The 144,179-nt window shown below is 39.7% G+C and overlaps 1 protein-coding gene across 1 annotated transcript; it reads right to left on the bottom strand.

Moving 5' to 3' along the window:
- Window positions 1–86,597: 86,597 nt before the first annotated feature.
- On the bottom strand, window positions 86,598–143,581 carry LOC105987294 (chondroitin sulfate proteoglycan 4-like). Its single transcript, XM_013018508.1, has 9 exons — window positions 143,386–143,581; window positions 140,424–140,587; window positions 135,702–139,256; window positions 134,200–134,670; window positions 131,384–131,560; window positions 118,456–118,654; window positions 104,045–104,214; window positions 89,295–89,478; window positions 86,598–88,645 (listed from the first exon to the last, which is right to left on the bottom strand). The coding sequence occupies exons 1-9, from the start codon at window positions 143,579–143,581 to the stop codon at window positions 86,598–86,600; spliced, it is 7,164 nt and encodes a 2,387-aa protein (XP_012873962.1).
- Window positions 143,582–144,179: the final 598 nt, after the last annotated feature.

The following is a 144,179-nucleotide window of genomic DNA, read 5'->3' as shown; positions in this document are numbered from 1 at the left end:
CAAAACAAACTGAAACAAGTCTGTTCTATAATAACTACAGGCTATATATCATGGAAAACATCTTGCATAGGTCAAGCTATTGTTGATGGAGACAAATGGGGTATTTCAAGATTTTATTTCAACTCTTTAAGGGAGTAGGATTCATTTATTTTGTTTTAAGTTCCAAGGCCAGGGTCCACCAAAATAAGCTGTCTGAAGTTCTGCCTGCATATGCTCCTGGGATGGGACCATGGTGGAGAAATACGTTGTCTGCTCAGAAAACAAAAGCCAGACTGAGTTTGCTCTGCTAGAGGCAAAGGGGAAAATTCACCATCAATGTGGACAAAAACAGACCTGTCACTTTTCAAACCCAAGTTTTTCATGATTCTGATAAAATCATAATCTTTTGTTTTAAAATGTCCCTCTTAGGAGAATCCCATTGAAAATGGGGAATCTCCTGAAAATATAAGAGAATTCATATTCTTTTCACATTCCTTAAAAAGCAAAGTGAATTATCACATCATAAAATTTGTGGGAAAAATATTCATACTATCTGCTTAAAGTCTTCTGAATTCACAAGCATTGTTGACTCCTTTGTGTTATAATTTATGATGATAGATTCAAGTTGCATCTCATTATATGACATATTCTCTTAGAAAAATTATTTGACCTGGGGTGTCCAAATGATATTTACCAAGATGTCAAGTTTGAAAGCCTTATCAAAAGTTCCATTCATAAAGTATGTGAAGAATGAAGACGACATTTCAAAGTCCTTTAATGATCTCAGATGATGGGATAAGGAAAATAATATACTAACTGTCAAAGCCAAATCATACACTGGGATGAAGTCACTTGCATCCACAATAGATTCCTTTCTCTCGAAAGCCACATTTTAGTAACTTACTTCTTTCTGCACAAGCAGTGAACCACAGAGAACCCATGAGCTCTGCTGTTCCGCATTAGGACACTTGAAAATTGCTGATTGGCTGCCCTGGAAGATGACCGAGCAAAGGGAAAAAATGCAAGTTACACAACAATGGTACAGTGTGGAACCATTCACAAGGAGAGAACAGATCACATAGTGTTTTCCCATGGTGTTTTATGCATTGATAAGTGTATTACATGCTATGACTATTGAAACATGACACATGTATTATGACTTGCTAGAGTACTATGTAATATTATATTACATAGAAATATAATTCTGAAGAGATGCAACAGAAACAGTTAACACTTGATTCTTCTGGGAAATATATATTGGAGATGATGGTATCTTTTTATATTATACTTACTACTAAACATGTTGTGTTCATATTATGCTAAAGAGATTAGAAGCGTTAAAATTAACAAGCAAACAAAAATTTAAACAAAAATATTAAATTACCACATCTTAAAAGAGCAGGAAGCAAATGGTGCTAGATGTCTCCAGAGGCAGGGGATGTAATGGGGGTGGTGAGGAGGGGGAATGTCCTGATACCCCTCCCTAGCTCACCTATCAGCAATTGGCTGGCCATTCTGTATCTGAACACCTTGTACACTGGCTGATCTCTGCTATACCTTTGCGCTTACTGCACAGTGCTGCCAGTAGCTTGGGGAACGTTGCAAAGAAGGGCAGTGACCTCTGAGAGTTTCTATGATATTTCTTCTCCCTGTCCCCCACACACAGCACCCTGCTGGCTATTGTGAGTCAGTATATATTTATGCTCATAAAAACTGGGAAGATCCATAGATGGAAATGGGTTTAAATTTGAAATAAAGAATATAGTGTGGTCTTTAGTATGAAATGAAAGTTTGGAGAAGTTCCACGGTTGACTTTCTCCTGTACCCACTGTCCTCCTGACACTTGGAGACTGCTATTTTGCTTTACATTTAAATTATAGCTTTTATTTTGTAAACAAACACACCTATTTGTAAAGTCAATGTACATAAATAAATCAATAAACAGCAGGAGAGTAAAAAAGGCTCTATTGGGGGAGGGAGAGACCAGCTGGAGGGACCATGAGGATGAATGGAGCAGATGTCTTTTATTAGCATGTATGAAAGTGAAACAATGAAAGCTAGTGACATTTCTTTAAGAAGGGGAAATCAGATAAGGGAGAGTGGAAGAAGAGGCAAGGATGATTGGGATGTATTTTATATACTACGAAGATGTCCAAATGAAATCCCCTTGAAGTCATATGTTTTCTAGATAGTCTAAATCTTTCCCTTAGCTGCTGTTTCATTCCTTGTATAAAAATCAAAGTTCATGGATTCCAACATGAATAAAAAGATGGATGTTTCTAATGAACTATTATTAAATTCAAATATGAAAGATTCAATAGATCAAATAGATTAAAATTTTCTCTCAATTTTAAGAGAAGAAATGATTGTAAAACCTTGGCAAATTTCCAGGAATAAGATGCAAGCAAATCTTTCTATCAATATCTGTCAGCTGTTATCTGATTCAAGATGCTTTGCTCTGCTTCTGCCTGATTTCTAAGATGTGACAGACTCACAGGTGAAAACTTTCCAAACAATCGACAGAGAAAACTATATTCCAGAGATATGGCCTCATTTCCATATTTCTGTTCCCCCTGAAAAATGCTATGTTTAGTTGGGAGCCAGTGGCTCATGCCTGTAATTCCAATTTATTGGGAGTTTGAGAAATGGAGCACCCAAGTTAGAGACTAACCCAGGAAAATTCACAAGACCCCTTCTCATCCTATAGCTAGCTGTGTGTGGCATCCTATAGCTGTGTGCGGTGGCAGATGCCTGTCAACCTAATTTTGTGGGAAACTAAGTTAAGAAATAACATACAGTTCCAGGAAAAGACTGCAAAGGTGCATCTCACCAGAAGAAACTGATGTGGTGGCATGTGCCTGTCCCATCTATTAGAGGAAATCTAAAACAGATTATGGTCCAGGTGCCTATCTGGGCAAGAAGAGACCATTCTATCTATCTATCTATCTATCTATCTATCTATCTATCTATCTATCTATCTATCTATCTATGTACCTATGTATCTATGTATCTATCTATGTATCTATCTATCTATATCTATATATATAGATTTTTTTTTGCCAGTCCCACTGGGGCTTTAACTCAGGGCCTGGGTGCTGTCCTGAGCTTCTTTTGCTCAAGGCTATCAGTCTACCAAATGAGCCAAAATGCCACTTCCAGCCTTTTCTGTTTAAGTGGTACTGAGGAATCGAACCCAGGGCTTCATGCATGCTAAGCAAGCACTCTACTACTAAGCCACATTCCCAGGCCTCACAAAAATATTTTTTAAAGACATAGCTCAGCAGCAGAGCACCTTCTTATAAACATGAGACACTTCTAATTCATAGAAAAAGTTCTATGTCTATTCCCACAGAAGATCTTCATACTTGCTTTCCTTCTGCTCAGACAATTCTTTCCTAAGTCCCAAATGTGTCTTGTTTCATCACTTAGGTTTATGTTTGGCAGAATAGCATCCACAACAATGATGTCTATGGGGCTTCTGTACTAAAGAAGAAACTTTACAGGTATGATTAGAGATCTGGAGATGGGAACACTAGTCTTGGATGATCAGACCTTTTACAAATAATCACAAGGACCATTCTAATTATGAAGAGGCAGTTTAGTAAGTGCCAGGAGCAGAATGAGAGAAATGAAGATGCTAGTCAGCTGGCTTTGAAGTGGAAGGAAGAGGACTCCAAGTAAAGGCTGGAAAATCTCTCTAGAGACTTCAGGTGCAATATAGCTTCTAACAACTCAATTCTAGCCCCCCCATGAGACCTGGGTTGCAATTTTAACTCCCCAATTTTTATGGGATTATAAATTTATAATAATGCTCTTGTTATTTACTTATTTTTTAAAATTATCTTTGTTAGACAAAGGCATTTGAGTTTAACACATTACTTTACGAGAACAATCCACCTAGAGCAATGTCATCCTTCCAGCATCCTCCCCCTTTTCTCCCAAATGTGCACTTGCTTTAAGTCACTGAGTCTCCAGTGATTTGTTAGCACAGAAGTAGTCTTAACTCAATTGTCACATCTAGAGATCAGTCACGTTTTGTCATGTTATCCTATTTTGTCCTTTCCATAGCATTTATCAGTACCTGAAAAATATTTACATAATAGCTTATTTTAAAAGTTGCTTTCCATAGAAATATGAATTCCTTAGAGACAGAAAGGACTCTATTTTGCTCACCATAATACATCTGTTGCTCGGAACAATGTCTGGAACATACTAGGTCCTAATGAAATTGGTAATGCTCCTTCCTTAATAGTCATTTTCCTCTTCTCCCCTTTTCTAGAAGATACCACAGGAAAGAGGAAATTATCCTAGTTAAAAGTAATTTTGGAGCCATATCATGTATGGATATTTCTAAATGTTGGGTGGAATAATTTATAAGTATTCCTTCTCTTGCTTGCTTTTCTTCCCAGTTAGGAATGAGACAGGTCAAGCAAGTTATTCTAGGATGCTAACAGATTGTGTGAGCAAAAAGAGAATCAACTTTCAAGATATACATCTCTGGTAAATTTCCTAAAGACTATATCTTGGACCTGACGTATGATGTATTTTCTGATATACTATTAGCATTCATTTTTGAATTATTGGGAGCTTTCCACAGCAGAAATGATGTGGAGTGACAGAGGTATGAAATGCTGAATTTAGCATACAGGGTCTGGCCTTCCTTGGCAGCTGGGGGTTGTCCAGCCTGCTTATCCAGCCCTTTCCCTGTGGGTTATGTTCTAAAGGCCTTGGAATCTTGATGCTTCGAGAGCTATAAATCAGTCATCTGTCTGGAGGCAGGAACCTTGTTATGTGTTCCCTCAAATTTTAAGCTGCCCAACACAAGGATGACATGGTCATTTGTTGGAGGAAGGATTTTCTGCCTTAGACTAGACCAAGGTCATACATTATTTACTTAAAATCTCAGAAAATTATCTTGGAATGATGCTGAATATACAAAAAGAAGAAAAGCACTACTAGTGGATTTCATCATAGTGTGAAATCCACTATATACTCCTATCATCATGAACACATATTTGTATATCCTTAAATACATGCCTGTTCACAAAAAGACATATAAGAGTATTCATTGCAGCATCATATAAGAGTGAAAAACTGGAAAAGATTGAAACAAAAATAGATAGAAATGGATATAAAACTTGAAGTATATTTATATAATGATCCAAATCATTCATTTTCTTTCATTGTTGCTCCATGGAACAAGGAGGCTGATTCTTATGAAAAGCACACATGGAAGTCCACAGACTAAAAGAGGCAAAGCAATGATCAACAATTTCAGAAAGCAAGGTTATGGCTTACCTTTTCGGAGAATGTAGGGATTGGAGTGAGGCAAAAAGGGAAGCTACTGGAGTACTAGTAACTTTTTATTTCTTAATTTGGGTTGTTTTGTGGAGGTGGCCCCTCAGCAAAAGTTCTTTTGATTTGAGCTTATTTTATTTCTATAAATACAAACTTAGAAACTTACTGATTTTAATGTCTTATTTAATGCCCTTGACTTAACTTTTTCAAAAATACAAACAATGGCTTGGAACTAAACACAAGCCCTTTCCCATTCAATACTAATGTGCAGATCAGGACAATAGCTTTTCTGTTTGTTATGAAGGAATTAAGAGCATTGAGCACTTTCAAACAGAGTTCTTTGAACAGGTGTTGAAAAACAAAAAGGTTTCCAAGTCATTTTAAAAAATGGATTTCATTGCTATATAGAGCACTGGGTATTATGTCTGGAATCATAAGCAATGAGATCATTTTCTTTTGCCCACATTTCTGTCTGTTTGACAGAACAAAGAATTGCTTCAGATAAGAATTTGTTGAAAAAGAAAAGACAGCATTGTTCCCAATTCCAAGTCCCTAAAGGAAAAGCAATAGTTTTTTAAGTGTTTTCTTTCCTGAGAAAGACGAACTTTTTACATATTTCTCAGCATTTAGAATACTTCCTAAATACCAGTTACATTCAAGTATAGGAGAGCATTGTCTAGAAAGGTGCATCAAAATAGAATAGAAATGAACTGGGTGTAAATGGCTCATGTCTTGTGATCCTAGCTACTCAGCTGAGCTCTAGAAGATTGAGTTTCAAAGACAGCTCAGGCAGAAAAGTGTATAGGACTCCATCTCCAATTAACCAGCAAAAACTGGACTAGAGGCCCACATGGTAGAGATCCAATTCTGAGCAAGCAAGCTGAGTGAGAGATTGAGGTCCTCAGTTCAAACTCCAGTACTGAACCACCACCAGCACCACCACCCACAAAAAGGAATAATAATTATGACAATAATCACAATCCAAATTCCCTGAGCAAAAGCCATGTTGAAAAAAAGACAGTTGCAAGCATCTGTGGATACCAAAAAGAGTTGCCTCACAACATCAGGGCAAAAGTAGAAATTTAATAAAATGATAAGCTCCCATTTTATTTTTTTAAAGGGAAGGGGAAGAGGAGAACATGTCAGTGCCACAGCGAGAAATACTCCTCGCTTCTTAAGAGTATAATAAAGTGATATATGAGTTCCTGGCAGTGGAGACTGGTTCAAGTAATTGTGTAGTGTCCAGGGGGCTGTGAGGGGTCGAGGTACCCTGAGTTTCCTTGTGCACACCACTCTGGGACAACATTAGAGTATGCAGCAGTTGGTCTGGCTCTGCCCTGGTCAACACTACAGAATCCTCCCTGCTGTTCCTACACATGCACAGGGGAGGACACAGGTATGCTCACCTGCGGTCCTGGGGGGGAACCTCTGCTTCCTTCCTGCTGTAGCTCCTCATGGTGTTGTTGTTTAGAACAGGGACACTTCCACTGAAGCCAGCAGCACCAAACTCTAATCACTGTACTTCAAAGCCAGCAAATGTGTCTCCTGCCACTTCAGTGAAGGGTGCTGACCTTGGTCTGTCCTGTGCCACTAATGTTGACACTGGCTCAGGATCCTATTGACCCCATTCTTACTTCCCTACTGCCTTTTTTTTTTTTTTTAGGATCCAGCCCCTGGGACTCAATCAGTTAGTCACTTTTCCTTTGACACAGCTAAGTTACAGTGAACACAGATCACATGCCTGACTTTATTTCCTTTAAGCTAAGCCCTCCAGTATCTTTTAGAGAAGGACAATCTTCCAGGATCCCCAGATCTGTGGATCCAGGGACCAGTGTGGCTTGAACTCTAGCAGACCCCAGCCATGCCAACATATTACTTTTTTTGCTCTCAAATGTTTATGTCTCCTCTTAGATCTTGTCCGCAGGCTGTTCCAGAAAGTGGACATTCCCTCAAACTCTTGCATCATCCCAGAGCCAGTTCCTTTAGCCATAGTCACAGTCGCTTTCATGCTAGGGACTTTAAGGTATTATTTATGATTTTTCCACAGTCACCCTGCAAGGGAAATGAAGCTGTCCACATTTAAATGCGAAGTAGTCAAGCAGTGAAGTTAAGTGATGGGCCCAAGGCCACTGTGAGTGAGGAGTTCAGCAAAAACTCACACTCAGATTGGCTGGAACAAAGCTGGGGACCTGTCTGGATGAACCAGTTTAGTATTACCCAGACCTTGGAACCAGAACCTTATTCAAGAACAACTCTCTGAGCTACATTCAAATATTTTCATCCTCTTCTCTGAGAACTTGAAGTGACTCCTAAACAAATACCCTCTTGAGTCTTGGCATAAATTTTGCTTCAGGATTCTTTTGGTTTTAGACACTAATTTTATGGCTTCATTTACGAACCTAGCTCTAGTATGCTAAGAGTGTGTTTAGCAGCTGGGCAGATCAAATTTCCTCCATTTTGACAGTCTATTAAAGAAAGCCTTAAGCCTGCTTAGGCTAAGAGGGACCTATGTATCTCTATGGCTCTTGTTAGCCCCTTCAAAAAAAGAAACAAAAAACCTCTTTCCTGAGATCAACATCTCTTGATATCACTCCTCCTTTCCCCACAGCTACCATTTCCATTTAGGAATCTGTGCTGCCTATTTTCATACATGCTCCAGGAGGAACAGGATTGATTATCTCAGCTTATAACAGATAACTTTCAACTGCTTCTTCTAAGAAGCACTGATACCTTATTTGGGCCAATAAGTTAACTGAAAGCAGCATAAAAACTTGACATCCCTGACTCCATTTTACACTGTCTTCTATACATTAAGTTTCTCTCTCTCTCTCTCTCTCTCTCTTTCCCTCCCTCTCTCTTTCCCCTCTCCCCTTCTCTCCCTCCATCTCTCTTTCATTCCTCCCTCCTTCTCTGTCTCTCTCTTTATTTTTCTCTTTTTCCTCCTTCCCACCTGTCTCTCTCTCCTCTCCTCCAATCACTTTGGATACGTGGATTCCAGAAAGTCCAGGTCTGAATGGATACCATCTTTACATTGAGGCACAGAAACTATTCAGAGACAAAGAATAGGAGAGTCTCTCTCTACAGGACAGACAGACCATTGCTGAGACAACAATGTCTTTCTTATCAAGACTAGACACCACCCCTTTCTCCTGAACTGATAATCAGACAGACCACACTTTGCTTGACCAATTGTTTCCTAATTATGCATCCCTCTTATTCTCTGTCCCAACCCCAAAGACAGGCTAAGCTTCATAAATCTCCTTTGTCTGCCTTTTACACCTTCATCTCTTTATTTGGCACATTGGGGTAAGAGGCCAGACTTGGTATGTGGAGCCCCCAGTCAGAGCCAATCCTGTGGCCTAGAACTCTTAGTTACAAATTTAACCACCAGTATCATAGCTGGATCAGACCAGTTCCCAGGAGTAGTGAAACACAACATATTGTTTTTACCAGGATCTAAGCAAGGAAATAGGTAGCTCTGAGAATTGTTTATAGCCATTTTGACACTACAAGAAGACTGGTTTTAAAATGCAAGTAGCTAAGGTTGAGATGGGCTGATTGCGATTCAAAGCCAGCCCAGGCAGGAACTCTTATATCAAATGAACCACCAGAAAAACAGAAGTGGTACTGTGGCTCAACTGATAGAGCACTAGCCTTGAGCTGAAGAGCTTAGGTAGGGACAGTGCCCAGGCCCCAGAGTTCAAGCACCATGACAGGAAGGCAAGTAGAAACAAACGCAACCCGGCCCCAAAGGCTGAGCTGCTGGGTTTGTCTGAGTAAACTTCCCTTAGTCTTTGTAAGTCATGTGAGCTTTTGTCTTCCTTCCTTAGTTGGGTCTGACTGAGGCAAATTTTCCTGTTGCTTGTCTTGACTGAGAATACATATTCCAGTTGAGAATGAAGGAAATTGCGTTTGTTGGGGGTTTATCAGTATTGCAATACAGAGAAACACAGATATCAGCAGTCTGGAGACAAGCTTCCCAGGCTTCATAAAATGGCAGCTGTGTTTATAACTTTAATTCACAAGAAGAATGGAAATTGCACCACCTGTTGATCACGTATTGAGTTGAGCTGTTTAATTAGGAAGGGGTGAGCTGCCGTCTCAGTCTGGGAAGTTTGAGGGAAAGAACCTGGTGTCCGGTGTATAGAAATTGTGCAGATATTAACATACAGTGTTTCAGGAAACTGAAGTTTAGTCTAGTCCAATGATGAATTTACATGTGAAAGTATATGTTCTACCTTCAACTGCAGGAATGCCTGACATCTGATTGCCCCCACACACACTTAGGTGCCCCGCAGCAATTCTTCCCCTTTTCATTTTCACCTTGATATTTTCCATATAAGTCTCTTAAATATGCATATGGAAATAATGATTAAATTTTTATCTGTCCCTCTAGATTATGAGATTTCTGAGAGAAAAGTGAGTGAATGAATGAATGAATGAGAAAAAGAAATGAGGAAAGAGAGATTGATTGTTCATAAATACTGAATATGTGTTTAAGGTCATTGCCATTTAATGAGTTATTCACTTATGTAATTCATGGACATTTTTATTAGTTAAAAGGTGGGCTCTTTCTTCAGTAAATGGTGCTGGTAAAATTGTTTAAACACCTGTAGAAAACTAAAACTAGATCCTTATATATCACCCTGCTCCAGAATCAACTCCAAATGGATCAAAGACCATGAAGTCAAAGCAGACACTCAGAAAACATTACAGGAAGGAATAGGAGAGATTCTAGGACTCCTTGGCACAGGCCAAAATTTTCTTAATAAAAACCCAGAAACACAACAAATAAAAGAAAGTTTGGACAAACGGGATTGCATGAAACTGCAGAGCTTCTGCATGGCAAAGGACATAGCTAGCAAGATCAATAGAAACCCCATGGAATGGGAGAAGATCTTCACTAGCCATACAACAAACAAGGATTTCATATCTAAAATATACTTAGAACTCAAAAAATTAGATCCCTCAACAACAGATCCTCACAGAAATAACTGCCTGATTAATAAGTGGGCTGAAGACTTACAGAGAAACTTCTCTGAAGAGGAAATAAGAATGGCCAGTAGACACATGAAGAAATGCTCACCTTCTCTAGCCATAAAAGAAATAGAAATCAAAACAACATTGAGATTCTACCTCATCCCAGTTAGAATGGTTATAATAAAAAAAAAATCTAATAACAACAGATGCTGGAAGAGATGTGGCCAAAATGGAACCCTACTGCATTTTGGTGGGAGTGTAAACTTGTTTTTAACCACTTTGGAAAGCAGTATGGAGGTTCCTTAAAAGACTCCACATAGAGCTCTTCTATGACCCAGCAATCCCACTTTTGGGCATTTACCCAAACGATCACAAACAAGGCTATACTAAAGCTACCAGCACAACTATGTTTATCACAGAATTATTTACCATAGCTAAGATATGGAAACAACCCAGATGCCCCTCAGTAGATAAATGGATCAAAAAATGTGATATATATACATACATATGTATATATATATATATATATATATATATATATATATATATAAAATAGAATCCTATGCCTCCATCAGAAAGAATGACACCACCCTAGTTGTTAGGAAATGGAAAGACTTAAAGAAACAAAGGTCCATGGTTTCCCTTATTTGCTATAACTAGTATATGTCTAGGACAAGCAGAAAAGCCCAAAAGCTATGTACATATGACCATATAAGATTATGCTAAGTGAAATGAAGCCCAAGATAGGAACACAAGTGTTTTTCATCTTTCTTGCTGTTGTTTTTAATGTATTGATAATGTACCATGTGATTTTTTTTGTTTCTTTTGAATGTTCTTCCCCCATGGTATGACCCATATTTTCACTGTATTTGATGTCCGTCCCCTGCATCTTGTGTATACATTTTTCTAATTTGGTGAAAGGAAAGAAAATAACAAAATGTTGAAATAAGTATACAGGTTGACCCATTCACACTATGTTGAGAATGAACTTTACAACTTGGGGTGGGGTGGGAGGAGTTGGGGAGGTGGGGAAGGAAGGGATAGTAGGGGAAAAACAAAGGAGGAGGTAACAATGCTCAATAGGAAATGTATTCATTGCCTTACTCATGTAACTGTAACCCCTCTGTAGAGTATTTTTATAATAAAAATATGCAAAAAAAGGTGGGCCCTTATGTACAAGACACTATGCTGAAAACGAACTTTACAACTTGGTGGGGGGTGGAGAGAGGAATGGAAGAGAAGGGATGGTAGGGGAAAAACAAAGGAGGAGGTAACAATGCTCCATAGGAAATGTACTCATTACCTTGCTCCTGTGACTGTAATCCCTCTGTACAGTATCTTTACAATAAAAAATATTTTTTTTAAAAGGTGGACTCTTTGATCAATCTTCAGAGCCATGATCCAAGGCCAGAAAGAGTGCTTAGCTCCATGGTAAACAGAGTCCATTCTCACCAAAGTTCACAAAATCTTTAAAGCAAGGAATAGTTTAAAGAGAATCCTACAGATGGATCTGTCTTTCTTATCAGACAGTTCAAACACACAAACAAATCAAAACCAAAGACACTTTCACTTGCCCATTTGTAAAGCAGGGTTTTGATAATAAATTGTTTGGAAAGTGAATGGCAACTAGAGCCTTTTGCAGGAATGTTGAACCTGATTCTGAGCTGAGGAGTATTTGCAGGCTCAGCAGCCCACCCCCTCCCACGCCACAGGTATAGTTACAAGGGTGAAGTGGTAATGTGGTTTATGTAGCTGAAGGCCATTTGTTTGTATACTAGCATGCATGCACTTAACCTAGGCAGGATTTTCCCTTTAGATTCTGCAAACAAACAAACAAGCTGTCTGTGAAGCTTCAGGAGAAACAGAACCTGGGTGCTGATGGCTTCTCACCACGTTCCTGGGCTTTGCTAGTCCTGGCCTTTGCCTCACCCTCACACTCAGCTCCTTCCACACATAGTTTTGCTTTGCAGGAAATTAGTCAGGAGGAAGTGCTCTGGCCTTGGCCTCTTGTTTTCCCAGCAGCAAAGGTCATGCTGTGGAGGAAGCATTGCATGCATAACTTCAAGTTAGCAAATGGGAAAGAAGGACTTTCAAAGAGCAATGGGAAGAAAGAACCAGTGGCCAAAGAATTGATGTAAGAACTAAGACCTAAGACAGTCTGACACTAGTTTTGAGACAGTTGGCAAGTCCTTATGCTTCTTTGGACCTCCATTTGCCCCATCGTAAAACAGGCAGGTTCTGAATAACAAGATGAAGCACAATGGACACCACCTGGACACATCTCTCGACAAAAAGATGGGAGAAGTCATTTTTCCCGATCTACTTGGATTGCCCCACCAACGCCAGTTGTCAAGGAGACCACTCCCTTTCTTTCTTCTTCTCAGATGTCCAGTAGTATCCCTTTCACATGGACAGTGTCTCCTTTACAAAAGACCTTGACCCCTGTCATGATAGTCCATCTAGGAAAATTCACTTGTATTCCAACAACCATGAGGATCACCACTAGAAAACCAATAGAAAGGCATAGGATGAAGAACTAGACACGCTTATTAAAAGGGTACTGTCAATCACTGAATGAATCCATTCACTCATTTATTTAGTCAACAAATACTACATAACCAGGATTTGGCAATAGAAGAATAAATATAGCATGGACGTATCTTTCTTATTGTTTAGTTTAGGGAGAGATACAGGTAATAAAGCAGCCCTAAAAGGATAATCATTACATTATTTTGGATAAAGAAATCTTGGCAGGCTATGAGTATGAAGAAGTGGAGCACCTGTGCCCACTTTCCCAAAAATGGCATATAAAGACTAGAATTCAGAGGCTGAACAGAGAAAAGATGTGAAGGCAGGCCTACAGAGAGTTGTTAGAGCAAGGAGTAGCCGGGAGAGGCTTAAAGGAACGGTGTCATGGTGTATTGCCACAGGGGTTTCATGAGATTGGGGTGAGGAAGGAGGAAGCAAGAATAAAGCAGTGGCAAGAGGGTGTCTCAGTAGATTCTTGAGCAAGAGAATGGTATTGCAAAAATACCGTAAGAAAAAAATGTAGTGTGTCTTCTATACTCAGCAAGTAGGGAAAGTAGCAGAGATGAGAGGTAGGGAGAGAAAAAAAGGGGACAGAAAGTGCTGTCTGCAGAAACAGAGATCAGCCCAAACTATACCAGCATCTCTCAAAGGAGATGCCTGCTTAGTAATAAGCTACCCAGGAATTGTCCTCTGTTGAGTACAATGCATCCCATATTCACACCAGCTTATTTATTATGCTGGTTTTCAAACTGTGTCAAAATACCCCTAGGGTTTCCTAGACTTAGCCAGAATGACTATGCATTGATCTGTTTGGGACAAATGAAGGCTTAAAAACTCTAACATACTTCTCCAAATATAAATGCTCTGTCTGAATAGAGTTCCCCAGACTTACTAAATTTGAATTCATATTTATATTAAACACACACACACACACACACACACACACATACTTGAGTCCCTCAGGGACAAGACTTTTATAATTCTTAAAAGATTTTACTCATTAGTAAATTGAAGCATATAAATCCCCACATTCTGGTGACTTGTTCAATAGAAGTCACTCGTGTCTCCTTTCCATGAAGCCCTGAAGGAGTGTTCCTGATCATCAGTCTCCTCTCCAAATTCCAGGCATCTACCAGCTGACAGCTTGCAGTCTTGGTGATCTTCCTGACTAATAGACTGAACATAGGAGATACTACAAGGTTGAGTGAAAAAGACCTTAGGAGAGAGAAGGAAAGACTTTTAGGCTGACAGGAGAAAAAAAAACAACAGAGAAAATAAAGCCAGGAATACAGAGAAGTATACAGTATATGACCCCTCACACCAGGAGGTGTGCGCAAAGTTTCTACCCAAGAGCTGTGCCTCTGGTTGTGGAAATGCAAATAACTCTGTCAACGGTGCAAGGAATGAGGAAGCTGGGAAATGTAAACCCCGAGGTCACTCTCCACTGCTAGGCCAGCAGGTTGTTCCCAGAGGGCTAGGGCATTCACTGATGCAATGCTTACAAGCTGGGTTTGGGCTACAAAGGGGAGAAAGTGGCAGAATGGGTCTGTAGAGTCAAAGAGAAGAAAGTAGCATTCACAGTCCTTGAAATTTTTGAAGTGAGACAACACAAACTTACCTGAGTTTTACAGGTTAATTTGGTGGTAGTAGAAACGAGGATGCAGAAAGGAAATACTGGAAGCAGAAAGACCTTTAGGGAGGTGAGGACTAGAACAGAAGTGCAAAGATAAGAGTACAGATGAAGGCTGAATACTGGAATCAGTGAATAGTTGTATGTGAAAGGCAGGGATAAAATCAAATGGGACTCTAAGATCAAAGCTTTAAAAGGAAAATGATGAGTTCATTTGGGGACATGTTGAGTATAACTTGCCTAGTGACATCCACATGGGGATGTTCTGAGTCAGCCTCGTCTCAGGGGAACTGGTTTTGTCATCTAGTTCTGTTCTTTTCTGGAAAGCTCCCAGAAATACATTGATGATAAAGCCTAGTCCAAATCAAAAGAGTAGGAGCCTAACTGAATCATCTTTTCTTCAAAAGAAAATCTCTGGAGTCAGGTACTGAGGGCTCTCATCTATAATCCTAGCTACTTAGGAGGCTGAGATCCGATTGAGGTTTGAAACCAGCCCAGGCAAACAAATCCAAAAGATTCTTTAACCAGCAAAAAGTGTGGTGCCTTGAATGGAAAAGCTAAGTAAGAACCCTGAGTTTAAGCCTCAGTATCAATACATATACCCAAGGAAGAGTAGTCCTACTAATGTTTAGAAAGAGGAGAATTAGAAATATTAATGAGAAGCACAGGGCCCATTAACCAATCTTTGTTCCAATTTAGTTTTTATCTTTCAAAATTGAGTTGTCATACTGAGCAATTTGAGAGAACTGAGCTTGACATTTCTAGGGTTCCCAGACCTGAAGACCAAAAACAACACTGGAATATACCATTTGATCATTCTGAGAGATGAGCCTATCCTGAAAATACACCTCAAAAGGAAATTTGCAGAGATGGTAGAAACATCACCCTGATAAACAATGACTTTGTAGCCACGAGACTAGTCACAAGTCCCATTCTTCTAAGGAATGGTAATCTGCTTTGATCTCCTCTCTTCCTTCCAAAGGCTGCCATTTAAAAAATTCAGTATTTTTGATTTAGGAATGCCTAATGTATTTGTTACTTAGGGAAATAGGTCCTCTCAAATGTTTTTAATTAAAACAACTCTCTGTCCTCTTGGCATCATCTGAATTTAGTTGAGAGGAATAATATGAGACAATATCAATTTAAATCATTCTGGTTTTCTTCTTTTCTAATTCATTACTTTTTATTTTACATCAACTTTTACTCCTCTATTTGTATATATTTTCCCCATAAGTGGCTCACAATGTTGATACTTGGGATTTTTTTTTTTTTCGGTTGTTGGGCTTGAACTCTGGGCCTGGGCGCTGTCCCTCAGTTCTTCAGCTCAAGGCTAGTGCTCTACCACATGAGCCATAATGCCACTTCCGATTTTCTGGTGGTTTATTGGAGATAAGAGTCTCACGGATTTTCCTGCCCAGGCTGGCTTTGAACCTTGATCCTCAGATCTTTGCCTCCTGAGTAGCTAGGATTACAGGTGTGAGCTACCGGCGCCGGGTGATACTTGGGATTTTTGACGAATGTAATAGTTTGGCATTAAACACATTGACCCCAATTGAATACCCCTGCTACTCTCATTTTTTGTTCGTTTCCTGAAGCTAGGTGGGTGCAACTAAAGTTGCTCCCTTTTATTTAAAAAAACAATGTCCATTACAGAACAGCGTCTTCCAAAATTTGGAATTTCATTAAACCATTGAATAGTCAAGATGCATTAGACCTTGGAATGGATTTAAGCCCTAGTATTCTTTGGGGAAAGACAGAATGGAAGCTCCATTTGGCAAACCGAAAACAGTTGACTTGAGGACATAGTCTAAGCCAAATGGGGCCCCTCTATTAGTTATGGCACTGCTACTGTGCAGCCATTCGCTAGAGGACAGAGAGAGAAAAGAAGGAATTAGCTTCGTCCTCATAACTTATCTATTCCCCATTTTTAAAGACTTCAAAAGTTGTCATACCTTTCACTGTTACAATGAATATAAAAGGCTCATGGGCCAATTATCCATAGTTTGAGTTCTGTGAAGCAAAGTCTTACTTTTTAACACTAATAAGCCATTGAAGAGCAGTTTCATGTTCACAACAAAACTGAGTAGAAAGCACAGACTCTCCGAATAGATATCCTGTGCCTGCACATGTAGCATCTCCCCACTAGCAGTGTCCTGCACTACAGTGATACATTAGTTACAAATGATGATCGTATTTGACACATCATTACACCCAGAGTCCATAGTCTGCATTCCAGTTATAAATACTGCTGGTATTTGTATTCTGTGGGTATAATGACATACACTTACCACCGTTTTCCATAAGTTTCCTTTCTGCTCTATCTATCCATCTCCTGCCCCTACCTTCCAACACTGATACTTTCCATCTCTACAGTTTTACTTTTTCTAAAATGCCATATAACTGGAGTCATACAGTTTACATTCATTTCAGATCTGCTTCTGTCATTTAGCAATATACATTTCAATTTCTTCCACATTTTCTGTAGCTTTAAAGCTCATTTCTTTTTAATGCTCAATGAGATGTCTATTATCTGAATGGACCGTAGTTTATTTTTCCATGCATGACTGAGGGACATCTTGATTACTTTTAAGTTTGGGTGATTATAAAAAGCTGCTATAGCTATCCATGTGCAGTTTGACATGGATGGGTGAACACAAATTTTCGGCTCCTGTGGGTAAATATCAAGGAGTATGACTACTCAAGCAAATGGTCCGCATATGCATAATTTTATAAGAAACTGCCAATCAATTGTCCAAGTTATCTGTACTATTTTATATTGCCACCAAAAGATATTCTTTCTGCACACCCACATCTTTATGGCACTGGTACTGTAAGGGTTTTGGATTCTGGCAATTCTGATAGGTATGTGGGAGTTTCTCATTGTGGTTTTGAGATTCCCTAATGACATGGTGTTAAGTACCTTTCCGTATGCTTACTTGTTATCTATATATTTTCTAATCTAGTGAGATGTCTATTCAGTTCTTTTGCCTATCTTAAGTGGATTGTTCATATTCTTTTTGAGTTTTCAGAATGCTTTTGTAGTACAGAAGTTTATAGTTTTGAAATCCAGCTAATAAATAATTTATTTATTTCATGAACCATGGATTTTATTGTTAAATCTAAGAAGGCACTGTCATACTCAAGGTCATTTAGGTTTCCTCCTATGTATCTTCTTAAGTTAATCTTCTCTGAAAGATGTAATGTTGGTCTAGATTCTTTTTTTGGATTTAAGTATCTAGTTCTCCCAGGGTTACTTATTAAAAAGACTATCTTTGTAGTCTTTGTAATCTATTGTATTATCATTGTCCTTTTGCCAACAATCAGTTGACTATATTAAGTGAGTTTGTTTCTGGACTCTATTCTGTTCCATAGATCTCTGCCTATTCTTGTGCCAATATCACACTATCTTGACTACTGTAGATTTACAATAAATCTTGAAGTTGAGTAAGGTTAGTTCTGTAGCTTTATTTTCCTTCAATACTGAATTTGTTATTACAGGTATTTTTAAATCTATATATCCACCTTAGACTTTGTTTGTTGATGTACATAAAATAACTTTCTGGGGTTTAGGTAGTATTTGTAATAATCTATACATCAAATTGAGAAAAATGGCCTCTTGACATATTGAGTCATAAACATGACCATGAAATAACTATTTATTAGTTCTTTCTGTGTTTTTTTTAATCAGTTTTACCATTTTCTCATAGATCATAAACATTTTATTGAATTTATGTCTAAGCATTTTATTTAGTGGATGTTAATGTAAAAGGGAATGATTTTTTATGTCCAATTCCATTTTCTCATTGTTAGTATATGGGGAAATGATTGGCATTGTATATTTCCTTGTAACCAGTTACCAAAAGATGATTATTACTTCTAAAATTTCATTTGTTCATTCCTTTGGACCTTTTTACATAATCATGTAAAATGTGAGTGATGATTATCTTCATTCATTCTTAAACTATATTCTTTTTAATTATCTTCCTGTCATTGTATGTATATACATGATATATTTACAGTTTTCCCAGCACCATTTTTGAAGAGTCTGTCTTCCTCCAATTAACATTTGGGGTTCCTTTGTCAAAAATCAGATGGCTATAGTTTTGTGACTTTATTTTCTGTTCTGTTCTATTGGTCTTTATGTCTTGTTTTTTTGCCACTATCATGCTGTTTTTGTTACTGTGGCTGTGTAGTATAATATGATGTTCAATTGGTCATACCTCCAGCATCGTTTACTTTTTTTCTCATTATTGATTTGGCTATTTGGGGACTCTGGTGCTCTCATATGAATTTTAGAGCCGACTTTTCTATTTCTGTGAAGAATGGAAATGGGACTATGATGGAGATTGCCATGAATCTGTGAACTGCTTTGGCAGTGCAGTCCGTGAACATGAGAGGTTCTTCCATCTTCTGGCATTTTCCTCAATCTCCTTCTTCAAAATTTTACAGTTTCTATGGTATATGTTTTCACTTCCTTTGTTAAGTTTATTTCAAGACTTTTTGGGGGGAATGGGATTAAGGCTATTTAAATGTGAATGGAATTGTTCTCCTGATTTCTCTCTTACCTTGTTCATTGCTGGAGTACAGAAAAGTTAATGATATTTTGTAGGTTATGTTGCTGAAGGTCGCTAACAGACTTAGGAGCTTTGGGTAGAATCTTTAGACCTGAAAATAGGAATAATTGGATACCTGAAAATAGGAATAATTGGATTTTTCTCCTTCCCTATTTAGATGTCTCATATTTCTTTCTCTTGCATTATTGATCTGGCTAAAAATTACAATGCTGTATTAAAGAAGAATGAAGAGAGTGGACAACTTTGTCTCTATCCTGACTTTAGAAGAAATTATTTCAGGTTTTGTATATTTAGTATGAGGTTAGCTACAGAGTTGTCATATATAGCCTTTTCAGGATGGAATTCATTCATTGTTTATTTTCAGTATTTGAAGTACATCATTCTGTATCCTCTTTGCTTTTCTGAGCTCTGATAAGAAATCTACTATTATTCAAATATGCTACTATTATTCAAACGTATATAACTTGGCATGTCTCCCTCCCAGCTGTCAGTATTCTTTCCTGGTTCTGTACGCTTCCTTATTTTAACTATGATGTGTCTTAGAGTAGTTATTCTCTGATCTAGTCTGTTGGTTGACCTAAAAGCCTCTTGTACCTGGATGATTGTTTTTCCCCAAGATTTGGGAAGTTTTTCCGTGGTGTGTGTGTGTGTGTGTGTGTGTGTGTGTGTGTGTGTGTGTGTGTGTCCTGGAGCTTGAACTCAGAGAGAGCCTTGATGCTGTCCCTGAGCCTTTTTGCTCAACGATAGTGCTGTACCACTTGAGCCACATTTCCACTTCCAGCTTTTTTGGTGCTCAATTGGAGATAAGAGTCTCTCGCACTTTCTTGCCCAGACTGGCTTTGAATTACAATCCTCAGATCTCAGCCTCCTGAATAGCTAAAATGACAGATGTGAGTCACTGGTACTTGACTTCTCTTATTTTATTGCATATATGTAGGGCACATGGGCAACAAAGATGGTGCTGAGAGGGAGTTGAATGGGCAGAGCCCAATTTGCTTTATGTTCAGTTCGTAACCAGCCGGTGAAAGCTTAGGTGCATGATAAGGTGTGACCATTACAGTGATTGGTTCCTCTTCTTCCCCTCCCACGCCACCTGCTCTTTTTTGCTTTAAAAAGGGCTTGCTCTGTGTTAATAAACGAGTCTTCCTGCTTGACTTGACTCCCCCCTGCGTCTGATTGTCTCCCGGGGTTAGGGAGGCTGGGGACAGGCTAGAGGCTGCACTTACCTTTCCTTGAACCCGTCTGTCTTTTGTGGGATGGAAGAAGACCTGACATATATATTTTCTAGTTCTTTAACATGCATCTCTTCTTCTTTGCCGATGATTCTTAGGTTTGGTCTCTTAATAGGGTTCCAGAGGTTTTACATGTTTCACTAATACTTTATTTTCCTTCCTATTTCCTCATTTGACGAATACTTCATTTTAATACTTCCACCTTGTCTTCAAACCCTGATTCTTTGTCTTCAGTTTGCTCCACTGTACTGGAGATACTTCCAAGGGATTTCTAAATTTATTGTACTTTTTTTTTTCTTTTTGCAGTTCCTGGGGCTTGAACACAGGGCCTAGGCACTGTGCCTGAGTCTCTTTGTGCTCAAGGCTAACTTTTGAGGAACAGCACCACTTCTGGCTTTTTCTGAGTAGTTTACTGAAGATAAGAGTCTCACAGACTTTTCTGCCTGATCTGGATTCAAATCATGATCTTTAGATCTCAGCTTCCTGAGCATCTAGGATTACAGGTGTGAGCCATTGGTGTCCTGCTTACTGAGCTTTTTGAGTTCAGAATTTAGGTTTGAATATTTTCCAAGATTTCTGTATCTTTATTAAGTTCCTCATTCACATGTTGAATTGTTTCCTTATTTTATTAAGCAGTTTATTTGTATTCTCTTTGAATTCATCCATCTTTTTTATATGTGTCCCTTTTTTTTGGGGGGGGGTCCAGTCATGGGGCCTGAACTCTGGGCCTGGGCGCTGTCCCTCAGCTCTTCAGCTCAAGGCTAGCACTCTACCACTTGAGCCACAGTGCCACTTCTGGCTTTTTTTTCTTTTTGCTTATGTGGTACTGAGGAATCGAACCCAGGGCCTCAGGCATGCAAGGCAAGCGCTCTACCACTGAGCCACCTTCCCAGCCTATATGTGTCCCTTTTTTTATCATTGTTCTGATCATGCTTTTGAATTGTCTTTCTAGTCTTTCTTCCCCTTCACTTGCCTTAGTGCTTGTTATTGGAGTTTATGGATTGTTAAAGATGTTTTGTCACTTTTTAAATATTTCTTGTGTTGAGATTTGTACATCTGATGCCAATTCATTGGTTGGAAGTTTTAATTACCTGAAGTCTCATAGTTAAGGTGATTTCAGTGTATATGCAGGACTGTAGTTTATGCTCTTTATACTCTTTGGCTTGGGAGATGGCTTTTGCCCATGCGGGCCCCTCCCATCCCTCCTATAAACAGGAATTAGCTGTCATCTTTTATATTTTCTTATGTTTAGATTGGTGGGTGTTATATGTGAGTTGAGGGTGGGACTGGTCAAGAGTCAGTCATCTTCTGGGCTTCTTCTACCTTGAAAATTTTCCTCCTTTGTATACTGGAAACTACCATTTGTGATTTCCCTAATGTGCTTAGTGGGGTAAAATGGTGCACTGAGTTCTGTACCAGTGGCAGAAAACTAAGAGAATCATTTTCTCTGCTGATAATTCTCAGTTCCTTCAGACCCAACAGCGCAGTATCATCCTTTCCACTGGGGGATATTGTGTATGTCCTAAGTCCTTGGTACCTTCCGGCTGGCTTTCAGCTCCATCTATTAAGCCCTCAAATCTTCCTGATAGCTTAAATATATGTTGAACATTCTACCAGCCTCAGATTTGTTACTATTTCTGCAGTGATTCTCAGCCACCGTGGTTTTCTCAAACCAAAGGAGAGAGGGCCACGCTCCCTCAGGTCAGTCCTTCACTGCCTGAGCTGTTGGTGTGGCTCTAACCTCTCACCTACCATTAGGCCTGGAGTCTGACTATCCATTGAGCCCTTCATCATTTCCTGAGCTTTTACTCTGTTCTTTCAGCTCCCCTGAGTCAGAACCTACCCACCCCCCCTCCATGTTCACTACTGATGGGAATCTTTCACCTGAGTGTGGATGAGTGATTCTAAGTACCATGGGTTTCAATTGTTTTAAGTCCCTGGGTGGAGCTCAGACATAGAACCTATATGACTACAGGACACTTGTAAGCTGCTAAAATGACCTGATACTCTGGTAGCTCCCACAGTTAGTACTTTGTACCAGTGGTGGGCAGGATGCTTTCTTCTGAGCAGTCATCATGAACTCTCAATTTTCTCCAAATGTGAAAGTTCTCTTGTTTTATGCCTGTCTCTCATAGGACTCCTCCACCTGAATGCTGCAGGTATGTCATTTCAAGCTCCTTGGTTTACAATTAAGTCACCAGGTGCTGCACAGACTTAGAGGCTGTTTGGCCTTCGGCTGCTTAATGTCAAGTAGTAGACCTTTCCCCAAGATGATACCTCCTAAGCTGTCTTATCTGATGCTGGCTTGTTAACTTGTGGAAGTCACTGACCTGCTCAACGTCCACACAAAGGTTTGAGGCTTGTGGAAGGTGTGGATTTATCTGGAAACCTGAGTTGCTTCTCCCTGCCTTTCAAATTTTAAAATATTGAGTGAATATTCCATATTATAAAATAAGTAATGCCCAGTTTAGTGGTATTTAAAATGAACATATACACCAGTGTTTTTTAATCTCTAAATCAAGCTTTCCCCAGCCTGAGATAGATATTTTCTCTCTTCCACATTTCCCTTTTTCTTTTTGTTACTTTATTTTGTGCTAATAGTGGAGCTTGAACTCAGGGTATGGGTACTACCCTTTAGCTTTTCTATCTTTCTTTTTTTTGGTGGTAAGTTGGAGATAAGAGTCTCATGGACTTTCCTGCCTTAACTGGCTATAAATAATGATAACTCAGGGTATGGGTACTACCCTTTAGCTTTTCTATCTTTCTTTTTTTTTTTTGGTGGTAAGTTGGAGATAAGAGTCTCATGGACTTTCCTGCCTTAACTGGCTTTAAATAATGATCCTCAGCTCTCAGCCTCCTGAGTAGCTAGTGTTACAGGCATGAGCCACTGGCACCTGGTTTATCCCATTTTTTTAAACATGTTAAAGATATTTGCATGGGAAAAGCAAGAGTTAAGGGGCTTGGAATGGATTTAAGAGCTGATTAGCCCCTCCTTCACCTTACTCTTCTTTTTTTTATTGTGAAAATACTGTACAGAGGGGTTACAATTACATGGGCAAGATAATGAGTACATTTCTTATCAAACATTGTAGCCTCCTCCTTTGTTTCCCCTTCCCATCCCTTCCCATCCTCCCCCCACCCCGCACCAAACACTCCTCCCCCCCCACCAAAGTTGTAAAGTTCCTTTTTGACATACGACTCGTACATCTCATTGTTGCAATGGGTCCACCTGTATCCCTATTTAAACGATTTGTTTTTTGCCTTCCTCTCCACAAATTATACTGACATCAAATACAGTGAAAGCAGGGGTTATACTGTGGGGGAGGGACATACAAAGCAACAAAGAAATAATCTTATAAATGTGCTAGAAATAATCACGTGAAAGAAAAAACATTTGAATACATATCTTAGGGTTCATTTCCCTAACATCAACTTTAGACCTTTTCTGCTTGACTCAGACATATACTAGATATTGCAAATAAGGGAAACCATGGGACCTATGCTTCTTTGGGCTTGGTTTACTTCACTTAATATTATTTTTTCCAAGTCTTTCCATTTCCTGACAAATGGGGCAATGTCATTCTTTCTGATGGAGGCATAGAATTCCATTGTGTATATGTACCACATTTTCTTGATCCATTCATCTACTGAGGGGCATCTGGGTTGGCTCCAGATCTTAGCTATGGTGAATAATGCTGCCATAAACACAGTTGTGCTGGTAGCTTTAGTGTGGCCTTGTTTGTGATCATTTGGGTAAATGCCCAAAAGTGGGATTGCTGGGTCATAGGGGAGCTCTATGTGGAGTCTTTTGAGGAACCTCCATACTGCTTTCCAAAGTGGTTGAACAAGTTTACACCCCACCAACAATGAAGTAAGGTTCCTTTCTGTCCACATCCCCTCCAGCATCTGTTGTACACCTTACTCTTCTTAACTCTCACTGAGACCCACTCAATAGGGGCAGTTCTTCCTCATGTATGACCAGGCTTCTGAAATCAGTGGCTGTCATCTATCCATAGGAGTCAGGGCAGTACCAGCTTTCCAGTTCAACTGTCATCAAGTACCTTAGGGCTCCTGGGGAGAGCATCTGGGGCAATTGCTCAGAACTGGTAGTGATGGTGACATGGAAGTGAACAGATTCACTGGGGATAAGAAGACAGTTTCCTTGTTCCCAACTTTTCATCAGTAGTCACTACTTTCCCCCTGTTATTGTGAAAGGTTCTAATTTAATGTATTTTAAAAATATTTTTGGGGTGCTGATATTAAGGCTTGAAACAAGAGCCTTGTTCTTTCACTTGTATTTTTTTTTTTTTGCTTATGGCCAAGACTCTACCACCAAAGCAAGCCTCTAGTGCAGCAGTCTGCTGATTAATTGTTCTGCTAATTAATTCTGCCGATTAATTGTTCAAGCTACCTATGAACTGACATCCTCAGATCTCAATCCCTGAGTTGCTTAGATTATAGGTGTGAACTGCTGGTAGACAGCTTCTTGAAATTATTTTTTTACGGTTGTTCCATATGTATCTTCATTCTAGAATTCTGTGTCTTGACTTAAACCTCTTATTTTCCTTAATCCTTGTTTTTCTGCACAAGTGTGTATATACACACAGCACACAAACATGCATACATACACACACTTATACACACACAGACTCACACACATAGTGCTCTATGGTAAAGATAACTGAGCTCCAGGTAGAGCTCAGTTATATACATGTATACATAAAGTGGCCATTCTAGCTTCTCTCTGTCTCTCCAAAGGGAACACAGCCTGTAAAACCAGAGTTGTTTAGAATGTGGTGTCTGCCTTAATGTGCATCTAGTGCCCTTAGTCAATATTTCCATGAGCTTGACTTAGCTAATCTCTTCAATTCCCTCATCTGTAAAGTGAGGATGATGACAGTATCTCATGTGAAGTATACAACTAGAGCATTCCATTCCTTTATTCTTTGCTAATTATGACCAAACTTGTGGCCCTCTAGCCACCAAATTCTGTTCTAAAGGTAGCTTTGGTAGGAAGAATAAGGAGAGGTTGGTGGTTGCAGAGACAGTACTGAGGTCATGATATGATAAAGAGAGAAAGTACCATAAAAGGACCTGAATGTTATAAAATGCAAAAGCTAAAATCTGGTTCAAACCAAACTGAGTCCTAACTGCTCTCCCTGGAAAAGCTCTGAACAACAGGAATGTGGTCGAGTGAGGGAGTGAAGATTGATATCTCATTACTCCCCACCTCCCTCTGAGGAATCAAGGGCTCTATTGTGAGCCCTCATTTACCTCCCTAGTCTTGAGCTGTCTTCCTGCCAAGGACTATGCAACCCCATTTATTTAGATGAAAGAAACTAGCTCAGAGTCAAAGCTCTGAGTAGATTTTGCCATGTTCCAATGGAGTTATCCAGGTCGAGGCATCATAGTCCAGGTATGAAAGATGGCATTAACCATAATTGGAATTTTACAAATCTAGACAATGCCAGAGGAAGGGACCATGAAAACAGCTGGGGACAGGTCATGGATATAGCAACTATCTTTGATGTTTGTTCTGGACTTCCCACCTTACGAGTGAGAAACATAGGGACATATATTACCTGAACTATAGAGAAACCCTGCAATCATCTTAATGTCAAATAATTTGGGGCTTTTAGATGCACATTTTAGTTTTTTGTTTTCAATGAATTGCTTAATATCACTATTTAAGCTAGTATATTTAGTTTCCCCACCTCGATCAGATTAAATTTTTATAAGAAAAAAATACAAGAATAAATTTGTAATCTCAAAGTAAAGAAAGATTTCCTCACTGAGTCATGAAGGCCATGCTGCAAAGGAAATGATTATCGTGGGGTTTTTTTTGTTGTTGTTGTTCTTTATGTAAGTTTTTAAACTTTAACATAATCAAAGTAAAAATACCAGCCACTAGCCACAAGACCTTTGTATAATCAAATGAACACATAAACACCTAAAAGAATCCTTCTAAATCAACAGAATAAAGAAGCTAAAATATCCAACAGAAGGTGGACTAAGAATACAAACCAACAACACATAAGGGGAAGTCAAAATGTGAAATAAGAGCAATATTCAATTTTACAAGTAATCAGAAGAGTGAAAATTAAAACAGCTATGATATCTTGAGTTCTCCAAAGTAATTTGCATAATCGGGAGTCTTATGCATCTTCATTTTTGTGAGGTTGGCAAGTGTAGAGTTATAAATTTGCGTAATCCATTTGGAGAAGCATTTGACAATATATAAAAGCAATTCTACCATTACATCCACCAATTTTATTCTGTTTATCTACTCCTCCGAGATACTCATATATAAGAAAGGAAACATTTATGAAAGAGTTAGTTAGCAGCGTGTTCACAATTGTGAAAAATTGAAAATAAATATACTCAAGAGAAGAATGTGGAAATAAATTGAGGTATGTTCATATACTTCTACAGTAGTTAAAATTAAGGAAGCATGTATTTATAGATATAAATCTCAAAAATGAATCAGTGAATAAAGAAAACTTCAAAAGGTTATATACCGTAAATATAGTTTATTCAACTATTAAAGCATTCAAAACTATTAAATATTGTTAATGTATACATACATGTGTCAAACAAATTTGTTGAGAAAGATAAATTCAGTATAATTATGGTCTCTCCAGGGAGAAAAAGGGAAGAATGCAATTTGGGAGATATCCAAAAGGTAAAACAGCATGTTTTCTTTTCTAAACATTTTGAAGTAAGCCAGATGCTAGGGGCCCAGTTACTCAGGTGGCTAGGACTGGAGGATCATGGTTAGAAGTCAGCTTTGACAGAAAAGTCTGTGAGACTCCAACTCCAACTGATCAGCAAAATGCCAGATCAGAGGCCTGGGTCAAGTGGTAGAATATTAGCCACGAGCAAGAAAGCCAATTGCAAGCTTGAGGTCCTGTATTCAAATCCTGTTACACACACACACACACACACACACACACACACACACACCCCACAAATTTTGAAGCAATATGTATTGGTATAATGGGTATAATGTTACTCTCCACTCCACTGCTGTTTGAAATATCTCATAAAAATAAGAGGGAAATAGCTCTATTGTCTATATGCATGCAATTTTGGACAGAAATAAGTCTGGGGGGAATGGCACTGGCTAGACTCTGGTTAAGAAGTGTTAGCAACATAATGATTGACTAGTCTAGAAAGGATTCAGACTATCACAAAGTACTAAGGATAAAAGAGAAGGATAATCTCCAGTGACTTGGAGATTTAGTCAATGTGGGAAATGAGAGAAGGAAAGAATCAAAGATGACCTACGAGACTTCCATCTTGAAAGAGGAGATTTATGATATTGTTGGGAACACAGAAGGAACATAGTTGAGGTGCAAATCAGAGGTGAGTTACTCACAAGAATATTTAGTTTCCCCATCTTGATCAGACTAACATTCTTTTAAGAAAAAATACGAGAATATATTTGTCATCTCAAAGTAAAGAAAGATTTTCTCACTAAGACACAACATCAGGAGGGAAGGTCAACCTGGCTTTGGAAAGGTGGTGATGAGCTCTCAGCCTGTGATTGACAGGTACCTAGGAGCCTGCTCTTCCCATATGACTTAAAATTTCTTCGGATTTCTGGGTTTGGCTTGATAGTCTTATCAATTAACTCTGCTCTCTTTTGTATGACTAGTTGGATGCCTTACTCTACATACTTTGCTCTTTTTCTCTTCATCTTTTTTTCTTGTTGATGGCTCCCACTAGCCAAACCCACCAGAAGCCAGAGAGTAAAGAAGCCTGGCTGATGCAGTCCTTAAGAATCTGCCTTCTGGGTCATAGAGCAAGACAGACAAGGGTAGAGAATTAATTCTCCAGGGATGGGAAGGCAGCTACAAATCAAGAGTAACCAGGATAACTATACTGGACCGAAGAGTAAAAATACAACCTGATCCATGTCAGCAGAGGGATGGACACTAAGAGTCACAGACTCATCACAGTCTAAGTGAAAAGAGTTTGTTACCAGAAGCAGGAAATGAGGAAGCTTGTTGGGCCTTGAAAACCTACCACAAAATCCAACTGACCAGACTACCCAGTCAGATACGTGTGGATGCAGTACGAGAAGGAGATTCAGAACAGGACAGAGTCAGGATGCTCTGCCATGAGGGGTTGATTCTTACAAATGTGCTCATGGAAGAAATGCCCCGAAGCACAGTGAAAAAGCAATGGTCAGGGAAACAAGAGGAAAATGAGGAGCTTATTACACTAAAACTGTAAAACTGTCTGAGGCAGGATTTCAAGGAGCAAATAATCAATCATCAAAATGTCAAACCAATAAAACTGATGGAAGAATATAAGAGGAAAGCAGAGGTAAGGGAGTCAAACCTAGGTTATGGCTTCGGGAGGTGACCAAGTTCATGATAATATAACTGGCAGGGAGGAACTGAAAAGGTAGACTCAATCCATCCCAACTCTAAAACAGCTTTGCGGGACATGGCTGGGGGGGGGGCAGGGGGGGAGGGGGAAGAGAGAAAGTCCTGGATTATACCAAGTCATTAAGGTTTTAAGAAGCATAGATCTCAAGCTAGCTCCTTCTAATAATGTTTCTATCGTGAGGCTGTGAAATTCTGGGGCCTTCCATAAGGTTTTGTTGCCTCAGATTATAGACTAGAAAACAGAAGTGGTCCTGCCATGAATTTTTTGCCTTATGCTAGGCCAGAACCCAATGTCCACAGATCTCATTTGTGGTTATCGTATGTGTTCCTGATACTATATCTCTCAGCTCTGTTCGTGGATCTGATTGATCTCTGCAGACAGAAGACAGAATTCTCTGCATCGTTCAGTTAGTGAGCAATGCTCCTGATAGATGGCCTATGTAAAGGCCTCCTAAGGCTCATTCCCAGTGTGCACAGAGGTGCTTGCTGCCTAGCTTAGACCTCTGTGCAGTGCTCTCCCCTTAGTCCACAGCAGAAATCCAGAACCCTTGACCTTGCTTTTCTTCCCACAAACCACTCGGACAATGGAAGCTGCTCCACTGGGCCAGGAGGGAACTCCTAGCAGGCAGTCAAGAAGCTGGCAAAGTGCTACAGCATGAGCTCAGCAAAAGGGCAGGGCCCACCCCGAGTGGAAAGTCTGAGTCTGGGTGGTTGTCCTGGGAGCCAGAGTACTTTGAGAGAAGCTGCCAAAATCACTCAGACAAGCACTTGGGGGAATTCAGTTGTCCCCAAAGTACCTTTTAATTTGAAAACAATCAGGAGGCAGGTCAAAGGGGGATTTGTATCATTTCGGCTGTACATGGTCTTGGAGCTTCTGAGCTGTGTGGCTGCAGACACCGATTAGGTGTGAGAAATGCTTGTTGGTGTCTTCCAGCTGGGGAGGAGCCAAGCAGCTCATCATTCCTGTCTAATCAACATAAGAGACTCTGCCACCAGGCACAGACAGACCAAAGGCACCATTCATCACTTGGATCTTTCCAAACACTGGTGGACAGTCAGAGGTGCTGCAGCAAATCTATTCTCCAAGCGCCTCGGCTGGGCTGACATCACTAGGAAGTCTTCTGGAAGCAGAAATGCAGACAGCATAGCAAATATGAGTGGATAGATGACACTAAACAATGTCTATGGTCTTCCCAAATAAGAGGAGGGGGCTGAGCAAAACTTGCAGTGAAAACTAGGACAGAACCAATTTATGCAAGAGATTGCAAGGTATGGAATCTGTGCTGGATTGTCTGGATTCTTTACTCAGTGATCATGGGTAGTAATTTGAGCTGTCAAGCCTCAGTGTCCCCGGTTGTAAAATGGGATGAAGATCGTGTTATATTCACTGGGTAGTGGGAAAACCAAAAAAAGGCTATTGAACACTGGGTACAGTGCATACAGCATTGAGAGCATGTTTGAAAAGGCTAGAATCAGAATAGTATCGTGTGTGTGTGTGTGTGTGTGTGTGTGTGTGTGTGTGTGTGTGTGTGTGTGTGCACGCACACACTGCTACTGGGGCTTGAACTCAGGGCCTTGAACTCAGGGCCTTGTCTATGTTCATTAGTTTTTTACTCAAGGCTGGTGCTCTACTACTTGCTCTTTGCTGGTTAACTGGAGATAAGAGTCTTACAAACTGTTCTGATTGGCTGGCTTCAAACCCTGATTCTCAGATCTGATCCTCCTAAATAGCTGGGATTTACATGTGTGATACACCAGCACCCAGCTGCATAGCTCTTTGCACTGAGCCTGAGAAATATTCTTTAAAACGATCAAATGTCACCCATAGTCTGTTTCATTGATAAAGACATTGAGGCCTCAAAAAATGACAGTTTGCATGAATAATGCAATTAGGTTTTTTGTTGTTGTTTTTTTTCAGGAGGGGCTGAGGAGAAGGGACAAAGGAGGAGAACACAGTAGAAAGAGGAAAGGTAAGCAAATGCAGTCATTATGTTCAAATTGAAACTACGTAGTTTCAAAAATTGAGCTATATGACTTGATGGTAGGGAGGGGGAGAGGAAGAATGGGGGAGAAACATGGACATTGATCAAAAAGCATTGTACTCATAACCTGACTTAAAGAAGTGAAACCTCTTTGCACAACTACTTAATCATTTCTAAGATGATTTAAAATCTAGATTCCAACATGGACTCAAATATCAATCCTAGGGCTCAAATCTAGAGTTCTTTTTTTCACTATATTCTGTCTTGTCTTTATAACATATAAATAAATCATTGACTAATGTCCATCTCATCAGCCTGGGTTTCTTAGGCACAACATCAATGTTGGTGAAAGGGCTGCCAGAACTAACACATTCAAATCAGAATGTCTCCCAGGTACTTGCAACCAGGGCAAAAGTTCCCTTCCCTCTTCAATGTCTCGGTCTCTTCTTTCCTTCCTCTCCACCAGCAGGGGGTGGGGATGGGGAGTGGAACCAACCTTTAGATGGAAGAGACAAAGGGGCAAAGTGGGGCATCTCTCCAGCTCTGAGATTTGCTCTCACCCTTCCGACCCCCCCCTTCCTTCTGTTGCTCTTATATAAAGTGGGTGGGGGGTACAGATCAGCCAATAGGAGCAAAGCTGGAGCATATTACAGCTCTGGAACTGTGGAAAGACTAGCCCCCATTGAGTAGCCTATAGGGAGAGAAAGCAGAGGAATCCTACTAAGGTAGAACAACTGCCCTACTCACAGCCTTTGTGACCTGGATTTGAGAGAACGCATCACTGAGGTCTGTCAAGGGAGTAAGTTAAGCATTTGGCTCCTTGAAGCCCTTAGAGACTGCGCTTCCCCCCACACACACATTAATTGCAGGCAAACAATAGGCATATATCCTACGATTGACAACCTCCCCTTCTTCCCCAGAGTTTCCAGTTCTAAGTAATCACCAGTTGTCTTCCCTCAAGAAAGCTTTAGCTTCCTAGTTCCCTCTTCCCTTTAAACTTCATGCCTTCCCAGATCAATAAAATCATCTGAAGTTAAATACATCCATCAGGTGGTTCAGAACTCCAAACATGTATGCTGTACTGAAGCCTATGACAGTAGCTGTAGTCCATTAAATTTCCCTGATCTTCAACTACCTCCACCCCTAAAACCAAAAACTAACTCAGCTTTGTTTTTGTGTGTCTATTTTTCTTGTTAAAAATAGATGTTCCTGGATCTAGTGTTTGTTACAATAATAAACCATTTGGAAAATCAACAAAGAATCCAGTGCCAAGAAATGCGTTTACCGATTGATCAGGAGAAACATATGTGAATGGATGATTTATTAAAATGGCTGTCAGAGCTGAGGTTTCTGCGTAATTATAGTAACCTCAGAGGGATACAATAGTGTTGACCTTGAATATAGGCTAATTTAGTCAGAGCCTACTTGCAGTGGTTTGGGTGATGGGGCAGGGCTACAGGGCAGAATCCAACTTGTGCCTCTCCCCCATCCCTCACAGTAAGTGACCTTTGTTATAGGTCATTTAGTGATCCTAATTAAAGCAGTTTGATTATAGAAGTCTTCCCCAGGGAACCAGATCCAAAGTTCTCTACAGAACTACCAGGTCCCTGTTTTAGAGTTTTCCTGTCATTTCTGCCCAGTTATGGCTAGTATTTAGATTATGAGTGACCCACTCTCAATGGGAGAGGGAAACAAAAATAGCCATATTCTTATTTTTAATTGATCGTGGGTCTTGAACTCTGGGCCTGGGCGCTGTCCCTGTGTTCTGCAGGTCAAGGCTAGCATTCTACCATTTGAGATACAGTGCCACTTCTGTTTTTCTGGTGGCTTATTGGAGATTAGAGTTTCAAGGATTTTCCTGCCCGAGCTGGCTTTGAACCATGATCCTCAGATCTCAGCCTCCTGAGTAGCTAGGATTACAGGTGTGAGCCAACAGTGTCTGGCTTGCTATATTCTTAAACAGGCTTAAAATATAAGCGGTTCCAATTGCATGTTATCAGCTGTGAATGGGCTGGGACAGCATTAGCTTCTCCCTCCCCAAACCTCTGGATATTGCATCTTTTCCTGAAGTCACTGTGGAATATAAGTAGAACTGGGGACACATTCTAAGTCTTGATGATCCTTGACAAGTGATTGCCACAAAATTTCCTGAAAAGTCAAATACATGAGCACTTAGAACAAAGATTTCCTACCACTTAGATAACTTTGAGACCTACAAAGGAGAAATGTTTGGGCTCCCATAAAGTACACAGACCAACATTCACGAAGACTCAAGTTCACAGATTGGGATACCCAGGGCAGGAAACTTGAGCACACAGACTTGTGTAAGAGGTCTGTGAAAGAAAGTGGCGCTGTGGCTCAAGTAGTAGAGCACTCGCCTTGAGCTGAAGAGCTCAGGGACAGCGCCCAGGCCCAGAGTTCAAGCCCCACAACCCATAAAAAAAAGGGAGGGTCTGTAAAAGAGCTCCCTTGGGTCTGAAAAAAAGAGAAGGATGAAAGATTGGGCATGGTGAATGCTAGGTATCTCATCCGGAAGCCAAGTCAACCCAGAGGAGGGGTTGTAGTAGCTTAGTCATCCTCAGAGGTGCCTGTGAGGTAAAAGGGATAAGGACTTCATTCCTTTGAATGTGTTTATCCCTGGAGATGAGCCACTGAGGAAGGAAGTGAGAACATCGCTAAGTGACCGCCTTCAACTGAAAGCAGACACCATGGGCGCTGATGACATGGAGCTGACCTTGCAGTTAGGGAGATGGTGCTTCATTCTTGACCTAGGCTGACCTTGACCTCCGGTATAGTCCACTCACTGTTCTATTTGAATGGACTTCTTTGAACAGGTCCCCGGTGGAACTCCAGGATTTCAGTGGATGTCTGCTTAAATGAAACTTAGCAGAGAAAGTTAAGGAGATATGATATTGAAATACAGCCTCCACAACTGCAGTTCATTTCAGGCCAAACTAATGTCCATCATTTCTTTCCTTTTCTCTCTCCCTCCTGGACTTCCCTGCCATTCAGCACCATCTCTTCTGGACTCTGTAAGTGGCTTGTATGAGCCTGTGACTAGATCTTAAAATCTCTGGATCCCTGAGCATCATGATCTTCTTAGGCAGGGTTGCTACACGTATCCATTCTCTGTCAAAATTAAGGGCAGGAATACTAGAAAGCATCCAACTGAACCAGCTGGACACCAAGAACATATTTCTCTGGGTCCCATCATGTAATAATGGAGGTCAATTCTTCTTCCAACATGGTGATTTCTCTCCAAGTCTGCCTGTCTCCAGCCACAGGCATAGACTATAGTCCTATTGGACTTTTGAATGATGAGGCAGTCCAAACAGAGTGCCAAATGACCCCATATAGAGCTGACCATGGAGTAACTTTCACTTGTCTCAAGATGGAATGAGGTGTCCAGGACCTGGCTAGGACTGATCAAAACTGATCATGGATCAGTCATTGCATACGAGGAAGTACATATGACCTTTGGTCAGGCTCCCTGGCTCAGAGGCAATCCCTGTGGGGGAGATAGGAGTTGGACTGCAGTCCACCCTATGACGTGGTGTTTTGTGTCAAAGGGAGATCTGAGCTGTACATTGCAGCAGCCTCTGTACTGAGTGGAGGGAAAGTAGTTGCATGGTAAAAGGTTGCAATGGAAGCTGGTAGGATTTATTGGATTTTCAGTTTTGTGAGGAATATGAGAAGAAGAATATGTTCAGAGACAGGTTTGTTTTCACCTCCTTTCACATTTGGCAAGATACTTGGAACAGAGAATGCTCTACTGCTGATTTGGTACTGCTAGTGGATATTCTTGGCTTACATGAATTATGATTTAAAAAATAAAAGAACGCATGACTATTCTTATCCAAACCCACACTTGGGGTAAAGAGTGGGCTAGTTAGTCTATTCCTAGAGGATAATCACAGGTCCAGAAGCAAAGGGAGGAGCACATTTTGCTTGCATAGTACTGGATCATCAATGGACAAAGATGGGCAAACTTCTCAATTTATCAAGGTACAGCTCCATTGTTCATATGTTTTTACAGGCACTTTGTTTTAACAAAAGTTTGGTAGTACTATTAATTTTCTTTTCTTATAGTTTCCTATTTCTTGGAGATTTGTATCTATTCAAAGACAGAAAATATAGATACTGATAATCTGTGCTTTATAATTCTAATATTTAAAAACATTGTGATCTGCTTGTATTGTTGTTATTTCTGCCATGGCCTGCTTATATTTGTGCAGCTAGTTGTATTTGACTGTCTGCTGATGGCTATATTTGAAAGAGAAGTTTGGAATGATTGATGGCTGAGGTCATGGAAGTTTACTCTGGAGAATGTTATGTGTTCCTGGAGAATTTCCAGCAGGGTTCCTTAGACCATCTGGGTGATACAACCCTGGGCTGCAATTCCATACAAGGGCTACTTTACTTTCAACATGCCATTTCTCTGAGGGTATGGCACATTGTACACCAATTTAATATACATAAGGACAAGATGGGTGGGCTCTAGTCTATGATTTCTTCACATTGGCACCAGAACATCACCTCAGTTTTTATAATAACTCTGTTATACAGCATAGCATGTTTCTCTGGATTTGGCAAATGTTACTGAGTTTAAAAGAGCTTCTTAGGCTCAGTTTATCTTCCTGGAATTTTGCCTTCCATATTTTCGCAGACTAATTTATTATAGCTTTAGCTCTTGGAATTTTTTAAGAAAAAATATAAAAGTCATCAAATATTATTTTATCAAACTTTTAAAAAGTTGTCCTTTCTGAAAAGGAAGAAACCTCTAGTGTTTCTCCTGTACAGCCACACCTGTGGTGATCTCCATTAAAAATCACAGAGATGCAGAAGGCATGTTAATCACTCTCCTGAAATTAGAGGTTTGTTTTATTGGTTGAAGCTGAGGTCAAATAAAGTCATACATTAGTTTTGTGTGGTTTTACAACTTTAAAAAATAATTTAAACCCTCCCTAAACATAGATCTGATTTTCCACTTAGAATAGAATCACATACTCATAATATTTTGTCTCAAACAATTTCTCTAAAGCTAGTATGATACCCAAACTTTTTGTGTCCAGTTTTTAGTAGAAACAATGACATATTTTTCATTTTTTAAAGTTCATTTAAAAAGTTCACTTGGTACTTTCTTTGAGAATGAGATCATAAAGAGAGGAGAGAGAGAGAAGCCAAGAGTTGCTTCATTTTCAGAGATTGTGAGACAATTCCTGTCAGCCATGTAATTAGAGAGCCAGCATGTAGTCATTACATGAGAAAAGCCTCTTAGAGATAATAGTATAATCAAAACCACCTAGCTGAGTATCATTTTCCTATTCAAAAAGTGCCAAACATAATTAATGTCGAATACTTTTCAAAAGAACAATCAACTTCCATGTGTCTGATTCAAAGGCATTTCATCCAGGGAGGAAAGGTTGCTATTTAGAGAGCTAGTCACCCACAAATGGACCCTCATGACATAAATGAAACCTAAAACTCTTTAAGTTTCAGAGCAATTTCCATGAGGTCAGTTTAAACCCCAAAGATCTCATTTTCTCATAAACCATTCTGTCTCCCTTGCAATGCTATAGTGAAGGTATTATTAGCTCTGACCCCAGCTATATGGCTCCCAGCTTCCTCACCTGACTACACAGAATGACCTCTCTCTGCCTGGAAGGCTGGGTGTGCTTATTCTTCATGCCACCCAACTGACCCTTAGTATTGTGTAATATCACTTCGCCTTTACTAGGCATGGTTATCTCCTCAAGGAAACTGAGCCTGTCAGGACAAAGACTGCTTTGCCATATGAAAGAGGTCCAAGACCAGCTCCTTCCATGCCAAATGCTTAATACACATCTTTTGTGATAATAATTTGTATTTAACTTGGGTAAGAAATGAACTCGTGTTTCTTTGTCCCCTGACATATTGTCTTGCCCAAAGTAGATGCTCAAAAATATAGTCCTAGAATAAGGGAATAATGCAAATGATCAAATGCTTGCCTAGCTTGTGTGAGACCCTAGGTTCAATCCCCAGAACCACAAAACAAACACTTTATTAAATGAACAAATGAGTCTAAGGATGAATCATTAGATATAATCCTCTTTACAAATGTACAGGAGAAAGAATAGCATTTCTTAACCATTCTTTTAAAAAATGCAAAACTAATCTTACCTCCTTCATCCTGTCTTTTTTAGTGAGCTACACAGACTGAGGTTATTACTTTAACCAAACTCTGTTTAGATGCCTACCTCTTTGTCTTGCTTCAGAGATAAAGATATAGAGTATCCTTGCTCTTCCCACAATATCATTTGCCTGTTCTGTAAACCAATTGTGAGGCCCAGAATCCATGACATTCAGTTCTCCTGATTCACCTTAAACACCTAGAACTGTGATCCACAGGACACAAGAAAGTTATTTGTGACCAAAGGCAACTATCAAGTTAAAGAAAATCATTAAGACATCACACCCTTAAACAGTTTTAAATGTCAACTGAAAGATAAATGTATCACCACTAGATTAGCACTGAATCACTCACTCTTTTTCTACTGATTTGATGTCTTATTCTCTAAGGGTCCTTCCAGTTCAGACATATAATGCATAGATGCCTGACATAGTGGCACATGTATAATCCCAGCCACTTGGGAGGTGGAATTAGGATGGTTACAGTTTGAGGCCAGCTGCACAAAGAAGTTAGTGAGATCTTATCTCAAAAACGAGTCAGGCTTGGTGGCCCGTACCTTGACCCCAGCTACTTAGGAGGTATAAATAGGAGGATTACAGTGCAAAGCCTGCCTAGGCATAAAACCTGAGACCTTGTTTAAAAAACAACTAAAGCAAAAATGACTAGAGGTATAGATCAAGGCAAAGCCCTGAGTTCAAAAGTTTAGTCTCTCTCTCTCTCTCTCTCTCTCTCTCTCTCACACACACACACACACACACACAGAGTATCACAGGAAATACAGATTTTAGTAAAGGCCTGGGCACCAGATTCTAGCTTTACCTTTCACGTGTGTGATTTTGAGCCAGTCATCCCCATAATAGAGCTGGGTGGTCGATCCTCTGGTGAGTTGGCTTGTCCATCTCCTAATTGAAGTTGATTTCATACTGATTCCAACCTTTATTAATCGCTACAGGGAGGCAAATATCCTTACAGTATTCAGAGCAAAGCCCTGGTGGGCAATTTTCCATGCAAAACTTAAGTTGGGGATGTGGTCAAGGAGGTAAAGTACCTGTTTGGCATGTAACATGCCCTGAGTTCAAACTCTATCACTTCAAAATAAATTTTTTTAAAGAAAAAGACAAAAAAAAAACCTGTTGAACTCATTGAGCTGTGTGAAGAAAAAGCATATTTACTTTGCCATTGTCTCTGGATAAATGCTGAGAAAACTGTTTTCTAAATAACCATTTCCCAGTTAAGATCTCACTGAAAACAAATGACAATGAAATGAATAAAATGGAAGAGAGTTTAGTGAAGAGATGATGTACAAAGATGCACTGTATTAAAAATAACCAGCAAACAGTGCTGATTGCTATCCTTGGAGAATCTGAATGAAGGAGGGGAAAGCCAGTTACCTGTTGGCTTGAAACTCCTGAAAGGAAGGACCCTGTCTCCTTGGGCCTCCTGACCCTGAAGGGAGGGGGCAGCATTGCTCTCCAGGGAGTGGGAGAAAAGTCAATGCCTGACTTCCCTTCCCCCCCCACCACGATCTCTGCTTGTGTAAGGGAATATGCTCTCTAACCGGAAGTTGGGGACAATGGAGCTGGTTGGTGCGGTCCACAAATGTCCCCCAACTTCAGGGTCGAACAGGAGGAATAAAAGAATGTATCCATCCTAGTTTTCTCTGGTGTGTTGCTCCAGACTCTATTGTTTGAGCAAAACATCCAGGGCACAGATGCTCACAGAGAGGGGCAGGGACTAAATCTAGAAGGGAACGCAAAATGCATCTTATCACAGTGTCATACTCTGACAACCTCAAACAACAAATTGAAATAAGTGGCCAAGGATCTTGGTTTCGCTTGGCCTTTCTTATCAAAACTTTTGCCAATCAAGTCATTTTCCCCTTTTCAATGCTGTTGTAGGACAAGGCTGCCAGCTTGACCGCAGTGATCACATTGCTCCAGCCTACAACTCCCAAGGTGAAAATAGACTGAGGGTGTATGTCACCCTGAGCTTCATAAACTGGCACAGTGGAAGCTGTGATACAACGCACTGATACTTCAAGTACAGGCCTTACTTTTTTGATTTCTCTCTTACTTTTTAGAGATGAGGTTGACTTGCTATTATTTTCATCTATTCAAAATGCCCACTAAAGAAGAAGAGGCACTGTGGCTAAAGTAATAGAGTGCTAGCCTTGAACAAAAGAAACTTAAGGAAAGTGCTCAGACCCCAGTTCAAATTCCAGGATGAGCAAAAAAAAATTTTTTAAAAGTCAGTGAAACTTTATCCAGGCGCTAGTGGTTCATACCTGCAATCCTAGCTATTCACAGGGCTGAGATCTGAGAATGGAGGTTCAAAGCCAGCCCAAGCAGGAAACTCCATGAGAATCTTATGTCCAATTAACCACCAGAACATTGGAAGTGGTGCTGTGGCTCAAAGTAGTAGCCCCACAAAAATAATGCCCACTAAATACCTATCGATCCCTAATTAGCAACTCCCTAAAGGTCTCATTACATCCTTGGCACCCTTCTTATTGATAGTCTCAGGCACAGCTTTTGCTCCTCTAGAGTAGAAAAGAGCACTAGAAATTTGGTGCTCTAGAAATTAACATAGGTCCCTCTAACTCTAAAGGTCAAAAAGACAGGCCAAAAAGACAGCTCCTTTCCATTCATGCAGGTCAAATCCCTGGCATGTGTTTTGGCAATGATCTGATTTGTGGTCCATCAGATTTACTTTGTACCTCAAATCTATCTATATAATATGTATTATACAATAAAATATGTTTGTGTGTATATGAATATATGTATCCATATATAATATATTATATATAATCCATTATATATGTATATATGTGTATGTGTGTATAGCTATCTATCTACCTATATAGAGAGATATAGATATAGATACACACGGAGGACAATGTGTGTTGACCATCCTCACACAAGAAGACTGGGACAGAAGAGTAGTTTTAAGTCCCTGACAGATCACCACACAATGGAAGGCCTGAAGGATATAATAGGGTATCATATACCTTTCAGACAGATCCTCTTCTTCTGCATGAAAGATCTGCCATCTTTGGGGGACTAAGAACCTTGCTAATTCAGTCTAAACCTCTTCAAATCCTTTTCTCACTTCTCTGCCTGCTTCCGTAGATGGTTTCTCATCTTCAACTCTAACACAGTGATCCTTTCTCAACTTCTTTCTCTGCCACAATCACCTGGGGGAAGGGGTAGGAATGCAGATCCCTTTGCCTTGCCCTGGCAGTTGATACACAAGTCCTAGGAGCAGGCTCAGACACTCGTTCAGACCTCTGGAGACTCCAATAATCTCATTTTGAAAAAATCTGATGGAATACTATTGGTACTTATTAGAAAGAGGCCATTAGCATATGTTTTGTTTTGTTTATCATTTTGTGGTACATTCACACACAATTACAAATGTATCCATAAAAAGATTGGGACAATCTGGGGCTGGGAAGGTGGCTCAGTGGTAGAGCACTTGCCTTGCATGCCTGAGGCCCTGGGTTCGATTCCTCAGCACCACATAAACAAAAAGAAAAAAGTCGGAAGTGGCACTGTGGCTCAAGTGGTAGAGCGCTAGCCTTGAGCTAAAGAGCTGAGGGATAGCACCCAGGCCCAGAGTTCAGGCCCCACGACTGGACCCAAAAAAATAAAATAAGAAAGATTGGGAAAATCTATATAATATAAATCTATAGATTACATTATTATTATTATAAAATATATTACAGATATTCAATTTTTATATTAATGAATATAAGTGATTCTAGTTCTATTTGATATTTTCCTTACTACTAAATAAAAACAATTAAATATAAACTAAAATATTAAATATTAAATAAACAATATTAATTTGAATATTGAATAAATATTAAATATTAACTAAAAACAACTTTAAATAAAACAATTCCTATAGAACCTAATTCAGCTTAATAAATTTGCCATTATTCTTTTAAATGAGATCCCCTTTTGGGACATTGACACTATTTTAAACTTTCAAATAGCTATCCTGTTGTGATGGTTGCTTATTTCCTTATTTTGCTAGATGTAGAATGACTGGTCTTGGGTTAAGAAACTTTTACAGCCATTATCACACTATGTGGAGCTATCCTTTGGTTGAGGTATGTGGACTTTCCTGCTAGCTATCAGCAGAGTATGAGTCTGCCTCTTTCCCAATCCACAAAAACCCTGTAGGAACTACAATGAGAGATGGATCCTCAGCTGGTGCTCTCAAGGCTTATGTCTGTCATGACCATCATAATCATGGGACCCCAAATTTTCCTCTGTTACATACAAATTTTTGACCTGCTGTGGCTTTATTATGAACTTCGTACTGTAACCTAAAGATTGTAATATGTACTAGTTTGGCAGGGGAAATGATTACAAGTTGCTTTTATTGAATGCCTTTGAATTACACTTAGGCTAGACTTTATGTCAATGTTTTTGACCACTGTTTATGTTTCTTTCCTAAATTGTTTACACTTGTCCTTTGCTCATTTTCTTTCTTTTGGAGTACTCACTTATTCCTTATGTTTTTTTTAAACTTATTTTGCTAATAATAAAGTCTAACATTCAGTGAACACTGATGCATGGTACTTTTCTAGGGACTTTGTAAGTTTTTTTCTCTTTTAATCCTCAAACCACACTGATGAGCTAGTAGTGGGCTGTATGTACTTTGCATATGTCGACCATGACTGAGTTAAGGTCACATAGCTAGAAAACATGACAGATCTGGGACCTGATCCTAGGTTAGCCACTGTCTCCATATATTATCTCATAGACTCAATGTTGCAAACATTTTCCTCAGTTACTTGCTTTTTCGTTTGCTTGGGTTGGTTAGAGAGAGAAAGAAGCTCATAAAATCAATTTCACAGGAAAGTTTCTAGATCTTCACAGGATATTGTATTGTTTGGGGAAGAAAAATTTATTTCTGATAACTAGATGTGCTTTATGTAGGAAATCTATAAGGTTCCCAGAGCAGGTCGTGACAGTTACCTAACTGACTTCAAGGAATCTTCCCATTTGGGGCTCAACTAAGCCTCTAGAAATATAAGCATTCCATGTCATAAGACTGCTTTTCTCAGTGAACTGCCTGTGCATGATAACTTCTTTCCATACAAGCAGTGTCTACAGGCTCCAAGTCTCTCTCATGGAGTCATGGTGAACAATTCAACCTAAGAGTCAAGTGCCCACTTTGACAAGTCCGCATGCCCTTGTCTGATATGTTTGGAGCTCCAGTGTATTTTGGAATTCAGAGTGCAGATTTTGCTTGAGAGGTAAATGAATAAGTATTTATCTAAAATAGAATTTTTTTTTTTTTGGTCTGGTTGTGGGGCCTGAACTCTGGGCCTGGGCGCTGTCCCTCAGCTCTTCAGCTCAAGGCTAGCGCTCTGCCACTTGAGCCACAGCGCCACTTCCAGCTTTTTTTTCTTATGTGGTGCTGAGGAATCGAACCCAGGGCCTCAGGCATCCAAGGCAAGCGCTCTACCACTGAGCCAACTTCCCAGCCCCTAAAATAGAATATTTTAAAAAGTAGAACTGTGAACTGATTCAAACCATGAACAGATCTGGATATAAAACCACAAAAATCAACACAAATGTATGAAGGTAAATTGGCATTAAGAGTTTGGGAACTTTGAATCGTATAGAACAAGACATCCCAGGTTTTCGCTCATCAGAGGCCCTGAGTGATATAATAAAGCCACATGTACCTGTGGCATAATAAGGTGATATAATAAAGCCACCTGTGCCTATAGCCTCTGTCCCTCTCTGGAGTGTGCTTATTGTTCTATCGTCCACATTAACTGAAGCGTCATCTCCTGTTTCTTCCTCCTTTAGAACTGAAGGTGCTACCACTGCTATGTCCAAGAAGATCCTCAGGTTGTCCAGACTGATCCCTGCTGCTTCCTCCTTGGTCTGAGAAGTGAGAGGAGGCTGCTTCTCACTGGAGACTGCCAGTTTCTGTCCTCCAGGTCCCCTGTCTTCTGCTAAATGCTACTCAGTACCTTCAGACAAGGACCAAGCATAAGGGAACAGCTGGTGGTCTTCAGCAACTGTTGTTCTTTATCAACAAGCAAGAAAACAGACACATTCTATTTCAATGCAAAGCGTGCCCTCATCCTTACTAACAAAACCTTGCTTGTCTTCTGATCAGAAGAGCACCAGATTCATTTTACCAGACTTCCTTTTTCATTGTGTCATTTTCCTGATCTAAAACATTCAAAAGCTCTCCGTTGCAAACTAAATGAGGTCTTTTTGAATTTATAGGCTCTTCCTTCTGGCTTCAAGTATGCAGGAGATGTGTAATGTTGTGACATATCTTTACTTCCCATGCATCCTTTCCTCTCTGTTTTTCTCCCATTGCCTTTCGTCCTCAGACTAAGCATCTTTGACATGTCAGGTAGTGGAGAAACGGTGGTAACTAGAGCAGATGGAGTCCCTCGCTTTGGAGAGTTTTGCTATCCCTTTTTTTATTCCCCTCCTACTGACTACCTCAGTATATATGTCTGTCCAGCTTCTGGGATTGACATTTCATTGCCTAGAGTTTTTCCTGCCTACAGAGATTACTCTTTTGCCTATATACGATAGCTTGGTTAAACTGTTTGGAAATAACACCTGCTACCCCCAAAGCATTCTTAAATCTATGACCAACCCATGTAATTATCCCAGTTCCCTTGCCTGTTTTAGGAGGAATAACTAACTGAAGCACAGGTCACAGACTGGGCCCCAGAATTCCTCTGCAGGATCAGCTCTAGTTGCTCATAGTGGGAACTTGCTTAGTAGGGAATCCCTTATCTGTCCCTTTCCTTCCCTGTCTCATTTCCTCATTCCCTTACCAAAGTTTCCTGGAATTAGCTTCAAAATAAACCACTAGCCCTTGAGTTTTATCTGGTCTGGCCTGGGGTGGGGGGGAAACCCAAAATGATTTCCTGTAAAGCCCAGCACAAGAAGGACAGGAACACACAGACTGTGCATCAAGGAGACCTTCGGTTTAAATCATCATGGTCCTGTCAGATTCCTTTGTGACCTTGGGAGGTTGATACAAGGGGTAAAACATGGCCTTTTGTGGCCTAGGAGGCTGAGACTAACAGTAGCACATTGTTGGCTCTTGCATTGAATTTGTCCTCCTATGTTTTCATATCTTTATTTACACTATTCTCTTCAGCTAAAATATTCCTCCTCTGCAAATTTTCCTATAGAAACTTTTCATTTACCTCTAAGTCTGCATCAGTCAAAGATCTTTTCAGGTTATTATTGTAAAGAGTGAAATATGTTCCTCTCCAATTCCTACAGTATGTGTTATGAGGACCTATGTAAATTCTAGCACTAAGCATAAGCTAACCCACTTTAAAATAATTTATCTCCCTCTTTCCTCCCCTATTCATTGTAAATGGACAATGAGCATGTCCTAGGCATTTTGGTTACTGAGTATCTAGTAGAATTTCCTCTCATTCCATGGTTGATGGGACTGTGATGAGCAGCTAACAAGTTAGGGGAAAAAAGTGTTCAAGATCCGATGGCATCGACTACTATACCCAGATAACCATGTCCTGTTCCTGATTATCAGCAGCCTGACTTTGAATAGTTAAGAAAGAAATGTGGACTGACCTTTACTTTCCCAGGATCTCGGGCCCTAAGGCAATGGGGAGTCAATCTTAGGGCAATTTCTGCCAATGAGCTATTCCCTCCACCAGACAAAGCCCTTCTCTGTATTCTTTCCTCATCCTTCCTCGTGAGACCTATTGGAAGGTAGATGTCCTGAATGTGTCATTCATGGCCATGAAGCCTCTTTGAGGCAGCCTCTCAGAGCAACAAGGGCTATACTGGACTGTTGCTACTGCCTGAGGCTCTTGGGGAAGCTTCTGTGAACTCATTAGACTCCCTGAAGCCGATATCAACCTCCCCCCCTCCACTTTTAAGCCATCTGCTTGCTAGCTGCCATGAGAAAAGACATAAGATCATCTGGGACCTTATTTTTGCTCTTGTTCAATTTAGTTGCTATGGAAATTGTACCTGTATAGTATGTTACCTGCCCACAAGACTATTCATTGTCCATAGAATTAATTTCCCATACGTACATAGTTCTGTATATCTGGCCCCTTAGCTCCTAGAGAGAATGACATGCAGCAATTTAAACTCTTTTGAAATTCGTCCTTAGATTTCTGAGTATTTATAGTGTTGTATTCTTCATTCTATGAAATGACTATATAGTAATACCCAACTCTTCTAAGCCCAATCCCTACTACCTTATTATCTCAACATAACTTTATTGTACCTCAGACTACATATACTATACCAGTAGTAAAATCTTTACCCGATTATGACTATGCAAATATTGTTCATCATAGGACTATGGAATATGTGCTTCTGTTCTTGCCTTGAACTTTGATCTTATGAAAAGTTAGCAATTATCTTGTTTTATCATTTGCTTAATTTTCTATATACTTTGCATAAATTAGAACTAATACTTGAAAAGGTATCACCAAATTTTACCCTTATATGTCTCCAGAGTTTAATTGTTCCATTATTACTTTCAAATGTGTCAAATATTCTATCAATTCCAGCTTCTTGCAGATACTTTTCCAGATGGATTGTTCAACAAATTCAATTTCACACCTATTCAGGTGTGTGTGTGTGTGTGTGTGTGTGTGTGTGTGTGTGTGTGCGTGCACGCGAGTGCACACGCATGCATACACAGACTTCTCATTTTGAGAATTTCCCTTCAGCAGAATTCCAGGTGTTCTTTACTTTTCTCTTTTTGAGACCTTACCTACTTGAAAATATTTTTATTCTACTTTCTTACTTGGTAGTTTAACTGGGTAAGAGATCTCTCACTCTTTAATTGACAATTTGCTCTTGTCCTGCCACATTTCCCGCTAGAGATCCAAAGCAATTCTTCTAGCTGGGCCTTTACATGGGAAACTGTTATGTCTCTCTGGAAACCGGTAAAATTTATTTTTCCTTTCCCTTAGTCCTCTGAACCTTAATGATGATATGTCTTGGCATGAATCTACTTTTATCCCTTGAGCTTTATATTCAGTGGATCTTTTGGTCAATTTCCTACTCTCAGGTTTTTTTTTTCCTGTTCTCTTTCTGGAACATCTATTATTTATATGTTGGAGCTCTTAATTTTCTTATTTTTCTTTTCTGTTTTTCTCAATTGTGTTTTCCAGTATTTCTAATGCATTTTGCATTTCTGACATCACAGTTTTAATCCCTTCAAAACAATGTTGACTCTATGATTATTAGATTTCTATGGGATCTCTTTCTTTTTTGGGTGGATGTAATAATTTTCTTAGAAGAGGATAAATGTTGGCCTTCTACAGCTGTGTGGATGCTGGCAGAGGACAGGAGACTCATGAGTCAGAGACAAAGGACTATGTTACAGTAACGACAGCAACTAGAGTCTAAACATTTGTAGCAGTTTCCTGAGCACCAATACTAAAGAGAAACACAAGAAGTCTGAATAACACCTACCTTAATTAGTGTTGCAGGAAAGAAGCCTCAAGCCTGGGGAACCCTAGTCTTTTATTGTGGACAATATCGTATACCTTCCTGACTTTTGCTCCCCTGTAATCTAGTATACCAGTGGGTCAGCAATTAAGACTTTCCCAGAGAATGTGTTAGTCTAGGGCTTGGATAATCAGAAGAACAAAATACAAGGAAAAATACAAGGGGTCAGAAGTGGCAGGGGCAGAAGTCATCTTCTGGCAGAGGCTTTCTATGTGCGAATGGTATTCCTACTGAAGATGTATCTCTATTATTTTTAAGGCTTAGACAATGAAAATGGAAGATAGGGCCTTTTCATGATGAAAAATGAACAGGCCAGGTTAACTTTGGGTCTATTTGAAATTGTTAAAGAAAAAATTTTTTGGTCGGTCATGGGCACTGTCCCTCAGCTCTTCAGCTCAAGGCTAGCACTCTACCACTTGAGCCACAGCACCACTTACAGATTTTTCTATTTATGTGGTGCTGAGGAATTGAACCCAGGGCCTCATGCATATGAGGCAAGCACTCTACCACTGAGCCACCTTACTAGCCCCTAAAAACCCTGACCTCTTTCTCCCCACCTGACTACAGTGATTTAGGGATGCAGAATATATATTTTGTAGCTTTACAGCCCTGAGTCCAAACCCTACTGCTGTCAAAATATGTGTGTGCTGATATGTATGTGTATCACATGTAATACTCTGTGTTGTATGTAAAGTATGTCTTTTTAAAATCTAGAAATGTTCTCATGAAAATAAGACAGAAAAAAATATATCCTGATTTAACTTGCTTCCGTTTTCTCATTTCCTCTAAATACTTCGATGCTTGCTAAGTTGATGAGTTCATGAATTGGACACAGTACGTGTTTTGAAATTTTATAAAATCCTCAGGAGTTCATACCAGATGAAGCCATTTTTATTCTTCCTGTGACATACTTGAGAGGAAAGAAAACACAGGAGACATATGGCACTAAGCAGTTTAAGGTAATGTGATTTTAACAGTTCTGATCAACAAGTATTAACAATATATAAGACACTGACCAGCTGCCTGGAGACAGCAAGAACATGGCAAATCTCAATAGGTAAGACTCTATACTTCCAGATTCCTGTAATCTTCTACACACATAACAGATCCAGTTCATGCACAAACTGCAAAGCATATAGAAACTGCTACATGTAATAAAAAGACTCCAAGCAATGTACTTGGGATTGGCAAAGAATAATTTGGGGGAAAGTAGAGGTGAGAGTCAGAAGACAATGCACGTGGGAATAAGGAGCTGAGAAAGTGAGAACAATAGTGAAATGAAAAGCAGGGCAAAGGAATCTTTTTCTCCATATAGGAAGTATAGAACCTGTATCTGTCAGTCAGCTATTCAATGTCCCCAAGATTCCAAGCATGCAAACAGTTATAGACTCTGTCATTGCACACAACTGAGGAGGGAATTAAGAAAGGGTCAGCATTACCAAAGACCAGTTTTTACTCAGAGACCTGATAAAGTAAGCTGGAGAAGCCCTCTGACCTAATTCTTCCTCACCTTCCAACCTCTCTCTTTACTTCCCCTGAGTAGTTTTCCATGTCCCTGTGTCCTTAACGGTAATGATAGATGTCAAAATGAAAGAAGGCAAGCGAATGTTCCTAAGGGCCGTGTTTTTGTCTTCCTTCCAGGTACCTGAGTCCATCCACAAATCACACTGCACAGAAGCATGGCATGTGGAAGCCATTCTCATAGTCCTTGATCTCTTAATGGTGGGCATTCTGCAGTTTGCATTTTTTTGGCATTTTTTTCTTCAGTTTGATCCTTCCTGTTTCTCTAGCCATCGTATTATCTGTTTGATTATCATTTCCTTCTTAACTCCCATTAGCTTATTTTAATTCCTTATTCTTTCTTGACTCTTGCTGTTTTACAAGCTTTTCACATTGTTTCCCTCTTGGCACTTATCCAGCCACTTCCCCTCTTAACTCCTATTTTGTGCAGTACTCATAAAAATGTGTGTATGTTATATATAGAATATAAGCCCATGTGTATATGCTATACATGTGGGTATGCTATATAAATGTATGTATGCTCTCTTTCGATACATACATATACACATGTATATGTATATATAACCCCAAAGGCATGCAGCACAGGAAGCATATCCCAAGGCCCTACTTGTCAAATCCCACACTGTAACCTGTCCCCAAAAGCTTGTTTAAGGATTGTCTTTTTGACAGCAGGTTCTATTTAAAGTAGCTAGAGCCCCATCCTGAGAATGGAATCTCACTATCGCTCTCCTTCTGCTTAGTGGTCAAGTGAGAGAATATATGTGGCAAGGCCATGAAAAACTTCCAAGCTTGTGTTGTGGTGGCTGTCTTTGCTGTTGCCATTATTTGTTTGCTCATGTATTCATTGAACAAGAGTTTATGGAGTGCCTTCTGTATGCCAGGCATATTGTAGATAAAATGTGAACAAGATAATGTGGCCTAGAATATAAAAGGAGAGAGAGATTGGGTGGGGGGGCAGGGGGAATGGGAAGGGATGGGAAGGGGAAACAAAGGAGGAAGGGGAAACAGTGCTTGATAAGAAATGTACTCATTATCTTGCCCATGTAATTGCAACCCCCTGTACAGTATTTTCACAATAAAAAAGAAAAAGAAGAAGAAAAAGGAAAGAGAGAGAGAAAGAAAGAGAGAGAGAAGAGGAAAGGAAAAGAAGGAGGGGAAAGGGAAGGGGAAGAGGAAAGAGGAAGTAAAAGAAGAGGAGAAGAAATGAAAATTCCAAGTTTTGCAGATCTTAGAGTCTAGAGTAGAATATAGATGTCAACCAAATAGTTATGTGACAAGGTGTAAATTTACCAATGGGCTCAGTGTTATAAGGGAAGATCCATTATACCACATAATAAGGAGTGGGTACTTGGTCAGGGGTGATGCCAATATGTCTGAGAACTGGAGGTGAATAGGAGCTAACTATGCCAAGGCAATAATGGATGAACACCCCAGGAAAATCACCAAAAAGTGATACTTACCCTAAACCATGGGCTTCTTGAAGGCAAGCAAGGCCTACACTACACCTTAACCTCATTCCACATCCAATTTACAGTCTTTACCACATGTTTGTTATACAATAAGCTTTTAATCAGCCAACTTTTAGTAAATGATATTGTTTAAGATATACCATGTGATTGTAGACCTACATTGCTGCTAGAATTGATGTCATCACTTCGGGTAGTGTTTCTGTGTTTGGGGATTGTTCCTTATAGTAGCTTGTTATTCTGCAGGAGAATGTTCAAGATGTAAAAGGGTAAGCACCAAATAAAAGAGTCTTAGTCCCATTTGATGTCTTCCTAATCCTAGATAGCCATGCCATCGAGAACCTGGTCTGCTGTAGGATACTGAGGAATTCTTTCTCCATTTTAATAAGTATAATGTAGGTTTTTAATTTTCTTTTGGCTTTGCATTATGAACTTCTCTTTGTCTCTCATATCCTTCCAGATCATTCTTCTTAGCTTTTACTATGCAGTTATTTTATATCAATCATGGTGGACCCAAGAATGATCCTCTGGCTCTCTGTAGTGTTTGAGAAACACAGAAGCAGGCGAGCCCAGGAGTGCTATTCAGATCCTCTGATAGACATTGGCCCAGGGCCCATTACACAAAAAGTCTCTTGCGGAATCCTAGCAGGGAGTGAAATTAAAATCCAGAAAATGGAATTAAGGACCCATATGCCTGATAGCATTGTCTCCCTTCCTCACTGCTACCTGGAGCCCAAAGGGTAGGCTTTCCTCCTTCCCACAAATAATCTTCCTTCTGCCCAGCAAACAAGTCTCATGGTCTGGTTGTCTTCATCCCAGAAACTGTTTCTTGGAGAAATAGCTATAGTTATTGCTCTTAGTATAGTGAATGGGAAATAAAGGATTTAAGAAAGCCCTTCTTCGTCATAAATTTGACCTGCAAATCTTAGAAAACTCTTACTCTCAGTGTCAGATGCTAACCAATTTGAAATGTTGATACTTAAGGGAATTAGTCTCTTAAACAGTATAATAATAAGTCATATACATGCTTCCCACATGTACTTCATTGCAAGTCTTCCAAAATAATCAACTCATTCTCTGAGACATAAATGACGCCTTCCACTGATCAGGGAGTTGCACACTAGAAAACAAGAAAATGTCTCTCAAAATTATGCCTTATTCTACTCCATCTGGGGCTTAACATCCTGAACCATTGCAATGTTGGCTTTAGATTGTCTGGCCTCAAATAAATTATGTTGGACTTAATCTCTTGTTTGAAGGGAGAAAGAGCAAATCAGTCACGTGATTATTCAGGCTGTCTTTAGTTCAATGAGCTCCTAGATGATTTTGGAGACCATTGTAACCAACCAGCTAGTTTGTGCCTGTTGTATTCTATATTTGTTTTAAGGATGTCCTCTGTCCAGTCTTGGGAAGAGGTGAGAGTCAACTAGGTTTTCTTGCACACATCTAAACAGAGAGAGTCAGCTATTAAACAATAGAAACTTCTGCCAACATTATAACTGATAAAGACCTTGATGGTAGAGAATATTCTAATCATATTATTTTTATAGGTCAATGGTTCAGGATGTTAAGCCCCAGATGGAGTAGAATAAGGCATAATTTTGAGAGACTGAAGCTATTTGGAGATATTAATGTCTATTATTTTGACATTCCAATGCCAAAGGAGCTTTGCTTTTTTAAAAACCTGAAATATATACTGCTGTAGAATCAACACAATAACTCAATGAAGTTCAAAATTGTTATTTCTTTTTGTGGTCAGAGAAACTAAGCCTTGGAGAAGTTAAATGGCTTAATCAAGGTGCACAAGCAGTAAGCACGTAGAAAATAAAGTCAGCTTGGGCTCAAGTCTCCTGACTCTTTCACCACACTGATTATCAGTCCTCATAGCTAAATATTACTCCTCCTGGTTTCCATTAGCCAGTGTTGTTTCATTGTTTTAATTTTTTTCCCTTTAAGACATCATTGGCCAGAGCTTCTGCAGGGCAAATGACATAGCTAGCAAGATCAATAGAAAGCCCACAGATTGGGAGAAGATCTTTACTAGCCATACAACGGACAAAGGTCTCATATCTAAAATATACTTGGAACTCAAAAAATTAAACCCTCCAACAACAAATCCGCAAAGAAACGACTGCCCAATAAATAAGTGGGCGAAAGACTTAAAGAGAAACTTCTCTGAAGAAGAAAGAAGGATGGCCAATAGACACATGAAGAAATGTTCAACATCCCTAGCCATAAAAGAAATGCAAATCAAAACAACATTGAGATATCACCTCACTCCAGTTAGAACAGCAAAAATCAAGAACTCTAACAGCAACAGATGCTGGAGGGGATGTGGACAGAAAGGAACCTTACTTCATTGTTGGTGGGAATGTAAACTTGTTCAACCACTTTGGAAAGCAGTATGGAGGTTCCTCAAAAGACTTCACATAGAACTCCCCTATGACCCAGCAATCCCACTTTTGGGCATTTACCCAAATGCTTACAAACAAGACCACACTAAAGCTACCAGCACAACTATGTTTATTGCAGCATTATTTACCATAGCTAAGATCTGGAACCAACCCAGATTCCCCTCAGTAGATGAATGGATCAAGAAAATGTGGTTTATATACACAATGGAATTCTATGCCTCCATCAGAAAGAATGACATTGCCCCATTTGTTAGGAAATGGAAAAACTTGGAAAAAATTATATTAAGTGAAGTAAGCCAGGCTCAAAGAAACCTAGGTCCCATGGTTTCCCTTATTTGCAATATCTAGTATATGTCTGAGTCAAGCAGAAAAGGTCAGATAATGTGATGTCAGGAAAATGAACCCTTAGATATGTATTTTAATGTTTTTTTCTTTCATGCATGTTGCTTTGTATGTCCCTCCCCCACAGTATAACCCCTGCTTTCACTATATTTGTTGTCAATATAACTTGTGGAGGAGATGGGGAAAACCAGTTGTTTAAGGATACAGGTGGACCTGTTGCAACAATGAGAAGTACAAGTTGTCATGTCCAAAACGAGCTTTACAACGTCGGTGTGGGGGGGGGAGGGGGGAAGGAGAAGGATTGGGATTTGGGGGGAAGGGGGGAGGCTGGGAAGGGATGTGAAGGGTAAACAAAGGAGGAGGCTGCAATGCTTGGTAAGAAATGTACGCATTATCCTGCCCATGTAATTGTAACCCCTCTGTACAGTATATTCACAAATAAAATAAAATTTAAAAAAAGACATCATTGGCATATTAATTGACCAGAGCCAAAAAAAAACCCAAAAACAAATAATGATGCTCTCCAGACATCTATTACTTAGAAATTGGCTTATTGATCATTTAAATCACTTATAAAACAGTCCTATTCTTTAAGCTATCTGCTTTGTGATAATCAGAGTTTCTGCTTAATGGAAAAATTGAATTAGAGTTATTATTCATTTTTTTTGTTGATCGTGGGACTTGAACTCTGGGTGCTGTCCCTCAGCTCTTCAGCTCAAGGCTAGTGCTCTACCACTTGAGCCACAGTGCCACTTCCAGTTTTCTGAGTGTTTTATTGGAGATAAGAGTCTCCCAGACTTTCTTGCCCAGGCTGGCTTTGAACCGCGATCCTCAGATATCACCCTCCTGAATGGCTAGGATTGCAGGAAAGAGCTACCAGTGCCCGGCAATAATTATAAATATAAATAATATATAAATATATTATTATTATTAGAGTGCTTGCTTAATACTGGGCATTGTGAGGAGGTATTCGACACAAACTCCAACTGGGTCACCTGCCTCATTTGTGTGCAGAACAGACACCTGCTACAGCTTGGCTTTCCAGGGTCTTTGTGAGAAAACAGAATATGTTACATGAAGAGCTTGTCTTCCCACTGAGCTCCAGAGGCTTGCCAAACAAGGAATAATAAAGGAGCAAGCAAATATCACAAAAAATGCATTTATATTTTAACCAGTTTGTCTGGGTTTTGTTTCTTTTGTTTGTACAAAGTAGCTTGTAACAGTTATGCTGTTTTGCTTTACAAATTTAAATGTCGAAGCCCACAACCTACGTTTAAAAGAGAATAAGAAGAGCCGTAGGAAGAAGGAAACAAAGACACATTTCCTTCTTTACATACCCTGAAGACTGTTGTAGGAATGAAAGACTTTTTCAACACTTAGCCTGGCATCCCCTGGTCCCATTTTTCTTTTCCTGAGCCATGGCAGTCCATGTTCTATTTCTACCCTCTTACTGAATTCCTTCTACTACTTTTCTTAGACAAAACATCTTTTAGTCCCTTTGCTGTGGGTGTGCTATAACTAGTAATTATACTTTCTTATTCTTTTAAAATTTAACATCTACTTTTGTCCACATTTTGTGAGACTCAATTGAATTTTGGGCATAACACCACTTACAATCAACTAGCTATCTGTGAATGTGTATTAGTAACCTGAGCTTTAAGGCAGGTAGAGTGATTCAAACCTATCATCCTAGCTACTTGAAGAGCAGAGGATGGGGAATCCCAGTTTGAAGTCAGCTTGGGCATAAAAGTTTGCAAGACTCCGTTTCATCCAATGGCTGGAAGCAATGTCACATGCCTGTCCTTCTTAGCCTGAGAAAAGCACAAGTAGAAGGATTGCAGCCCAGGCAGCTCCTGGGCATGAAGTGATACCATTCCTTGATTATAACTGGTCCAAAGAGGTACTGGAGGCGTGGCTTAAGTGGTAAAGTCCTTTCTTTGCAAAATGAGTCTCTGAGTTCAACCCTCAGTACCACCAAACACAAAGAGACCTTGAGCTTTATCTGACCAGTCATTTCTATCACATTCCATTCTCTTGCTGAGATTCCTCAGCATCATTCTACTAACATTGCTTCTGAAAGGCTCTTAGTTAAAGGTTTAAATACTTGTGAATAGTTTATTATTATTTTACACATTAGCTGAGATTAATTTTAGCTATCAAGATTCCCATTTCTGAGAGAAGTCTGGTAGTTAATGCCAAATGTAGGCTAAGTGGCAGGGCAACAGGCACTAAGATATTTAAAAAGAAAATGTGAGATGGTTTAATCATAATGCAACTGTTAACTCAAACACATGAGTTGGTTTCAAACATATCTCTCACTTCACGATCCCTGGCTAATGTGTTTACTATGAGGTCAATTAAGTAGTTGTGATAGTAAGAGTTTGCCTTTATAGTGAGTTGTAACTCCAGCTTATTTGGTTTTGAGTGGAAAAGGTAATTAGGACCAGAGGTTACTAGTCATAGATCCCCATTTGGTACTGGGGCTCTGCGGGGAGAGCAGGAAGACTGCTTAGAAGCAAGAAAGGACACTGCAAAGGAGAGGAGAGGTGGAGAGCTGGCTCAGTTCTTTTTAAAGTTAGCCTATTTTCTGTCTCCTGTCCTTGTTGAGAACCAAGAAGCAAAGTATCTACAGCCCCAATACTTGCCATCTCTGTATAGTATGAGCACCTTATCAACAAGTTAAAGGAAGAGATACTATCTCCCCTCTGAAATATGTTTTAATGTTTTTAAGTTATAGTACTTGGCTCCTAAGGAGTGAGGAGAATCTTTTCTGTCCATCAGTTCAACACCTTTTGACCCAAAGAGACTTCAGAAATTGAAATTAAGATGAGAAATGCATCAGTGGTGCTCTTTAGACCCTATCTTGAAAATGAACTATACAACTTGTGGGTGGGAACAGAAGGGAAAAACTGGGAGAGCGCAAGGGAAGGGGTGACATTATTCAAAAAGAAATGTACTTATTACCTGACTTATGCAACTATGACCCTTCTGTACACTGAATTTATAATAACAATAAAAATTAAAATTAAAGTAATAATAATAAAACTCAGATGAGCACACATATAGCCTTTCTCCTGCTCCTTCTTCAGCTTCTGCTCATTAGGCCAGACCAACTTCCTGGGAGCAAGTTTTTCATCAGCAGAAAAAATTTCAAGACAAATAAGCAGGAAATAATGATCAAGTATTGAGTAAATCTAAGGAACACCTGGTCACAAGTTGAAAAGAATAAGGCATATTGGTATTATTCCTGATTCCAAAGCAGATTATAGGATCAAAGATTAAGAACAGAGTTTCCCTAACTCTCAGCCAACTAATAGTTCCATCCCACACTAGGATTCAAGTGTAGAAGAATTATTATTATCTTTCAGATTGGAATTTTTGAAAAACACACACATGGTTATTCAGAGGGAAAGAAGTTATATATTGTTTATTGTACTAATATGGTGAATTAATTTTCTAGGTGCTATGATATTTCTTTACATTATATTAGATAGTAGGGGAGTACAATCACTAATAGCTCCAAATATGTCATTTTGGAGCAATCTGAGGTCAGGATTTGGTCTGGTGGAAAAGTGAAAAATAATAATCTTTAGAACCAAACATATACTCCAGTGTATGCCTACTTATTTTGTAACTTTTAAATTAACACTTCCACAAATTTACCTACAAGTTTATTCAGAATTCAAATGCCTAAAAATGAAAGTTATATTTTAAAGCACCATCTGGCTCATCAAGTAGCCTAATGTACTTGGAAATAGAATCATCTCCAAATCATGACTCAAACTGAATATAGATAATAGAATGAATAAATCAGCAGCCCAGTATTTAAATAAAATCTGTGCACTATTTATTCCTTCACATTTTCTCATCTGTAAAACAGAGAGAATATATATTTTTCATATCAATCTTGGAAAATTAACATGCAATTTAAATGAGATATTTTATTTGAAAAGGCCTGCATAAATAAGAGAATGGTCTTACATCACTAGTATTGCGAACACCACTGGGCTCCCTGTTCATGGTACTCTGTTATATTAAGAAATACACAGTTAAGTAAGTCATGGAGTTCTGCCTTTAAGGAAGTCATAATAGAAAAGACAAATCCATAAAATGTTCTAATGGAAGTATATACAGAATGCTATGGAAGATATCAGATACTTTTTACATGCCATAGAAGCAGTTTACGGTTTCTTGGGAAATCATTACACTCTTCTCATTGGTTTTCTATTCTTAGTAATTATCATCGTTTGTGACTTGATACATAGTATCCTGAGTGTCACTGTTTTACTTACTTTGTTCAGATATTTAGCTAAGACAGGAAAATAATAATGGATCTCATTACTTTGCTTTTCTCAAAAGCATATGTCTTTGTCCCACAGATTGCAATCAACTCAACTAAAATAGAATGTCAAGCTTTGTTATGGAATTAGAAAATACAAATGTAACTTTATTATACTGACCAAAGAGCACAGCAGGAGAAGCTAGTTCTCTTCCTTATCTAAGTTGGTCCTAAGTGGCATGAAGCCATTTAAATGGTCAGCTAGTATTAGGATTTGCTAAGAATCGTGAACTAAAGCGTGCTCAGCATTGTTGAGGATTATCATTTCAGCTCTGGATAAGGCACGGAAGAGAGATTCAGGGACAATGTTTGTATGTCCCTAAAATTCACATCAAAATCTAAATTTATGCTCTTCATGAGCTATCCAGTCCATGGTATTTTGTTATGGCAACCTGAAAGCACTAAGACAGAAGACACAGAAATAAGTCCTAGCTGAGCTTCTGTTTCATAAGTACTGTCTCTAGCATTGACTAGATAGGGACAGAGTCTTATTGGTCAGATGAATTAGACTAAGAAGATTCTAAAACTCCATTCAATTTTAATTTTGCTATCCCTAGGACAGGGACAGTGTTTACCAAGTTTCTTAACCATAAAAGCATTCCAAGTTGTTATTCATATTGAATTTGTACTTGGAAAATTAGAGTATCAATGTGAAAATATTTTAATACAGTTTAGGAATGCTACAAATCATATAGGAATGGATTAGGCAGAACACTGTGGTCAATAATGAGCTTTTAGGAACATTCCTCAATTTGCAGGCCTGACCTCTGGGACTAATTCCTAATCTCTCGTGTATCTGTGGACATTTGAGATCATCTCTAAAACCCTTCCAGCTTCAACACTATATTTTCTTCATATGTGCTCTAGTGTAAGCAACTTGGCAAGGACTGAAATATAAAGAGGTAAGAGAGAGTCTGAGTAATAGAAAGAATATTGGATTTAAGGATCTAGTCATTTAGAGCTGACATTTCATGTTGCGTGGCCAGTGGGAGGATACTTAGTGAAGTCATTATGATTATCTATGTATCAAAAGCAGTGATATCATAGTATCACCTCATCGTTTCTATGGTAGGTTGACTATACATACTGAATTGCTACTATTTGACTGCATATCATGCAATGAAATACTTTTGGCATCCATGTATCATTACTGCACATTCTTGGTGAATGATCCTCAGGAACACTGAGGTTTTCTACCCCATCACTTTAGTTATGACTCAGATAAGATTTCAAAGCAGAAACCTCTAAATTTGCAAGTTGTAACAGGTCATGAAGCACAATCTGTGTTGTGTACATTTTTCCACTTTCTAGAACCACAGTAAATTGGTTGGAAATAAAGAACACATGAAAAAAACCTCATGGAGATGTAATGGTTGGTCTAAAGTGGAAGTGTATGAAAACCTTTGATCATCTTTCCTTCACCCTGTTAGTGAGGAGGGACTGCACCCTGAGTTTAGGGGAATGGACCAACACAAAGCACGTAAACACTGCACAGATTGGACTGACAGCAAGCTTCTATTTGGGAAGGAAGAGAACTGCACCATGTGGGCTGGGTGGGGTTGTGCTCAGGAACAGAGTGGACTAGCATGGGCTGTGGAGAAAGATGTAATAGGCCTGTTTGAAATATTCTGTGGGCTGGGAGGGCACTGGAGTCTGCTGTTCAGGATAAGTAGGCACTGTGCTTAGCGCCATGATAACAAAGGTTGTTTCACTGAGGAGCCTTATTCTATGGTGCAAAAAGGGTTGAGACAATAGGCCATTAGAGACTTTCTCATTTTAGATGTCAAGGTGGCACATAATTATGCTGCGACTGAGGTTATTTAAATACATTTGCCAATTTGGGAAAGGATGTTCATCTCTTGCTACTTGCAGGGTATTTCCATAACCTATTCAACTTTAAATCAAACAAGAAAGAAAAGTCCTTCCAAAACTTGGAGATAGCTTTAGGAATATCAACAGCATTGACTATTCCCAGCCTCAATTCCTTGTTCAAAACTCATAGAAAGGTTAAGGAGCCCTCCATGGAACACTGCTGCCTGTGCTTGTCTGCCTAAAGGCCAAGATTCTTGTGGCTTTTCAGAATTATACCTGGGACTCCCAGCTCAGCAGTCTTGTCAGTCATTGTCATTGTACCTTAGAACACTAGAGGCCCAATGATCGTACTTAATGAAAATACCAAATCTATAATAAAGAAAAGATATCTATAGCTGCTTACAGAAAATAATTTGGGGAGAATATTATAATAGAAATACAGAAACAGATATACAATATACTATACTACAATAACTTGGTGTTATAATTTGTAGTATAACATAATACCATATTAGATTATTTACATATTTATATATAATAATATATAATAAATATAATATATAACCTATATTATATTTTATATAACATCTAAAATATTATATTATATTTTATATTATATTTATGATATTTTAGATGTTATATAAATATTTTAAATAATAAATATTTTATATTTATTATATTTAAATAATAAATATTTTATACATTATATAGAGTATAACGTATAAAATATAATATATAATAATATATAATAAACATGAAACAATATAATGACAATCTTCTTTGATGTGTTTTATGTGCAGTGAGATTTGTCTGTTTTTAAAGTTTTGAATATTTAGTGATGACATTTAAAATATACAGCCAAGCACCCAAAACATTAGCAGATACCAACAAGTCAGATGAACAGATGTTAAAATTTTGGCTTTATATTTTTTCCACTCTTTTAAAAACAGAAAACATTTGGTATCCCTTTGCTTACCTCACTGCACAGACAGAGATAAACACTACCCTGAAGTTAGTATGTTTTTAATGTATTTTTAAACTTGTATTGTTGTACAGGTGTGTCTATAAATAAAAGATACTTTGGGTTTATGTGCTTTAAATATTTATATAAATATCAGGAACCATATGGCACATATGTTGCTCTGGCTAATAATTCAAGCACTATAAGGAATAAAACTAGATTCTGGAAATTATTCTGACTCTAGACACAAGTAAAAGGTACTCTCTTGTAAACAAGAAGCAAGAAAGAAAACAATTAGACAACACACACACATACACACACACACACACAAAGAACATACAAATTTCTTTACAGAAGCCTTCTTTTCTCTTTCTGTTTACAGTTACACTTGCAGAGGCATTAAATGACATCCTCCCCCAAATAACTTAAAAGCTGATAACATAAAAAAGAAGTCTGGGATGGTAGAAATTAGGATGTGGATTAGCATAACCTCAGAAGAAAGGGCAGTAAGGAATACAGGAAGAGCAGTGCCAAAAAGAGCAAAATAAGTCTTAAATGATATCACTTTTACTTGATATGAATTATATTTCAGATGTTTTATGTTTTTTTTAAATCAACTTCTTTCTGTTCATTTAAATTAATTTTCTACTTGTGGTGTACAACCAAATGATGTCTCGTTTAAATATGTCAATCAGCTCAAACCTTTGGCTTCCCCTTCTGTTGTTAAGTCTTCTCAGCTAACAACAGAAAGCTGCCTGGGCTCAGCTATTTGACTCCTAGATAATGGAATGTCTCAGTCATCCTTATTTGCTAGATGATGGTATAATTTGAAGCTAAGTACTAAGCACAAGGTATGACAAACTCTCTCAAATTCAACCTTTCTGGACAATCCCAGACCTTCTCTCCATAAAAACAGATTACAACCATACTGTCATTTTTCACTGTCCTTCCTTGCCTACTTTGCTTTGCAGGCATTCCTACATACAACTTCCTCCTCAAAGCATCATTCCCACCAAACCCTCAGCAAATGCACTCTTGGGAGAGCTAGCCCCATCTAACCTGACAATTTGGCTTTTCTTCTGTCTTCCATTATTACACACTATTCTCTTGATCCGATACTCTTCACTAGGTGGAAGTAAAACTACTAATTGTCTCCTGACATATATTTCACGGTTTCCTTTAACTAATTTTTTACTTTATGTTATTTTGTTCTGCATTTGTGGATTTTGAAATAAGGATTTACAGGTATGGAAATAAGACTCACTTCTGGCCAATGAAATTAGACTCACTTCTTCTGTGATGCTCAGAGGATATTATCTTTAAGTAGTTGTACAAAGGGGTTTTAATTCAACATGACAGTTCATGAGTACAATGTATCTTGATCAATGTCACTCCTCTCAGAAGTTTTCATCTTCCCTTTTGTGATGGTTTTCATACAGACACAAAAGACTTTAAGGAGCCATCTTGGGCTATGAGGTGAAGCATATGTTGAGGAAAATAAAATAGCAATATATTTTTTAAAAATCCTAGTTATCTACTACTAAAGAATGAGATCGAAAACTTTTTCAGCAAAAAGCCAGAAGAGAAATATTTTCAGGTTTGTGGCCTGTACACGTCCTATTATAACTAGTCAATGCTACTGTTAGAGAGCAGAAAGTATATCATTAATAAATTCCAATTCCAATGTGTGTTCCATTATGACTTTATCTCCTCACATTGCAAAATATACTTCTTTTGATTTATTTTTAACCATTTAAAAGTGTAAATACAATTCTTAGCTGGAAGGTTGTACAAAAACAGGCTGCAGACTGAATTGCTATAGTATCATGTGGGTTGCTACCCTATGCCATTCAGTCCCAGATGTTTTTCTTTAGGCTGATGTTTCTGTGTAAAGGAGAGAAGCATTCTATGTTGTTTATGCTCAGTGAAGCTCATGAGGACTCAGAAGACTAAGTCCTGACTTCAAGTGAGTAGGTACCGCCTCAGGGATGTTCCACGCACATAGAACCAGCACCAGTTCTGCCCCTGCTCTTGATGCACTTCTGATTCTGTGTCTGCTCCCATGCCTCATACTTGGAACTGCCTTTGAAGGTCACTAGAACTTAAGGAAGCTTAAGGTGAGCTTCAGAGTGGAAAGATGGTGTACCTGATAAATGGCTCAACCTCTGGGCTGTCTGTGTATGGAAGACCTTGTGTCCTAGCTCCCTTGCTTGGCACAGGCAGAATTGTGAAAAGTGAATACTGTATATGTAAAGCATTGCCACTCCTTGCTTACTAAGAACATATTATATACCAGGCATTGTGCTCACACTGTCCTTCATCCGAGTCCACGGAGGAGAAGGGCATTGACTCCAAACATAAATCACCTGTACTCTGAAGATGAATGTGGGTGTGGTGCCAATTTCCAGAGGATAATCATTTTTCCTTGGCTGTTGATTTCAACTTCCTTAGATCAGTTTGGTAGATATCAAGCCCACTACAGCAAAGAAACATCCAGCCTTTTTTTTCTGTGGTCACTGAAATTTGGGAGATCCACAACCTCTTCTACGCTTGTACAGTGCTTGACCAAACCAAATCTCCAAGCAACCAGTGTTTAGGATGCGTCTGAGAGGGTTTGTGCATTTCTCCAGAGCCCCTGATGGAGACTGTACTTGCCTTGTGCTGGCACAGAGCTGTGGCATGGGGAATGCAGATCGTTTGAACTCAAAGGGAAAACAAACCTCTTCTGTGCTGGCCATGAAGCTCTCACTAAAGAGCTCTGTTGCTCTGCTTGGGGAGGGAAGAGAAAGAAAAAAGACAGTAAACCACACAGCCAGAGGGGTGCAATAAATACTTACAGCCTTTCTGACTCACCAGCTTGGTTTGACCCAGTAAAATCTCCCCTTATTTAACTATTTAATAAATGATCAATAGGAGGATTGTATTTCCATGAGCTAGAGAGTTCTTACTGGCACATTTGCGTTCCCGCCCCTGCCCATCCACATTCAGCAATTGCTATCAGATGCAGAATGCCTGTGGTCCCACACTCAGCTTCCTGCTTATAAATGTGCTCTGTTTTCAGTGAGTCAGCATTTCTGGTTGAACACAGAGGTACCATGGCCCTGTCATGTCGTGTCAGGTCCAGCTGGCTTTGTGAGTGGCCGGGAGTGGGGGGCCGGGATGGGGGGAGATGCTGGGCCTCCTGGTTGTAATGAATGGGAGCTCACACTGACTGACCACACAGAGCTAAAACAATCCAGCCAGGGCAATTAGCAATTTCTCACCCAGTTAAACTGAACTGTTGTCAAACATGAATAAAATCCAACACTGGTTAAAGTGGCAAAGATAGACTTCATTAGTAAGTAACTACTGCAATAGGGAAAAGTGGTTTGTGCAGAGACAGAGATAACCAGGTATATTCCAGGGAGCGTGTGGAAAAAGGCAGGAGGGCAAGCCAGGACCAGGGGAGGGAGACATTATGAAGGACTGGACACTGGAAACGTGACTGGGCCAACTCTGTCTGTTAGTCAGAAATCAAGGAAGTTAGCAACCTTTCCTCCCATAGTGATAGATAGGGGCCGTGTCCTTCCCTATAATACATTAAAATGTATGGCTGGTAGGTACTGAAGAGAGCAAGCCATTTCTAATCAAAACTATAAGAAACAGTGGTCAAGGCTTCTCAGGTATGGATTCAAATAAGAAGTGCATTCTCCCTGATAATTCCGTTGATCTCCAGTAGGCACTGGGGTGATGGATGGGGGAGAGGTAGGGCCATGGTGTACCTTGAGTTGGGAGAAACTACATTAGTGTTTCTTTTTTTCTTTCTTTCTTCTTTTTTTTTTTTTTTTTTGGTCCTGGGGCTTGAACTCTGGGCCTGGGCGTTGTCCCTCAGCTCTTCAGCTCAAGAAGACTGCTCTACCACTTGAGCCACAGCGCCACTTCTGGTTTTATGGTGGTTTATTGGAGATAAGAGTCACAGTCTTTCCTTCCCAGGCTGGCTTTGAACCACAGTCTTCAGATCTCAGCCTCCTGAGTAGCTAGGATTACAGGCGTGAGCCACTGGCGCCCACCATACATTAGTGTTTCTTTAAATTGTTATGAGCCAAGATGGAAACCTGGTTCAGACATCATCTCTCCCTGGCCAAAAAGAGAGTCTTGTCACCTGGAAGCAAGTGCAAGGTCCTTCTTGTGCACTTAGCCTACTTGGGTGCTGCTACACTTGTCATCCCTAGTGGCCTTTAGTGAAACTTCAAGTGCCTCAAGACTCCATAAAGAGCATCTCATCTGCCATTCTATCAGCCAAGACATGGCTTTTCTTCCTTTAACTTGATAGGCTCCTGTAAGCCAATTTTGTACCTCCCTGTTTATTCTCCATTTTGTCTTGGGAAAAAGTCTTCCCTGACCTCCAAGGACTGAGTTTGCTTCCCAAACTAGACTCTTGATTCCTCCACTGCTCATCCCATTGGTTTTAGTGACTATTTAAGTATCCATTTCCCTCATCATATTATAACAGAGGATAGAGACCGAAATCACTTCATCCCTGTCCCCAGTGCTTAGCAGCAGTAGGAACTTAGTAAGTGCTAGGAAAAGGCCGTACCTGTCCTGGGCTGCCTCCTCTCAGGTCCCTGCTTCACTGTTGAGAACACAGATGCTGGCTTAAATTCTGGCTGCGCCATTTCTCTGGCAAGTGGCTTCCCCCCTGCTCCATCATCACGGCTGAGAGAAGGTGATTGATGTATCTCCCACAGACTGGCAGTGAGAGTGGCTATGAAGAACTACATTAGTGTTCATTTAAATTGTTATGAGTCAAGATTGAAGCCAGGCTCAAAAGACAGCTCTCTCTGGTCAAGGAGAATCTCGACACCTGAAAGCTGCTGAAGGTCCTTAGAAGGTGCTTAAAATAGGTCTGGTACAAGTAAGTACTACCATCACTATCATTTACTCCAAAGATGCAGCTAGGTACTCTGCCACTGTGTGTTGAGTGAGTGAATAAATGTCCAGTATATAACATCTGCTTTGACTACTTTTGTTTTCTAACATGAAGGAATCCTCCACACACACTCACTCCCAAACCTCTGCCCAACTGGTTGATGTTCTGATTGGAAAGAGGAGACATGGAGGGCACAACTGGAATCTGGCTGCTCCTCCCTATGCTCAGCTCTCTGTTTCTTCCAGAATTGCCTGTGTTCATGGCTGGCCTTCCTCACCTACCATATTACTCAATCCTTCCAGTCTAGACTTGAATTCACAGTCACACATCCTTATAAACTCACAGTCTTTCTGCCATAACAGCAGGATACTACAGAGTGAAGGTACTCAGTGAGTGACTTTGGGAGTAGGGACAGGAGAGCTGGTGAGCAGTTCATAGAACACCGGGTAAAATGATGATATAGCTTACTGTATAACATGTGTGTATACCCCATACTCTTCTTTTTCTTAATGAGGAAAAAAATAAAGACCAAGCAGTATCCTTCCCTAAGATCTTCATTACTTTCCTCACAGAATTACTAAAGCTTTCATTAGTTCCCTTCTCTGTGATACCTTCTGCTGAGTTATGTCCTAGCTTGCTTCACTTAACCTTGCTTGGGCATTGTTTTTTGACAGAGGAGCCTAGATCAAAGCAAGCTAACTGTTGGACCCTTCCAGACCCTTCATAGCATGAGAGCAGCATGCAAAAGGCAGCAGTGGAGTTGCACCAAAGTTCTTAGTGGGGACTTTGGTCCAAGGCTTCAAATTAGGGCTTCCAGGCCAAGAGGTGCCTTATGGAGATGAAGATCCTACCCATTCTCTGTACAATGCCAAGACAAATGGATGGTAAGTTACCTGCTCCTCTGCCATACAAATCTTCCTGTAGAGATTACAGGCAGAGCCATTGTGTTTCATCAGCTCTTTAAAATTCAAAATGAGCATGGCCTTCAAGATGAAATAGTCAGTGTTGAGGGGGAGAAGGGGATGGCAGTCTCTAGTCTTTAGGTGTCATTTTTAAATGTTTATCTAATTCATCCTAAGGAGAAGTGGGGCATGATTCTCCTCCCAGTTTCTGATTTGTTTTTCTTGGCAGCTCTGCTCTATCATCGCTAAGAGAGAACATCTGATCTACTGGGAATATTTGGGCTACTTTCTCCCTTTTTGTACAAGGGACAGGACACTTGGGAATGACCTATGTCATTTGGTTTAAGGACACTATGTCAGGGTCAAGGGTAGGACAAGAGCTATTTTGAGCACAGAGTTGTTGTCATTTAGGTTGTCCTACAAGACAACTTGGATTCATAAGCTTGTGTAAATTAGACCCAGGTTTCAAGAAGGACCCTGGGCTATGGACTTAAGTGACACAGGAGGCTGTTTGTGTTCCCATAAGTCTTAGGTCCTAGGGAAGGAGTTGGCATTCTCAAACCAGGATAGCCCCCTCAGAGCTGCCCCCTCCAGTGATGTCATACACCATCTCTGACTAATCCCTGGCCTGTGAACTTGTGGGCAGCACTGGGCCTCTCTTGGATTCATGGCCATCACCCTGCAGGTGTAGGCAGATCTGGGGGATATGATGCCAACCTTTCTTAAGTTGATGCTTCTGATCTTTGACTCCTGAGTAACTGATAGTACAGTGTGAACCACTAAACCCATCTATCAGTCACTAATTATTCATAACCATTTTCTACACCCATTCCTCCCATTGGTTAGCAAGGCTTCTTTCTGTCTTCTTTGGATTCTTCTTTTGTATTCATTCCATTCCTGTGTTCCCCAGTAGAGTCTACTTCAGAGCAACAAATGTCATAATTTATCAACTGGTCTTTCTGCTTCTATTATTAGCTTATTTTCCCATCTACATTCCACCTCTCCTCCCCATCTCATTTCACATGGGAAAGACTGAGACTCCATTTATATTTTTTAGCCAGAGGTAGTTGTCAAATCAACAACTCAAAGGCTTCAGAATATGGGTAGGAGTAAGTTGGATAAAGCTAGGATAGAAGCAAGACTAGCTTTGCGGTTGGGGACGGGAGGGAAAAACTGGGAGAGAATGAGGGAAAGAGTGGCATTGGCCAAAAAGAAATGTACTCTTTTTCTGGCTTATGTATCTGTCATGGCTCTATGCCTCATGTTTATAATAACAACTTTAAATTTTTTTAAAGAAGGAAGAAAACTGAAGTAATAGAATGTCTAAATCATCTCAATGAGGTTTAGAGCAAGGGGTGGGTAATGAAGAGAGGTCTGACAAGGCAAGACATTCTTTCTGAAGGAGAGCAATGAGCTCCAGATGTGGGGAGTTCTGCGTAAGGATGAGAGCCGGGGAGTGGAGATGAAGTCAGGTGGATTACATAGAGAAGCCATGGTAGCCACTGTACTTGAATAGGTCCAAGTACTGGGAAATAAAGTGCAAGATGTAGTGCCCAGATGGGCACTGGCATCAGCGGGGATAAAGACACCGGTTGGTGCTGTAAGGACAATGAGCCCAGAGCTGCAGGTGGCATTGAATCAAGAAGTGAACCCACTGATGATGGATGACAGCAAAGGAGGGGGCAGCTCTGAGGGAGTTATCCTGGTTTGAGAATGCCAACTCCTCCCCCAGGACCTTAGACTTATGGGAGCACCAACAGCCTCCTGTGTCATTAAAGTCGCAGAATAAAACACATAGCACACTTATTTGGAGCAGTTCAAGAACAGTATAATAAATGGAGGATTTCCCAAAGTACAGGCAGAGTATAGGGAGTCCCTAAAGTGACTATGTAGCCTTGTGGCTCATCACAGAAGCTACCCTCATCTGCTGTGGCTTGAATCTGTCCATCAAAGCGCAGATGTCGAAGCTTGGTCCCCACACACCGATGTTGTCAGCTGGAACTTTGACGAAATGTTTAGGCCATGAAAGCAGAACCGACTAATGCTGTCACCACAGGAATAGGTTCCTTATGAAAACACAAGTTCAGTTCCTTCTTTTTTTTATTGTGAGAATACCGTACAGAGGAGTTACAATTACATGGGCAAGATAACGAGTATATTTCTTATCCCTTCTTTAGTTTACCCTCTTGCCCTTTTATTTTCTGTCATAAGATGACACTGTATTAGTATTAGTCACTGTTCTCCAAAGGAATGGAAGCCATATATGCTCCTGTGTTGTGTGTATGTGTGGGTATGTGCGTGTATGTGTGTGTGTGTGTGTGTGTGTGAGAGAGAGAGAGAGAGAGAGAGCCCTAGTCTAAGGCTGAGGGCCTTGAAGACCCCCTTCATCCCTATAAGTCTTACCTCTATAAGTCTGCCAAGGTGACAGATCTGGATCTTCACATTCACAGGCAAAATCAGCAGCAAAAGATGTATCAACTCAAGAAGGGTGAAGCATGAGCTTAGCATGATAATGCTGATTTGTAATCCCAGCACCTAGGAAGCTGAGGCAGGAAGATCCCGGGTTTAAGATCAACCTGGATTACATGTGAAACCTTGTTGGAAAAAAAGGGGAGGAAAGGCCAAAGAAAAATTAGATCCAAACATTGGGATTAAGATGTAGAAAAAGGCAGTGAAATCTATAATGGCAGGAGTCACTTCCAAATCTAACTACTAATAAGTAGAAGCTCCTATAAAGAGATAGGACTAGTGGAATTCTTTCTCTACCAAATGTGTGTCCCTGGGACCTGGTCATGCTCCTTCATGGAATCGGGAATCACAGTAAAACACAAGTGATTGGTTCCAGGAAGCTCTCCTCCATGCTCAATGGTCCTGCTGAGCTTTGAACCTTGTCTGCTACTTTGACTACTCTCCATCTTCTTCATTTGATCACTAAATAACTCCACTACAAAAGCCCTTATCCCCAGACACCCAACCTGAAGCTGAGAATAATAGACAAGACCCCAGTTCACTATCCTTGGGACTGAGCCACTCCATTGGGCTTTGGTTTTCACTGAAGTGTTAGCAGGTTTTGCAAGGGATGCACTGTGTCGGCGGGACATGTGAAACTGGGTGTAGAATTAAAGAGAGCTGTGCGCAGCTGCATCTGCTTCAAATTATGTTTTCCAGAAGACAAATACACAGCCGTAGAGTCTAAAAATATTTCCTAGTGTTAGCCAAAAATGCATTTATTCTCGGATTCATAAAAATGCAGACCATGTGAAATATGTGGGGGGGGGGCACGCACTCTTGTGAATATATGGACCAAAAGTGGAGAACTAGACCTTAGAATCATTTCTTAAAAGCAGGGCTGGGGTAGCAATGACAACGCTTTAGAGTGTGACAGAAAGCAGACCTGGAAAATCATGTTGGGGAAAGAATATTTCTATTACCAAACAGCTCCATATCTGGCTCTTCCCTCAAACTGAGAAGGCCCTGAGCTAACTCAGGCTGGGAGCCCCCTTATGCCCACTTTGTGGAGACTGGTAAAAGCAGAGACAAAACTCCATCCCAACTCAAGATCAGCTTCCTGTTCTGAATTTCTAAGGTTGAAGGGACACCAAGGGCAATTTTTCTATCCTATGGCAAGTCTCTTAAGATACAACTAGAATCACGTACAAAGAAACTCAGACAAAAAGTGACCAAGGATGTCTGGTGTCATTACCTCTGTCCCTCTGACATCTGGTGTAGTGACGGGGACTAGTAAGTGCCCAGGAATGCCAGCTGAATACATACATGGACGTCTTCACAGTCAGAACACAATCCAATGTGGGCAATACCATTTAAAGTGAGAACTCAAAGCATTACTGATGCCTCTTCAACCTATGTTCCTTCCTTGGGGCCTTGTTCTGTTTCCTCCTTGGATTTTATATTACCCGTTTACTTTGAGGTGTGTCTTCTTGGGTTTTGTTTTCCCCCACTTCATTTGAGTACTCTGTATCACAACTAATTTTATTCATTACTGCTACAGACTAAAGTAACTTCAACAACACTACTCTATTTTCTTTTTATTTTATTTTTGCCAGTCCTGGGGCTTGAACTCTGGGCCTAGCCACTCTCCCTGAGCTCCTTTTGCTTAAGGCTGTCATTCTACCACTTGAGCCACAGCGCCACTCCCGGCTTTTTCTGTGATTACTTGGAGATTAAAAATCTCACAGACTTTCCTGTCTAGGCTAGTTTAGAATCATGATCCTCAGATCACAGCCTCCTGAGTAGCTAGGTTTACAGGCTCAAAGCCTGGCTAATCCTACTCTATTTTTCTACAAATGAGGCTTCTATTCCTGTCCATTGAAATTCTTGCTTTTACATTCTTCTATCTTTTCTCTCTTTTTTTTTTTGTCAGTCCTGGGGCCTGAACTCAGGGCCTAGACACTGTCCCTGATCTTCTTTTGCTCAAGGCTAGCACTCTACCACTTGAGCCACAGTGCAACTTCTGGCTCCTCCCCTCCCTCTTACCCCTGTTGATGTGGTACTAAGGAATCATACCTAGGGCTTCATGCATGCTAGGCAAGTACTCTACAACTAAACCATATTCCCAGCCTCTCCTATCTTTTTTAAATGACATCTCTTTTCCTCCATACTTTAGATTTCACTTAAAAGAATTTCTTTCAGTGGTTTTAGAGCTCTTTTCATAAGGATGGTGCTGGTATTCATCCCAACTAAGGGGCAAATATGCGCAACCTAAATGAAGTTCACTGAAAATCTTTTTAAATCACACAAAAATGAAGGCTTTGGTAGTTCTTCCTTTGGAATTAAAGTCTTTGGCATATGTACTAGTAGAAGTTCTATAATTATTTCAATACATGCACAAGAACCAAGGGATTTACTAGGTATTTGGGATTAAAACTAATGCTGGAGCCCTCCATCTTTCTACTCATGTCAGATAGTGTAGTTTAGAAGAGCGTAGAAGACATCTTTTATCCTTTTCCTTCCTGAGTCTGCAGTGACAGGTACAGGATCCATCATTCATCCCCACCATGGACAATGGACTTTGTCTCTCCCCAAACACAATGGAGTCTTTTGGAGATGATGCTGGTGAGGGCAATGCGCTCTCCTAAAATCTGATTCATTTTCTCCTTTACCCTTCCCTCTACAGGGTGAGCCTTTAGAATGGATTCCTGATGTTCTACATTCCAGTAAGTAAAGTCAGTAGATCTGAAGCCATACATACATACTGAGCGGCAACAGTCAAAGCCAACTTTCCAAGATTGTTCCTTAGGAAATGGGAAGAAAAGCCCTCAACTGCCAGCTCTGCTCTATGTGGAAACTTGAGAACACACGCTGGAGGAGTGTTTCATTTAAATTTCAGGCCTCCTTCTTCTAATTTTGTGGGACTGCAAAAGATCCAACTGGGAAATCTTTTTTTTTTTTTCTCAATTTTCCCCTGATTATGACCAATGAAGCTGTAGATTTAGATTTAGCTGTAAAGGGAGGTGGGCATGTTTCAGTTCCGTAAGAATGGTTTACACAGCTGCAAAAGGGAGTTTTGTGTGGGCTGGCTCCAATCTGAGAGGGAACAGGCGAAGGTTGATGTCAGCCACACCTCTGCGCATGGAGGCAAGTCCCACACCCTCTCCCCCGATGCACAGAGCCTCCTCCCATCCTTGGCTTCTTGCTTCCACAGCTTCTAGACATGGAGCCTTCTGGAAGGTGCCAGAATTCTGCCTATGAAAGAGCAAGCATTGCACATGAAAGGTAGAATATCTCATGGGGGCCAGGATGAGATACACTCCAGTAAATTTCTGACTGCCATCTTTGAGGAAGCCAAACAGACTGTAGTGGCTAGAGTTTTGGCATACAGCTTTAGTTTCCATCTTTGCTCCAAGATGATTTACGACATTTCCTTTTTAAATAGGAATGCATTTTAGATGTGGAAAGGCTGGTTACTGCATTCTTTTGGCCTAGTTAATTCCAGCCAACTTTAAAAAAAAAACTTTGTTTTAATTGTGCCAACTTGAAGCCACCCAAAATGTCCAGCTTTCCCCAAAGTCTACATCTTCAGAAGCAAAGATGATTAAGGCCAGAAACATCTTTAATCAATGGAAATATTTTACAGTGAGTGGACCACTTGGTTCACTATAGTAATTCTAATTTTGACAGCAGTTTCACTGAGAGGAAAGAATCTTTTTAGCAATCTGAGCAGATATTTATGATCGTGGTCCCTTAGCTCCCAGTTTATCTCTTCTCTGGTAGGAGGCTGCCACTAGTATTCACTACTGCACTTAACCTATTAGGTGCTGAGTTGCATTGATGAAAAAAATAAAGGTGATAATTTCTGTTCCATCACCATGTTATTATAAATGTAAGATGATATTGTAAATATAGAAGTGCTTTGAAAAAGTTGAAGCATGCTAGAACAATATATTTAAGTGTTCAGGGATAGAGACTGTGAGGAAAACTCCAAGAGTTTAAAAAGCATCTTCTGCTAAATACATGCTTAATACAGATTATTTGGTCTCCCCAATCCTGTGGAGGAATGGAAGACGCAATCAGACACACCATGGTAGGGCAAAAGAAGGTTATTATGGACATCACTTTTTAAAAAAAATGACTTTGATTTTATGGAAGCTCTCAAGCTGAAGAATATAACACTCTGTCCTTGTCTGTGGTTCTCTCTTACTTTAACCTACTCTTCTCTGTATCAGACCAGAAATGGCCCGATTCTAAAACATCAGCAATGCTAGAAACAGAAAGGACCTGTGAAATCATCTCACAGACAATATGCGTTTTTGCGTGTGCTAGACTGGGGCTTGAACTTGGGGCTTCAAGTTCTCACTTGGATTTTTTGCTCAAAGCTGGTACTCTTTTCACTAAAGCCACAGTTAACTGCACTTGCAGCTTTTTTTTTTTCTGGTTAACTGGTGACAAGAGTTTCACTGACTTTTTGCCCTGGCTGGCCTCAAACTGTGATCCTTAGATCTTAGCCTCCTGATCTTAGCTACGATTACAGATCTGAGCCACCCACCTCAGGAGGATAATGCTGCTTTTGGAATGCATCCCTACTTTCATTCCAGACATGAGCAGCTAGCCTAGATCACTACTGCCTTTCATTACTTTTCATTACTGTTTTTCCCTTCACTAGTTTATTGCTCCAGTCAAAATGAAATATAACCTATCACTTCAATTTTTTTTAGTATCTAGGACCATGGAAAGGTCCCAAATGAATGACACAAATATATTCATGTAAAGTCAGGGGTTGGAGGAGTGGGGCTTTTCAGGTTACCATGACAAAATAGTATAAACTGGATGGCTTCAAAAATAGAAATGTATTTTTCTCCATTTGTGAGTGTGGTAATCTGAAATCCAGTTGCCTCATGCTTGGGTTCTGGAGAGGGCTTTTTTCCCTGCCTTGCAAATGTCAATCTTTGGTTAAGTCTTCATTTGGTAGTGAGAGTATGCCAGAGAACTCTCTCATGTCTCTTGCTATAAAGACACCAATCTTATCACAGGGGCCCTATGCTCTACACTTCATCTAACCTTAATTACAGCCCAAAGCCCTATCTCAAAGTGTCTTCCTATGGGGGTAGGGGTTCAAGACATGATTTTAAGAGCACAGCACCAATTAATATGTGATCCATATAAAATGTCTATGATTTAGAAAAGTGAAGAGGAAGGGGGGGAAAGCAATTATGGTTATATAAAGTTTGATCAGGGAGAAAGCTCAAGGCTTATCCCATCTAATGGGTTTTAATTCATCTTCTGCAACACACTGCCAATTCTAGAGGGCACACTCTCCCAACTTCAGGATCATAGTGAAAGAGACGAAGTATTAGCAGTACAGAGAGTGGAAGAGAATGTAGGCTCCATTTCTTATCTATAAAAATGACTTATTTTTTTAATCTGCTTTACTTACAAGAGTTCATATGAAAACATGGCTTTTTTGTTTGTTTTTTGTTGATTGTGGGGCTTGAACTCTGGGCCTGGGCACTGTCCCTCAGCTCTTCAGCTCCAGGCTAGAGCTCTATCACTTGAGCCACAGCGCCACTTCCGGTTTTCTGAGTGGTTTATTGGAGATAAGAGTCTCACAGAGTTTCTTGCCTGGGCTGGCTTTGATCCTCAGAACTCAGCCTTCTGAGTAGCTAGGATTACAGGCTTGAGACATCAGCTCCTGGCGAAGACCTGGTTTTAAGCCAAAGACAAACAGATCCAGGTTATGGAATCATATGGAAGAAGTGAAAGGCTAGAGAAGGTCAGTGAAATCAGAACGTTTCACTTACATCCCAAATCTTATCCCATCACTCTTCTTTCCGTTCCCCTTTCATCAATTTTCTCTATGCTTCTTTCTGATTAATGCTCATCCACAGCATTAAAAATGTTGGAAAGGTGGCCATGTAAATAAAGTTGGGAAAATAAAAGAAAGAGACATCAAGAACGAGAAATAAACTGATAAAGAAGATAGAATAAAACTCTAGCCATAATAGACAGGAATCAAGTTTTTCAGAATGTGGGCAAAATGGGAAATCCAGAAAGAGTTATTAGAAATGATAGAATAATGAAAAGCATCTGTACTGTTAAAGATAAATTAAAACTTGTTGGCTTGGTTTAAAAAAATTAAGTCAATTCAAGTATATAAGCCAATACAAGAACTTATATCCACAGTGTTTTTAGGTAAAAATAGATATAAGGCAAACAAACAGGAAATGGGGGGGAGGTACTAGCTCAACCTCTGTGATTACAGAAGTTAAAACTTGGTGGGGGGGAGGGGGTTGTCATTGTTGTTTTTTGTTTTGTTTCATGAGACAGGGTCTTACTATGTAGCCCAGGTGGGCATCAAATTCAACTATGTAACCCAGCCTGAACCCAGACTGTGATTATTCTACCTCTACCTCCCAGGTGCTGGGATAATAGGAATAAGCCACTATGCCTACCTTTATATTAAAGATGTGTGATGCTGTGATACTTTCAGTGGAGAGTAGAAAAGAGTTCATATAAAAAACACTTCTCCCCCCATCCTTACCTCCCCCAAAGTCAATGCTTTCTTCTTGCCATCTGTGTTCTGAATGAGAATGTCCACAGGGAAATTTCTCAAAAAGTAGGCCAGCATTATACATACCTGACCTGAATTAGTACTAACCCCGAAGGAGTTCCTTGTTTGATGCTTAATTCCACACTCCCCCCCCCTTAAAAGAGAGAGGAATCAGTGGGGGAGGGAGGAATCCTCACTCATCAGAAGCAAAACCCTTTCCAAACAATATTTCCAAATTACTCCAGAACAGAAGGTGGGGGCCATTGCAGCATTTGCATTGACGAATTCACATGCAGCACTCCATACATACCAGGTAGGAAGCTGCTTCGGGTCCCAGGGCTGCATACACGTATTGATACACATGCAACCCCCAGGGGCAACATTTAGGACAAAGACCGAAACTTAGCTTATACATAAAAGTGTAGCAAGAACAGCCTCACACATAGTATTTTTCTGAGTACCAGGAGCAGTATTTCAAAGAATGGGCCAAAAATGTAGAGCAGAGAGATGGGGTATGGCAGCTAACCTCAAGATGACGCCATCAATCATCCATTCCTGTTAGTAGCCCCATCATGGCATGGTTGCCTCTCCCCGTGTATCAGTTTGTCTCTGTGACCCACAGAATAGTTTAGAAGTGGTATCATATGACCTCAGAGCCTAGGCCATAAGTAAGCATTGTGGTTTCTCTCTCTCTTGGTTCTCTTACCCAAAAGAAGCCAACTGCCATGCTCCAGGAGGGCTATGAAGAGATATAACATGGAAAGGCCTTCAACTTACAACCACACAAGTGAGCTTAGAGGAGGATTGAGGCCCAGTCTTCAGATGACTACATCCCAGGACAATACCTTGGTAGAAACCCATCACAGATCTTGAGTTACAACAGTTAGGTAAGCTGCTCCTAAATTCTTAACTCACAGAAACAGAGATGGTAAATGCTGGTTGTTTTAAGCTATCAATGTTTGGAATGATTTGTTATATTGCAATCCAGAAAGCCACATAGGAAGGATCTTATACGTGAGGGAGTTAATCAGGCATAATATTTCCAATAAAAAATATTTGGGAAGGGGCTGGGAAGGTGGCTCAGTGGTAGAGCACTTGCCTTGCATGCTCAAGGCCCTGGGTTCGATTCCTCAGCACCACATAAGCAAACAGAAAAAAGCCGGAAGTGGCGTTGTGGCTCAAGTGGTAGAGCGCTAGCCTTGAGCTGAAGAGCTGAGGGACAGCGCCCAGGCCCAGTTTTCAGGCCCCACGACCAGACCCCAAAAAAAAATATTTGGGAAGTTTTCTATAATCCTTATACTCAAGTTTGGCAAAAAAATCATATGAGAAAACAGGATGTATAAAAACCATAATCAATTAAAGTTTGCTCCAAGAATGCTATGATGTTTTAATTTGCCTATTGTTCATCTATTACATTTTGGAAAATTAATTAATAGAATGTATTATATTATTTTTATAAAACACAAGAGACCATGGTTATGTTGGGTTTTTTGGTAAATGTAAAAGGTAGTCAATGACATTTCCAACATTCATTTATGATAACATACACACACACAAATGTATATACATCTTTTGGTTCTATTTCTCTTTAGAGTCTTAAGTAAAAGTAGGGATGGGATCACAGTGGGGGTGGGTAGACAAATGAAGAAAGGGAGAATCAATCATATAATTCAAATTATACAGAATTAACAAAATTGAAGGGGTAGGATTGGAGGGATGGGAAAAATGATGAAAGGGGTAACTTGATCAAGACTAATTATATTCATAAACTACTTCCTTGAATGCCAACTCCTCTGTACAATTACTTAAAGATAAAAATAAAAATTATTTTTAGAGGGCTGGGAAAGTGGCTCAGTGGTAGAGCGCTTGCCTTTCATGCATGAGGCCCTGGGTTCGATTCCTCAGCACCATATAAGCAAAAATGCTGGAAGTGGCACTGTGGCACAAGTAGTAGAGTGCTAACCTTGAGCTGAAGAGCTGAGGGACAGTGTCCAGGCCCAGAGTTCAAGCCCCATGACCTACCAAAAAAAAAAATTAGAAGTCCTAATAACTTTCTCTTTCCTTTTTCTCTCTTTCTTTCTCTCTCTTTTTGTCTATCCTCCCTTTCTCCATCCCTTCCTTTCTTTCATGTTACTTCTTTGCTATTTTGTTTTGTTTGGTGGAAGCAAGCTTTTCTTTGAAACAATGACCACATGTGAAGATTGATGGTAAGAAGAAAAGTGGCCTACCACATATCCAGATCTTGAAAGCTACAATGGCAAAAGAACAACCTTTAGATTTGAAATAAGTAGAGAAAAAAATCCACAAAACAGAATATAAGATGTAGATTATAACACATTCGTGTAGTATGATTTGCTTTTAGTATAAAATATAGAATTTTAAGGTACTAGAATATTTCAACCTATAACAATTCAGTTACATGAATGTAGCATTGAAATAATCATTTGGGTATCTAACTGTACAGAAATAAGCTAAATATATTGAGGGGATTTATTTTTATGAAGGATGAATGACGTGGTATTCCTAGGCTCATTAAAAATACTAGAAGAAAATCCAGAAGAGTTTCATAGTTGAGGTGAAAAATGCTTTTCCAGGCGTGCCATAAACGACAGTGGAGAAAAATGTTAACTTAGTGATATTTTCACATTTCCTTTTTTTGGGGGGGGGGTCCGGTCGTGGGGCCTGAACTCTGGGCTTGGGCGCTGTCCCTCAGCTCTTCAGCTCAAGGCTAGCGCTCTACCACTTGAGCCACAGCATCACTTCCGGCTTTTTTCTTTTTGCTTATGTGGTGCTGAGGAATCGAACCCAGGGCCTCAGGTATGCAAGGCAAGCGCTCTACCACTGAGCCACCTTCCCAGATTTTTTGAAGTAGATCCTTTGGCACAGAAAATACCACAACACTTCCAAGTGAAATAAAAATATTAAAGAATATATGTCAAATAATTATTTTATCTGTTAGGAAGATTTAGGGTTAAAAATGATGCAATCTCTCTATCTTATTGCTATAGTTTTTACAATTCAATAAATTAGATTTTTTTAATTTTTTTATTGTGAAAATACTGTACAAAGGGGTTACAGTTACATGAGCAAGTACATTTCTTATCCAGCATTGTTGCCTCGTCCTTTGTTTTTCCTACTATCCCTTCCTTCCCACCTCCTCAGCTACACCCCCTCAACCCCCACCCCCCATCCCAGCCCCGCCTAAAATTGTAAAGTTCATTTTTTGACATAGCGTTTTGTACATCTCATTGTTGCAATGGGTCGTTAGAATTTTTAAAAGAGAAATATCAAGAAAGTATTTGTCCGTAATATTGCCTTTGTTTTATTTCATAAAACAAAGTTGAATCTTTACAAAATTTCTTAATCTTATCTTGTGACATCTGTGAGAAACCAGTAAGACTTTGTTGTCATTCATGAAAATGAAAGCAGTCAGGTTCATTATGGAAACTCCTCATGGTATCTTTATCAACAGCCACAAAACCACCTTCTGCTGTCTCACACCCTGTCTTTTGAAGAATCTGCATGCAATGGAACTATTTATCATGACTTTAAACACTAAGCCTTGTCTAAAACTCCATGAGATGTGGACCTGACACTGGGTGGGGGCGTGGGGGGTAATTATCAAGGCCAACTAGCCAGAATTCAACTTTGGGGCAAGTAAAATACATATCAAATTGAGGTTCCAAAGACACAAAGTGAACAGACCAGCTGAGAGTATATTTTACCTTTCTTTTCTATGTTATTCAGGATCTTGTTTGGAGCCACAGCTGTGCCCATAGTAGAAAGGGTGTGAGTTCTTAGTTTAGAACCAGGGCCTGACAGTCCCAGTGTAGGTGGGGACATGAAGTGGGTCTGGAGCAGAGGTTTCGTAGAGAAGTGACATGGGGTTAGTTCCTCCTATCAGTTCCTGATGCACTTATGAAAAGGGGTACAGCTGGGCTCTGGCTGAAAAAGACAACATGGCCAAAACCCATCCCTAGGTACAGAGAACTGAAATAGAACACGTGAACATAGCCTGAGCCAGGCTTCTGTGCTTCCATGTTGACCTGACTATTTGAAGAGGAGTAAGAACGGATGCTCAATGGACCACCACCTTGTCTCAGCCTTAGAACGCCTGCCTTCTCTTAGCTCCTCTACCTCTGAGTTGAGCAATGAAGTGTCCAACAAATGAGTTTCATACTCCTGTTCACTTTTCCAAATGGTAGACTGCCTTTGCCACACTTGCTCATTATGTCCAGAGTATCTGATATGGGAAAGTATTGTCATTTCAAAAGGAATAAAGCATTTTAGGCATTGACATGGGGTTGCCTAACCTGATGGTTACAGTTTTCATTTCCCAATTGAACAGTGACACCTCGCTTGAGAATCTGCAGAATGCATTACTTAAGAGCCTGGTCCAGAGTGCCAGATGGCTACACTCAACACACAGCCACAGCATTGTCAAGGCTTCGGTCCACAGAAAGCAGACTGAGTCTAGGTTGAGACCAGAAGATTTACAAGGAAGTGCTCCTGAGATTAGCTGCTATGGAAAGGAAAGGGAAAACAAGACTGGGCAAAAAGAAGTAGCAACATAGTCTTAACAAAGCGTGAGAAAACCCCCTTAGGGACCCTGACAGACCTTTAAAATTACCCTGAGATTCAACCAGAGTTGGACCTTTCTACACCTGGGCAATGTCATTCCACTGGGGTTCCCTGGGGGGAGGGGGGGGCAGGAGCCGGGGCAACTATGTCATTGGGATTAAAGGCTTTCTCATCAATCGAGGACATTCTCAAGGAAGCCGGATATGTGTGGCCTATTTGTCACCCACACTCATAATCTGAGCCCTAAGTTCTTCCTTCCCGAAAGAGACTTTGAGCTGCTCATCGTAACATCCCTGAGAGCTTACTACATATATGGCCTTGAACAAGTTACTTTCTCTCTATCACATTTTACAAAGGAGATAACTAAGATGTAAGCTATAAAACAGTATCTAGTTCATAGAATGTTGGTGATCACTGAGTTAACATTGTAAAACATTTATTGGGTGCTTAATAAATGCCTTAACTGTTCTAAGTGTTAATTATTATGTGACTCTTAAAGACTCCACAGGAACAGAAATGCTTCTGTTTGGGGATGAATTGAGACTGTGGAGATTTGTGGGAGACCAAAAAAGGAGGAGATGCCCTTCAGATACCATTCTACACCCAGCCTGATGTTAATTTCCCAGAGATCCAGATGTCCAGCTAAAATGCCCAACCTGAAGGGCTTTGCATTGGCGCACATTCATTCTTAGAGTAACAACCAAAAAGCTCTAGGAAGAACCATGTATAATTTTACTTAAAATGTCGTTTGAAATACTTCTCAATGTGATCTCATGAATACAATGGGAGAAATATTCTTCCCTATGTAAGGCAATGCATTTATGTGCCCCCAACTTCTGAAATTAGCCCTCCAATTCTTTGTGTTCTTCCAGGCTCTGGAGAAGAACCTGCAGCCCATCTACCTACAGGGCAAGAAAGTTCATAGTTCAGAAAGGGATGTAGTCCAAGTGTGGGCCTTGTGGGCAATTGGGATGGGCTATATGCCCAGAAACAAAACTAGGACCATGAAGAAAGTAAAAGGTATAGAATATGGAGCCTTCAGGAAACCAAAAGCAGGGTATGCTGAAATGAAGATTCTAATCTTCCTATTGAAGTCAAGACCGTGACTAGATAGCTTTCCTTCTAAATTTTTAGAGCATGCAACCAGTGTCTCGGCCTGCTCCCTTTTTTTTTTTATAAAACAAGGATAGCTAAGCCTGTCCCTGTCTTGCTTTTAGAAGAGGGTTCAATCCTGCTCTGGAGTAGACGTACTACTGTAGAGATCTTATAGTACTATATAACTCTAAAAAGTCACGCAAAGCCTTTCCAGTCCTGGTCTATTTTGCCATCAAAGCAGGTTAGATGGAAATCTATTTTACATGAAAACCTCAAATTATTTTCCTTTCTTCTAACCTAAAAACCATGTTTTCCCCCTGCTCCAGTCCAACTGCTATCTTCCTCTCCCCTTGCCAAAAGCATTCTTCTTCCACCCCTTCTTAGATTAGTGACCAGTGCTGGTTCCCTACATGTTTTAGTAGAAGCAGAACAGTTGTTTTCAATTACATTCCAATGCATAGGAGAGAATTGTTGAAAGCAGCTTCCTTGTTTTCAATTGACTGTGGCAACAGCAGCCTCTGAGAAGAAAACTCTTTCCAGGAAAGAATCAACTCACTCTGAAAGCAATTTCAGGCTTCTTTTTCCCATTGTGCACATATGCTCACATACAAATGTATACACACACACACATACACACTCACATATACCACACACAAACACCACACACACATACACACACACACACACACACACACTACTGAAGATCTTCAGGAGGACAGTTACTAAAGCTTTCTATCTAGAAGCAGAGCCAACCAGGGATCAGGATTGAGGGGTTGCAAGATAGACTTTGGGCTTCCCAAACCAGGAGAACCCAAAAAAAAGAGCAGGAGAAAAAGGCTACAGAGAAGGCCTTTGCACAGACTGCAGTGTATGGGAAATGCTAGCCAGCATAGCACTGGCATAAGGGAGGACATACATGCCAACAGAGTAGAATGAGGAGTACAGAAATAATCCTTCACATTTATGAATCTGTATTTTTAATTGTCTACCTAGGTAGCCCTGGCTGTCCTCAGTTTTTATCTCTCTCTTTTCTGTTGGTTATTTTGATGGTAGGGTCTTACTTATGCCTGAGTCCAGCCTGATCTATGATGTTTCTATGTATGCTTCTTTGTGTCATAGGTTATCTACCACTGTACCCAGCTTTTCCTTCATAACTAGAATCAACAGATTATCTCTATGCAGTCCATTAGTTGAGATGGAGTCTTTCAAACTTTAATGTTTTGGCTAACCTTTAAGCATGATCATCCAATCTCTCCTTCCCAAGTAACTAGGATTATAGGCTTGAGATCATTTTGACAAGGTTATAAAGGCAATTATATATTAGAAAGAATAATTTGTTCAATAAATGGTGCTGGGCTAAGTAGACTCTACCTACAATAGAATGAGACTGTACCTCTAACCAACATTACATATAAAAAGTAATTCAAAATGGGTCCAAGACCTAATTGAAAAGGCTAAAATTAGAAAACTTTTAGAAGAAAACATGGACATAAGTTCCCATTATTTTAGAAAATGGAAATGGTTTAGGAAATGATTTTTCAGATAAAATACCAGAAGTACAAATAACAAAGGACAATAATAGACAAACTAGATATAGTCAAAATGTAAAACTTCTAGGCTTCAAAGGATACTATCAAGAAAAGGAAGTCAGTACACTCAATAAAAGATTTTTGTATATTATAGATTTGATTCAGGGCTAGTATCCAGAATATATAGATAACTCCTATAATTAAAAAACAAAAGAATAAACAACTAAATTGTTTAAATGATTGAAAGATCAGAAACAGACAATTCTCCAAAAAAGAGGCCCACACAGTCAATAATTACCTAGAAGTTGATTCTGATTATTAGCTGTCAGAGAAAAATGTACCCAAACCACAGCAAGACTCCATTTTCACTCAGTAGGATGGCTAAAATTAAGATAAAGAAGTTCAAGTCTGAATGAAGATGTGGAGAAATGAGCCCCTTCACATACTGCAGGTGGGAATTCAGAATGTAGCAATCACTTTGCAAAAATTTTCTTGGATAGTTAAGACACAAATTTCTTGGAGATGCGACACAAATCAGAAATTCTGCTCCTAGGCCTATACCATATACATTCGTAAAAGCATTATTTATGACATCCAAAACAGTGAAAATAACCTAAATTTCCATTAACTGATGAGTAGATGGGTAAAATAAAGTATATGCATATAATAGCATACTATTTGGTCATAAAAAGAACATAGATGCTAAACATGAGTGAACTTAAACATGATGCTGAGCTGGGTGCCAATGGCACATGCCTATAATCCTAGCTACTCAGGAGGCTGAGATCTAAAGATTGTAGTTCAAAGCCAGCTGGGCCAGTCTGTGAGACTCTTATCTCCAAAAACATACTCAGAAATAGCTGGAAGTAGCACTGTGGATCAAGTAATAGAGCGCTAGTCTTAAGCAAAAGAGGCTCAGGGAGAGTGCCAAGGCCCAGAGTTCAAGCCACAGGACTGGCAAAAAACAAAAACAGAATACATAATGCTGCGCCCCTGCACGGACAGCATGTGCCCCTTAGCACTTCAAGTGCAATCATAAAACCCTTTCCTAAGCCCCATTTCTCCTTGTCCTCCTTCTCTTATATCCTCATCGGTCTGGCACATGTGTGCAATTCTTGAAGATCAGATAGGACAGACACTTTTTTAGAAGGGAGTGTCTAGCAAAACAGTGGTTCTGTATCTACTTTCAAACCCACAGCTCTCCTTATGCAAGCTGAATTTCATTACTAATTATGATTCCTCTGAAGTATTAGGTGGGTAGCTTTGTCTTATCCTTAAATTCAGGGAACATCATCTGATATACAATCATCACATATTATCATCAAATGTGTCCATTTCAGCTTCAGATATCTGAAGAGCTGAGTTACTCACACAAGGCTATGAGGAAATGCATTCAGTTGTTCAAGAAGGGACAACTGAAGGGTAGAATCTGCCAAGGTCTCCTGATAAGGTACTTGTAGATGATTGGAGAAAAATAAAAGACCATCCATTCCCAGTCATCAGCCACTCTTCTGATATTAATCTCAAGTATATATTTATTAGTGTACTGATCATCCGCTTGTTTTTTTTTTCTGGTCATGGGGCTTGAACTCTGGGCCTGGGCACTGACCCTCAGCTCTTCAGCTCAAGGCTAGCACTCTAACGCTTGAGCCACAGTGCCACTTCCAGTTTTCTGAGTGGTTTATTAGAGATAAAAGTCTCATGGATTTTCCTGCCCAGGCTGGCTTTGAACCATCATCCTCAGATCTCAGCCTCCTGAGTAGCTAGGATTACAGGCGTGAGCCACTGGGTGCCGGGCTGATCATTTTTTATGATGTGGTGAATTAATTAAGACAAAAGTTGAAACTCATGTCTGCCTATGGGAGAAACCACCTCATACTTATTTCAATTTCTAGAACCTCAATTTCTGAAAAGCCTTTTCCAAAAACTTTTTATTTGTGCTTTCTTTGAGCCAGCACCAAATGGTTGACATTGTTTCCTTTTAATGGAACCCATCTGTTAATCAGTAGTATATTCCAGGGTCTGTGGAAGAAAACTTTCCAAACTCTATTAATTACTTTTTTTGATGGATGAAGTTTGACATTTGAATCTCAGGCAGTTCTTTGCACACTTGCAAACAAAAATGGAAATTCTGATCTTCAAGTGTCTTATGTGTGTGTTCTTTTATGATGGGTATCAATTTTATTTGTTGCAAATTTAACAAACAAAAAAGGCAGACTTTTTGTTTGGCCAGGCTGGTAATACCAGCTCCACAGACTTTAGAGCAGAGGCAAGGAGGAAGTCAGCATGCTCACTGAGCCAAGGATGTCTGGCTCTCACACAAAGAGCAGGCATGGCCTAGTTAAGGGGGAGAAAAATTCTCTTGTGAGAGGGAAAGATGCTCCTCAGCCTTGCTCTGGGTGTGTGGTCCCTATATCACACTGCTCACTGCTCCCTAAGGGGCTCCTAGATTATAACAAAACTCAGAACAATTGGGAATTGCATATGGATCAAACCAACCTTGAGTTAGGACTCTCATCCATCATCTTTCCTAAAACAAAAATACTGGAAATGGGCAACTCATAAATCAGTAATTCAGAAACCCATAAACACAGGAGAGAAGCATTTTGAAGGACAGAGAAGTCAGCTGTCAACAGTTATCACAGACAGAGATGCCAAGTAAGGAGCTAAGGCATCTGTGGCTGTCTCTACGTATATGTTATGCTGCCATTTAATCTGTGGATGGTGATATCTGGTGTCACAAAGAACAGTTAAAGTTGGGCTGGGAGAGAATGTGTCACCTAGAGAAGCAGAAAAGAGACAGTGTGAGGAAAATAAGCATTTTCTGTAAGAAGCCTATCAGAGGCATGAAACTTCAAGGAATCTTGCCCTCACTTTCACCTCACTAAATATTCTGGCTCATTTTTTTTCCTGATGTGTTCTCCTGTTAACATAAGATAATCTTTTCCCTAGAACCAAGAATACATAGATATAAATCTGTTGTCAAGTTGTGTTTCGTTTTTAATACATCTTCTTTAAAAGAGTATCCAGGCGTATATTATTAGCCAGAGTTTCAAACATACTGTGGAATCTCCACCAGTCCACTCTATTTTTAGAAAACAATTTTTGCCTAGGGCTAGTAATGACTTTACTAAGCCTTTATCAGTGATATAATAAAACTCTTTTTTTTAATATTTAAACCAGGGCTTCTTAATCTCCACAATCCTGATAACTGGGACTAACTAGATAATTGATGGGATCTGTCCTGTGTGTTGTTGGATATTTGGCAGCCTACTTAGTCTCTGTGCACTAGATGCAAGAAACACCTTCTCCCAGCATTTTTGGAAACCAAAAATAACTCCAATCACCACTAACTGCCTTGGAGTTGTGTATATTCCCCCTTCATAGTCACCCCATCTCAGTGGGGAACATCTCCACTGCAAGAACATCCATCCATTTGAGGCTTTAAGAAAATCATCAAAACATAAAAAGAAAACACTGAAATAGACACCAATTTGAAAACCCAAAAATCTTTGTTTGCCAAGTATCTAAATACTTGAAAAGTATTTTAATAAAATCCTATACTGCCTGATTGTTATCGCTTCATTCTCTCATTACACAGTGGTGAACCACTGATCTCAAATGCGGTAGCCTCTCTGGCCTGGAAGGGATAATCACTCAGGAGAATCCCATTTCCCTTGCTGGTGGCTGCAGAAGGATGAGAATTGTGTTGACTAGTTCAAGGAAATGCTCATAAAAGGGAAAAAATGTTTGGAAGTAACTCCCTTTCTAAGATTAAAATAGTAGTAGTAGTTGTAGTAGTAGTAGTAGTAATAACAATGGTGATGATGGTAGTAATAAACAAGAAACTCTATAGGAAAAAGACATTTTGCCATATTTTGTTTACCTCATTGCAATTTCTGCCTTGAATGTGGTTGTATGGCTTGGAGCTATGGAAGCTATCTTGCCATTGGACAAAAGAATGAAGGGCTAGTGGTTTAAGGAAAGTGGAAGAAAGAAAACAAGAACTTCATCCCTTCAATCTTTTATCTGTCTTGGATGTCTGCATCCAGTATGCCCATTAGTTAAGATAATTGATTATTTAATGTTTTTATTGCCTAAACTGGCAATATAGACTATGGTCTATAGGTCAAATCTAAGAATTAAGAAGTTTTACATTTTAAAGGTTTTCTTTTGTATGTTCTTCCCCGCTATGGTATATCCCCTGTTGTCACTGTACTTGATTTTGGTACCATATATATAATATATATATATATATATATATATATATAATTTGGGGTGGGGAAGGGGAATAACAAAGCGCTGAAACAAGGACACGGGATGACCCATTGCAACAATGATACACAAGACACTATGTTGGAAATGAACTTTAAAACTTTGGGGGGGAGAGATGGGGGGAAGGGAAGGGAAGGGATGGTAGGAGAAAAACAAAAGAGGAGTAACAATGCACAACAAGAAAAGTACTCATTACCTTACTCATATAACTGTAATCAGCATCTTTACAATAAAATAAAATAAAAAATAATTGATGACAGAGTCCATATGTGACCCACTGAGCCTAAAATCTTGACTATGTTTCAGAAAAAACGTTGCCAACCCCCAATCTAAAACACTTATAGTGGATGTCTTGTGATTTTCAGCCTATAGCATTCCTAATACAAGTACTAATATCTTCATTTTACAGTTACACAAATTAATGCTTAGTCAACAAATGTCAGGCTCAATTAGGCAATCCAAATACAAACACAAACATGTCACTTCAATTCATTGTAAAGCAAAAGCAAACTTTTCTGTTCTTTAGGGCATCAAAGAATATTTCTACTAAACTCAGCTTGGTTTTAACCATCTGAATAGACAATTCTCTTGAGGAAACACAATAGATTCAGTGAAGAGCTTCGAAGAAGGTCAGACTGTCTCACTTTCTGGAGCAGCAAGTCATTTCCTGCATTAGGGAAACCAAACCCGGGGATGGGGAGGGGGGTCCAAGGAGGAAAAGACATTGCAGATAAACATTACATTGGCAAACACATTGATGTTATAAATCACATCTGCTGCTGAGGCAATTCTTACACTTCCTGTTGACTAATGCAGAAAATACTCTATGGAAAATACCCAAAGCCTCACTTTTTAAACTCTGTATCCCAAGTTAATATTGCTGTTCTCAGTGGGGCCACCAATGTTCAGTACCACCTTGGTAAATGGTTGAAATACTTACAAAAACTTAAGTATACAAGTCTGATCTAGAGAAGGGTATGCAATGCCCACTATGCAAAGCTGACCAGCATTGTAGAGAGTCAGATGACTACCTATCCACAAGGCTATGTCTGAGCACTGAGTGGGAATAGTAAGGCCTGGCTTTCTTTGCTTCAACCAGCATTTCTGTATTGTTCTGCCTATCCTACTGCCTGAAACACAATAGGTAGTCAGTAAGAAAGAAGAGCCTCCGTCTACACCCAATACTGGTTGTGTTTCAGTGTCGGGTTGGTTTGTCGGCAGAGTTTGGCCATATCGGGATCCAGGTTCACCCATGACTCCCAAGTAGCACATTTTTCCATTGGCTCAGCTGCTGGGTAAGCCATTCGCTCACATTGTGGGACACTGAACAGACTGGCTGGGGGACTGCTGGGACTTCTTAGAAGGGGTGTCACTATGACAGTGGGAATGCTTACACTCCTTTCTGGTCTGCAGCTAGGGGTTGTGGGCTCTAGGTTGAGCTGGGGTTCAAGTAGGGGTTTTGCCGTCTCTTCCTTCCGGCCCAGCAACCAGACACACAAGGCCACTACAGTCACTATTAGCAGGAGGAACGCAGCAGTCAGGGGTATGACGGCCATTGGGGGGTAACTGCTCTCCCTGGGCTGAGTGGATGCCCCAGGGTTGATTTTGGTGGCAGCTGGTAACCAAATGATCCTGGTGGGAGAGACCTTGTCATTCACACTTGGCTCTTTGCCATTGTGCTGCCCCCAGGGTTCTGCTCCCTGCCATCTGGTCTGGGTCAGATTCCCTAGAGGTTCTATCTGTGTCATGGCTTCTGAAGAAACCACAGGCTGTTTCTCAGAGAAAACTGAGGTTACAAGGTTATCTCCAGTGAGCAATAAAGGAACATCTGTCGTCATGCTTTGCAAAAGTGAGGGATCAGGTGGCACAATGGTGAAGGGGAGATAACCTATTGCTGGTTGTACAGAGTCGGCCCTGAGCAAGAAAATAAAAGAGTCATTTAGCATATCGGTGCCTGTTAGATTAGCACATGATTCTAGCACCAACAGCCCCTGGTCAATGTCTTTCTGAGTGAACAGAGTGGCATCTTCTGCCATATTGCTGTGAACTACTCTTCGCATAAGTCTTCCATGCACAGGGGGTTCTGTCACTTCAAATGTAGGATCACTGTTAGTCAGATTAGCAAGCTCAGTTGCACTGAGGTCTTGTCTCCTCAGCTGATGGGCTATTCTGTTGACAATTTTCAGGTTTGATGTAACCCACAGAAGAGGCTGCACTCTAATGCCCAGTGTTTGTCCTGTCAGGTTGCTTTCTGATGTAAACAATGAGAAGTGTAGCTGGTCCTCTGAAGCTGTGAGATTTGTCATATGGTAAAAGAGTCTTCCCAAATCTAAATCCTCCTGTCCAAAATTAGTGACCACCTGGTTTTCAATCAGCAGTTGCCCATGTTGGAGTGGCCATGTCATTCTGTAGATTATATGAGAGCTGTTCCCATTGCTCACTGCCGATATGTGAGCATTGGTGATGGGAACCGTTGTCTGACCTTGTGGGAGAAGTAGATCTGTGAGGTTCACGAGGGTGATGGAGACGGGAATGACATCCAGGTGGAACAGCTTGTAGAGAGGGCAGTGTTTTCCATCAGTCACACTAAAGTAGAACACTCCAGAACACGGTCTTCCATCTTGTATGAACCACACCTGAGAGTTATCAATATCAGCTTGTGTAAAATGGTGAACAGGCACATCTAGATGGTCAGCCATCGCCAAAAAGCCATTGTTGGGATTACGGATGATCATATACCTGATTTCATTTGAAGGACTGTCTAGATCTTCCACTTTCAGGATTTCAGGTCCCACAACCAACCTACTGCCCTGCAGAACTTCCAACCGAAGCCCTTTTGTCTTTAATTCTGGTGCCTGGTCATTGACAGGAAAAATGGTGATCTTAAACATCTCTTCAAGACAGTCACCCTCTGGCTTGGTGATGGACTTGCTTTTTTGGTTTGGCCAAACGGCAAAGGTAAAGTTATCAGTCAGTGATTCAGAGTCATCATGAAGGTATAGGATCCCAAATTTATTAATTATATACTGGGAGAAATTGGGTTTTCCTTTGGTGATGTTTCTTTCTCCAACCATAATGGTCCCATGGTAAGGAAGGGATGTAACTTGGTACCATATTTCATAGGAAGAGCGCTGAAGTTCAGGTAATTGGAGTAAGAGGTTGGAAGCATCTAACTTAGACTGGTCAATGAGAACTTTGTCTCCCTCCTTGACAGTTGCTCCTATTAAGTAAAACAAACATAAACATAGGGACAGCACAGCATTTTATTAGAACTTTCAGATGCTATTATAAAGCTTTTTCTTTCAAATGTGCCTCTTAATGGGTTATTCTAAACACTTAGATTGTTCAGGTACCAGAATTACCAAAGGCAAAAACTAGTACAGTTTAAATACAAATATGCATGCACGCGCGCATGCACACACACACACATACAGATACACACATAATGAAAATAATGTAAGTGAACTTTAAGAAAAAAATCCTTAGATTCATTTATGCTAGTTTTCTAACTTCGTCTACTACACTTTCTATTGCAATGGAAACACATTGAGTTTTCAAAACCCCTTTTCCCTCTAAGAATTTACCCTATTTGTCATTTTCATTTTCTATCAACAGTTTTCAAAGGAACAGTGAAATCCCCATTTGGAGGTACAAATAGAATTCCCTAAAGTTAGGGTGGTGTTTTCCCCCAAGACAACTAATAATATGAAAGGAAATAGAAGAGGCTCAGAGAAAGGGGTCAATATAACAAACATAGCAGATTTATATCAAAAGTTGATATCATGGCATTGGCAAAAAAGGTGGGTGGGAAGATTTATTGTCCCTATTTGGATACAGATAAGGTACTGACCAGATCTTACTAGCATTACCTGTATTTGCAAACAGATGGCTCTGCCAACCAGGCTCATTAATTTCATATGAAATGGTAATATGGAACTCTTCAGGACCCAGAACTGCTGGTGGGAAGGACATTGTGAATGTGAAAGAATCTTCCACAGTCCAACCTGTGTTCTCACGAGCCATGTGCTGATATAATATTAGCCCTTCGTTGACCTGCCAGACAACAAGAAAAACTAGTCCCTGGCATCCAGAATAACACAAGATTATCATATATTCTCATTCATTTTCTAACAGGACTTATTGTTCCTGTTTGAATTATTGCACACATCCATGTAATTAAAACTGTGGTAACTTGTATTTAGAGAATCTAGAGTTCTCCTTTTAAAATTGATTCATCTGAGAAAGAAAAAATGCATTGACTATGAGATGACTGACGCATTAAAGTATTTGTGTTGAAGTGCACAATAAACCTCTACTTACCTGTCAGACATTTCCAATAATTATCAATGACAGCCAATCTTGTTTCAGGTGTTTTCCTATCTACTTTTTTACCCAATAAATTGTTTTGAATCAAATTATTTCATCTGTAAATAATTTGTAAGTACTAATAGTGTGCTGCAATTTAGTAAGTACCAATAAAATATATAACTCTTAAAACATAACCACAAAACTGCTATTATACCTAAATATTGTAATTCCTTAATACCATCAAATATCTAATGTGTTCAAATTTCTCAATTGATCTAGTATGTGTCTTTTTAAATTAAAACACATTTATTGTTCCTGATTCAAGATCCTTAGACATCTATAAGTCACATTTAATACTTTACACAGCTTTCTTTTCATCTATGGGTTCCATTCTTTAATTTTTTTCCTTGTAATCTGTTTGCTGAGACAATTGGATTGTTTGTATTATGCTGGGTACATCTCTAGGATGCTTTTAATATATTCCTTTCTCCCTTGTATCTCCTAAATACTGTAGTTAAATCTACAGGCTTAAATAAGGATCATTACATTTTTAATATCAATATACTATAAATATTTCCCATTGTACTTCATTGCAAAGTGCAGTAATATTTGGTTGCCTCACCACTGAATATGTTTTAATTTAATTTAATTTAATATGTCTTAATTTACTACTATGAAGAGCTTTCTCCCATTAGCTGTTTGTTAGAGAAGTAAGAAAAATGTTGATTCTTTTTCCTTCTGTTCCTGGTTTTAGAATAATGAGTTCATCTTCTTTTTCTGACATCCAGGTATGACCATTGGCCTTGTTTTAGAATCATGACAAATTTATTAATTCTAATGTATGATATATTTCACTTATTCTTCTCATTGACATTCAAATTTCCCCACCTTGCAATGTATTTTTTTCAAAGAAGCCTTTAATACCTGTTGCTTGTCAGTGTTCATCCTAACTCCAGTGTTTTATTGACCAACCCCACTGTGGGTAGTCTTTTCTCAAACGTTAGTGACTGAAAGTGTAAAACTGACCCTAGAAAAAGCATCGCAGACAACACATTTAACTCTTACTTCTTTCGGTCACACCTTTTCATACCTGTCAGTGATAACCATGTCTGAATTTGTGTGATTATGTCAAAGTATTCAAGTGTCTAGGTCAAAAGTGCTATTATACCATAAGCTATCATACCATTCACAGAACTATTAAATTAATATTGGAAATACTGGACTACTTAACAGATGTTTTAATCTTTGGGTATATATTGCTTTGGTTCAATACTGGCTAAGAACCAGAGTTCTATCAAGTCTTTTGACTAATATATTGCTATATAAATGAGGTTTCTGTCCCAGAAGGTCCAAAAACCATTCATTGAGAACTTTGTTCCTTAGACCACTCAAGGATAGGGCAAGGGAATTCTGTCATTTACAATTTTTATGTACAGTTTATTGTAAAGATACTCTAAGAAGAATTACAGTTATATGAGTAAAGTAATGAGTACATTTCCTATCAAGCATTGTTACCCTCTCCTTTGTTTTTCCCCTACCATCCTCATTTACAATTTTTAAGTGAAAAGGAAAAAATATGTCATCTCTAAACACTGTGTCAGAAAGAAATAAGATTATGCATGAAAAATTGAATTACTTAAATTAAAAGTAATCCAATTTGTGTTGGAAATCAGAAATTGGATTGTCTTTTCCAAAAACAGTAATTTCTGATGAAAACTAGAGTCTGAATTCTCCAACAGTTCCTGGGAAATAAATTGGTTTTATTTAGCAATCCTACCATCTCTATTCATAATATCAGATTCATGACAGATTTGATTAGTCATAAATGTATTATGTATCCCTCCTCCGAGAACCAGGTGACTGTGCTCTGGAATTGGTGCCAGAGAATGATTCCTAGCTGCTTAAACTGTTCTGTTTAAGTTATAATACTATAAAGAAAAAGAAATTGGGGCTGGGAAGGTGGCTCAGTGGTAGAGTGCTTGCTTGCATGCTTGAGGCCCTGGGTTCGATTCCTCAGCACCACATAAGCAAAAAGAAAAAAGCCGGAAGTGGTGCTGTGGCTCAAGTGGTAGAGCGCTAGCCTTGAGCTGAAGAGCTGAGGGACAGCATATACAGGCCCAGAGTTCAGGCCCCATGACTGGACCCCCCAAAAAAAGAAAGAAAGAAAAAGAAACTAGATTTCTTTTTTTCTTTTTTTTTTGTAGGCAGGCACTGTACCATTTAAGTCACACCTCCAGCCATTTTTGCTTATTTTATTTTCCTTGTGGGTCATAGGGTCTGAACTCTGGGCTTGGGCACTGTCCCTCAGCTCTTTAGCTCAAGGATCACACTCTACCACTTGAGCCACAGCGCCACTTCCAGCTTTTTCTGCTTATGTGGTGCGGAGGAATCGAACCCAGAGCCTCATGCATGCAAGGCAAGCACTCTACCATTGAGCCACCTTCCCAGCCCCTGCTTAAGTTATTTTTGAGATAGGATCTCACTTTTTTACAGGCTGGACTAGACCACAGTCCTCCTATTTATGTTTCCCACTCCAGATGAAAGGCATACACACCAGGCCCATCTATTGGCTAAGATGAGAATCTCACAAACTTTTTACCAGGCTGACCTCAAACTGCAATCCTCCTGATCTCTACTTCCTGAGTAGCTAAGGTTACAGATATGAGCCATCATGTTGACATTGTTTCTTAATACTTGACAGTTACATAGTTTATTAAGCCAATCCAATGGTTTTCTATTGGAAACTAGCCACTCTTGTCCACTGGTTCTTTGGTATAAGTGAAAATTATCACCTCTGCAAAATACATAAGAAGTTATTGGGATAATATTTTGGATTGGAATAATGTTTTGAGAGCTGTAGTAAGGAGAGTGATTGCTCCAGGAACAGAACAGTGCTCACGGGTGGGTACAGTTGAAGATCTGAAATCTTCCAGAGGAAAGACCTGGGTAGTCTTAAATGTACCTTTGTACATCCAGAGCCTAGTAAAACACATGTCTCTTACAGGTTCTATTTTTTAAGGCATTTCAAGAGTAAGAAACGAAATGTGAATAATAACTTGACTTATTTTGCATTGGAAAGTAATGGAAATAATAGAATTAAGTGGATCTTTATTGTCTTGATTTTAAGACTGGATAGAAAGCTACTGAACTGATGAGTTAGAAGTAGAAGAGAATAAGATGACCGAAGGGATATCACTTACCAATCCTGTCTACAAAGAGGTTGACAAGTGAGTGGGCTTCCTTGTTGACAAGAGAGTTTTAACCTCTCAGCATTAGACCAAGTTCTAAAGAAGGATGGATAGGGAAGGCCCAGGGGAAAAAAAAAAGAATGAGACCAGGACTTCATGAGACTATAGAGTAAACCTGAGGAGACAAGCATCTCAAGAAAGGTAGGCATTTTGTCACCCCAAAATGAAAATAGCCTTCCAATAACATGGCATATTTCCACAGTATTAAACATGAGTAAATATGTTACTTAGTCAAAAAACCTGTGCTCTAAGATTTGGGAGAGAGAGAAAGTGGAGATTTTTATTTCCTATGAACTTAGATTACTTCATATATTTTCTGTCACAGAAGGAGTCTTTCTGGAGTTCCATTAAAAAAACCAGTGGTATAAAACTCCAACTAAAAACTTTAGCAAGAAATACAAAATGAGAACAATTATCATTTGGCAACTAGTACAGTCATCACAGTTCAGGCAAATTCAGGCAAGAATCCTAAAACACTGGCTACAGCCAGGTGCCAGTGGCTCACATCTGAAATCCTAACTACTCAGGAGGCTGAAATCTGAGGAATGTGGTTCAAAGCCAGTCTGCACAAGAAAATCAAGAAACTCTTGCCTCCAATTAACTACCAAAAAGCCAGAAGTAGACTCGCAGCTTGACAGACTCAAAATTTCAGAAAAGTGTGTGTGTGTGTGTGTGTGTGTGTGTGTGTGTGTGTGTGTGTGTGTGTCTGGCTGTCTGTCTGTAGAGAATGATAAAGTAAATCTGGTTATAAAGAACTATTCATACTTCCGGCAATGTGTCATTTTTATAACACCTCAGACTACAAGGTTATTTTTTTAATTAAGATAATTCTTGTGGTATTCTTCTGTATATCAGCTTTAAGAAAGGACCAACACTCCCTTTTCTCTGATAACCCAGCATATGTAGACTGAGCCTCTAATGCCCATGAATGAGTGCCTATGCATAGTCTCAATCTTAAAACTTTTCATAGTGATACCTTTTTTTGAAGGGATAATACCATAATAACTCTGGGATTTCTGAACTTGAAACTTTCTATGTCCCTATTCTGATTTCTGTAGAATCACCAGGAATATTTGTCAGATGCTAAAGATTGAGATTTGTCTTACAGAAAGCCTGGGGCCCCACTGACTTTTCTGTGATGGGTGTAATAATTTATAGACAAAATTGTGCTGAGAAGCTTAGAGAAGAACCAATCAGAGTTGCTGAGTTGGATACAGAAGCCAAGGCTCCAGCCCTGTAATGAAAACCTTTTGTCCTATAAAAATTTGTCCCATAAAACTTTACCGGGGCTTTTTTGGCACCAACTGCCAGAAATACAGTTTTTATTCCTCCAAGAAAGAAAGGAACATTTACCGACATGAAAATGGAAGCAGAAGATTAATCAGTCCCCAATTCAAAACTAAATGCTACGCGTTTTCAATTCTTTGGTCTTGGTGCAAATCATTTAATCTCTCTGTGCCTTAAGATATAGAATATTTGTGCATTTAAATATCTCATTTATAGATATTCATTTTACCTGGCCTCTTTATTTCCATACCAACATTCAAAATGGCAGGCTCTGGAGGCATGTCTGGGTCTCTCAGGAAAACACTGAAGTCCTCACTAATGGACATCAGGAGATTCTAGTTAAGATGGGAGACAATACCAATCTTTTATAGTAAATCATAGCAAGAAAAAACTAAGCAATCAGAAAGTTCTAAAGCATATGTAATGAAGTTAATGTTTTCTCATAAAAATGAGGGGATTTGTAGACTGGAATCTTGGCACATATTTTGGAAGCTGACTTCTAGTTGTTTTGTAAATAAATACTTGTTCACCATTCTCTACTAGGCAATTTAATAAATATTTGTTTCTTGAACAAACAGACTGCTTAAAAATGTTTTACAAAGTTTATCATAAAACAATATGAATAAGGCAATCCAAGATATTTCTTACATATCTATTTAACAGAAGCATAATGTAAATACCTAAGTTTTACTAGAGCCCTGAATACAAATGGTAAGACAAACCATATGGCTTTGTATATAATTTATTTTATTTTGATGTAATGGGGTCTTTTTATGCCTACTTAACAGACTGAGAAAAACAAGGCACAGAAAATGTAAATAGCATGAGAATCTCATTTCAAACTCCTTTGCAGTTCTTGCTTTTTCTACTATCAAGAGCTCAGTTGACAGTGTGAAAAGCGAGATTCTAGACACTGAAGGAGACTAGTAATGGGAAAAGGCAATTGGCAAGTATAATTAGGGCAGACCAGTGTCACTTGGTAGCCTGGCTAGACCAGGACAATTGGTTGGAAAGAGCTTGTCCAGACTTGGAATAACTCAGACAGCTCATGCTACCCACTGTGTGTATGTGCATGTGTGTGTTTGTGTGTATACACATATACACATATGCAGCAGTACTGGGAATTAAACTCAGGGCCTCAAGCTTTTGTTATGCAGCTTTTTCTGCTTAAAGATGGCACTCTACCACTTGAGTCATACCTCAAAATCCTCAAATCTCAGCCTCCTGAGTAGCTAGAATTATATGTGTAAGTCACCTATACCCAGCTCTATAGACTATTTTTTTTTACAAATGGCCAATTAAGCAAGTATTCCAGTTCTTCTACATTAGTGATATTTTTAATCAAGTAGTGACCCATAAGACCCTAGGGAAAAGAGGGTGGGATTAAAGGAAAATGAATTTTCACCTTTTGAGGGATCCAAGGTAACTAACAGATGTCTGCCTACATCTGTTTAAAAGAAAAGCTTTAAACATAGATTTATAGAGCTGAGAATCACCATTTTGAATGGTCTTGAATGAATCCAGAGATGAAGCAGGAACTTAAATACATCATTCTTAATGGAATCAATGACTGCATGGAATCTGATGACTTTTTACTAAAAATGTTCCAAACATCCATAAAAGTACACGTGGACAGAACTGAGGGCAATGAAAATGAAGTGGGCAAACTTAGCCCATAGGCAGGGCTTGGACACTTAGGAGAGCATCTTCATTCTGCAGTCTTTCCATATACAGTTCCCTATGACCAGTCTTTCTCCTGTGCTTTCCCACCGTGGCTTCAATGTCAAACAGAGCATTGGAATTTCCATGGAATTCTCTTCTCATTGAAGAGAACACCAAAATATCTCAAGGAAAGGAGAGACCAAGACAGAGAATCTACTCATTTGGTTCTTCACAATATGAAAGCTTTGTTCAAGTGCACAGGTCTGAACAAGACAGCAAAAGAAAGAGAACTAACACCACCACCACCAAAAAAAAACTATCATTAGTAAAGAAGAGTACAGACAGCCAAATCATTTAAGAAGACAAAGTCACTAAGGTTCCATGAGAATTAACCAAAAAGCCCTACACACTAATGCTCTGAAGACATCAAGATCCCCTGTTCCTTAAAGATAAGATCAGAGAAATGATTCTTCTCTGGGAGTTCTTCCTCCTTTCTACCAGGACCCGCACCACCATGGCTGCAGAAAACAGTTAGGCTCAGTGGAATCAAAATTTACAAAAGAGATCCAGGGCAGACCAGGATGCCATCAGTTAAAGAGCACCTAGGACTCAGGCAAAATAAAGCCAAGGCTAGGTTAAGTTCCTTTTGGTGGAATAAAGAGAAGAAGCATTTTAGGAAACTTAATTTCCTCAGTGGTGATATTTGGAAATGGATAGCTATTGAATCTCTAGCAACTGAATATCTGATCCAAATAATTATCCACGAGTTGTAGTCAATCTCTGCACAACCCTATGTAGGGATCCAGCAACATATCCTTGTAATGTGCTTCATGAAAGAGAAGTTCAAACGTATTTGTTTGTTTGTTTTGTGCCAGTCCTGAGGCTTGAACTCAGGGTTGGGGCCCTGTTCCTGAGCTTCTTCACTCAAGGCTAAAACTCTCTACCACTTGAGCCATAGCTCCACCATATTTTTTTTAATTTGGTGGTGGTGGTGGTGAATTGAAGATAAGAGTCTCACTGACTTTCCTGCTGTGGCTTCAAACCACAATCCTCAGATCTCCACCAACTGAGTAGCTAGGATTCCAGGCCTGACTCATTGTCATCCAGCTCCAACCCAAATTTATACAATGGATTCTGACAGACCTCATGCCATTATAATTGTGTAGAGCTTTTAATAAAACTACCAAACAAAACCATACCAAAAGGTGATACTTAGGAAAGAGCAGCAGGGAGTATGAAACACCTTGTCTTTGTTAGTACACTTGAGTGTGATAGGCTAAAAGCAAAAAAAATGTTTCACAAAGGTATGTTCCTAATTCTTAGGACTTGTTGATGTTCTCTTATATTGCAAAGACTCTACAGATTTAATTAGATTAATGATCCTGAGATTGAAAGATTAAGTGGGTCCCACTGCAGTCACATGCCTCCATACAAGAAGGAGAAAGGAGGAAGATTTACAAAGAGAGAGGAGGAACGGCCACATGACTGTGGAGTTAAGAGTTGGAGCAGTGACACACTGAATATGGCTGTAGTAGTCACTGAACTTCGAAGAGGGAAGGAAGAAATCTCCTACAGAGTCTGCAGAGGGCACTTAGCCTGCTGACACTGTGGTTTAGGCCCAGGAAATGGAGTGTAGAGTCTGGCCTCCAGGCTGTGAGAGAGCAAATTTCTGTTATTGTTAGTCATCAACTTTGTTGGTCTTTCTTATGGCAGCCATGGGAAATGAATGAAAAAAAAAAAAAAAACAGCCAACCCTTTTAATAAAAAAAAAAAAAAATCTGGTTCTTCAGTCATTTGATCAGGGCTCATCAGCTAAATTCCAATTTGAACAGTGAATAAATGACTAAGTAATGACACAATATAATAATTGCTACACATCTAAATATATTTTCCACATAATTCAATAAATTGTGATGTTCAAAACAAAATTGGTGGAAAATGTCACAATGACTACTGCGTGTAAGAACCACTGAAGCAGAGACCCCAAGAAAGCAGGGTGGGAAAGAGTAATCAGTAACAGGAAGACACTGACTCTCCATCTGCAAATTCAAGAACACGAGCTTAATGAGCCATTAAGCTGATTGTACTTTCCATTAAGTTGTAATAAATTAATTTCTATCCTATGGGAAACGTGCTCACAATTCCTTAAAACACAAATGTTATCTGGAGCAATAAACCCAGATCCTGGGAGGAGTAATTAGATAAAATGCATAACTCAGAATTGATTGTATAATTTTCTAAACATGGCCTTGGAAACTTGTATGTATGTGCGCATTGCAGCAGGCAGACACTAAAACAGATGATCTCCTATCCACAACAGCACAACAGCTAAAATGCAATTACTGGCTTTGAGGCAAAGAAAAGAGACTGAGCATCATAAAACCTCAAAACCAGAACACTTTGCTTTTTAATGAATCTAAATTATCTCAACAAGCAGTGGAATGAAAACCACACAATTAGCTTCGAGTTCTACTTGGAAGAGATCAATGTTTTATAGAATTCAGTTCTTTGGTTCATGCATTCTTTGAAAGGAACAGTCATTTCCCTAAATTTGTAAAAAAAAAAAAAAAAAGCTTTTGTTTAATTTTGAGGACTGGCTATTTACCTTCTCCTTATATTTACATGCTTAATTCTTCAAGTTACAAGATTTTCAGCCAACTCTTCAGTAGTCTGGCTTTGCTTGCTTAGACAGATAGAGTATTGTGGTTTTAAAAATGGGGGCAGGTACTTTGCCTATCTTGCCTATCTTGGCAGGCTGATGGATGAGGTATGGTTTGAAAATACAGCAAATTTATTCTGGGATAAGAAAATCTTTTGAGCAATGGCGCTACAACCTTTTCCTCACAATTATTCTGCCAAAGTATGATATTAAGAATAATAATAGATTGTTCCTTTCCTAAGCTATTTCCATCAAGAGCCATAGATAAAAATGGTCATTTTCATTTATCCATCACAAACAAGAGGAAAGTAGGTTATATGTGCAAATGATGCCTTGGTTTTTAACAAAACCCCACCTTAATCTTTAACTCTTTAACCCCATCTTTATCTCCCTCCTTTCACATCTCCATCTCCATTTCCCCCTTCCACCACCCTGCCCTCATTGAGGATGGTAAAAAGCTAGGAACTGGGAAAAGGGTGAAAGAGGACAAAACCATTTACTGCCTAAAGGCTCTCTCTGTTGGATACTTGGCAAGTTACTGGCTGGAACTAACTCGAGATTAGAAAAAGTAGTCTAGGAAGCCAAACAGTAATCAAAACCATTTGATACATTACATATGCCTGAACAATTTTGAGCTCTTTTTAAAATAAATTGTTTTCTGTTGCTGGGCAGAGTGGCTCAAGCCTCTCTAAGTCTAGCTGGCTTAAAGGCAAAGGTTGGGGTATCATAGTTTGAAGCCAGCCTGAGTACTCCATTTGAACCCATGGCTGGGCATAGTCATCCATGCCTGTGATTCCAGCTAGAGGGGAAGCACAGTGGCTAAGTGCAGTGGTGAGTTTATGCTTATCACCCTAGTGACAAGAGGAAACACAAGTACAAGGATCGTAACCCCAGCTACTGTGGGCATAAACCAATGTAAAAAGGGACTGAAAAGGTGGCTCAAAGGGTAGAGAACCTGCTTGACAAAGTTGCTTTAAGGATAACTCCTAACACCAAAGATGGAAGGAAGGAAGGAAGGAGAGGGAGGGAAGGAAGGAGGGAGAGAGGGGAAAGGAAAGGAAAGAGGAAAGGAAAGGAAAGGAAAGGAAGGAGGGAGGGAGGCAGGAAGGAAGGTAGGAAATTGTTTCCTTTAAACACAGGTACTCGGCTGGAAAGACCACTGTTCTAGGCAACCTCAGGCAAAAAACAAACAAAAGAAAGAAAGAAAGAAAGAAAAGAAAAGAAAAAGAAATAAGTTAATAAGACCTGAACTCACCAAACAAGGCTGGGGAGGATGTAGGTCTGGTTCAGCAATATAACACCTTCTTAGCAAGTTCAAATAACAACAGCAACAAAAAGTAGGCATGAGGCTGTACTAGGCAAAAACATGAGGCTCTCTGAAAAATAAACTAAGGCACAAAGGGCTAGAGGTGTGGCTCAAATAATGAAGCATCTGTCTAGTAAACTCAAGGTCATGAGGTCAAAGCCCGGATACTGCCAAAAAATTAAAATTGTTTTGAATATTCCTTGTTTTTGTCACCAACCAGATGGAAGAGAACCGAGCAGAGCCTATGGTATGTGTTAATAAGTGTCTTCATTGAATATTTCAAAGAAAAACATTCCTTTAGGCACACTAAAGATTGAACCCAGGACCTGAAGCATTGCTTTACTACTGAGATTTGATGTTCTATACCAGTTACACAGCTTTTTACTTTCTCATGTTTTTTTCTGATTGTCCATGATTTCTTTTCAAACTTTTTTGTGTCAGTACTTGGATTGAACTCATGGCATTTCATTTGGCTTTTTTACTCATTGTTGGTGCTCATCTACTGGAGCCACACTCTCTGTGGGCATTTTTACTGGTTAAGTGGAGATACATGTCTTAAGAATTTGTCTGCCCCAGCTGGTTTTGAGTCAAGATCCTCAGATCTCAGCCTCACAAGTAGCAAAGATTGTAAGTGTAAGCCACCGCTGCCCCACTGTTCCCCACTTCTTTTACTTTCCAAAATATTCTAAAGTGGCTGGGCAGTAAATCTGAGCCATGAAAAAATGGCTGACAGCTGACCAGGGAATTATTTAACTCAGGCTATAAAACTGCTGGTTTTAGGCAGAGATTCATATTCATCTGAAGGTTAAAAAAAAAGGAGACAGAATCTGGGAAGGGAAAAGCCAGGAAAAGGAAGTAACAAATGTCTTCCTCTTCCCAAATCACAAATTAAAATGTGCATTTTTGCACATAAGAGCTAACCTTCTGATTAACACCCATTGCGCTGTACTTACAAGGCAAGGCTCGGCTCTTACTTCATATAAACGTAGTATCTTTATGTTTTCGGATCTTATTTTGGGGCTACCGTTTGGATGTAAAATGTTATTGATAGTGATTGAGGTGACATGGGTCGACAGGGAATTCCAGTGACAAGCTTACAAACGTATCCAGACATACCCTAGGAAATGCCTCCCTTTGGCTGCAGCAGTGCTCAACTGCTTTCATGATTATTAGTCTTTCCACCATGTCTGCTTTGCTCTGAGTGCTGGGGTGGGATTCTTCAGTATCTCCATCTCTAGGCTTCATTCCTTCTCCAGCCTGTACGTTGGCAAAGGATGGAGTACTTGATGCAGGCCCCCTTTAACCTTCCTCAGCCCTCTCTTCTCATTACATCCCAGGGAAATGCATTTGGGAACACCAGAGAAGCTCCCCGCAGGGCGACGGATAAGGATGGGTTATAAGGTGAAGCAGATGTCACTCCCCTCTGATGACCCCATTACCACTCATTCAATTAGATAACACATTAGGGTAAACACACCGATGTTCCAGAAAATTGCTTTCCTTTGGGGAACTCATCCTTCACCTACCAAGAGATGAAAGGGTCTTTTGCCTTTTCAGGAACAAAAGAATAATAACATCAACATTTGCTGTCATCCAATTCATGTTTGCTATTCTTGGTGTTTCCTATTACCTCAGTATCCATGTTGAGTATCAGTTGGACTTTGTCAGACCCAAAAGCAGGGCGCACCAACACTTGACATCCATTTCCAGGTCTACCCTTCACCCCGATTCTTCAACATGCATAATCCAGATTATTGTTGTTACCTTTAAGTAGTTGTACCAAGGGGTGTCAATTCAACAAGTCAAACTGTACATCCAATGCTTCTTGACCAGCATCACCCCTGATATTCACCTTAAACAACGGCTTCCTGGTAACCACTTCCTAAAGGGACAGTAAATTCAGCCTCTGTAACTGACCCCACTGACACCCCAGAGGGGCGGTATAGATAAGTCACAGTGATCATCTCTCCATCACTCTGTGGCCCCTTTGGAACTTGTGTCTAACTGTCTAAATCTTACCAAGTCAAAGTCCCCTTGGGAAATATGTTCAGATAACACTCTGGGCCCAATAGAGGAATTGGTTCCATGTGTTCCATTCTATATCCGCGAGCATCTTGAATGTTGTACAACTGTAGCTTCTGGGTGTGCTGTGTGATATAAAATCTTTATATCATCTGGGTCTCTCCTATTCATTCAAAGTGTGGTCTCCACATTAAAGTCCCTAAGTTAATGTGTATATGATCATATAAAATAACATTTCACAAAATGAAGTCCAAGAAATGGAAACGAAAGATGTGTTGTTGCTGCCGCTGTTTTTGTTGTCTTTTCCTTTTGTCTTGTTTGGTAGTTTATTGGTCTTTGGGAGGATAAAGAGGGCACAGTAAAAGTGTGACAGAGGGTGAACAAATATACCAGAGGTGTTCACCAGCCACTGTGGAAAATGAACTATACAACTCGTGATTGGAGCTGGGAGGGAGCAACTGGGAGAGAGCAAGGGAAGGGGTGGCAGGATTCACAAAGAAATGGACTCATCGCCCAACTTATGTAACCATAACCCCTCTGTACATCACCTCTACAAAAACAATAAAATATTTTCTAATTGATGGGGGGAAAAGGAGCCTTAAGTTAAGCAATGGGGGAATGCTAAGCACTTTACATCTGTTACTATTATTGTCTCATTTCATATTTAAACGCTAGAAGGAAGGCATGGGTTCTGTGTTCAAGTCCTACCTCTGCCGCTTCTAAGTCATGCACCTGTGGGGAAGTTGTATGAACTCTCACATTTTAGAATCTAAGTCTATGGGGGATGAGGAATACAATACAATTCCTACAGTACACCAGGAACAGTGTTTGGTGCATGGTGAATGCTTGAAATTGTTCAATGATCATTGCTATTGTTTTTCCCATTTACAAGATGAAGAAAAGCTAAGGACTAAAGGATTTGTAATTTGCCTTAAACCTCAGAATTAATCCAGATCATCTGGCTTTAGAAGTCAAGGAATTTGTGCTCAGTCACTAGTAGTTAGCAGGAGATGAAGAACAAGAAACAGGGTTTTAAATAATCAATTCTCTCCACACCACACTCAAAAGTGGAGGAATCGTAGGGAGCTGTGTTGAATTCAGTAGACTGCAACTATATCCAAGATCTTATTTTAAAGAGAACGGAATTGTCAAGTCAGGGCAATACCTTGTTTAAAAGGCCTGTGGATCATGAAACAATCTCTCTTTTGTCTTTTGAGTCAGAGCACTAAACAAGGCCATTGGTATGGCAGGTTTCTGCTCTGGAGAGGAAAAGGCTACATGGGGAAAAGAGCCAAACACCTTGGCCTATTTGGGACAATGAAACTTCCCTCTCTCCTGTCTTGTGGAACTGCCCAGGTTCCAGATGGGAGCCAACTCCTGTTCCATAGGAACCAAAGGCTCTCAGACACCATTGTGTATCCCTGAGACTCAACATGACACTTCATTTGCTGTGAGTACTACCCACTGCTCATGTTTCCTGGATATGATAATGCCTGTAATCCTAGCTGCTCAGAAGGCTGAGATCTGAGAATTGAGGTTCAAAGCCAGCCTGGGTGAACAACTCAGAGAGTCTAACCTTCAATTAACCAGCCAAAAGCTGGAAATAGAGCTATGGCTCCAGGGGTAGTGCCAGCCTTGGGCAAAATAAGCTAAGCAAGGACACTAGTACTGACAAACACACATCAAAAAAGGATGCTGTGGATGATAGTTCTATAAGAAAGTGCCAGTTAAGTTTAAAACACTTGGCTTTGGATATGCATCACACATACATACACACATTCATATTTGAAGAGTGTATAAAGTATCATATATAAACACAAACAGATACATACATAATGCAGGATTCACTCCAGCAACTGTGCTATGGATTTCCTTATATGCCCAACTTTATTGATACAAAGATCCCTTTGTATTTATGAGTCACAGAGTTGAAACTAGTGTAATGTTTCTCTGGTAATTGTGTCTCATCTTGTGCTTCCTATGTGTCCTATTTTAAGCCAGCCCAGCTGAAGTGAGTAATTGACTGGGCAGTGGGGCCCATTTATCTTAGCAGGACAAAGATAAATGAGAAGGCTGCCCTGCCCGAACATGCAGCCCTGCCCGGAGGCTACACACGTCAAGACTCACCAGATATTGGGTAAAAATGGAAACATCTTCAGTGCTATTGTCAGCGTTCATTCTCAGCAACCTCCCAAGACTAGGGGACCTTACGACTGTGAAAGTTACAGTTCTGTTTCCTGCACTTTCATCATTGGTCACAGCTTTCAGGTCACGAGATGAAAGAGGCTTTGTAGATCCTGAGTAAAGATCAAGACATGTGTGTCAATATAACACAAAAGAAATGGCCAGCTAATGCAATCATCTTGATAGACCCCTGACAACTCCTGGAAACTGCATGGTTATGAATGCGGAGATTGACTGGACAGCCCTAACTAGAAATGAAGCTATGAGAGGCTAGTAGTCCCTGAGGTGTCACTTTGTGGGTACCATTTGTTCTTGTGACCCCAGGAAATCAACTTCCCTTTCCCTCCCTCTGCACAGGCGAGATATCTAACTGATCTCTAGGGAAGGAAGGCAAGGTCGAGGCTTGCATGGCATCTAGCTGGGCCCAGGGTTAAGAGCAGAGAAACAGATCATGTGGTACTTAGAACACAAGAGACTGTGCCCCCCTTTAGAGAGTGGGAATTGGCTTTTGAACAAACATGAGCTATTTTCTGGGGAGCAAAGGTCAGCATGAACACTGACACAGAAAGAACTAGCAACACATAAGTTTTGATGTTAATACAATCTCATTGGTATCAAGAGACCAGAGAACTTGGGGACACTAAGGTTAGCCTCGTGCTTTTTGATGCTCTGTGGAGAAGGATCAGTGTTTCCTTCCTCCACTGTGGACCAATAATGTGCACAATACAATAAAAATGTCATGGCAATGCCAAACTGCTATAAAAATTTCTAAACACTTTCTCTTGTTTTCCATTCTTATCAGTTCCTAGAATGGAAGGTCCATGGACACACTTGGAGGAGTACAGGGTCAGAGATCATCCCTTTATTCTGTCATGATTTAGGGGACATGGAAGGGAAGTCTGAAAAGACTCACTTCCTCTTTCCAGTCTTCATTGCTTCAGTTCTAGCCCTTGGGAAAGGGTAGCCCTGTTGAGTAGGCACATTATGCATTATTTATGAGGTTGAATCAACCACCCAATGATAACTAAGCACCCTGGATGACATCTGGGTTTGCTTTCTCTACTAGTGCTTTGTAGTCTTAGAGCAAAAGCCACCAGATGTAGTGTTTAAAACACATTAGGCATTTGCTAATTTGGAGGAAAAACCAGCTTCGAGTGTGGATGCTCTCCAGATTTTTAAGGATTGTTCTGAGCTCTCAGTTGGAGACTTCATTTAGAATATCTCAGCTTTTCTGAGATGAGCACCACATCCTTGTAGTAAGGCTGGTGAACTTGTGAATGTCAGCTTCAGGAACAAGTTTGGGTTGTTACACAATGCTCAGGTGATGTTTGTAACTGCCTTCCTCGTTCCTCTCACTTCTTGCTGCTGAATTTTTTTGCAGTTGTGGCTTCTTTCTGGCTTTGAAGCTGAGAACCAATATGGAAGTCACAATAGAGAGGCGAAGAGCAATGCTAGTGTGTCCATAGTTGCTGTTACAAAGTTCTCACTGGGGCGCATTCTGTTTCTTTCAAGGCAAGCACTTCCTATAATAGAAATTTCCTATGTCTCGTGTGTGTTTGCTCAGTCCCTAAGCATCCCAGCATCCAACAGTTCCATCTTCATTTTTTTCTCTGGAACATTTTCCCACTGTACTTTCTTAATTACTTCCTTCTTATAAAGGACCCTAACTTATAGTTATATACTTCTTCTTTCACCACCTAAATTTTACCTCTAAGGGAGTAGGAAGTCAAAAGGCTTCTTTTCCTTTTTTAAAGAAATGTTACTTCTTCCAACCCAAATTATATGAAATATCTTTTGGAATATGGAGGTTTTTTTAAAAAAGTATCTGGACTCTCAGACATAGAATCAACCTAAGTGTCCATCACTAGGTAAGTGGGTAAATAAAACAGGATAAGTATATTATTTCGCTATAAAAGGGATGAGATCTTGTCATTTGTGACCATGCAAATGGGACCTGGAGGTCATAATGTTAAGTGAAATAAATTAGGAGCAGAAAGACAGATGTCGTATAGTTCACTTGGATGTAGAGAACCTAAGAAGCTGAGAAGTAGAGAGCAGAATAGTGCATAGCAGAGAACAAGGAGGGTAGAGGAGACAGGTGATGAGGAGACTGGCCAATGGGTAAAAAGTCACAAGCAAATAGAAGAAATAAATTCTGCTGTACGGTTATGCGGAAGGATGACTAAAGCCCACACTATTGCACTGCAAAATCTAAAATTACTTGGAGAAAAGGAATTTGAATATTTTATCATTAAGAAATAAAACATATTAGAGGTTATAGATAACCCAAGTTAATCACCAGGCAATGCATAAATGCACTGAAATATCACAGTGTACCCCACAGAGATTACTAACAGAGCTATCTGTTAATTAGAAAATAAATTGTGAAAATATCATTTCATTTATCTTAGCCTTTGGGGCTGAGAACCCACCAGAGCTATTCCAGCACCAAATGGAAGGATCTATTCATCTCTCCTTCTTTCATCCACCACCTAAGCCAGAATGGCATCGAAGTTTCCTTTCTACTCAGCAAGCACTCTGAATTGCTCAATCAGCAAGAGCAGCTCAATCATGCTGCAAATTCCTAAAGGCACCTCTAAAGCCCAGCCCAACTCAACAAAAGCCAAATGTCCTCTTCTCCCCTCCCACCTTATGTCATCCAAGTTGTTGGCATTAGGGAGCTCCCAACACTTGTTTTGGGAATGACTTCTGTAAGGTCTTAGCTATGTCTTTATCAGTAAAATGTTTGTCCTATAAAAGGCCGGGTCCTTAGTGCTGAGGACTGTAATTGCTTGGCAAGCCCTCACTCCACCGACACACCTGGGAGGTTTGAAAAGCCACTGCAAAGTCTCAGAACAAAGGAAAGCTGCTCATTGGTTTGATCCTCCTTCTAAACAAAGCATTTCTCAAACATCCTTGAATCCCAGTTGCTCATGAAATGTACTGCTACCATAATAGCAAGAGTTTCATGATCACCAGGCATTGAGGCTTTTGTACTTCTTCCACAAATATTGAGGAGTTAATATGTGAAAATCCCTACAATAAGGAGCAGAGGAGATCCAGAGGCCAAGCACCCCAACCCAAAAAGCCAGCATCTAAAATGCTCCAAAATTTGAAACCTATCAAACCCCAACGTGACCTCATCAATGGATGAGATGGATTGTAGCCAAACCTCAAGTACACCAAAAACAACTTCTGCTGTACAATTACACAGAAGGGGGACTATATTAGTAAAGTATATGGAAAGCATAAATAGTTCATACTTAATTTCCATACCCAAGATAATTCATCATGTATATGCAAACAGTCAAAACAATTTCAGATAAAGTATACTCAACTTGAACTTAGAAATATCATGAACATGTTTGCCCTGCCCTGCCCTGCCCCTCCCTTGCTCCTGTCCTTTTCTTTTTCTTTTTCCTTCCCCCTTCCCTTTCCTCCTCTTCTTCCTTTTTCCCATTCCCTTGTTTTCTCGTTAGGCAACAAATCACGTATTTATTGGCTATCTCTTAAAAAGTCAGGACTACTGATCTGTTAATTCAGTCCTATGAGCAAGAAGAAATGTGCCCTATAAGTATAAAAATATTGTTAAGTATCAAATCTATCCTGTTAACTTGATATCTGGAATTTAAACATGGTTCTTTCTCTTCTCTTTTCAGCAGTTACTTAGTGAAACAACCCTCAGTGCAGTACACAAGAAAGTATCAGTATTAACTGTTCTATATGCACAAGTGTGTGCTGGTCGTTTCCTATGTTCTTGATGCACATCACCCTTTTACTACCCTGAAACTGGGGTCAGTATTATCCCAGATGACCAAACAGAGGCAAGAAGACACTGAGTCACTTACCCAAAGCAACAAAGCTCTGTAATGGTGAATCAGGATTGAAACCCAGGAAAAATTATTCCAGCACCCCGTGTTTTTTATATTCTTATTAGCATATATTATTCATAGAAAGGAGTTTCACTGTGATGCTTCCATATACATATACAATGTACCTCCATTAAATCCAACTCCACTACCTTTCCCCATCACTTCTAACAATTTCAGTGGGTTTCATTTTATACATGTGTATAAAGTACTTGAATCATATTCACTCCCTCATACTCTCTCTCCTTTCTCCCTCCCCCTCCTGTAGTATCTCACCAGAAACAGAAATTGTTTTACAATCCTATACTTCATTATTAACGGCTAGATTTTGTATATAAGAGATATTTGACTTCCTCAGTGATGTATTTTACTTAACATGATGATCTCCACTTCCACCCATTTTCCTGCAAATGATGTAATTTCACTCTTCCTTTTGGCCTAATAATAGTCCATGGTATGTGTGTGTGTGTGTGTGTGTGTATACATATATATATATATATATACATACATATATATATATATATATTCCTTATTTGTCAGTCAGTAGACACCTAGACTGATTCTATGTTTTGGTTATTGTGGATAGTGCTGCTATAAACACAAGTGTGCAGGTATCTTGACTGTAAGTTGACTTGTATTCTTTCATATATATGCTTAGGAGTGGTATAACAGGATCATATAGCAGTTTACCTTTAGCTTTTCAAGATCTGTCCTTTCAAGATATCACAGTAACCCTAAGAAGCTTGTAGCTGTTATCCCTTCACTAAGAAAGTATAATAATTTTTACAGGTATCAGAAGTTAAGCACCTCACCCAATGGTCAAGGCTAAGTGGACTTACATTTCACTCGGAAGTGAACAGCTTTAATCTTAATACTATATTGCTTATGTCATTCTACACTGAGCTCAATGGGTACAATGATATCTGAGTTAGGAAATTATGTGATTAATCATCCTGAGAGATTTTCTCCCCCTCCCCCCTTCCCAAGAGAGCCTCCTCTTCCTTTGTTCTCACTTCCAAGTAGTGCTACCCTCCTTGGCATGCTCACCCCGCCTTTGTGCACCTATCACAATGCTACTCATTCTATAGGGGCAATTCAAGGCTGTCTTAGTGACCAGTGGTCCCTGGCTATTCCAGTCTATGGGAAGATCCTCCTCTGTACCCATGTAGCACTCAGTCTATCACTTGCGGGTCACTTACTATTGTGTATTCTGCATGATGATTCTACTCTTAATTATGTGTTCCTTATTCCACCTAGTAATAAGCCTTTAATTGTTTCCTTGAGAACTAGCTATCTTTCCTTATAGTTCTTGGTTATCTCCTACTAAGATTTAAAATATTCAATTCAGTGTGTCAAGATTCATTGACTAAAAAGTTTTATGATTCAGTGTTCTAAACCCTTCAGCATCATGTGTTTAATCCCTTTCCCTTCTCTCCTTAAATTTCTTCCAGGCAGACAGATGGTCTTTTGAGGAGATGCCATACCATGACCAAAGAGACTAAAGTTATAGGCTAGGCAGTGGGCTACTTCATTTTGGGTCTAACTAGAGCATTATAGCAAAATTCTCAAAGTCAATTTGCTCAATGTTTAGAGTCAATTTTCTTGAAATAGATGCAAGTACTATTTGGGTAAATTGAAAATCTAGATCCTAAGGCAACATATATTCTAACCTGCCACCCTAAAGATAAACAAAACCAATTATAGCAGTCAATGTGAAAACATTGTTACAAAATGTTCCTTTTTCTGAGGAATAAATCTTGCAGAAAGGAATAAAATATGTTTCAATTAAATATATAAGTATATATGTACATATACAGTATACATACATTTTACCTATGTAAATATTATACACATAGCTACAATATATATGAAAAATAAGACTGAAAATTAAAATATTATGTATATATATGTATTTATATAAATGCATATATATATGCATTTCACTTAGAAGCAAACTCCTTTCCTACTTTAAGTTAAAAACCAATTTTCAAATTTGGCGAAGCACAGAAGCTATGATTAGACTAAAACATTCACCTCACTATGTATGCCAATAGTTATTTTGGCTTGTTATACAATTCTTACAAGTCTCAGACCAGGTCCACTTTTTATGACCAAGTGTGAGTACATACAGGAGCCAGGACAGAAACAGCCAAAGTCTGGAGAGCTGGCAGAGAAAAATCCAAATGGTATGGGACCAATATGAATTTTAATATTAACTAATGCCAGGTTGAAATAGATCTTTAATCAAACACAGTAAGATGCACAACATTTCTATATGACCATTGTTTGCTCACTATAGATAGATAGGTAGATAGATAGATAGGTAGATAGATAGATAGATAGATAGATAGATAGATAGATAGATAGATAGATAGATAGATAGATAGGTTTTTTCCCCCTCTGGTTGTTCAGGTTAATATATCAATAACACTGAGAAGAATACAAGAATACTGAGAAGAACTTCTATCAGGGACTAGAGTTATGGCTCAAGCAGTAGAGCAGCTGCCTAGCAAGCTTGAAGCCCTGAGTTCAATATCCAGTACTGCCCAAAACAAAACCCCATGGTCAGGAAACTGGCTTCTAAAACAGAGACAACCCTGCAACGAAAGCCTCCATAGAAAGGAAGGGGGGCCTGTGAAACCCCGTGCCTGATGCTAGCACAGGATTTGAGATAAAGGTCACCATTCCATCTTGCATCCTAAAACTACTATCAGTTACACAATCCTGACCCTTCCCTTTTACTTCCCAAAAGAGAATGATCAAAACTTCCATATACATACTTTATTTAATTTAAAGCCTTATAGGATCCCATTGTGGAAGATGAAAAATAGAAAACATCATAAAAGCACAGAGTATCAGCATTTGAATATACAATCTGTAATAGGAACAGATTTTCGTATGTAGTCCTATAGAAAGCAACAGATTTCCATGCTATTTTAGAACATAGAGGTCATCAAGGTATATATGTCAGCAGTAGCCTATACCTGACATCTTAAGTCTCGCAAACAAGGCAGAACGCAGCCTCCCTTCTCTTATATGAAAAGGTTGGAGCTGGAAGTCTAAGGGAAAATGTAAAATGGGACATGGAACATTATCACACAGAAGCAGGAACCAACAATCCTTGCTACAGAAGCCAAGCAAAGCAAAACTCAGTTGGGTACCTGGAAAGAAGAGATGACATGTTCACCAAAATCATGCTCATATATGAAAATTCAACTGTTGGGTCATTGCTACCTGAGAATATTTGGGCTGAAAAAAAGCACCATCATCAACTTGAATAATCTGTAAAATGTCTACCCTGACTGTACAGTCTGTAATTGCACAGTTCTCATTTTCATTCCCTCTCAAATTGAGATCTTTGTCAACTGCAAAAGCCACTCAATGGAAATGCATGTGAAAAAAAATCTGTTTTCTTTCCTCCTGGCCAGGAGCTAGTCCAGGAAACAAGTCACATTGTAGAGACAGACAGCGTCAGAGAAACCAAGAATACTAACAGAACTAACAAGTCAGAGGGAGCTTTGGAAAGAGAGTGGCTCTCTTTGGGATCTGAGAAAAACATGCAAGTTCTACTAGTGAGTTTTGGAACATATGGAGGCAGATGTAAGGCTTCTTGGAAAAGGAAAAAGACAGTTACCCAAGGCTGCGTCCAATGCTAGGCAGACACCTATGAAAAGTATGTTTTATATTGTTCTAGAAAGGTGACAAAGGAATTTTGGCCACTTTAATAAATTTTCCATTTCAAAATAATAGTAAGTAAAACAAGACCCAGAAATTTGAAAGTCTGTAAGGTGTAGTCATTCTGCCCCTCCTTTGATATAACTAATTGTCGTCGGTTATTAAACAAGATCTCTGTAGCCAGAATAGATTAAAAGTATTTAGTTTGTTGCAATAAACCCTGATTATAGAATATTTTAACAGTGTACCCAATTGTTCATATTACCAGGGTATAATTGTTTGCTTGTCTATGTCTTTAAACACTAATTGCCTTGGGAAAAAAAACTGAGAGAAGCATTACACTATTCTCAGGAAAAGAAATTTAGAATAGAAAAAGAAGCTTTAAAAATAGAAGGATCTTGGCTAACATAGCTTATGCTGTATTTTTAAAAAATCTTTCTTTTCATAAACTCAAAGGATGAGGATAACTAAAAATTTCAAAATCTCCCTTAAAAGCAGTTTTTCAAAAATTAGTAACAAGCAGAAAGTCATTTTCACTGAAGTCCACTACGTAAGTGTGAGAGCCCTCCACCCTTCACTGTTTCCTGGCCAAGTTACATTCCTTCTTGAAGCCACAAAGCCTGCCAGATTCCTGATTATATGGCCTACCTTGTGTCAACTGCAGAGACTGAAGGATTGGCAGAGGGGCCAGACCCATGGATTCCAATCCCTATTCCATTTTAGGACCAACTAAGATTTTTAAAAGTTATGCCCAGTCCATTTCAGAGACTCTCACTTAACTAGTCTAAGATAACCAGAGACATTGTTCTCTTTTTTTGAGGTGGGGGCGGGGAAGGGGTGCTGCACCTGGGGTTTGAACTCAATGCCTGGGCACTGTCGCTAAGATTTTGTGCTCAAGACTAGTATTTAACCATTTGAGTTACAGCTCCACTTCCAGCCTTCTTTTTCTCTTGGTGATTAATTGGAGATAATAGTTTCAAGAACTTTCCTGCCTAGGCTGGCTTTGAACCATGATCCTCAGACCTCAGTGTCCTGAGTAGGTAGGATTATATGCCTGATTGACATGGCTATTTTAAAGAGCTTTCCAGCAGTTGGAAACACAAGCTAGTACAACCATAATTAATTTTTTAAATAATATCTTTCTCCATCTATGCTTTACTGGTAAAGCATATCACCTGAGCAAGTCTCATGATGTGCAGAGTTGCTTTTGGCCTCCTCCTCTCCTCCACCAATATTCAGGGTATGATAAAATTTTATGATTTCCCATGTTTCCACCTCAGTGCTTTTTTTCTGAAATAACAAATTCAATTTTTTCTCTCCTTTTTAATTTGCCTCTGCCATCGGATAAATCTTTCCCCTTCTGTGCAATGTGAGTATTGGCCAGAACAGCTCATTTAGCTCCTTCCATGTCAGCCAGGCTGAGATTCTTGGCAAAGAACCATCTAGAACTTCACTCACTGAAACCATAGACACCTCCCAGTACTGCACAGGGTTTTTATATTCCAAATACAAAAATCCCAAGAAAGTGATGGGCACATCCAGCCTGGTTCTCTGCTCTGTATGAATTCTGCATAGAGAGTAGCACAGAGCATGTTGGACCGTGGTTCTCTGCTCTGTATGAATTCTGCATAGAGAGTAGCACAGGGCATGTTGGACCGTGAAGATGGTCGCTTTGGTGACTCTGCACTGGCATGCCCTCCAGCATGAGGGAAAGAGAAAGACAGAAGGGTTTCAGAGAGCCCAGTCCTGCTTCCGTTAAATTCCTGCAGAGAAGGAATTCTTTCTGGGGCTTTCTCAATGTGGTTGGCGCCATGCTACAATAAAACAACACTTTGTACAATGCAGCTGTCTGAACAAACAGAAAAACACTTTGGGGCTTCTTCCCACCCCCTTCCCCAAAAAACTTGTTAAAACTCTTACCTGGAAAGATGCTTAAACCTCTATTTATTTCTAAGCTAATGATCAGAGCTCGAGCAGTGATGCTAAAGATTTGTCGAGGTGCAAGGTTCAATCCATCAGTAACCTGAAAATTAAAACCTCCTGACATTGCTCCTTCAAAAAAAAAAAAGAAAAGAAAAAAAAGAAAGAAAATACACTCTTGTCAGTTTGGTAGTTCTGCCAAATCCATCCACCTTCACCCTTGCCCCCACCACCACTTTCTTTGAAAAATAGTTCTTATCAATTTAAGAATGTGTTAATACAACTTCAGAGTTCACTGAATCAAATATAGATATGTACTACACAATGATGTTTCACTCAATAACAAACCACATGTGGTCTCATGAGATCATGTCACTCAGAGATCTCTCAGCCATCTTTGTTTGTGTATGAACTCTCTATGATGTTCACACAATGACAGAAATCACCTGCCAACTCATTCTAGGATGTATCACTAACTTTAAGTAATATGTAACTGTTCTACCAAAGACACAAAGTTCAAACATATCAATGAAGACCTAAAAATGCAGATGCAATCTGGGAATGGTGGCATACGTGTAATCCCAGCTACTCAGCTACTCAGCAGTAGAGACAAAGGGATCAGGGTTTGATGCCAGCCTAGGGAAAGTTAGGGATGATACCCTATCTGAAAAACAAACAAAAAGTAGCTACAAGCTACTTCTTGTAGCTCAAGCAGTAAAGTACTTTCCTAGCAAGCAGAAGGTCCTGACTTCAATCCCTAGTATAATAAAACAAAATATAAAATAAAATTTAAAATAACTAAAACAGAAATTCATCCAATCTGTGACATAATAAAATAAAAAGGAGATATCATTTCTGAAAATTTTTCTAACATAATCATCACTGCATTTTGTTATTCTGAAATTAAATTATAGTGTAGTAAAGTAATACATAACTATAATATATATACACCGATATACATATTCCCTAATAATTTCTGAAATTTTGATAATGCTGAAAATCAAATAGTTACACTTTGAATTACCTAACTACCTTAAGCTGACTCTATTTTGAGGAAAGAAAGGGAAGGGAAAGAATCGGGCTTGCTTTTGTAAAATTTCTACAAGGAGAGAATTCCACCCCCACACTTCTGCCAAGGGATTATGAATAGCAATAAAGTTAAAAATTAATATGTGCAAGACATAAATCAAGATGGACCCACATTGATCCAGTTCCTGAGAGGACTTTACCAATCTGACTCACACGGCACCACGCATGATCACTATGCAGACATCCCATCATCCTAGGAAAATGTCCAGCCAGCAGTCCATTTAGAGGCCTGTGCTGGGTAAGAAATGGCTGCCCTCTGGGACATGTGGCAAAAGGGGAAAGAAAGCAGGCCCAACCTGACTCTGCAGTTAGGTATGAGCATCCCTTAATATCACAGTTTAATAAAAGCTTTGTAAATCGAAGGCTTGAGAACTCTCAAGTCTCTGTCATTTACATAAACCCCGAGAATTCTGATTTCTCACACAAAAAGGTTACAGATCGTTAATTTTTCCCAATATACTGACAATGAGAGAAAAACAAAGACAGAGAGAAAATTTAGTATCTTCCTAACTCAGAACCAAATGTTATTTTGCAATTTTGTTATCCTAGAAATAGCTCTTTAAATAAAAGAAATAGCTCTAGAACAATTTCTAAAGAATTTTTTTCTAGAAATAGCTCTTAATGAAACACAAAATCAAGGACAGAGTATTCCCTACCATGAGCACTTCAAATATTTCATAAGCCCAGAAACAAAATGGAAAGGGAAGCAAAAGAATTCTATCGAAGCCAATACAGAGGCTGGATGTGGTAGTCCATTACTTATCATCCTAACTACAGCAGGAAGTTAAAATGGGCAGATAGCAGTTCAGGTGCATACCCGGAGTACACAACCAGGAAGGAAACAAGACTATCTCAAAAGTAACCAGTGCAAAAGTGGGCTGGAAGTATGTCAGGTACCTAGCAAATACAACACACACACACACACACACACACACACACACACACATGCACGCACACACAGCACATGGGGAAAGAGAGAGAGAGGGGGAGAGAGAGAGAGAGAGAGAATATTATATTGTGACCTAACAGACTAATCAGGACCAAAGAAAGATAAAAATGTAAACACAAAAAGAAGGTTGCTTGGGTAAACAAATGCAATCCTGCTACTCAGTATACACTATATGGAAAATGATCTGTGTAACTTGTGGACAGGGATTAGAGAAAGCAACTGGAGGAAAGTAAAGGAAGGGATCATATTATCCAGAAAAACATGTGTACTCCTTACCTGGCTTATAAAATGCTAACCCCTCTGTACAACACCTTAATAATAAAAATAAAATTATATTTTTATAAAATAGGGCTGCCCTGCGGATTTCCTATTATACAGTCTCTGATTTTCCCCAACAGTACTTTGAGAAAGACGAGCTTCAGGTAATCACTTAGCCTCTCATATCTTGGTTTTCTCAACCCACTTAGGTTAAACGACACAGTGAATTACCTTAATGGCAGAGGACTTCACAAAGACAAAATGCTAAGAGAGACTAAACCTCAGTCTTTGTTTGGGACTGAGGACAGACATAGGCACCAATGGAGAACCAGCTGGCTTCAGCAAGACTCCTCTGCAGCTGGGCTTCCAACTCTGAAAGTGATTAGCTGGCCTCACCATCCATTTAGAAAATGTAATGGATCAGCCCTCCTGTGAACCTTGCCTTTAACTTGCCTTCCTGCTTTTCTAGGAGACATTATCATCTCTACTTGCCAAAAGCAAATATTGACCTGGCAATTGACAAATCAATCAACCCAGAGAGTTCATGTTTATTTAAATCCTTCATGGCAAATAGTAACTCCAGGTTTTTCAGCATGCTCTGTCCTTCCGTGAGTGAGAACTCCTGAAGAAAGCCCAGTTTTAGAGTTGGGCCAATTTAATCTTTCTAAGACTCTGTTTCTTTATTTCAAAAATGGGCTCATTACAAGTGTTCAGGGGACTTCTGGAGGTGATGTGAAGTAAGTGGTGTGGCAGGAGAGAATCAGTGCCTCCCCCTCTATACACACACACACACACACACACACACACACACACACACATCTCCATAGCAGCTACCCCCAGAACCATGATAAACTTTCTTTAAAGAGAAAGTCGTAGTTGTAGGCCCTTACCTACTACTACCTAGCCTTTTGGTACCTAATACTGAAAAACATACAAAATTAGAAGAAACCTCAATTCAGTGTCCCTTTAATGAATTGTATTTTATTACTGAGCACATGTGTACACACTTTAAGAATGGAAACATGCACATGTATCCATGTGTCATCTAGCCTAGAAACAATATATATGTAAGTAGATTTAAGATTGCGTTACAGGTCTGACTGTCACACATTATGATCTATTGGTTTGGAACTAGTGGAGGGGGACATTCACATAGAAAATTATTTTGGGATGCTTTGGGGATCTTGTGTGGTAAGTCCAAAAATAATCAAGACATTACCGTATTTAGATTTAGATGTAATCTTATTTTTATTTTCTTTACTATAGTTTTAAAGAAAGTAATTGGAAGGAGCAGGGGACATGCCCCGAGTACTAGAGTACTTGCCTCATAGGCCTGTGACCCTGAGTTCAACACCAGTGCCAAACAAGTCATAGTGATAATCGGAAAAGCTCATGCTCTCTCCTTCCCAATCCTTCCAGCTGCTACCAAGAGCAGCTGGAAACAAAGCCAGGCCACCTTTGCAGTGTGTCTGGGTCACCCCTTCTGCTGATTCCTGGCAGCCATTTGACTGATTTATTGATGAACAAAAGAAAGCAGAAAAGGCCTTCAATATCTAAGTCTCTCAAAAATACAGTTACATTCATTTGGTCACGTATTCATTCCTTGCTCAAATACTTGCTTTGTTCACTGGTGTTATTTCCAGCACCTAGAACATTACTACCTCACACATTATTTCTTTGTTTTCTTATTTGTTTGTTTGTTTTTGTGGATTTGGGTTTTTTTGAGGGGGAGTTTGGGTTTTTTGTTTGTTTGTTTCTGGCCTTGAGCTTTTTCCCTCACTGCTGGTGCTCTACCAGTTGGGCCATGCCTCCACTTTCAGCTTTCTGCTGGTTAGTTGGAGATAAGAATCTCATGGCTTTGTCTTCCCAGGCTAACACCAAACCATGATTCTGAGATCTCAGCCTCCTAAGTAGCTAGGATTATAGTCATGAGTCTATGGCACCTAGCTTTTTTTAAATTTGTTTTTAGTTTACTATAGGTGATGTACAGAGGGATTACAGTTATGTAAGTTAGATAAAGAATATATTTCTTTTTGGACAATGCCACCCCTTCTCTGGCTCTCTCTCAGTTTTTCCCTCCCATTCCCACCCACAAGTTGTATAGTTCATTTTCAACATAGTGTCTAGTGGGTACCATTGGGCATCTAGTTTTTTATGTCATTTGTTTGACAATTTTTACTTATTAAACAACTACTCTTTACTAGTCACTCTTCCAGAAGCTGAGAATACAAGAGGCTTTGTCCTTAGTGTGTTTACATTGCTATAGGGAAAACAGGCAAGAAATAAAAATGAATGTCCAAGTCAATCTCCAGTGATAGGTGAGGGGAAGAGACGGAGAATGACAAGAAAACAGATGCTATGGCAAACTTGGCAGGAAAAGGCTCAAAGTTTATAACCAGACTTCCGTGCTAACTCGAATATGTGGGAGTCATAGAGACTCTATAATGTTTGTAGTTATTGGCTTTACCAAGAAATATTACAGCCTTGGAAAGTTTCTATATGGTTTTTCAGTGAGCATCTCTTATCGATACATATCACACTAACAACGGATCAAAACACATTTTAGTTCCATGCTGCTTGGCTCTGGGACATACCGGCATGTACAAACACTAGTTGGCCCTCATTGATTTGAGCCTGGGTGAAGTTCTGGATGCTTTGACTGGGAAGGAACTTGAAAGCCAGATGCCCATTACTGGGTGGAGTAACCCAGTAGACCAGGTCCTGCGGGGAGGAGTCCTCATCTTCTGCACACAGGTCACCTCTGGTCATCTCTGTGACTGAATTCACCCACACCTTAAAAAGAAGAGACCCACATACCTCTTGAGAACCCATACTAATCCTAACACATTATTAAACAGGTATCTAGGACATAAACCAAATCAATTCATCAGAGGTTGAAAGCATGAGATTTCTTGTTCCAAAGAGACATATAAATAAAGCCAGATGAAATGCAAGGCATGTATAAGGGTTCCATAAAAATAGTATTCATTTTACTCAAAATGAACTAAAGTTAATACACACTTATACAAAGCAGAGCTAATGGATACCTGTCAATGCAATAACCCATGGGCTCTCAGATTACACAGAACCTACCTCACTAGGTTCTATGTATTACTCTAAGATTCACATGATTCCATCAGCTTTTAAATAGTTGAGGTAAAAACATACGTGCCTCCTTTTTTTATTCCCTAATTCTTCCTGTCTGTGAAGAAAACAAATACCTGCTTCTTTCCTCTTGACCATATTTGTCATATTGATAGCTCCCATGTATGACTGCATCTGAGTAACATGTTGTTTTCCACTTACATGTAAAGTCTATTTACCTGGCCTGAACATCTAAATTCAACAATTCACCAGCTATTTAATTGAGTTCCTATCATGTCCCAGGAAATGTTTTGGGCGCTTACAGTATAATGATAAACAAACAAAAGATTCCTGCCAGGGAGCCTCTGTTCCAGGGCCAAGAGGGCGAGGACACAGAGAAGGATGGAGGAGCATAATAAGGGAGTAAATTACATAGTCTGTTGAAAGTTACAACATCATGATAAAACTGAAGCAATATCAGCCAGGCTCAGTATGGAATGAATCTTAAGGAGGAGGCTCTGTGGAAGACAGGCTGGGAAGAGGTAAGGGGGAGGCATGTGACTATCTAGAGGACTAATCCGACAGAAGGAATAACATAAATGTGGGAATGGCGTCATTGACATGAAGAGCAGTAAAGAGGAAATAAGCAGGAGGAAAATAAGCAAGATGGAGATTTTTTTTTAAAAAAAAAGGATAAATCAGAAACATAATTGATGGTCAAATCCTACATAGTCAAGCACTGCCTTCAGAACCTCGCCTTGACCATGAGTGCAGTCAGAAATCCGAGTAGGCACTCTGGTGAGAAGTGATCCAGTATACAAAACACACAGTTCTTCTGGTTTCTATGTTGAGAAGAGCCCACTGGCTGGACCAGGGTAAAAGCAGGGAGACCAGTTAGTGGCTGACTATAGTAACCTCAGGGAAGAATGAAAGAAGACAGGGATGGAAAGTTGCAGAGGTAGTAGGCCACATCCAGCTCTGGGTGGTCTTTGAAGGTAACTAAATGTCTGATGAACTGAATGTGAGGAGGCATGGAAGAAGGGAAGGAGGAGGGAAGGACATCCTGGTTGGGAGTGGGGGAATACGTAGAGAAAAATCCTTATCCATTGAAAGGAGGGATACTGTGGGGTAGAAGACTGAGAGGAACATCAGTTCTGTGATGAGTATGTTGAGTTTTAAATGCCTATTTGAGAGTTTAGAATCATGGAATCACATGATATTTTCACAAGCGCTAAAAACAAGTGGTTTTATCACAAACTCAGTTTTCATATTTCTGTCTGTATTTATTTATTTTCTTAACCACAAAAACACTATGTGCACATTCCTAAGCTTATGTATCATCCTTCGCTCTCCGACTAGTCTTATTCTGATCTACGCATTTTACCAACATGTTTAAAATGTCACTCCTAAACCATCTAATAGATAAGTTGCCAGGTTAAAAGGAACTCTTTGCTCAGTAAAATGGGCAATTTATGAAGTAACTTAACCCATGCCTGATCATCTACTAACTGCCTAAGCAGAATTTGAGACTGAAGGTCAAAAGACATATACATTTCTGGTGTTTTCATACAAAGCACACCAGCACTAGAAGAGTAAAAGTCTACTCTAATGCCTTCTAATGATCTAACCATTGATAGCATAGGAAAAACTTGTTTGTGAGTCATCATTAGCTTTTTGGAAGTTTGTGGATGAAAGCACAAAGTAATTGCACTTAAATAAATACTCCCAAACCAGGTGGTGGCTCAAGCCTTAATCCTACCTACTCAGAAGGCTGAGATCTGAGGATCACAGTTCAAAGCCAGCCCAGGTAGGAAAGTCTGTGAGACTCTCATCTCCAATTAACCTCCAGAAAGCTAGAAGTGGTGCTGTGGCTCAAAGTAGTAGAGCATTAGCCCTAAGCAATAAAGCTCAAGGACAGCACCCAGGCCCCGTGTTCAAGCCCTACAACCAACAAATAAATAAATACTGCCATACACTCCATGTGTACATGTGTATATGTGTGCAGGCACACACACACACACACACACACACACACACACACACACACATTAGATGTATACACCCAACTTCATGGTTAAGTCTTCAGGTGACTATGCTGAAGAACAATACATCCCAATAACAATAGCACTGCTCAGAATTCTTCCATAGAACTCATTTTCAGGTTATTCACAAACATTATATTTTGTTTTTGTCCAATGACTGCCTAGGTTCAAGTCCTTGCTTTGTGAATTTGGCCATATTTCTTAGTTTCTCTGGGTCTTATGTTCCTCATCAGTAATGATGAAGGTGCTTATATATACTGAATGATTTAATCTAAAAGTACTTAGAACCACTATCCCTCATATATAGAGTTCTCAATAAATATTAGCTCTATGTAACCCATCTACCTCATCAGCTTCACTCTAAGCATTTCTCTCTCTCTCTCTCTCTCTCTCTCGTCTCTCTGTCTCTGTCTCTCTGTCTCTGCTGTGTGTATGCGGTTTTTGCTTGGGATCAGATCAAACCAAAGCCTCTCACACGGCAGACTAGTGTTCCATCCCTGAACCACAGCTCCAAGCCCAGATACGATTTTTTTCATGTTACTTAACAGTCATTCTGGTTGTGATGACTGTCACTACAGAAGCTGTTCTCTAGTACACAATGCAGATTATGTCTAACTCTATATCTCCACAAAGAGAGGCATAGTTTATCTGCTCAATGCTGATATTGTCAGCGGATGCTTCTATACCTGGCCATGTGGGTTCTACTCACTGACGCCCCAGTCCCATGCTCTAAAGACACTGACTTTATAGTAACAACTAGAAACATTATTCAACTTCAACTTAATATTCAGATTATAAGGTGTTAGCCTTCACTCAACCCAGTGAAAGATTTCCATAAAATAAACAAGTTGGTGCAGTTCTGGGCTGGCTTTGACCTGCAGTTCTCTGGAGCTCACTTCCTGAATTGCTAGCTTTGAAGGCAAGAGCCACTTGTGCCAGGCTTCTTTCTCCTTAATTTTATGCAAGAGTTTGTGAAAATTGGCATTACGTCTTTCATAGACGCTAATAGAGTTCACCAATGAATCCATTTGTATCTAAAATCTTCTTTGTCCTATGGCCTTAAGAACAAAGTTAATTTCTCCAATAAGAATAGGCTTAAACAGGTTATCTTTATTTTCTCCAGTGAGGATTAATAGTTTGTAACTTTCAAGGTGTTTTTCCATTTCATTCAAGTTGTCAAATTAATTTTTTTAAATGAAAATGTTAAAAAAAAAACAATTTGGCTTGTCTAAAAACAAAAATGTCAAACTCATCTGTTCCAGTTTTGTCCGTATGTCTAATTCTCATTTCTTCAGAGACTCAAGCTAACTTAGACATGTGCAGTCATTTCTCTTCCTGTAACTTCTAGACTCTTTTTTTTTCCCCACCACAGAGCACAAAAGAGCTGGACAAAGCGCATTTCCCACTGCAGTTGTACCACTGTGAGCCTCGCATTTCCCCCTCCAGCCTCTGAATACACCAGCCTCCAAAACAAATAGGAAACTTGCTGCACAAAGTAAATGCTAGTGCCCTGTGGCTCTCATTTCTACTCAAATAAAATGTAGTTTAATTAGCAGCTCCCAGTGCTTCAGGGGAGGCCCAGTGCATGGCAACGGAGATTTCACATAGGTGGGGAGTACAGTGACCTTGTACTTTTTTAATCCAGGTGATTAATAGCCCAAGAAATCTAGTTCACAGAATGAATATCCAGAGGAAAAATCAACACTAGAAGCTAGAATGATACATATGATACATTTTTTAAATTCATCTTTAGCTTTAAGAGGATGTTAGTGGAGTTTAGAAACCTAATTATTATTGAATTTAAGTCAAATTATGAACCTAGTATTAAAGACCCCGACTTTTGCTTTGGGGGATTTTTGGTGGTGGTGGCTTTTCTTTTGGGGGGGATTGTTTTTATTTTTGATTTCTCTGTGTGTGTGTGTGTGTAGAGAGAGAGAGAGAGAGAGGGAGAGGGAGAGAGAGAGAGAGAAAGAGAGAGAGAGAGAGTGTCCTGAGGCTTGAGCTCAGAGCCTTGGCACTATCCCTGAACTTTGGTGCTCAAGGCAAGTGATCTACCATTTGAACCACAGTGCCACTTCCAGCTTTTTAGTGATTAATTGATGAGAGATGAGAGTTTCACAGACTTTCCTACCTGGGCTGGCTTTGAACCACAATCCTCAGATCTTAGCATCCTAAGTAAGCTAGGGTTATAGGCATGAGCCACCAACACCCAGCCTTTATTTTGAATTCCATATGAGGTCTGTGAAATGCTCATGAGTTCTTTGTCCCCAAGTTTGACCCACCCAGGACCTTAGCTCTCATTTCAGTAATAATTCTTTCACTATGTTTAACTCTCAAAAGTTTTTATAGTGATGTTAAGTGCCTAACAGAAACAAGTAGGATGTAGCTCAAGATGTATTATACTTGGCTAGCATATAGAAGGCACTACGTTTGATCCCAGTATTGAAAAAGAAAAACAAAGAAAAAGAACCAAAATACAAGTTAATTGTTCCATTTGAGTGTAAAAAAAGAAAAAAAGACAAAACATACAGTAATATAAAAAAAGAGAAACTTGAAAAATAGGATAATGGCGCTCCCTTGTGGAAACAAATATTTTTATCAGATAAGCATAAAAATCATTGGTCATGCCTAACACAAAAGTACACACACAGTAAGAATATATTTCAGAGTAAGGTGCAAGAGACTTACCCCCAAATGTTCAAACTCCAATTAATATTTGCAATTTGTCAAGACACAACTTACCCTCATTCTATTGAAAGGCCTTAGAGATCTGCTGATATTCACTGGCTGAAGAAAATGCAATTTTCTAATCACAGGTGAAAGAAGTGTACTTAAAATGCTGGAACAGAGATTCACATTTAGAATTCTGATCTAGAACTCCCATCCAGCATCCTAGAAGCTGTCAGGATCCCCTTCCCACCTCCCATTCCGTCTCCTTTCCCCAAGTAGACTAGAAATGAGTCTCCTTTTACCTCCTCTATGCCCGGATGGTAGGTAAGGAGAATGAGTGCCTGTGCAAGATCATCTGTTGTTACTGAGAAAATTCTGGCTGAAAGTCATAAACAGCACAAAATCTGGAGGTCTATGATAGTCATATCTGCAAACCAGTAATTGTCCCAATCTTCTTATCACTGCCTGATTTTGTTAATCTTTCATGTGTGTGTGTGTGTGTGTGTGTGTGTGTGTGTGTGTGTGTGTGTGTGTGTGTGTGTCAGTGCTGGGGATGGAACTGAGGGTCTGGTAAATGCTAGGCAGAGCTCTACCTCTGAGCTACATCATCTGGCTGTCACTTATTTCTCGTTTAAGTTCCATTTTCTTAAAATGGAAATAAACTGTCTACTTCACCAGGTCCTTGGACACTGTCATGATAACCATAGGAAGATGCAGTAGGGCACTGTGGCTATGAGTTCAAATGATCTTTCCCTCTTAACCTGCTACCTACCACAGCTCTCCCTCCTTCAACCTTGGTCAAGTACCTAACCTCCCCTGTGCTAAAGACTTCCCATCTTAAAAGTAAAAATGATAGCCTTCCTATATAGTTGTTGAGGAGTCACATAAAGAGCATATAATGTCAGGCAGTAAACACTATGTATTAGTTACCAAAATGCTTGTGTAAATGGTTATGATTGTCACTATGAAGGTCTTTGGAATCACTGTCAGAAATAATCCTTTAAATATGAAATGTTGCCTGGAAAGAATTCATTAACATAACTTTTCATGTATTACTGGAAAATGTGCTTTCACAGGCATTGTTTTGATAAAATGCATATGTTTTATACATTTGCTTTCAGAAAAATATTGAGACTGACAATTCTTTAATAGTATTAAAGATGATCCATTCCTAAAAACTACCAGCAATATGGCCAAAACCACAATCTTTCCAGGAGGCTTTTCTCTGCTCATTTGCCAAGATTGTTATATAGTCTAGTAATAAAGGATATCAATTATTTTTAATTGGGATCTCACACCCCAATTAAAATGAAACACAAAAACACAGAGAGTAAAAGGATGTCTTACATGTCATTTAGAGGTCATTAACTGGTGACTCAGGTTTTCAAAATTAGCAACAGCAGTTCCTGGCCTACGCTCTTTTCACCAAGTTGAAATAATGTTGACATTAATAATAGATATTGTGATTATGTTTTAAAGTTTTAAGGCACAAAACTGCATTGCTTTAAAATCCTTGAAGCGATTGAATTCACTCTGTATTGTACATAATAGCCAAGCAATGCTGTGATTATAGCTCATCTCTATTTCTTTTTTCTTGGAATTTTATTTTATTTTTTTGGGGGGGTCTGGTCGTGGGGCTTGAACTCTGGGCCTGGGTGCTGTCCCTCAGCTCTTCAGCTCAAGGCTAGCGCTCTACCACTTGAGCCACGGCGCCACTTTCGGCTTTTTTTCTTTTTGCTTATGTGGTGCTGAGGAATCGAACCCAGGGCCTCATGCATGCAAGGCAAGCGCTCTACCACTGAACCACCTTCCCACCCCTTTCTTGGAATTTTATAATTTATTCTTTCTCCTTCCTTCATCACCATGACGTTGGACCACAATAACAGTCCATGAAGTGACTGCATCAGGTATTTATACTAGGGATATAATCCTCCTATCCCAATCTCCTTTCCCACTGAACAGAACAAAGCTGGGCAGGGTTATGAGCAGGGAGGATTAACCTGGCAGGCGGTGATGAGTGATTGAAGGGAAAGTTCAAAGTCGAGGGCAACAATCTGACTCCCCTGCCTGGAACACAAGGACCAACCTCTTACATGTTGCAGAGTACCCTGATAAAAGAATGTGTGAAGAGCAGGCTATACATATTGTTATCATATGTATCAATTCTCTAATTGCCCTGGGGCCTCACTTTCTAGATGTCCTGATGCTTAGAAATTTTGACAGATGAACTCCTAGGACTTAACTTGACCCATAAAAGGTCAGGTTTTCCCAGAAACAGGAAGAAGGATGACAAAAAAAGAAAAAATGATCCACATGTATAAAAAGCATCTAGCTTTACTAGATCCATGACTTACAATGTCTTTTTATTTATATCTAAAATAAGGAATGTGTTTTATGCAGCCACATAGCACATATATACATACAGCTGAAGTCACAGTTTCACAAAACAATACTTGGTCTCATTAAATACAGGGCATTGAGATACTACCTCTTATTCCATTCTATTTCATTTGTTTTAAAAATATTAACCCAGACTTATTTGAAAACACAGATACAGATCACGCATCCAGAGCATGGATTGTGTTCAGACTACTCAGGCTCAACTCCCACTTGCTTCTGAACTTGGTCAAGCCTTATTAGATTTCAAGAGTCATTCCGTGAATTAAATGAGAAATCTTTTCATCATGTAGGTGACACAATAGCAGGGCACCTGACTCATGGCAGGGGCTCAGTGAGTGCTTGCTGCTTCCCCATCATTATCTCTGAAAGCTTGATGAGACAAAATTGCGTGGCGCTGGGGGTCGTTACGCCTAGAAACCAGCTCTCACCATGGAGCCTAATAATCTATCACTGTTCTCCTCCCGCCATCTGCTCCCGTCACTTCATACCTTCAGACATGCCAGGCTCACCCCACACTCACTCCCTTTGTTCTGGAATGTTCCTCCATCAGGAATGCCCTTCCCTCTAATATTCATATGAGTGAATCCTCTAATTGCTTTATCCTTCTTCATCTTCATTCAGGAAAGAGTTAAGAGGAGATAACACACTGCTTTTCCTTTCTGCTGTGACCTTGGTGACATTGCCTGACATTTGGGAACTTGACCGTTGAACAATTTTCTAAACTGTTCTTATAAGATCAGATTGGCTCACTGGATCTAAAACTGTTTGTACAATCCATATGGTTATGTGAGACACTTGCTTTCCTCTTGGAAGTCTGAGATTTTGGAACATACTATAGAGGGTACACACCTGTCTAAACTTCCCCCTGCCCCTCACCTCTGTCACCAAAAAAAAAAAAAAAATCCCAGTTCTCAGCATCAAATAGCTTCCTTGGTTAAAAAAAAAATACTTTGCAGGTGTTGTCACAACTTTCTGGATATTTACATGTTCCCTGTGTGACTTCACTGGTAAAGCATTCTCAGAGATTGACATACTGTCCTCAAGACTTTACTCTGAAGCCTTTTTTATTTACTGATTTTGCTTCCTACTCGATGCTGAAATACATATAAACTATGAGTATGCTGATTCTGTGTGTCCTCGCATATCAACAAGTCAGGAGGGTGGTCTTGGTATCTCTTATACACAGCCCTCCTTTCAAATGGACCTGAAATATCAATGACTTCCACCTTCTCAAGTGCTTTACAGAGATGTGGGGTGATAACCACTCCATTCAAAACACACTCTTATTGTCATCCTTGTGGACTGTAAGTTACATAAGGATCATCCAGTAGTTATTGAACCTCTAGATAATATACCAGGTGCTAAGGATGCCAAAGGGAATTAGGCAAAGTCCATTCCAAATGAAGCTTGCACTTATGGGAAGAGACAGAAAAGAGATTTTGTTTAATATTATGGGATGCTGAGCACTAAAAAGAAAATGAAATTAGGTTCCAGAGACAGAAAACAGCACAGTGCTATTTCCTCTGGGGTCAGGGAAGGTCTCTGAGAATGTGTCCTGGAGAGCCATAGTCCAATCAGATTTGAGAGCAGCAGTAGCACACACTTATAGAGAAGCCCTCCAACTAAGTTTTATACCATATGACTAGAAATCAATAAACTCCAAAAGGATCTATTCATGTCAGTAATAATGTAAACAAAGAGGAAACAATTTTGTTTGTCAAATGAACCAAAACATCTCTCTATGGACAGATTTTCATGGACAGGTGGTGATGCAACTTCTCTATCTATCCAAGGCCAATTGTACCGGACCACAGAATATGAAGCACTAAGGCTTCAGGGCCATACCATCACAGAGGATTTCGAGGGAAGTGGGAGATCACCAAGCAAAACCAACCCTTCCTGGGGCTTTGCAACTAAAGAAAATGAAATCCAGTGAGATGTTACTCAAGTCGACAAATACGGTTTCTAGAACTCCAATCTCCTAATTTTAATCCAAACTCTTCAAAGACGAAAACATGTTTTCTTTTATAAGATAAATAAGAGAATAAATTCAGAAAGCACCAACATCAAGTCACACATATCTCAAAACCAGGAAGTTGTATACTTACTGGCTGGATGCTCACTGCCCTGGTAACAAGGGAAGAAAAAGAACATGGTCCTTACCTATAGATACCTTACCTATTTTATCCTTTATTTTTTGTCTTGACACAACATACTCTTGTATTAATGTTGTAGGGAGGCAGTCTGCAAAGACCTATAGAGCAGCCTCACAGCCATATTAGAAAATACATTTCCCTAATTCTAAAGGAATGAAAAGTCTAGTGCATGCATTTCTGCCTTACATTTGAATGTGGGCATCTTAAATGGACAGGTATATTGAACATAATAAAGCTGTGAATACATTGATAGCTCATTTTACAACCAGGGGAACCTTGCAAATTAAAGCTGAGCCCAACATAGCCTTTCTTCTTAGTTCTCTTTCCTCAGCCAACTTCAGTCTTTCATGTCTATCTTCTTAGATTTTGACCTTTTCATTCACTAAACAATTCTTATCCTGTAGTTCTTCACCATGCAGCAAAGCATCAAACCTTCTCCTGAAATACCTGGAAAGCCCCATGTATGGGTTCAACTGCCATACACCTGGTTCCTTAAAAGCCACTTGTACAGGAGCAAGAGCAGCACAGAAGCTTTGGAAAGGTTTTGGCTTTTTTCTTACTAATAAAAACATCCTGTGATGATATGCACGTGCAGAAGAGCTCAGCCAGTCAGGAGTAATGGGAAAGGTGTCAGAGCATGGTGGTGAGACTTGGCTTCAGGCCTGCTTCTTCCCTTATAACCACTCTGTGCCTCAGTGTCTTTCCTTTCTGATTAATAAAGTTTTGAATCATAGCAGCTCCTTGGAAGGTCTGTGAAAATAGTATTAGTTATGGAAGAGGCCATGCTCTGTAAACACACAATAAATGTGAACTTGTATAACTGTATATAATGTAGCTGTAACAGCTAAGATTCATCATTCCAGCCAACAGCCTACTTAGATGCCTTTTCAGAGTAAGCTCAGTTGGAATGACTGCAGTAAGTGCCTGTGTTGGGGAGGGGGATAGGGAGAATGTGGACTGAGAAGCAGCTAAAAAGGAAGCACAAAGAACCTATCAAGTTCATTAACCAGAGATCAGGAAGGACTCTCCTGTAGTGCCTGGTCTCTGCCGTACAAGTCAGCCTGAGACAGAACTGAGTCTCAGGGTTATGTGAATAATACCAGATTACTGCATGTTGTTCTTAGAACAAACCTAGAGCGGGCAGCAGACACATGCCACCTCCCATCAGCTATGCAGAAAAGTTTGCCGGGGATCAGCTCAGCCCTCATATGAGTCTCCCAGTACTCATCTTCCTGATGGCACAGGAAGATCATCTTTCTACAATTATTTGTTTTCATATGTCCCTTACATAAACTTTTAGCCTAGCTCAGTTTGTGTGTGTGTGTGTGTGTGTGTGTGTGTGAAGCTGTGGCTCAAGTGGTAAGAGTGCTAACCTTGAGCAAAAAAACTCAGAGACAGCACCCAGACCCTGAGTTCAAGCCCCAAGACCAGCACTAAAAAATCGTTCTGAACTGGTAGACCATATACATAAGCAGAAAGTTAGCCTGGTTAGACCCATGGATCATAATTGCATGTTCTTGACCTGGAGTGTTTCTTAACAGGATGTTATTGCCAATCTGAGTGGAGCATTTTTTATAGAACTTAACAACATAGTATAAGATATTAAAGCACTCTTGGTCCTTTGGCATTAAATCCAGTAGCATCTTCCAGTCCCAGTCAATATGACAACAAAAGAAATTCCTCTCTATATTTTCAAGTTCTTCCCACCCAAGGACAAGCGCCAGCACCAGATGGAACCTCAGCCCTGCATTTTCTGCTCTGACCCCCCAGCTTTGTTTCAACTTCCACAGAATCTTTTGTTTACTCTTTTCCCTTCTAAGTGGTATAAGCAAGGCTAAAAACATATGTAGGACTATTTCTCTTAATCAGATTGCAAGGTAAACACATTCAGATTCCCATGTCTAGATGCTGGATGAGTAAATAAATCTACTAGAGGTTCTGCATGTAGAAGGCTAGAGATTCTCCCAGAAACACAGCCACAACAAAGGAAGAAAGAATCGAGGCAAAAGCCTTGTTTAGAAAAACATGAACAGTGTTGGGGAAATTGACAGTTTATACTTTCATTTATTCATTCCTTCAACAAATATTTCCTTTACCTCTGCATAGGCACAGATAAAAGCAGCATATATAAGTAAGTCACCAGTCTGTGCTGTTCTATCCTGAGCCTGGCATTTAACCGTGATGGTGACCTCATCCAATAATAACAGTAGCTTCTGCCATGTACTGATAGCTAGTACTTTTTGATGGACATTTACTATTATGATTGTTATCATTGTTCTCCAAGCTAGATTTGTTCATGCCCAATTTTTTAGAAAATGGGACATAAAGTATAAGTTAAAACCAAGAAAATGTATTGAATGAAAGCTTTGGCTTGCTTGAGTGTAAACTACAACACATGCGTTCACCAGAACCACTGCTGGAGGGCTGGTGGGCTCAATCGCCTCTTAGTGCTGGCAGCAGAAACATCTTAGCAGATACTACCTCAAGTGAACTCTAGATCCAGAGACTTGCATCTGTAGACACCTGAAACTAACTTTGAGGGATTCCCAGAGTGAAGAGGGATTGAAGCTCCCAGTCTAACAATTTACCGTCATACCATTGTGTGATAGCCTTATTTTACCTCCAAAATGGTGAGTCCTATTTTTTAAATTCATTGAGCACTACCTATATATAAGGATATGTGAGAGCCTTACATCATCTTAACATTTACTCCTCACAACTCTGCCTCCTCCTGCTTCCTTTCAACCCGAACAAACGCAAATTTAGGAGGTCAATAACTTGGTCAAGGTTGCATGTCTGAAAGTAGGAAGCAGGGACTCTCACCCAGATCTGTTTACCACAAACCTGCTCTCTTACCCATCATGCCATCTGCCTGGTGATCAATGACCCATATAGACACCTTCCTCACCCACCTTGAAAATCCTATGCTTCATTGAGGACAATGTGATTGCTTCCCACTTGACAAATACAACAAGGAGAAAACCAATGGGATTCTTCACCATCTCCCAACAGGTACCCAACAGGTACTGGTAAAAAAGTAATGTATTTTTAAGCCAGTGGGAATATGTCAACTACATACACATGTACATTTAGTATCATAAACAATAGAAATGATAATCAGTTTGATACCCCAAGGTTCTCTTGTGAAGTCTAAAACATGCATTATTTACCTGGAGGACTTTATTGGCTGTTATTACTGGAGCTTCATCATTTACAGATTCAACAGTCACAAAGATAGTTTGAGGTATACTCTGTTTCCTAAGTGCTGAGCTATTTGCAAAGATGGTGAAATTGTCCAGAAGCTCCTCACTATCATCATGAACATAATAAATCAATTCTTTTTCCACCTAAAACCAACAACAACAAAAATCATCAACTTGATAAAATGAGCGTCTACATTTTGATAAGTTACTATAAAAGAAATCCTCACTTTAAGAATCTCTTGAAAATGTGAAAGCATGTCCTCATCCAGTGCAGTCTGAGTCTGATAATCAGAGAGTGAATTGTGATGGATAGTATACATTTTCTGAAATAACACTACATCTAGCAAGTGAATGTAAGGAGCTAATGAATGATTGAACTTTGTGTGTAGTGAAGAGAATGTTGAAGAGTTGGGTTCAAATGCCATTCCTAACTCTAAAGCATGATGCAATAACAGAATTGAGCCTTCTCATCAATGGAACGCCACAATGCAGATTGTGCTCTCCTTGATTATTTCAAATGAATAATTTTTGAAGTTGCTGATTGCTTTGTTGGACAATCTGAATTGTCAGTAGTTAGAGCTAGGCTTTGAAACTTCTCTCCTTTAAGACATAATAACCAGGGAAACTATTAAGTTCCCTTCAGTATTTTTTCTAAGTAAGAATATATTAGTCTTTTACTTGTCATATATTAGGTAATTATCTTCTGCCTCCTAATCCTGCTCCTTTTCCTTTGGCATATATGTGGTTGGGAGATTCGTGCATCTCATAAGGGATACTATTCATGACTAGCTACCATGAATCTCCTATGGACAAACTGACCTTCAGATACTTTGAGATCAAATCATCCTATCAAAGCAGCTCTCCCTAACTATAACAATTCAAATGCAAATATTTTTATCCCTGTGAGATATCATCATTTTAATTTTCATTCTGAAATAGTCATCCAATGACTTAGTTATTTCTCTTGCACTGTAACAACGACAATGTTGATCAGAATGCCTTTCATGACTCTAAGACCCTGGTACAAATACAAAAGAGAACACAACCAAAATCAGAGCAAGAGAATTTTAGAGTGAGAGGGGTACTTAGTTTGGGTGAATATGTGATCCAAACATATATTAGCAAAGAACTCCCAAATCCCAAAAGGAGTTGCTAAACTTCAGGAAAAAGCCTCTTGGACATGAAAATGTGAATGCACAAATAGATCAATCCTTTTACTTTTAGCTCTGCTTATGGTACCCTAGTAATTTAACAATAAAAAACCTATTGTGTTTGTGTCAAAAAAAAGCCTCTTGGGATTGTGTTTGTATTAATAAAATACAGCCAAAATTTTTAGCAGCTCAACTTTGATGATTCCAGTGACACATTTTCTTAGAGTAGTTTTTTGATAGCTCAGATATGTTTTTAACAAAGGTTGAAAAATTCAGTTAGGTTCTCAAAGGAAGTTTGTGGCCATTCAAACACAGATGCTACAAGAAATTCTTTGGAATTCATGGACAGAAAAATTCCACAGTATAAGCCTGCACACTATCTGAAGCTATTTGAAAACAAACATGGAAAGTGGCATTGATCAAAATATGAGAAAAGATTTAAGTGAAAAACACTTTAAAAGCAATAGTGTTTAATTAGCAATCATCTCTAGGTTAACCTTCCTGGAGAAAAACATCATTTCAGCAATTAAAGGACATGTTCCAAAATTATGAATCACTTAATATTAATCTGAAGGCCAATGCATTGGAGATGGGTCTGCTGGCCTGAAATTAAAGAACACAACAAATTTGTAGGAAACTGTGACATGTTATAAAGTTTTGGTCTTTCTGAGCACCAGTGGCCCATGCCTGTATTCCTAACTATTCAGGAGGCTAAGACCTGAGGATCACAGTTTGAAGCTAGCCTGGACAGGAAAAATTCATGAGATTCTTGTCTCCAAGTAACCGGCAAAAAGCTGGAACTAGAAGTATGTCTCAAGTTATAGAATGCTAGCATTTAGCAAAAAAAGCTAAAGGACAGTTCCCAGACCCTGAGTTCAAGCCCCAGTACCAACACAGCATGTATTACTAGAGGTTTATGGTGGAGAACTACAAACTACTTCTCAAAATTTTTTAAGGAAGTAAACAAGAAAGTAAAATCCAACAACAATACTAGTCTGTCTCACAATTAATAAACCTGATAGCATGCTAGAATCAATCTTGGTTAATTTAAGCTGACTGGACTTCAGATCAGAAGTTGAATCCATTTCATTGATTGCAAGAACTCAGCCACTTTGAACACTGATACTGAACACCGATATGCCAGACACAGGGCCTGACAGACTATGTACTCTATAAACATCTGAATAAGGAAACAAATGAGTTAAAATTCCCCAAATAGCAAAATATTGGGTGTAGTAATATGGTACTTATAAAGAACTGAGTAGTCAGGGTGGTCCAGTAAACTCATGGTAAATCTGCAAAAGTTAGAAGACTAGAAGAGTGTCATCTATAGAAAACAAAATTCGGGGAAATTGGATGATGTTTTCTTCCAAATATTGAAAAAGCTTTCATGAAGAGAAGTATGATTTATTCTGTGGTCTACTACAGCCAGGGTCTAGGGGAGATTTCCAATACCAAATACTATAGCAGCCTAAAGAATAAGCATCACTGAAGATGTTCAAGTAATGGTTGGATATTTGATGGGACTGGACCAAATAACCTTCAAGATCCCATCACGTCTAAAGCCTAAATGATACTCAATGTGTTTTCTCAGTTGTAACATTGCCAAATGCATTCACTGAGATTAATTACCTGTTTCCTGGTAAATTTCATTAACTTCTCTCTTGGAAAATTAGAACTTTCGACATTTCCATGTCTTGGTGGTTCAAGTAGAACAAATTCACAGTCAACTGTCTCAAAGTATTTGCCAGGAATTTTGAGGTAGTCTTTCAGAAGTGCCCTGGATCCACCTTCTAGAACTGTAAAGTTCTGTACCTCCAGGGGAATCCACTTAGGGATGATGTCCAACAGGATTTCTACTTCACTTAACACATGGGGACCAGCAGTCACATCCAGAAAAATGTGATCCTGTTGTTGGCCAGGATCTGTCTGTACATAAAGGATAATGCCATCATCCATGTCCTGTTGGGTAAAACTCAAAAGGAACTTTGCATCTGTACCCATATCGTTGCCTTCTTGTGTAGATTTCTGGAGATATCCATACATAGGTGGAGTTCGGACTATGAACACTAGTTCTGAAGGAAGATTGTCTTTGTTCCCAGCCTTGAGTTCATACACACAAAGAAAAACATATTAGAAAATATGAGTCAACAATATGATAAACTAAATTGTTTTCTATCAATGTCCACAATGCCTTAGATTACGATTAGAAGCCTAGTTCTGATCTGGTGTCTATGTCAGTCCTTTAAATATCAGCCCTGATCACAAAGAAAGAAAAACAATGGGCCACAACACTACAGTAGCTACAAAATGCAATAACAAGCAATGACACAGAGCAGCAAAAACTCAGCACTCAGAAAATTCTGGTGAAGGAAATAAAATGTTCTAAGAAAAACAACAGAATATAGGGGAAAATGGAAGTTGAATCACTAACATTTTAACGACATAGAGGAAAATTTTTTCTTCCCCATTTTAGGTAGATCAGCACTTTCCATACAGTTTTAATTTACGGATTCAGCAAAATCCATCACAAAATGTGATTACAACTGATTTGCAGTCACTAGAATGTATATGCCCCCTAGTGGCAAAACTTACACAGGAACTATCTTAAGATTCTAATTGGGATTCTTTTCTATTTGGTAATAGTTGTTGAAGTTAGTAATCTTGTTTGCAGTCCTGAAGGTAGATTGAGAATAGTTTGCTTTTTATGGTCAGCTATCATCAATCAACTTACTCACCCTTGACCCTACACAGAATTACCCAAAAAAGAACACCCTGACCCACAAGGCTGTGTCTACACCAAGTTTTCAGGTAAGTACCTGAGGAAACTAGGTAGCTTTGATCCCATCCCTGGTATACCACTGTTCTAGGCTAATTTCATCCATCAGCTTCAAGAAACTAAACAAAACCACTGTCAATTGTAGGAAAATTGATAGCACCAAACTCATGAAGCCTTCCAACTTTTCTTTTCAATGGTGCACCTTTGCTACTAATGCCAGAAGAGAATAAAAAATAAATACTCCTACATACACATATACAATAGACACAAAAATACATTTCAGAAGCAAATAAATAGATTTTTGGCCCCTGTGGTTGTAAGAGATAAGAATGCTCAATCTTAGCTTAACACCTACCTGAAAGCTCAATTTGATAGGTTTTCCTTCTTCAACTACAAATGTCTTGCTGTGCAGAATCTGAGCTAGCTGATGATGATCTTCTAAAGACACGTGGACCCCCACTACCAAGTCTATATCTTTAACTCTCACTGACAGGTTGAATATGTCAAAGTTGCCACCACCATCATGCTTATACATCACACATCTCTGCTTCAGGTCATGTTGGGAAAACAAGTAGGATACAGAATTGTTGACCAGGACTCTGCCATGCTTTGGAGGCCCCACGAGATGAAACTCTACCTCCAGATCTGTTCGCACATCTTGATTTGTGGTGACACTCAGGTTTGCTGTGGTGAGATAACTGCCTTTTCCCCTCTGTACCAGCAGCCCTGTGTTGCTGACTATGTGGACATAGGGCTCTGACACACTGACCTCAAGAAGGGATGGTGTGTAATGGACACCATCTGTCACAAACAGCACAAAGCGGGCAGAGTCAGCCCCTTGGTGCTTGAAGAGCACTCGCCCTTCCTGCAGGTCCTCCTGCCGGAACTGGTGGAGCTTTTGCATGGGGTGGCTGGCTCGGACCAAGTCCCCATTGGGGATGCCTCGTCGAATGTACAGCAGCTGTCCATCATCGAAATCTACGTCAGGGTCATGGTAACAGAGATCGCCCAGGGTCAGTAGGCGCTGGCTGCCCCGCACAACATGAAATACTTTATCCACTACACGCACTGGCCTCTCATCATTCTTCAACTCCACAGAAATTCTGACTTTGATTTCTGTAGACAAGGGCTCTGGGTCAAGATCCCCAGCCATGCCCTCTTGGTCTGGACGTTCGGTAGAGGCCACCAGGAAGAATTCATCACACCGCGTCTCAGAGTCATCATGAATATACATGAGTCGTCCGCCCAAGATGTCTTGATCAGTGAATGTAGTAATATTGTCCAGACTTTCCAGAGACTCAAGAAAGTTCATCAATGTCAGCCTTCCATGTTGAGGATTCTGGGTGACTTGATATTGGAAACTCTGATTGTCCCAGGTTTGAGCAAACAATTCTGATTTTGTAATCAGTTTCCTTTCTCCCTCTTTTACAAATAGTTTTTTGTTTGTTAAAGTAATGTGTGACTTATTTGCCTTGAAATTTATCCCAAAAGTATACTCTTTTGATTCTATGTGTTCGGCAAGAATCAAAAACTTGAAACTGTCCTGTGAGTCTTCTCTCGGCCTCTCCTGAGGTTCATAACTGATCTTAGAGTCTGTAATATTTTTCTGGCTGAAGATTGAGTTTCTTTTAAGAACTTCCCTGCCGAGTAGCAATTTTCCTTTCTTAGGTGGGGTCAGCAACTTAAAATGTAATTCCCTCTCGGCTACTTCCACACCTTCTGTTGCAGCCTGCAAATGATCAGCATTTAATACTTGTTTGTGTGTATTCCTGATCTCTAGAGGCACATTCTTCAGAAGTGTGAACTTCAACCATTGTATAGTCACAGGAAACATGAGCTCTTTGCTCATTTTTCCTTCTACATGAACTTTAAACTTAAAGTGATCTGTAATGTTTTCTTGCTGCAGATCTTTGAATGTACTATGATACCTAACCTGACTCTGGTCAATGGAGTGCTGAGAAAAGGTATTAACTTGTTTCCATCCTCCATTTGACCCCTGATACTCAATTTGGCCAAATTGAGGTGGGCGAGTAATAATATAATGAGTCTCCATCTCATGCTGCTCCCCATTCACCTCCACAGACAAATTACCCTGGGTAATCAGAACAGTGCCACCCTGTAGAACAGCCACACCAGTTCTGTGGGCCACTTCAAAATCCCATGGAAGAGCCATAACTCGTAATACTCCGATATTGCTAACTAGCTCACCATCACTGGCTCTCAAAACAATCCGAGCGTTTTGATGACCCCTGTGCACATAGAACACACGGCCGTTTTTTAAATCCAAATAGGTAAATCCATGAATGATTTCCCCAGGATCATTGGCATTTTCTAAATACCCAGCCTCTGCATTGAAGTTGCCAAGAACTGAGAAACTAAGACTCAAAGAATCAGTGTCCGGGTCTGACACCTGGATTATATTTGTTGTCAGTTGCTTTTTAGAGTTCTCAAACAGGAGAAACAAGTTACCTTCTGGGAGTTTAAGATGCGGGGGGTCATTCACTGGAATGACAGTAATGTTAAACACGTGTGGAACACAGTCCTGCTGATATAATGGTATTTCCTGCTTGGTGCTGGAATAGATAAAAAATGTGAAATAATCTGTAAGACCTTCTGAACCATCATGTATGTACCACACTTTCCCTTGCCACAAATCTAACATAGTGAAAACTTTTTCCATTTCTTGCTGAGGTGAAACATCTAATTGAAGCAACCCATGAGTAGGCATGTCCTCTATTTTAAATAGTATTTGAGAATAATTGATACTCAAATTGTTAAGTTTCACATTCACCATCATATGCTTTTCTTCTAGTAAGGCTCGTCCACCTTCTTGGACCTCCAAGTTATTTAAAACCAAAACGTAGCTACTTTTCCGTGGAAGTAAAGGCTTGATGGCTCGGGGGACTGAAGTGGAATGGGATGGCTCTGATGGAAGCTGGCTTGTTGCTGCAGTCCAAGAAAGATTTGCATCGGTGATAGCCTTCGCTTTGCATCCAGTAGAAATGTCTTTGGAAACAAGAGCATCCCTTAATGCTCTCTTTTCTGAATTGGCTTCCAGGCTTCGTAAGCACCCTTTCAAAGAGATTATTCTTCGAGCAGATTTCACAGAGGCCAGCTCTAACCTCTTCACCTGCTCCCACATTTGGTCATGGAGACCTCCCACAAACAGAGGGCCATCAGATACAAATGGTACGCTTTGTGAAGACAGCAGCAGCCTCACCCCTTCTTTATCTACCATGAGGTGTAGATACCTCCCCGTGAATTTGAGGTGAATAACATGCCACTTGTTGTCACTAACTAAGCTATGAGAAGAAAGCTGAGATTTATTTTTACTCCTTCCTACATGAGCTTTCAACCGACCTTCATGTATTTCCAAGGCAACGAAACTTTCTTCTCTACCTGACTGAAATAAAAGTAAGGCTTGCTGAATTCCAGTTCGCAAAGCAAATCCTAATCGCCCTTCTCCATGTACCTTCCATTCTGGAAAGGCGACATAGGATCTAGAGCTAAAGAAATTGATGGCCTCATCCTCCCCAGCAAAAAACTCATCGCTGCATCCCAGGGAAACCTCGTGGATCTTCTTAAATCCAGGGTATGATCTAAGGGACATCAGAATCTCCCTCTGGTTCAACATCACATCCTGCATACATCCACGGAAGTTGGGGATCTTGCCATCTAGGTAAGGGACATGGAGTCCCCCATGGCGGCCTCCAACATAGACTCCGTGGTGAAAGTTGAAATTATGTATCCCACCAACTATTTGGCCAGTTGTCTCATAATATTTGTCAATAACCAAGAAAATATTTTCCTGAACACAGTACAATTCCACCAAATGCCAAGCCAAGTTGTCCACACGAAGTCTTTGCTCAGAAAGGAGTGCTTGTTCACCTGTGTCCCAATTCACTCTCACCTGAAAGAGAAATGAATTACAATTAATAAATCTCCTCAAGGTCTTCATTTCATAGTGTGCAGGTGAGAAAATGAAACCACTACACTTTGTAGCCACCAAAACTAATGTTCACTCTTATTCTGCACTGCAGCAGTGTTGAGAAGTGTTGAGGTCTCAAAGAAATGATTAGGTTGTTAAAGAGATTCATGTTTTTCATTCTTGAGAATGAGTTCTCTTTTTTTCTTATCTCTTTTTTGGGGGAAGATGGGGAGTGGGGACTTGAACTCAGATCCTAGAGCTGTCCTTAAGCATTTTTGCTCATGTCTAGAGCTCTACCACTTGAGCTTCAGCTCCATTTCCAGGTTTTGGGGTAAGTAATTGAAAATAAGAGTTTCATGGACTTTCTTGCCCTGGAAGGCTCTGAACCATGATTCTCAGATCTCAGCCTGCTGAATAGCTAGAATTACAGGTGTGAGTCCCCAGCACCAGCTGAGTTCTCTTGTGGGAGTCGATTAGTCATATCACGTTATAAAGCAAAGTCTGCTTCCTTGCCACCCCCCCTCACCAATTGCTTCCTTCTACCACAAAGCCCTCACTAAAAGCCAAGCAGATTCCAGCTTAGACCTCAGAACCATGAGTCAAAACATATGTCTTTCTTTTGTTAATTACCCGGCCTCAATTATTTTGTTACAGCAACAGAAAACAGGAAGATGGATAGTTGAGGTTGGACATAAAGACTTTTTCTACACTTATAAACTACATATGGAAGTAAGAAAACTTTAAAGTCAAAATATTTAAGACATAGTCAGGTGCTGGTGGCTCATGCCTAGCTCTTCAGGATCTAAAGATCGCTATTCAAAGATAGCCCAGGCAGAAATTTTTATGAGACTCTTATCTCCAATAAACTATTCAGAACAAGCTGGAAGCACTAACCTTGAGCAAAATGAAACTCAAGAATAGTACCCAGGCCCTGAGTTCAAGCCCCAAGGCCAACACAAAATTTATTTATTTATTTATTTAAGACATGGTGGCAAAAATGGAGAAAGATTCCATCTGTTACAAATAGCATATCACAGTATACCAGCGAGAAAATAGTAATAAATTTGTACAGCTGATTTTTCTATTTATCACTTACATCTCTTAATATATGAATGCCTGTTTATCTTGAGGATTTTTGAAAAATCATACCTGTACAGTTCCTGATACAACTTCTATTATGCAATAATCATTTTTCCCAGCTGCAAGGAAAAGTAACCCCCATGGCTGGCTGGTTTGAAACTTTAATCGAAGAGATAGCTCAGAGGAAACTTCTACGATGTGGAGCTCCACGTAGCTCTCACCATAAAAAGATGCTATGGGGAATAAAAAGCACAAGTTAGTAAATTTACTATGCACAATTATTTCACTTTACATTAGCCTCATCCCCTCTTCTACTCTGAGCTGCTGAGCAAGGCAATGTTGTCCAAGGCCGTGCTGACTTCTGAGATGACTCACAGATCTAACATGGATGTCTAAAGGCTCAGTGCTCTCTCATTCAACTTAGGACATCTCTGAAGGGTCATTTCTTCTTCAGAACCCTCAACCACTATCCGGGTTCTCTAGTTGCAGAAAGAAGGACTCCATTTTGCAGATGAATGTGTGTATTGTAGAGTTTATCAACTCCATCAGAACTGATAGCTGTCAACTTTAGTTATTAGAAAGTTTCGCAGAACTGGGCACTGGTGGTCCATGCCTGTAATCCTAGCTACTCAGGAGGATGAGACCTGAGGATCACAGTTTGAAGCCAGTCAGGGCAGAAAAGTCTATCAGACTCTTATCTTCAATTAACCACCAGAAAACCAGAAGTGTCACTGTGGCTCTAAGTGATAGACAGTGCCAGACTTGAGCATAGAAGCTCTCCCAAGCTGAGTTCAAGCCCCATGACCGACAAAAAGAAGGAAGAGGAGAAGAAAAAAGAGCAGGAGGAAGAGGAAGGGGAAGAGGAGGAAGAGGAGGTCTCACTAAGCTTGTAGCCAAGTTAGGGGACAAACTTAGAATCTACACTGTAGCTTGGCTTTGAAAAAGGAATTGACATTGTCTCCTCACAAAATCCCAGAGTCCAGGTTATACTGGCTGGGCACTATCTTAAGAAAGGATAAGTTGCCAATCATCAATGGCTTATATCTATAATCCTAGCCAGTCAAGAGGCTGAGATCCAGAGGATCATGGTTCAAAGCCAGCCTGAGCAAAAAAAGTCTGCAATACTCCATCTATGAAATAACCAGTAAAAAGTTGAGTGGAGGCATTACTCAAGTGGTAGATTACATGTGTGAGGCGCTAGGTTCAAACTCTAGTACTTGGTCGGGGGTGAGGGGGAACTTTGGTTTGAAAGAATATTGCTCTAGTAGTAAGAAACCCTTTCATATCTTTCTCTAGGAGCTACTACACATTCTACCACATTAGGTAGGGCTCCCAGTCTCACAGACTTCATGTGACTGAGGAGAGCAGCTAGAACTCTAGCACTAAGCCTACTTGGTGACATGCATCTGAGCACACTGGAGAGGAGGGGAGTGTGTCTTCAACACTTGTACAAGGAACCCAAGCATAGTTACCTATGTGTAGAATCATGCCAATACCTGAAGCAAAGGCAGCACTTGCTTGGTCTCTCCTGACCACAACCCTCCATGCTATATGTGTGTTGGTTCCTCTCCCATCACAGTTGGACCAATGGCCTAGGATATTTGCTGCCCTGTTCCAATACTACTTTATGGAGAAAGAGAACCTGAGAAGAATGTCTTGGTTGTCTTTTGCCTTGTGTTCATGCATATATAACAAAAAAAAGTGTCAATGAAATTTGGGGGAGCAGATGAATAACTTACCAACTGGATTCCCCTGGCAGAGGCTCATGGGGTGGGGAGGGAGTGACTTATGAACTATGTTAAGAAGTTGAACATTATTCTGTAGACAATAGAGACTTTGTTTTGTTTTGTTTTTTGTCGGTTGTGGGGCTTGAACTCTGGGCCTGAGCACTGTCCCTCAGCTCTTCAGCTCAAGGCGAGTGCTCTACCGCTTGAGCCACCACGCCACTTCCGGTTTTCTGGTGGTTTATTGGAGATAAGAGTTTCATGGACTTTCCTGCCCAGGCTGGCTTTGAACGCAATCCTCAGATCTCAGCCTCCTGAGTAGCTAGGATTACAGGTGTGAGCAACTAGCACCTGGCTAACAGAGAAGTATTAAATGTCCTTCAATTGGAGAGAATGATCAGTTTATGTTTCAGAAAGATCAGCCAGGTGGCTGTGTAAGGAAAAAGTGAGTAGGGTGGAAACAAATTAGGAAAGTATTTTATAAAAGATTTCAGAAATGTTTGCCTCCACTGAAAATTTCAATTAACTTCTTATTGTTTAAAATTTCTGATAATTCTATATTGTGCCTTTTAGTGCATGGAATATATTCTACAGATGTCACAAAATAAGAAACAAACAAAACAGCTCTGTGCTGTGTATAAAATCCAAAGATATAGTTCTAAGAGGAGATCCTGATTAAAAAAATAGTCCTAACTCATTCTGTATAATTTAAGATTAATAACCTCACTTGTGAAAGCAAGCCACATTTTGCTTTACAAATCTATACACCCTGTAATCTCATCATATGTTTGTCAAACAGATGCTGAATATTTCTATGAGATAGTTCACTTTACAAGTAAGAAATAACTTAGCACAAACATCCAATAGGCTCGCAGAGATCCAATCTCTTTATTTGTGGGAATTTCTTCCCATCAGGGACAATTGTAAAAGTCTCTGCCACAAAACTCAGGTCTGTTAAACTGAAGCAGAATAGAAAGTCAAAGAACTAAGAAATATTTGCTTTATTGTGAAGGGCTGGTGGTTGACCAGATGCTCAGGGAACAGAAGCAAAGATAGCACTAACAGCATACCCTTATGTTGAGTTGCTACACTGTTGGAAGAGGGCAGAGAGAAGAGAGTAGTAGGCTTGAGCCTACCCTGAAGATGCAGATTGTGGACAGCCCGGTAAAGCCAGGGAATCTATACCATCTGCCTTCTTGCTCTCAACTCTCCATCCATCTCCCAAATATTAGCCCCAATGCCCATTGCTCTGAGCTAAGATGTCAGGTTACAAAGAAAAAAAATCTGCTCCTTTCCTCACCTCTTACCAATGGAAGATTCTTGTGTCAGACCCAACTCGAGGGGGGCACCATCCTTGGGGTCTCTGAAGCAATAAACATCCTCTGGAATTGTAAGGCTTCTACCCAGCCTGCCCTGAATGGGCTGACAAGCTCCCTCAGTGCCACCAAGCTTGTACTGCCCAGGATGCTTGTGGAGGGTGGATGTGGAACCTGTTCTCCACATGTAGCATTCTGTGTGTTTTCTTGCAATTGGTCCCCCACCAGTTAGAAAGTTTTCAGGCTCCAGTTGGAGCCAGGCTGGCCAGTTCTATAGCCAGGCTGACAGGAACGAGCCTTCCTTAAAGCTTCCTGCTCGGAGTTGTCAATGCTTCCAGCCCCTCATTCCTCTCTGATGGCACCTATATTATCATTTATTGTATGTTTCCTTTTGCTGCTATAACACTTACCACTCATTTAATAGGTTAAAACAACATAAATGGGCGATATTCCAAGCTCTGGAGGTCAGAAGTCTGAAGTAGGTCTCACTGAACTAAACTCAAGGTGTTACAGGCCTGCCTTCGTATAGAGGCCCTGGGGGAAATCTTTCCTTGCCTTTTCCAGATCCTGGGGACTACCTCCATTTCTTAGCTTCTCCCATAACACCTCAGCCAGTAATCACATCACTCTGACCTCTGCTTCCCTGGTCACATCTCCTTCTCTAACCCTGGTCCTCCTGTCTACCTGCTATAAAATATTTTGCAATTAAGGTTTCCTGCCGCTCAGGTTGTTCAGGATAATCGGTGCACATCAAAAGTCCAAATACAGTTATATCTGTGAAATCC

The sequence above is a fragment of the Dipodomys ordii genome, unplaced genomic scaffold (genome assembly GCF_000151885.1).
Source record: "Dipodomys ordii isolate 6190 unplaced genomic scaffold, Dord_2.0 Scaffold41, whole genome shotgun sequence".
In the NCBI taxonomy this organism is placed as follows: Eukaryota; Metazoa; Chordata; class Mammalia; order Rodentia; family Heteromyidae; genus Dipodomys; species Dipodomys ordii.
This window is presented reverse-complemented; position numbering and strand designations above follow the sequence as displayed.

What these genes read in the sequence shown, in the direction of transcription:
- LOC105987294 (XM_013018508.1), bottom strand. Translation starts at nt 143,581, where the DNA reads ATGTGGAGAACAGGTTCCACATCCACCCTCCACAAGCATCCTGGGCAG. An exon ending in ACTAGTGTTTGTACATGCCG is followed by an intron (nt 104,215 to 118,455) that starts GTATGTCCCAGA and finishes ATCTTTACTCAG; the next exon opens with GATCTACAAAGCCTCTTTCA. An exon ending in CCATTTTTACCCAATATCTG is followed by an intron (nt 89,479 to 104,044) that starts GTGAGTCTTGAC and finishes GTTGTCTGGCAG; the next exon opens with GTCAACGAAGGGCTAATATT.